General features: G+C 37.9%; 3 protein-coding genes and 1 long non-coding RNA gene across 5 annotated transcripts; all 4 read right to left on the bottom strand.

Moving 5' to 3' along the window:
- Positions 1-5715: 5715 nt before the first annotated feature.
- On the bottom strand, positions 5716-17915 carry LOC140150023 (3'-5' exoribonuclease HELZ2-like). Its single transcript, XM_072172027.1, has 11 exons — positions 14281-17915; positions 13817-13911; positions 13158-13322; positions 12565-12699; positions 11326-11627; positions 10290-10347; positions 9750-9928; positions 9395-9625; positions 8640-8796; positions 6155-6322; positions 5716-5960 (listed from the first exon to the last, which is right to left on the bottom strand). Exons 1-11 carry the CDS (start codon positions 17691-17693, stop codon positions 5833-5835), a joined length of 5031 nt encoding a protein of 1676 aa, XP_072028128.1. The 5' UTR covers positions 17694-17915; the 3' UTR covers positions 5716-5832.
- A 9940-nt stretch (positions 17916-27855) lies between these two features.
- Positions 27856-36387, bottom strand: LOC140150642 (uncharacterized). The gene is made up of 3 exons (XR_011858827.1): positions 36251-36387; positions 32253-32571; positions 27856-30629 (listed from the first exon to the last, which is right to left on the bottom strand). It is a non-coding gene; the product is annotated as an uncharacterized lncRNA (long non-coding RNA).
- Positions 36388-51772: 15385 nt separating this feature from the next.
- LOC140150641 (3'-5' exoribonuclease HELZ2-like) lies at positions 51773-93983 on the bottom strand. 2 transcript variants are annotated; one of them, XM_072172701.1, is made up of 12 exons: positions 93913-93983; positions 64712-68500; positions 64035-64129; positions 61786-61947; positions 60461-60595; positions 58083-58384; positions 57201-57397; positions 54654-54756; positions 53558-53788; positions 53244-53400; positions 52304-52471; positions 51773-52063 (listed from the first exon to the last, which is right to left on the bottom strand). In XM_072172701.1, exons 2-12 carry the CDS (start codon positions 68431-68433, stop codon positions 51912-51914), a joined length of 5424 nt encoding a protein of 1807 aa, XP_072028802.1. In that variant the 5' UTR covers positions 68434-68500; positions 93913-93983; the 3' UTR covers positions 51773-51911. The 2 variants fall into 2 exon arrangements, with proteins under 2 accessions (XP_072028802.1, XP_072028801.1); XM_072172700.1 differs by lacking the exon at positions 93913-93983 and having other exon boundaries at positions 64712-68689.
- An 8337-nt stretch (positions 93984-102320) lies between these two features.
- On the bottom strand, positions 102321-133329 carry LOC140150640 (uncharacterized). Its single transcript, XM_072172699.1, has 4 exons — positions 133268-133329; positions 114530-115002; positions 105384-105529; positions 102321-102631 (listed from the first exon to the last, which is right to left on the bottom strand). Exons 2-4 carry the CDS (start codon positions 114609-114611, stop codon positions 102356-102358), a joined length of 504 nt encoding a protein of 167 aa, XP_072028800.1. The 5' UTR covers positions 114612-115002; positions 133268-133329; the 3' UTR covers positions 102321-102355.
- Positions 133330-144179: the final 10850 nt, after the last annotated feature.

Genomic DNA, 144179 nt, shown 5'->3' with positions numbered 1-144179 from the left:
GGGGTCATTCAGTACACAACCTGAATAAAAATGGGGTCATTCGGTATGAAACTTTGAAAAAAGGATGGTCATTGGGGTAACAAAAAGTAAAATGGGAGTCATTGAGTACAGGATTGCCAAAAGAGTATCATTAAGTACACATAAATAAGTGAACTGCGTAAAAACAACTTGGCCACCTTGGAAATGTGAAAAATCTCATTATTTCTGGAGGAGAACACAAATACCACCTAAATTTGGGAATTAAAAGGGGGTCATTGGGTATAGCAGGAAATAGAAAAAGGGGGTCATTGAGTACATGGATTTTTTTAAAGGGGGTCATTGGGTAATAGGTAGGACCATAACACAAAAAAGGGGGGTCATTGGGTACAAGCCGGTTTGAAAAAGGGGTCATTCCCGAGGCACATGATGCGTATCCACTATGGAAGTGCCCCCCCCCCCGGGAGTCACCCGACTTTCCCGTAGTCATTTCGTGTATTTTTCATGCTTTACAGTGGCAGGGGAACGGGACAAGAGGGGATCCCTGTGTGCCATCAAGTGCTATATTTAATATGCATGCTTGTTCTAAATATATTACGAGGCATGAATGGCGGGTCGGAAAATGCCGGGAATAAACCAGGAATATCGTATTGATATAGGGCATACATGTAGGTCTATATGATTAAAACATCAACTAGTGGCAAATGGTGGTCATAGACCACAAACCTAGCTGGGCGTGTTGGTGTTGTGGAGGTGTCTGACCCCTGCAAAATGTTCCAAAAATGTTCCCCTGGTTATGAGGTTTGTTGTCACCGAGTTTGAGTCCCGTACTCCTTACAGATGTCCAGATAATGAAATTCTAAGATTTGGCCCCAGGTGACCTTTGACCTGACCCCTGCAAAGTGTTCCAAAATGTTCCCCTTGACATTAAGCCCTGTACCCCTTACAGATGTCCAGAAAATGCATTTCTAAAATTTGACCTCTGCATGACCTTTGACCTGACCCCTGCAAAATGTTCCCCTGGTCATGAGATTTGTTGTCACTGAGTTTGAGCCCCATACTTCTTACAGATGTCCAGAAAATAAAATTAAAAGGTTTGACCCCAGATAACCTATGACCTGACCCCGGCAAAATTTTCCAAAATGTTCCCTTGGTCATTAAGTTTGTTGTAAGCGAGTTTGAACCTCGTACCCCTTACAGATGTCCAGAAAATGCATTTCTAAAATTTGACCTCTGCATGACCTTTGACCTGATGCCTGCAAAATGTTCCCCTGGTCATGAGATTTGTTGTCACTGAGTTTAAGCCCATACCCCTTACAGATGTCCAGATAATGCAATTGCAAGATTTTACCCCCTTAATGACATTTGACCCCAATTCTGTGTGCAAGTGATGGGCGCTGGGTAAAGCCGATGCACATGTGTAAGTGACGTCATTGTGCTATGTAATATGTGGCAGAAGAAGCATTTTGAAGGTATTTGGTTATATACCAAAAATGCCCCTTTAATGACCTTTGATCCCAATTCTGTTTGCAACCTATGGGCACTGGATATAGCCGATACATATGTGCAAGTTACGTAATTGTAGGGTGTAACATGTAGGAGGAGAAGCATTTTGAAGTTATTGCCAGAAAGAAGAAGAAGCAGAAAGATCCGATAGCAAAACAGTACCTAGCTTGGGGGGTTGGAAACCCCCCAGCTAGGTAAAGATATGAAAGAAACAGTTCACTGCATTTACATCTGTCCACGATTATACGGGAGTGGCGAATGTTCGATCTTTGCATGAACATTTTAAGCACATAATATTATAGGCCTATATGTGATTTTTTTTATGTCAATCAAAAATGCAACTTCAATAATTATAATGAGGTTATTCTGTAAAGGCCCATACCCCATCCAAATAGGCCTACCTTGTATCTTGTTTAAAATCAAATGACCATCTATCAAATTTTTGGCGCACTAGTTATTAATATTTTGTTTGCTCACGAGGTTGTCATTTTGGGTAATATTGTAATATTTTATTATCACGGTCAGTTTTGTTTTTGAGTGTAGGCCTAATAATTTAAAACTTTACTCTCGGCGGGTGGTTAAAGTTTAAAAAAAATAAAAACCAATAATTTTGGCATAATTAAGCGTATGGCAGGCTCTCGTTTGAACGTGCATGTCAAGAAGCCAGTGTGGTCTGGTTAAACATGTTAACTTTAGAACCCCGCTAAATAGCAGATACATGATCTACTATGGCAAAATTTGGAAACAACAGCCAAGATTTTGTTTTTGGAATGGATTTATATGAACATTAACATTATTAATGTGGCGACTAAGTGGATTATTAATATTAGGACATCCACGGCTCAAGTACGGCCAAGTGATAGGATTCCCTGACCCATAAATGTGGACATCCTTACTAGCAAACCACGGCCCATTTTACTGGTTGGAAAACCCCGGATAAGTTACGACATAATCCCGGCCCGGCTCGGGTAAATTCCCGGCCCACTTTCCCGGGGTTTTGGCCGACGTCAAGTCTTATACCAGTCCCGGCCAACACCCGGCTCCCTCCGGGATACATTTTGAGTCAAAACCCGGGTCACATGATGTCAAGTCCCGGACCAACCCCGGGTCCCCAGGGGCCGGGGTTGCATTTGATATGTGCATAAATTCGCAAGCAAGTACCCAGCCAATGTTAAAGCAGTAAATTCGCAAGCAAGTACAAAAACGAAACATGATGCACTGCAAAACTAATGAGTGAACGTTTGACCTGTGATTTGGCAGAATAAGGTCTGTGAGGATCGCACTTTCAAACATCATATACGCGCGGCGTACAATACGCACCTTTCGGGTTTCTCTACGGTGTGTCGATTTTTACCTCAATTCATTCCCACAAGGTAATAGACATATCGCATATGAATAGATACAGTTCAGAGGTTAATCCATCACCTTTTTGTTATGCAATACGTGTATGATATTGTGGGAAGGAATTTCGGTACAATTCAACATCCGGTAGAGAAAGGTGCGTATTGATGAGCACATCGTTTCTAGAGTGTACCATGAAGTACATAATAAGTTACGAAAACAACAAAACCTTTGTTCACCTCAATTTCTGTATAAACGTTTTGCATATTTCGCTGTTGTATTATCGAATCGCGTGAGTATATCGCATACACGCAGACGTACAAAGGCGGTTTGTCACCACGTTTGCCCCGCAACTGCGAAAAGGTTGACGTCACAACCGAACTTGCGGTGAACCAAGTTACTGTCCTATTTAAATATTCATTAACCAGTGTAACTTAGCGTACCTACTGTTTATATTCAGCATTTTCAGTACAGTCCAAAAAAACTGTGCCCCAAATCATATTAAATAATAATGACAATAAAGCTGATTAGCAATTTAGGATTTGTGTATTGTTGTTTATGCCACCAAATTTTAGATCAAATCCAAACAGTTGTCAGGGGAGGATTTTGGAGGGGGCAAAATGCAGTCTAAATCCTCCTATTTCAGCCAACAGTACTACATCTCTGCCATCTGTAAATTAAAATTTCAACTAAATTTATTCTAATACTTCATCGAACCTTATATATTATGATCCTGAACTTTTCTATGTACCTAAAATGTCTCTTTTTTCATACCAACTATGTACAAATAATAAGAGCCAACCTACGTACTTTTAGTCATTTTAAAACTTCTTTTTCCCATAATTATTTACTTTCTGCAAATCTTAAAAATATGTAGTAAACAGCTGGTAACTCTTCATAAACCCCACCACCGTCATGACCGTGCCTAAAACATTTTACAGCCATCTAAAATGTGTACATTTTTACCAAATGTATAGCGATTGTATCATATTCAACATTACATTTAAGTACGGTATCTCAATATTTTACATTAATTCCCTAAATCTATTTCTTTAATATCAGCAATGTTAAGATAACAAGTGCCAACAAAATGTATGTACATGTACTTCAAACCAGTTGCAAGTTTAAAAAAATTACAATAGACCGTACCATATACTCTACCAGTCAGAATAACAATTGATAACCCTTATTGTTTCCAAGACATTGCGCTGTCAAAATTAAAACTACTAAGAAAAAACATTGACACCAAAATATGCAAGACCGCTTCTCAACCATGAGGACATCTTTCCTTTTTAAATGATTGTTTATATATATTTAGTGTCCTCCTAATTTTACACTAATTTAGAATTTATGAATATTTATACCTGTAAAACAAGATGCAAATATATATAATTATTTAAAGAAACAACTTAACACTCAAAATCAAATTAAAGAATAATGACAATAATTTACGATTTGTTTATTGTTGTTTTTGCCGCAAAATTGTAGATCAAATCCAAGTTGTCAGGGGAGGATTCTGGAGGAGGCAAAATTTAGTCTAAATCATCCTATTTCAGCCAACAGTACATCTCTGCCATCAGTTAATTAAAATTACAACTAAAAGTATATACAGTATTCTAATACCCCATCTAACCTTACATATTATGATCCTGAACTTTTCTATGTACTTAAAATGTATCTTTTTATACCAACTATGTACAAATAATAAAAGCCAACCGCATTACTCCAGTCATTTTCAAACTTATTTTTCTTATAATTATTTACTATGTACAAATCTTAAAAATATGTAGTCATGGTAGTAAACAGCTGGTAACTCTTCATAAAACACCACCACCGTGCCTACAATATTTTACAGCCATCTTAAATGTGTACGTTTTTACCAAATGTATAGCGATTGTATCATATTCAACATTACATTTAAGTACGGTATCTCAATGTTTTATATAAATTCCCTAAATCTGTTTTTTTTCTTTATTGTTAAAATAATAAGTGTCAACAAAATGTATGCACATGTACTTTAAACCAGTTACAAGTTTTTAAAAACTAAAAAAGACCATGCCATTTGCCTATACTCTACCAGTAAGAATAACAATTGGTAACTATTATTGTTTCCAACACATTGCACTGTCAAAATTAAAACTACTAAGAAAAAACATTGACACCAAAATATATGCCAGACCCCTTCTCAACCTTGAGTACTGCTTTCCTTTTTAAAGGATTTTTTATATAATTAGTTCCTACTAATTTTACACTAATTTAGAATGTATGATTACAAATACAAAAAACCGTACCATTTGCCTATACTCTACCAGTCAGAATAACACTTGATTATTGTTTCCAACACATTGCACTCTCATATTAAAACTACTAAGAAAAACATTGACACCAAAATATATGCCAGACCACTTCTCAAATTTGAGGACAGCTTTCCTTTTTAAAGGATTTTTTATATAATTAGTTCCTCCTAATTTTACACTAATTTAGAATGTATGATTATGGACTAGCCTTGAGTGAATGAATTATTTATAATAAAAAATACGTTTCAAACAAAATTAAAGTATCAAGAATAATAACTTTCTCCTGATATTTACTGAAACAAAGAAAATTATTGCCTTTCATTTGGCCGCGAAAATTAATTTTAAAGTGAAAAGGTGTAGCTGACAATTTTGCTAATTTCAACACCGAATTTTATCGGTTCCAGTGCTTAATTAAATGACTTACAGAGTGAGCCTTGTATGTAACAATAGTCCGCCAGTGACTAGCGTTCTGAGTGACAATTGATTGTAAGTTTTCAATAAGCCTTTTTTAAATATGGCGGGCACAAAAGGAGAGGGCGTACTTTGAAGTGAGTAATATTTTGTCAGCTGAGAAGCATACAAAAGATTACGCACTTCAAAGTACACCCTCTCCTTTTGTGCCCGCCATATTTCAAAAAGGCCTATATTTCACTTATAAATGAAGTGCAGCCGACGATCCTCTAGATATTATAGCTGCCGGACTCCCAAGGTTTCAGGACGGGTTTACACGGTCCTCTTCTTTGTCCCAGAAATGCTTGGCTTCTACCAGGCACTCCTTTTCTTCGTAGTAGTCTACAAGCTTTCTCCACAGTTTTTCAGTTCGTAGGAGATACTTGTTACCTGTAATAAGGAAACAATAAATTCATATCAAATGCAAGAAGAAAACGCATACATCATAATAATTATAAATATCTGCTAGAGGTTAACGGTCACGGGGTACTGAATGCTAATTAATATCACGGTTATGGTTATTGATTTATTGATTACTGACCCAGTTACAATGTTGGAATTCCCAAAGTTCAGTATATACATACCCACGATAATAAGTCCATGCTTTGCTCGAGTAAGAGCTACGTTCATCTGATTTTCATCAGTGATAAAGCCAAGATTCCTATTCCTCCAGTCAAAGTTAGGATATTCCTCAATCTCCACACGCGGTAAAGAACGCACGGTTGACATCAGTACGTAGTTCCATTCGCTTCCTGTAAGATTCAAAAGGATGTTGTTCATGATGCACTTATGGTCCATGGCAAGCCCGATTCGACCTTTGTGGCATTAAACCCAGTTAACAGGAAATTAATCCAGTAAATCGATTCAATAAAGCAAATAAGCTCATGCATTCGATCACTAACGGCAACCAGCTTCGGTCGATTACCCCAGCTGCAGCGTGTGTAAACTCTAATTTGCATAGAGGCTGTACGTGAAATTATTGATTGGCTCCAAACAAAGGATTTGAACCGGTGCTCGTAATCATGGCGCAGTGCAGTCCATTCAATCAAATGTTGTCATCAACCTATTTGATCGCAGTGCATTGTTATGTGTGTGAGACGAACTGTTGCGGTTGATTGCAATCAAACAAACGATGTCTTATGTATTACTTTGTTCCGTGATGAAAATCGTGATGTTTTATTTAATCACTCTCGAAAAATGTATTTCTTTTGTAGGCCTATTACTTTGTTTTGTGATGAAAATCGTGATGTTTTATTTCATCACGCTTTAAAACAAACGATTTCTTATGTATTACTTTGTTTCGTGATGAAAACCGTGATGTTTTATTTCATCATCACGCTCTAAAACAAACGATTTCTTATGCATTATATTTGTTTTGTGATGAAAATCGTGATGTTTTATTTCATCACGCTCTAAACAATAATTATAGTTACATGCATTTCAAGAAAAAATCTTATTAAAACGGTAGGCCCTATGTTGTTTAGAAAAATGTAGAAAGTGATGATGATGATGATGTCGATGATGATGATGATGATGATGATGATGATGATGATGATGTCTCCAAAAGTGTCCTGGTTTTTTTTTTTTTCTTGCCCTAAATCGTGCGTATCTATTAATAAGGCACTTCAATAATCAATAATCAGTCCCGTGACGGCCTCCACTAACTAGCTACTAACTTGGGTTATGGGCCCTGATTTTCATGTTCACTGTCACTTACTCATCAGCGAAGTACGACCCTTTGTCAATTACCTACAGTACCAAATTTCGGCATACTATTTAAAAACTCATCATGATGATCGAACAGAGAGTACTTTAAATGTAGCTTGTACCGTTTTCGTGTGGCATTCTTCAGAAGTGAGCGGTCCGTTTACCAAAATTTTCGGTCAAATCTCCATTCAATTAACACGGGATTTGGCTAGCTATGCCTTGCCCTCACTCACTGTTTTACCAAAGTACGAATATTTCTGAACATCTAACCTAGCTGTAATTTTAGGTCATGTTAGAGAAATATATTTGCTAGAAGTTTTTGAGAGTACATTTAACATTGGCCGGTTATTTTTCACACATTGACGTTAACTAGGCAAATGCCTATCCTTTTAACGTGGCACGATTGGTAGAGGTCACAGCTCAATGGTGAGAGCACTGTGTATTGTGTATAGGAAAAGCGGACAGTAACTGCAGTATGTACTTATTTGTCATACATTTATTTTGTCTTCTGTCCTGTATCGTATTATCTTATCCGTCTTGTCCATGTCTTTTCTTTTCATCATTATCTGAAATAATTAGTATTACTTTATTCCAGATGGGACCAACATTAAAGCTAAAGAGAGGTTATCTAGTGCCACCCCATTCCCATTTCACCCAAGAAAGGGTATACTTAAGGGTATACGAGAAAACACAATCTCCCAGTAGATGAAGAATCAACATTTGTTTCACACTATGAATTAATTTCTTGAAATAAACACATATTAACCTACTAGTGCAAGGAGTTAGTAAGACGAAAAATTGACATTAGTTTCAACCTGTGGATTAATTGAAGACCTGAGCGCAAGAAGACCGTAAGTCAATTTGGCCCCTCAACATATATACACTCAAGTTGAGTATAGTTTCGTATAGTTTGGTAATGTTTTATACATTTTCAGGGGCCAAAATAAATCTTTCACAACCTTTCATGATGTTTTCACCCTAGAACATGTATACACATTATAAAACTCTAGTTAAGATACTATACGTAACTTTAGTGTATACATGTTGAGGGGCCAAGTGGACTTACGGTCTTCTTGCACTCAGGTCTTCCATTGCTTGTTACAAACACATTTTAACCTCTAGTCAAAGGTGTTCTTGAAGATGGGAGAGGGTCGTTATTTTCTCTCGGTTCTTATTAGTAACAAACACATTTTTATAAAGGAGTTCCGGAAAGTGGTCAAACGTCACTGATTTTCCATTTTGAATTGTTTTCTTCTATCATTAATCGCAATCATCACCACCAACAACAACAAAATCAAATATCATCATCGTCGGCGTTATTTTATCATCATTACATCATCTGCATAAATACTTTTTTCTTACCTTGACTGTTGATCACAGTTCTAACATCAACATCAGATCTTCCACACTCTGCTAATTTGGAAGTTATTTTGTCACATTGCAGACGATATTGTGACAGCACCACGATCTCCTTCGGGTTCACTTTGTATGTATCGACAAGGACATTCGCCATTCGCACCTGAACAAGTAGAAATTGTCAACTTCGAATAACGTACATTGGACAAGAGTTTTGATGAATAACAAATAAATGTCGGTACACTATTATATTTCTATCACTTTGAACATCATCATGGCCAATAAACATAGACAATGTGTGCATATATAGTATTTACATAATATATACCATGGTTTGTTCCAGCCAAGAGTTTTTCTAGCCCAGAGTCTTGGCAACTACACTCTTTAAAAACAAGCGTGGTCAACTTGACACCTCAATTAGTCAATGGACCTTACACTTAAATTGGGGTTAAATTTTGACCTTTTTGTGGTTAAAACATGACCACAATTTAGGAATAAGGTGCATAGTTGACTACTTACCTGCTTACGGGGTCAATTTGACTGCAGTGAGAATACCCTGTCTATTTTGGGTTTATTGGATTTAGGCGAGAGATTTACATGTTTTCCACAGTGTTCCATGGTTTAATTCCTGAGTCATTTATAGACCATAGTGTAACTAAAGAGAGTGAGGTAAAAAAACTGATGCCTGAACCAAGGCTAGATTATTCTTATAATCCGTTCAAATGTCACGAGAAATCCCAAAAACGAAAGTTCAAACTCACCACTTGTTCTACTTCGTACGAGTTTGCTTTGGATATCTCATTGCCTTCTGCAGTCTTCACACTTAGTGTTTCCTCCACACCAATACAATGGCAGAATGCGATTGGTCGAGAGCCATCACCAGGCCACACCCCACCCAGCATGATTGGCGAAGCCCGCTCCTTGATTGATGGAGGAGTGATGAGGCTATTGTCATAAAATGTCATTGAAGGGAACTCGCAAATTGCTTCGTGCTGTAAAATTTTGGAAAGTGTCAGCGTCATTAAGTTTGATTGAAAACGCCTTACCTTTTTTATAAATACAAAAGTACTTAAAAATTTACATGTAATGTAACATGTTATTTAAGTGCACTTGTACTAAGCGAAAAAAAAGCTTTTGGTCCCCGATAAGTACAACTTGCAGAGGTTTTGTTGAGACCAGTGGAATAAGAGTCTCTGGTTCAGTGCACATTTCAGCCTCGTTCACGATACATTGGATGATATTAGTTCCCTCAATGATACGGTTACCTCCAGAAGCAATGCAGGTTGCAGAGGATGATTTAAGGAAGCCCCATCATGCACTGCAAACGTGTTATCACCAGCGTTTCAACTGCCACTTTACTTTTCAAATCCCATTGAATTCTGTGCAAAAGATGTTGTTTAAGAATTGTGCGTGTGTCATTATTACTTGGTCGATTTCAGATCTAAAGTGATGTATGCATGAAGGATAATTCACACCTTCTGTAGGTAACATAAAAAGTGAAATCGACCAGCATTGTGAATGCGTTTTTATTGTAAATATATCAGTCCAAATTCAAATTTAACCATGTCCGTCAGTGCAATGTGCGTGCATTGGTGTCATGTTCACTCACACAGCTGTGCTAACCGCAAGTCAACACAGTGGCGTGGTGGGAAGTGCTTAAATCATCCTCTGTGCAGGTTGTAAGGATGACTTGGTATTTCGCCAATTCTTCAATCTACATGGTGACAAAATAAATAACCAGCATTCTATTTAGTATAAACCATGATAAATCCCTCCCGATTCGCCGTTATTGATGATGTAACATGATTAATAACTACTATAGCGGTATGTTAAAACAAGTTTTGAATATATCGCACTTCCCTAGTACATTCATGCAGTACCTCTGCATTGAACCATAGATGTCACAGGGATCGCAATTCTATAGAATGTTCATATTATGTTGATCACTCGCACATGTAAGATTAGTATCTTGGAAAAGAGCGGTATTGTATTCAATCTATGATTGCAGACATACATAGGTGAATGGTGCAACATGCTTGTAGTGCAGGGCGATATATTGTTTTAACCTATTGCTATTGTAGATAATCCTGTTACATCATCACTTCTACGGCGAATTGGTCACCACTCCATTTGGGGTCGCGAGACTATAACGTGGGGTAGCGAGACTACCTAAGAATCAGATGGGATTGTGTGTTACATGTTTTTTGGGGTTGCAATAATATTGGTCAGACTATACAAAACAGGCTAGGAACCCACATGCCTTTTGGTATGAGGTGCTCATACTGATTCGGAGCTTTTTGTTTCTTAGATACATTTCTTGTTATTCAGAATGGCCTCTTTTGGCCAATACGGTTTTTACCAAGCATTTCAAAGTACACAATCTCGTGTAGCTACGAATTTATTAACAATGGAATATTGTCGCATGTAATATGTTTTCTTTTGATACTTTGATAATATCTGGTTAGCAACAACGAAATCATTTTCATTATACAATAAGAATATTTATATTATATTTGTAATAATGAACTTCGTTAAGAGTTTGAAAGTGTGAAGATAACCAATCAAAGGCACTCATTTACCAGTCCTGGGAATATCTGGCGAATGAATATAATTATGCGTGCGAGTGACTTTTCAGCAAAAGTGATTAACTGTAAATTCAGCTTAAGATTAATTCAATGCTGATCTTCCTTACCTCAGCATCGGCAATCAGTTTTGAATACGCTTTAACCTCGTGACGCTCTGGTTCACAGTCGCGGAACCGTCTGTCGTACTCAAGTATAGCATCAGCCTTTGAGTTTGCCTCTAAACCATCTGTCCTTGTACGCATACGAATGAGATGATGCAGCGAGATGTTCTCATGACCCGGATCCATTGCGACATCTTTTTGTCCCATTTTATCATTCGTCAGAGGTAAACCGGGTATCGGAAATTCACGATTCTGGATTTCGTTGTCGTAGACTCGCACAATTGAGATTGAAAAGTTTTTAAGGCATTCTGAAATAGCGAAATGAAAAATGAAATACCTTCTACAAATAATCTTTCACGACTTCATCATTAAATACTTACAAAAGCAACCACAATTTTTCCAAATTCACACTTTTTCAATTCAAATTTTCAAAAGTTGGTTACATACATCACATGCTGTAGCAAAAGTTCCCTTGCATTGATATAAGCACCTTCCACAAAGGAATTGTCCCTCCCTTTATGAATGACCATTATTCCAAAACGGTTGATCGTATGCCAAATTTGGGATATGCATTTGAAGCAATTCGTCGGTCGCAACGCATTGAAGGATATGCTACTAGCAACGGAGTCGATACTCCTCCACTGTTATTTCTCAAAGCCCAATTCCATTTGTAATTAAAGTTGAAGGTTCAAACTATTTTAATACTGTATCTTTAAAAGTTTTTTATTTATTTATTTATATTTATAACATTCGGCCGAAGCCAGGCTAAACCCAATAGTGCTCAGAGGCTACTAAATTCAAGGGATGCCTCCAGATATGACGGGACAGGGATATGGGAAGAGGTCCGATTTTAGAAGCAGGAGGAAAACCGGAGCACCCGGAGAAAAACCTGCGAGGACGAGCATGGATCGGCAACCAAACTCACATGTGGCACCGCGGGGAATTGAACCCGGGCCACAGTGGTGAGAAGCGAGTGAGAAGACCACTACACTAACCCGCCCTCAAAGTTAACAAGGAATAACTATTATAGGATAATAGCTAGCTCTAAACCTATACGCCACTATGTGAAACGGAACATTTTGAAAATCACTCTACGCCACTATGTGTTGCGACCGACGAATTTATTTGTTGTAATTTGATGTCGCAGCGTGCATTTAAATGAAAGTACCCAAGATTTGAAAGTTGCAGCTTTCTAGTATCTTATTATATATAATAATGACCATAATTATCTGATCTCATACTAACCCGCAAAAGCATCCACTGACTTGTTGGAAGGACCACAGTACAGTATCTGTGGTCGTTTGCCTCGGTTTGGAAGCTGCTTATTTTGCTCACTGAAGAAGTACACCAGACAGGCTCCAGTTATCATTGTACCAGTTCCTACACACACAAATGGTGGTTAATTGTAGAATATATCGATTTTTTACATTACTGATCTATTTCCTATTTACTAGTTTCTTACTTACTTATTGCAGTCTACGCTGGATAAAATCCATGATAACTTTTTGCAGTGTTGTGGTGAGGAAGTGTCGGGGTCTTCCGTCAGTGGTCAGGCTTCCAGCCTTGGAGAAGTGCAATAGATCTTGAATGACAGTCTTCTAGGACACAGTCCAGCTATCCTTTTGGTGTGTGGCCTCGTGGTCTCTCTCCTGCATTATGTCCTTCTACTGATGTTTTTGAATATCTGCTATTGTTCATTCGTTTTAAGTAGCCAAAGTATTTGAGCCTTAATTCGGGGGCTACTTTGTCAGCATGGTCAGTGACATTCTGTTTAAGAGTTTGATTAACTTTACTATCATGTTTTATCATATCATTTCATTATATTACTATGATCATACCTGGTGGACCCTGAATAACAGTAAATCTCTGTGTTAATGCTTTCTTCACTGCTTCACTTTGAGGTTGGTTTAAGCTATTCAACCCACAACCAGCTGGAACATCAAAGGATTCGCCGTATTCTGTCGCTGCATCTATCAAAATCTGCATGTCTTTGGCGTCGCTATCTGTGGTAGTAATATTATACCAATAATATATAAACGTGAAGAAATTAAGTTCGTAAATCGGATAAAAAGGGAAAAATCTTTCTAAATGCGAAATAAGTGTAGAAATAGATCACCGAGGCATTGCGGATATATTTCAAGGCGGAAGCTCGCTTAGTACATGTTTATTGCGTCATCGTCATTCACTAGACCCTTGACATCTTGCCCCTCTGCCCCCACCCCTTAGATTTGTTTGCAATTTTGTGCCCAATCGGACGAGCTCAATTGACCTTTTCGGTAACTCCCACAAGCCTTTGCGAGTACACCTGAGATTGGTCATTTGACGTCACACCAAAGGCTTATGGGATTTACCGAAAAGGTCAATCCCTCTTGAGAGCCACCTTTGCCCCTTTATTTAATCAAACAAATCAACAAATACATGAACCAAGCCCCCGTATTTTCTTTCAATGTGTGGCTTACAAGTTGACCAGTCAAAACATGAGCGATGCGAAGCTTACCTGAGTCATATTCTGCCTCGTCGGGTGTCAGAAGACAAATGTTTTGTACTAGCGATGAGCTGGAGTCTACGTCCCTCGTGGCTCTTTCAAGTCGGCTGAAAATAAATCATGATGATAATCTGATCATCATTTGATATAAAAGCGCGTATGTCGTCAGATGTCCTCAAAGAGAAATACTAATTATTTCTCTACTGATTATTGACGCGTCACTTGTACACAAATTACTGTTACTTTTAAACAGCTTTTAAGAGCCAGGTATTTAGTTGAAATGACACAGACGTCACTGATTTAAATTAGTTTGTTTCACTATTCTATTAGAAAAAATGCCACAAATAGGGGCTAAACAAAATTCTCATTTTGAAAGTAAATGAAGAAAATTGGGCCACTAAAATCAAAATGTCTTAACTTGAATCTGTAATGGGCTCTCGCTAATAAACAAAATACCGGTATTTGTTTAAACATACCTGTCTGAGTAGCATACTGGAATGATTTCCACAGTGTATTCCTCCTCAGGCTCTCCGCTGCTCTTCTGGAATCTGTTTGGTAATGGTGCGGATATCCGATTCACTTTAACCTTGAGACGTTGCTTCTCGGGGTCTTCCTCTTTCACATCTGATGTAAATGCACTGCCATGAGCAACAACGACTACGTCTTGGTTTTCGTCAGTTTCCATTTTTTCTGAATTCGCCTCTGCTTTGTCGTGGTCGTGGACTCTGATACACAAGAAGGCTGCTCTGCGTCCGGATGTCTTTTGACTTATATCGATATGTCTATCGTCACAGAATTTGTTAGTAAGAGTAAATGATCCAGTAGGAAGTTGATCACTTGAAGGGGGCTCCCATTCAATGTTCACACCGTGAATGATCACTGTCTCGTTCTTTTGGACTGCGTTGTAAGCTGTCATCATGTCAAGCACAGGGAGCCACGTATCCTGATACGCCTTGATGTTTTTCCTTTCCGGCATTTGATAGGCAACAATGGACAGACATTGTACAGGTTGACCTCTGTGTTCCATACAAAAGTCGAGTGTTGGTGTCATCTGGTAAAGCTGTAGCTTTGGTACCTGGAATCCACGGTTGAATGTTGAGTACATCTGGACTTGAGTGACGTTTCCTACTTTGAACGTGTGCTGGAAGTTTGCATAGTGCTTCTTCGTCTTGGATTCGTCGTTAGTTTCACAGGTAATGTCTTCTACCAAATTTAGACCACTTGGATCTTCCATTTCACCAAACTGAGTAGTATTTACAGTGGAGGCAATGGAGTCGAGTTCCCTTATTTGATTAATAGCCTCGTCCCAATTCTCCTTGGCAACTTCCTTACTGATGCATCTCCAGTTACGGGTTGGAAGCTCCAGGGTGTGCCTGTGATTGTCATCAACTTCTAGCTGGGCGTGTCTTTCTTGATTAGCGCAGACGTCTTGGGTTGTTAGAGTTGGTATGCCCCCGACATGGTACACGCGTTCTTTCCATTTCATCGTGACCATCTTATCACCTTCTTCCATCTCCTCTGGTTTTTCGACAGGTTTCAGAAGATTAAAAGCTACGGTAGATTTTTTTAATCCTTCGTTAACACGGTCGTCATGTGTAAATCCCAATTGTAGATTCTTATCTGTTACAGCTTCTATGACACCTTGGAGTTGCATCGGACGTTGCTTCAGCTGTAACGCTAGTTCCAGTGTGCGTGTTTTCGATTCAAACTTTCGAGCTGCAGATGATCGAATATTGCAATGATGACATATTTTTGTCACTTCTTGGGGATCGTGAGGAGGTGTTTTGTCTTCGTTGAGAACTCCTACCAGAAGGCGATGTACTAAGATGTCGAAATAACGGCGTATAGGAGAGGTGAAGTGTGTATAAGCGGATTTTGAAAGTCCACTGTGAATGCGTGCCGTATCTGAATCATGATCACCAGAGTTGATGTATTCCCCACTGGAGAGTATCCGATTGAGGGCGGATTGTACCGCTGCAAACTGAGGGTGGTACTGGTCGTTGCATACTAGTCCACCGAGAGGGGAGATATTTTCCTCAGACACGCACTGCTTAATCTGATGCCAGATTTTGTGCAATATATTCACTGTATCCATGCGATCTTCCCCGTCGTAGTTGGTGTCGTTCAGCACAGCTTGCAAAGTTTCTTTTGCATGCGTCAAATTCGAGCTTTCGTCTATAACTCCTTGATTACTCTCCATCCACGAGCGAAAGTGTTCCAGTCTTGGTGGTAGTTTCCGATGAAGTGGTGTGCATTGTGGCAACTCAGAGAGAAGACGTTGCGCTACGGCTTCGTTAGCTAGTATCATCATCTCCTCAACCAATATGTGGGCCTTTGGATATGACAAGGTATCACCTCTTAGTTGAGAAAAGGTGGCATTACCTAGACGTGCTTTGCGACAAGTACGGGAGATATTGCTTATATCGTGGAGAGGTTTCTTCAATTCCTTCATCCAAACTAAGTCACAATTGACCCCTTGTATTTGCTCTGCTTCATCGTAGGTGAGGCGATGTTTTGAATTGACTATCGAGCGCACAATCCTGGTCTCATTTGGAATGTGGTTGCCAGTTTCGTCAAACACAAGGAACACTGAAATCGTGAGCTTGTCTTGCCCTTGTTTCAAGCTACATAAATCAGTGCTTAGTCTCAACGGAAGCATGTGTATTGGCTTTTCAGACGCAGGATAGAATGATGTAGCCATTCGTCTAGCTTTGGAATCCAGTGATCGGCCCAATTGTGTCTCTCGATTGACAAAGTAGCTGACATCTGCGACGTGTACACCGACCTCGTGTCGTCCATTTTGAAGTTGCTGGACACTCAATGCGTCATCAAGATCATCCGATTCAGGTGAATCGATCGTGAAAACTAGTAGATTTGTAAGATCTTTTCGTCTTCCATATTCATCTGGTGGAATACACCAGTCCAGTGGATATTCCTCTACCAGCTCATTGGAATCTTCCTGATGTTGGACTTCATAGATCTGCTTCAGTATCATAACTCCGTCTTTTATATTGTCTCCTGGTGGAAGTTCGTCGGTTACAAAGCCTCTGGGGTTCTGATGTGGTTTGTCCCATGTCAGCCAGTTCACTTTAAAAAGCTTATGTGGGCGTTCCTTCTTGCTCACCTTAACATCTCTTTGTCGCTGAATTTGATTCATTCCATTTTTCTTAATCACGTGACATATTGGTATGATGATATGCTCCGAATGCTTCTTTCCACTTTCTTCCGATTTTTTACCAGGACGGATAATCGTAATCTTTGGAAGCAGTTGATTGACAGGAACCATGAGGTTTTCATCGTACGAGTCTGCTATACAAACAAGTAGCTTGTTGGTATAATCTACGGCCAGCTTATCCACACAGACGACTTTTCCATAAACCTTGTCCTGCTCTCCTGAAGTTTGTACATCATCGACAGCATCATCGTTGGTGAGAATCTCTATGGTGACCTCATCACCATCCATGGCAATTCCTCTTTGGGAATGGTTACTAATGGTAATCTCCTTTAGTTTATCGTTGGATGGATCTGTAGGTATAGCGTAGCAACGACCATCATAATGATGATCCAGGTGAAATATACAAGATATGACTTGTCCTGTAGTAGTTGGCGGATCATGAACTGCGCAGCGTTCAACGATTTCATCATGTGTCACACTGCCGAAATTCCAGACTTTCATTTCAATGGCGTTGTGTGCCCTATAACATCCCACTCCCTGTCGACATGAGTAAGGAAACCTACACATCTCGACAGGACTTATTGCGTTTGGGTCGTGTTCATAACGACACCCCCTTTTTCTACAATTGTAACCGAACCTACACATATTGACAGGCTTTTTCGGGCGGTATCGAATCATTTGAGGAGACGCTTTGTATGATGATTTGTGCACCATAACATGACCATCCCACGGATGCTTGTCAGCAGGTGAATCGCAAAAGTTCCCATTGAAGCTTTTCACTTTCACACGCCTAGGCCATCCGTTAAAACATTCTTCGCACACGAACAGGAAGGTTCCTCCAACATCCTTCAAAAACTCGTTGATCTTTTGCTCATGAGAAGAAAATTGGTGGCTTCTCTGTCGACGCTCTAAAATACAAACGTACCAGTTGAGATAAATAAGATCATATCAATGCGTCGATGTGTTAAAAATGACAAATTTTGTACAATGTTACTTCTAAGGATTTTAAGCTTGCACCACTTGTTATAGATTTATGTCATACAGTCGCGGGAACATCAATTGAATACGCGATTTTGCGCGACTCTTTTCAGAAGATAATTTAATTTCATGCTCTGGTGCTATATTAAATGTTTCTACATTTTACAACATTGCGGGATTTAGATATCTTATACAGGGTGAGTCAAAAAAAAGTTATGTAATAACCACGTTGAACTTTCCAATTATTGAAAGTTTCTATAAATGCCACACTCAATAGTCACCTGTTGTGAAAAAATTAAGTCAATCACATTTACCGTTTCATTTTTATGAGTCCTTTTGCTACGATACCCAATTTCATTATTTGTCCACGAGGTACCATGTATTTTGAATGAGAGCACACAATGTACGACAAAGGCACCAGCTCTGAAACTGACTTAAACTTAAATAAGGTTGATTTTTGCGTTATTTTAATTTCTTTTTTCTGTTCAAACAAACTTTCTAACTTTACATTAAGTCCTTCATACCTCATTCGACTCCAACTCCTGGTTTTTTTAATCCTAATATGTCCAACTTACTGGATATTTTATAATTCACTCCACTTCAATTTGCGCGCATTTCATGTCGACATTTGAAAAAATCCGCCTACAAATGTGTATGTTTTGATAGAGAATAAACATCTTTAAAGTAAAGGTAAAATGAAAATAACAACAAATAATGTTTCTTTTCCTTAAACAAGACCAAGGACAATAACAATTTGGGTGCTCCATTTTATTTCAATGCCAATGAGGTTAAGAAAATAGCAGTTGTTTCAAATCTACCTTACACAGAGTGGGCTGACATTCAAATTTTAGATGTTTCTTGGACAAACATTAAAATTGGGTATCGCTATAAAATGTGTCATAAAAACAAAACGGTAAATGCTAATTGCTTGGTTTTTTCACACAAGATCACTAATGGATATATCATTTATAAAATGTTTTAAAACCTAAAAGGTTCAAATCGGTTCTTAAATAAAATGGATTCTTTTCTCTATGCACTTTTTTTTTACTCACCCTGTATTATACAAATGAACATGGTGGACGTGAATTTACGTATGCTTTTGGAACAATCATGACTTATTCGGTCTTTCTTGTGTCATGTCTGGTAGTGTGGCCCCAGAGCCTTTCGCTCTATCGGTAGGACTTGCACTAGCCATTTCTGATGAAACCTCCCTCACAGTTATACCCAGCAAACACAAAACGTTTTCGACATCATTCGCAACAGGTTATAAAAGGTTGTCAGAAAACGTTTAAATGTCGAGTTATATAAAGGGTACATTAATGGTATAAAACGATTTCATAACATTAAATAATATTTGGTGGTAATTTACTGCACAGCAAACACAAATGTTTTACAGAAAACATTTAACTGTCGGGTTATATAAAGAGTATAAAAACGTTTTAATAACATTCCAAAAACATTTTTGAAAACTTGGTACAAATCATTCTAAACAGAATGTTATTTTGGGGTTGAAAAAATATTTACAATAACGTTTTTAAAATGTTTTCACGATCTTTATATAACCCGACATTTAAATGTTATTAAAACGTTTTGTAAAAAACATTTAAAGAACATTTCTGTGTTTGCTGGGTGCAAATATTTTAACATAATGTTATTTAAGTGTTGGCAAAATATTTGGCCAAAAATATTTGCAAAAATAGTTTACAATGCCATTTCAAAAACATTTTAAAAATATTGTTGTAGTGTGTTTTCATACAAAACGTTTTAAAACGATTTCATGACCTTTATATAACCCGACATTTTAATGTTATTAAAACGTTTTTACCTAAACCAAAACCCAAAATATAACTTATTTAAAACGTTTTAAAAACGTTTTTGTGTTTGCTAGGTAATACTACGATCAAGAAATTAACATCAGGACATTTCTGGTTATAAAGTCATGTTGTCAAATATATCACGTGATTATATAAAAATACGTGGTGCAAGCTTGGCCCCGGTTTCGTTTTTATTTTATGCTTTTATTTTACGTGATTATCGATAGCTGGCATCACATCGTGTAAAAAAATCCTTTAAAAAGGAAATTGGCGTACAAAGAAAAAGTACCCATGATGTAGGGTATTGTGAGTTATGAGTGGACGGTAATACAAATAAAATAATGAAGTACTTTTTAGTGTAGTACAGGGTGTCCCAAAAGTCTCGATACCATTTTAAACGTTCATAACTCTAATATAAAACAAGTAACAACAAAGATGAAGGTATCGTTGCACAGAGAAAACTCGTGCAATTATATTGACACCAAATTTGACATATAAACAAACTAACATAATAAATAATATACGGTGAAACAGTTGGGCACACTATACACAAAACCATACAATAAGTTTACATCGCATCCCCGGTCCCCAAGTATCCACTACCTCCTCTCAACTTCTAGACCAATATCTCCCATTCATCTCAATTGCAATATCAAAAAGTTCTCGTATTATAAAAAAAAAATACACTATTAACTTGATATACACCACCAAGAAATGTGTTCAGAAATCAAGTCGGTAAAAGCTATCTTCAATTCTCTGCTCTTTCACAAGACTCCTGCACCAGGACTGTAAGGACATAACTCTATAGTAATTCGCTATAGATTTGCTCTTAAATCCCACAATATAAATACCCCAGTACGTGATAAGTCGCTCTCCGAGCCCTTAAGGTTGGTCTGAACCCTGGAATTATGAAAACTTTCGGGCCTCATAACTGCTAAATTATTAGTCTAAAGAATATAAAAGTATACATTTTTAGAATGGAAATGACTTGATGAATTCATCTGTGAGGTCCAATTTGGGTCAAAATGCTCATTTTGCAGCAAGTCATTTCCAGTCTAAAAATGTATACTTTTATATTCTTTAGACTAATAATTTAGCAGTTATGAAGCCCGAAAGTTTCCATAATTCCAGGGTTAAGACCACCCTTAAGCAGCTTTGAAATGTACAGTAGGCCTATATATGGCAAAACAGTGTGTATTTGGCTCCTTTTGAAATGAAAAGTATTCGCTCTTACCTTCAATCATCACAGAACGATGTAACATGATGTACTGTTATCAATCAAAATTGTCAGACTGAATCAGAATTTTTCTATGGCTTTGACTTTGAGCCTGTGCGGAAGTTTGTTTCTTTATCAGTTTTTATCTATATTTTTCTTTTAAATTGCATGATTTTGTTTCCTTCATTGCATGAATCTTTCATTGCATGAAACTGAAACTATGTACAAACAGTACGCCTTTGCTAGGAAGTTTCGCAAGAGTAGGCACCTATGACAATTAGGCCTATTTATCAGTCGGGACCATTGCCAAATATATATATTGAGCAGTCACAGTTTTCAGCAATTAACTCTAAATTCGGAAAAATAATGCAGGAGTATGTATAGGGGTTTGATTATCCGAAACTTTATTTTATCAAAATGGAGATCAGAAGTTCCGAGTGTCATGGTGGAGGGGGAAAGGAATTTTAATGATGTCAAAGTCGTGATTTTTTTTTGTAATTGTAAATTTGTAGTGTTTTTTTTTATTGGGCGAACATATTATTTTAATATACATGATGCAATCATATAACACGTGACAAAGTCTATTAGAGATTGGAAATCATTGAAACATTATGATGTAAATATTAATCTGCTCAGCTATTCAAAAATGTGTACAAACTCTGATAATCACATATTCTGAGATAAAATGTAAGCAACGAGCTTCAACATTTTTATTTCGACTAGGCTTTAGGGTGGTACAATTATCACGTGTAGCCTACTCCGGGATGGTCAATTATAGGACGGGGCAAAGAGTTTTGGCAGACTAAAACGGGGGGGGGGCAAACATTTATGGCAGGTCGAAACAGGGGGGGGGGTTGGCAAGCAATTTTTGGCAAAGATGTTTTGGGCACCGTTTCTACGCCCTAAAGAGTTGTATGAAAACGCTCACAAACATGTTCAAATATGCGAAATTTCCTGCTCGCTACGCTCGCATTGTATGATAAGACAATTTAAGGTTTTAAATATTCCATGTGTCAAGGGGAGGTGGAGGGGGGAGGCGCAAAGATTTTTGGTACGTCAAGGGGGGCAAAGGTTTTTGGCAGACCATTTTGAGAATTTACCACCCAGAGGTGTACACATGATTATTGCACAGCCCCTTACCTACTAAGGTCGATTATGTATTTTAATCTGGTTGATTTTACAGATTTGTGATCATCATGGATGAAGAAGAGATTCCTCAAGCATATTGACATCTCTCCAACCCTCAAAACAAGAATGGCTTTAAAAGGGATTCTTCAATTTGACTTCCCTATATGTTTTTCCTTCATTGCATGAATCTTTATTTCCTTCATTGCATGAATCTTTATTTCATTCATTGCACGAATCTTTATTTCCATTATTGCATGATTCTTTATCAGTTGCTATAGGGTATTAAATAAAAGGCACTAAATTTAATGGCCACGTGACCATGGGCGCGGCCATACCAAGACCACCAAATGATCTGTAGACGTGCTGCAATGCTAAGAGATAGGAATTTTTCAGACAAATATCATCAAAATTGCTGAAAATTTAATAGGCAAAATAATTATACCATGAGGGATTCTGTTTTTTCTGCCTCCGCAGGAGGTAGATTTGCTTTGAAATTGACACCTAAAATGTCGCACATTGCGCGGCATGTAGGCCGATTGTACAAATTTATATTCTGACAAGTACTCTAATTTCCGCCCAATATCGAGAGCCCAATATATTTCCCCCACCTCTCTGCGCCATACATAAATTCGCCTATCGCCATTTCCGAATGTTCAAAAAGGTAATCACGCTTCCTCAGCATGTGCAATAAATTAGCATTAAAATTAATATTATTCTATAGGGATTCTAGAAACACCTAGCACGTGGCGACAATGGTGTGGGTCTATCAAGTTCATGAATTATGCATTAGAATTTTTTCAAGCTCACATGTTGTATAACTGAAGACCGAATTAAAAAGACTAGCTTGCGTATGCCGTCCTGCAGGACGGCAACCAATCACGGCGCGCCTTTGTCATGACGTCAAACGCAAACTAGTCTTTTTAATTCGGTCTTTAATATTAGGTTGTAGTGCTCAGCGCTCATCAGCAGCTTTATCGTTGAAGACAAGTCGGAAAACCGTTATGCTGTGACAATGGGAATACACATCAAACAAGGTTTAATTTCATGATTACATGAAATCTGATTATCAATGGAAAAACTTTGGCTGGAGAAGTTGAAGCTGACGTTCATGGCGACACTTTGGATGTGATAATTTGACATCATGGATTGTTTTGTGCAAAATTTGAGGTATTTTTGTGCCATTTAATACGCGGTGAGTCAGCAGGCCGACTGGCAGGCAGGATAGGCTCGACTAGGCCGCAATCATCGTGCATGCGTGTCTACATCATAATAATACTAATAGGTTGAAATGATGGGATTGAAAAGACCGGCTAGCTATTTGATTTCTCTGCATACGAGATGTATGTGCTGTGCCGTGTTCAACGTACACACGGCATGTCATCATGATGATGTTGCATTTGAACTGCAATGTATGGTATGATACTCCTAGCCGCGCCTATGGCCGGCTTCATTGCTGTTCAAATACATGTACTAAAGTATTGCAATTTTATTGCGTTGATATAATTCGGAATAATTCGTTTTAAAGTATTTGCTTCCCCAATTCCCATGCGTGGTTGGTCATGTTGGTGGTATGTATGTCAGTTTTTTACATTCTACTGAGTACTGTTGCAATATTTTTGCATGCATACCCATGACCGTTTCAAGACTATGACTGAGAAATTTGCTTTTTGTTTGTTAAGATAAAAATGAAAATAAAATGCAAGAATCATCTTTCCCCACACAATACTTCTTACAAACAAGGTGTTGATATTGGCCCTTTCGATGCAAAACAAAGCACAAATGAAGGAAAAAAAACAAAACAATAATGTTTTTGATTTTTTATTCAATTACACATACAAAAAAGTAATGGCCTATGAAAAGACCCCCCTAAATATAATAATATTAATATTATTTTAGTCCTGAATACAAAATATAATAAACAAGCATAAAATAATCTGATACGAAAATGTGTTACTCTGAAACGTTACAATCGTAATTTTCAGTCAAAAAATCCACAAGAAATGACTCTTGATACAACTTAGGCCTACATTTAAAAAACAGAAACGGCTGCCTGTATCTGGAACTCTTCATATCTGAAAGTTTGAAGGTCTTATTTCATACATCAGAATTATCTGCAAGATTGCAAGATGGCTTTAGGTGACCGTGGCCCTATTGGCTAATGCACAAATTTAGATTTTCTTTCTATTTAAATTATACTATAGTATGTTAAAGCTTATGCCCTGTAGATTACATTCGGTTCTTGAGATATGGCCTGTCAAAATGGCGCGAAACCAAAACAAAAAATTGGCAACAACTTTCTTTTTATTTTCTATATTTTGACAAGTCCAGTTGCCAGATGATTTTCTAATTACATGCATGAATTATGCAAAGTAAAGATTTCAGATAATCAGATACAATTAAAAGAGCTATGGCACTGAGGCATGGTACATGGGTAGAACACATACTATACTACAAAATTACGGTTGCGTTTTGGCAAATTTCAATTTGCATAATTAATTAGGGCCACTTATTAGAAAAGTTGATTAGGGCCCTAATTAATTATGCAAATGGAAATTTGCCAAAGGCATCCATGGGTTTTATATCTTATTTTGTAGCCGATCTGAACATTTTACTTTGTATAATTGTTGCATATATAATTAGAAAATAAGGCCTACCTGACAACATTCAAAAATAAAAGAAAGTTGTTGCCAACTTCTTGGTTACGTGCCATTTTGACACGGTTCTTACATTAAGCAGACTGGCCGACTGGCAGACTGTGGCAGACTGGCCGACTGGGGCAGACTGGGTTAGAATATAAGACTAGTATCAAAATATACCATTTGGTATACTAGTGCAGTAGTGGTAGTAATGTCAGGTTAGAACTACCCCTATAAATAGTGGACAAAAAATATCAAGGTCATGTCAGGGTCATACAGGCTCAAATTGCCACAGATTGTTGCAGGTTCATAAAAATTGGTGTGAAGGAAAGCGAGACAACAAGCCACAACAAATGTCTGACGTAAAATCGATTTACCCCCCCCCCCCCACACACACACACACACTGGGGGGCTCATAAATATTGCACAGCCCCTAAACATTTAAATACTGGAAATAGAATGGGAATAGATTTAAAAAATAGTACTGTAGATATGTTACATCAAATATTTTACATTGAATAAAAAGTCTGTAGGGTCACTAACACTATTAGGATTTGACAACCACTTTCCATCCTATTTATCATAAATCTAGGCCACCACACACTATGGACCACAAAGACCACATCCCAATGGCATAGCCCAATAACCTGAATTAAACAATCATAGTGCAAAATTTGACCTGAAGTTGCAGAGTATGAGTTTTTATCCCCATATTTTGAAAGGTCATTCAATGACTGTACAAATGTGTAACTGTGCCCCTAATAGATGAGCATGTTGTGGATCTAGTGACACTATTATCCATTATAATACTAGGAACACAAGAGGATGAATTCCTAGCATGAGGGTCAACCCAAATATATATTGCTCAATACAATAGGAACTATAATACACAGCAACTGTTGTAAAAAATAACAGTTTTATAATGATGGAAAGTATTTCATGAACATGCAACAATCCAGTCTGCCATCCAGTCTGCCAGTCTGCCACAGTCTGCCAGTCTGCCAGTCTGCATAATGTAAGAACCGATTTTGACAGGCCATATTTTGGTAACCGAATATCCGATTAAAATAAAAGTTTCAGTCTTGTAATCAGGAGAGAATGGGCTCACATATTTCAATCAGACAAAAATCTATATCCAATAGCGTTACCTTAAAGCTAGCATTATAAGTGTCTCCTTAACTAATAACAAAAGGTGCCCACTGGTATCTTGGAGGCATTGTCTTTTTTAAAGACATTGCTTGTTTAGTATGTTTTCAAGAACTAAATTTTGAAAGATTTGATCGACGGAAAAAAATTATCGACGGAAACTCTTACAATAATACTACAAAGTTGCAAAAAAATGACAAATTTGCTAGAAAATTTGGACATGCATCCGGCGTTTCCAATTGAAATACACAGGAAGACCACCTGCTGTGCAAAAGGTCACTTTTCCAGACTGTCTGGACGCTGTAATGTCAGCGCCCATCTGGTCACGTGGGTATTAAAGTAAGTGCCTGTATTTAAATGCCCTAAGACGACTGTTTATTTCATTCGTTGCATGAATCTTTATTTCCATTATTGCATGATTCTTTATTTCATTCATTGCATGAATCTTTATTTTCTTCATTGCATGAATCTTTATTTCCATTATTGCATGATTCTTTATTTCCATTATTGCATGATTCTTTATTTCATTCATTGCATGAATCTTTATTTTCTTCATTGTATGAATCTTTATTTCCATTATTGTATGAATCTTTATTTCCACTATTGCATGAATCTTTATTTCCATTATTGCATGATTCTTTATTTCATTCATTGCGAGAACTTTATTCCCTTCATTCAATGCAGGAAACTTCATATCCTTCATTGCATGAATCTTTATATCCTTCATTGCATTTCATTGGACAGCTAGCTTCGACTATATTCCATAGCTTTATTAGAGAATGAATTTGGAGAAAACCTTCTGATAATTACAAACACTCGCTGAGCAGCAAGACCTTCCCTCTAAGCTTTTAATCCGATAAGCTGATTATCTATTTGTTTTCATGAATTGGAAGACATTCTTTGATGTATTACTAAGCTCAATCATCTGACATTACTGGAGCGTGAGCCACCCAGGCTGGTGGCTCAGCATAGTATTTTATTAACAGAAGGTTTTCTCCAAATTCGTTTCCTAATGTCCTCATTTGTGAATAATATGTCTGCTTTTGCATATCAACCCTCGTTATTTTGGCCAATATTACATTGTTTGGATTTTCAACATAATGTTATGATTTCATATTGATGTCATATGGATAATGTTGGTACTTATTTCGGTATTACTAGACTAGAAATTTCGGAAGGGGCCATTCTTACTTGATTTCTAGGGGGGGTAATAAACCTTTAAAAAATTCGCCCACTAACGAGGCGTACAAAAAAGTTGCCTAACCATTGAATAAAACATTCACCCACCAAACTCTGCATAGAAGTACACATTAAAATTGAAAATAAAATAATTTCGGCGGCGAAAAAAATTTCGCCCGACCCAAACTCCCATGCCCTCCCCTAAAAATCAAATGGTACGTCCTTAGTAAAACGTGTAACCAAACATTACATTGGCAAGACAAAGAAAGACAAGAAAGCTGTATGTGCAACGGTTGGCTCATGTTAGATTTTAAATTGCATTAGCAGAGGAAGCCCAAAACTTATCTCACGAGGTATTGGGTTTTGAGATTGTTCATCGGGTGATTAAACTTGCTCATCGAAGGATCTCAAAACCAAATGCTCCTCAACACTTGACACCTTTAATATAGGTGCGACAAAGGGCAGCTATTGCATGAACGACTTTCTTGCATTCACAAGACAAAATAAACTCAACCCAGAAAGTATCGAAACGATTATAGATGGTCAGATATATCGGGAACTGAAATATATAGCAAAAACTTATTTAATGTATATAAAGCGCAGCTTTCTCCTGCGCATTTTGATACCTCTTCTGTTGTTCTACGATATCATTTGGTCGAGTTATGGGCGCTTGAGTGGCTTCAAGTCGGATTTTGAAAGTTGCACTTAGCTCCTATTCAAGCCAAATGCGTTCGTCGTGTACACACACACATAAAATGAAGACAAATGACACCGATGTGCTCTGTTTACTAACCATGAACTTTACTTTATTTTACTCCTTCGATTACCAACTTCAATACTTGCTACCCTTTACTTATCTCTGACTTATCTCATGAACTCTTCCTGCTGACATCTCAATACTTGGTGTGCCCACCATCACTGTCTATCACTGCCTGGATTCGTCGTCGCATGCTCTGAACAAGATGTCTTATCCATTTCCTGAGCAGGATGCGCCGACGGCCTTCTAAGGTGGTGTCAGGCTTGATTGCCTTGTTAGCTTTCGTCTTAAGAGTGTCCCACAGGTGTTCTAGTGGATTAAGGTCAGGGCTCTTTGCAGGCCAGTCGAGAGTATCCACCCCCTCTGTTTCCAAGAACTCTCTGGTTAGCTTGCATCGAAAAGCCTGCCTCTACCAAACCAACAAATCTCTCTCTCTGCATTTGACTCAATTCAGCCATCGCTGGTTACTCGGGACACCTTTCCCTGTCCTACCCTGTCAGGTAATCTGACTTCAACCTCACATTGATTTATGCCTACCATTGTTGACCATTGAGTACAATTGATGGTCATCGCAATCAACTTATTCAAACCCGCGACACACATACTCATTTGAATTCGAATTTGGCGGACAAAAGCAATGATCATTTATTGGTCACAGTACAACGCATTTGGCTTGAATAGGAGCTAAGTGCAAACAAATGTTAGGTCGATCTTGATTTCTTTTAACTCTTGACCAGACTTTTGTAGTGAGCCGTCAGAATTCTTCCTAGACATGGATACCACATAAGGTATAATGAAAGATAGAGATAAAAAGAATTTATCGCGTCTGACGTCATCTGTCAATCAAACTCGAGCACGGTTTGTTTACAAGTGTCGTGATGATGACTTGCTGAACGCGGTGGTATAACCGGGCGCCTTATTGTTAATTTTGCACCTTCAAACTTACAAACCATCCAAAAGTTAGGTCTTTATAGTAGGAAACTTTCTTTCACGAAGGCACCATGTCAACAATGCCTAGAAAAGTTGCTTTTTGCCTTGTAAAAGTACGTATTTTTTCACCATTTTATGCTATTCCTTTTCTCCGATCGGCACCAGATAAATCGGCCTTCCTTTTACGCGCTATTAACCTGTGTAAACCAATCAAGGATCGTAATTGACAGTGACATCAGACGCGATAAATTCTTTTTATCTCTGTTTTTCATTATACATAATGTACCCATCCAGCTTTTATATCAAGTCAAGAACTCCATGATTGCTTGCAATGTACCACATTTAAGTGTGCACGACTTACTCGGCTACATGGTGTTTGGCAACCTTCGAAAGTAATATATCATCATGATGCAGTCATGTCTACAGTAGAATTCACCTCGACCTTTGCAGGACTTAAACCCCATTAAAAGCTATTAAACCAAGATAACACTCATTGAAACAGCTCAACTGATTAAATCGGATCTTCTCTGGCTGTGCACATGTGTCTGTTTTATATGTGCGATATAGCAATGAGCTGCTATAATACAGCTTCAGTTGGGTAACCGATTATAAAGGAAACGCAAGGAAACAATGGTAGTGGACCTTTGTTCACGAAATGAGACAATGGCCTGCTTTTTGTTAACCAGCATTCTTGAAAATGAGCAACATAATGATTGTTGACTTGGAATTGTTGGAAATAATTTCTTCATATTTTTGGTGTTATCTGTCGTTTACATATCCTTCCTAAAACACAAAAGTGCGACCCTTTGTCAATCACCTACAGTACCCAATTTCGGCATACTATATAAAAACTCATCATGATGATTGCCAGAGAATAGTTGGAATGTAGCTTGTATCGTTTTTTTGTGGCATCCTTCAGAAGTGAGCGGTTCGATACCAATATTTTCGGTCAAATCTCCATTCAATTAACACGGGGAGTTGGCTAGCTATGCCTTGCCCTCACTCATATTTTACAAAAGTGCGACTATTTCTGAACATCTAACCTAGCTGTAATTTTAGGTCATGTTAGAGAAATATATTTGCTAGAAGTTTGGAGAATAAGTTAAATATTGGCTGGTTATTTTTCACACAGTGATGTTAACTAGGCAAGTGCCCATTCTTCCAACATACATCATTTGTAGAGGTCACGCGTCAATGGTGAGAGCACTGTGTATTGTGTATAGGAAAACGGACAGTAACTGCAGTATGTTCAATATAGCCTTCAATTATACCATTCGGAATAGTCTTCAATTACATGCACGAAGAGTATAATGCCATTCGAAGGCTATCCCGAATGGTATATACCATTCGATGGCTATATGTGCAGCAATCATTTCTATTATCACTGATTATAAATAATCTGACGGCTATCGTGTACAGTATTCAAATAGCATTCGAATAATATTCAAATGCCATGTTTCGAAGGGTGTTTGAATGCTATTTTTTTAGATAAGGTAAATATAATTAGTTTGTAATATATGCTGTATTTTTCTGGAATCGGGAGTAGCATTGCTAAAATATCAAGCAGTGTGTATTTGTTTTGTCATCCCATCAACGAATTACGTTTGTCCAATTATGTCAAGGAATGTTCTTGTTGACAGATAGTATAGACTATAATTGACAGTTAATGTAGGGTTGAAACATTACTCCAGTGAAAGTCAAGTAGTTTATGTTTATCTCAGGTGAAAAAACTAAAAAAGACCGATTTGAAATTAAAGTAATCATAATTATTCTCTTGTCAATCAAAATGATGGATTCCAGTGGCATAGCAGCAACAAAGCAAACAAAATAGTAGGTTCAGCTGTCCAAAAAGTTACATTCTGAAATCTGGAATTAACAAAAGAAGAAACAACCACGCAGGGTTAAATAATAGTTTTACGTTGCAAAAACTATTCATAAAGAATTGACTAGTGGCGTAGCGTGGGTCATCATATGGGAGCGGGGGCACCGGGTCTGATGGGTGGCACGGCACAAACCGTTTTTCGGCAATTCACCACAAAATTATTTGAAAGATCATTTTAAGACCGATATTCGAATTCATTACAACCAAAATTAATTATTGGTATAGGCCATATTTGTCCAAATTTTCGCTTGCTCCTCCGCACAATTGTTTCACTAATTGGGGGCTGGGGCATTATGTATCCTTAGCCCTGGGCTCCACAGCCCCTAGCTACGCCACTGCTGACATAAAATTAGTGTGCACATACAGACATAGTGATTTCATATAGAGTATCTTTCTGAAAAAGATCAGACGAGACAAAAAAGAGTCACCAAACCTTTTACATTAGCAGATAATAATAATAATAATAATAATAATAATAATAAAACAGCATTTATATAGCGCATTGTGAATCTCAGATTCCTCAATGCGCTTTACAGATTTAAAAACTACCAAACTTAATTTACAATAAATGATTTTAACTTAAGAATTATACAAACAATAATATGCATAAAACAGCAGACCAGCTGCAAGCAAACAACATTAGAATGGCAAGAGTAACACCAGTGAGAGGCCCACCGACAAAATCCCCAGGGGGACTGTCGGTGCACCTCACACCGGCATCATCAATATACATCAATATACAAGATAAAATACAGTTTAATATAATAAAAATGACACTAATAATATCAAAATATTTCAAGGTACACAACCATCTCCATCCAAAGATGGAGATGCCAGTGTAGAGTGTGTGAGAGACTCATCGATGTAAACACATCCATGAGCCTCCCACACACACACAAAAAAAATATATACTCAGCAGCAGAAATACATGGCATAACCAATCTAAACTCAAACAAAAACAAAACCTACTCCATCCAAAGGATGGGCGGGGATGTCTATGCAAGAAGCATGAGAGACCCACCGATGTAGCATAAGAGCCAATCCGTGGGCCTCCCATGCCCCTTGAACATAATCAATGCAAAAGACAAATAACCAATGTAATATTATGACCACACTAAATACATTATTCTCATCAAATAAAATACCACACATTTTGAAACTACAATTTTACATGACAAATAAATGACACTATTATTATCATATAGCAAAAAATACACTGAAACCAAAATAAACTATACACAACCATCTCCATCCAAAGATGGAGATGCCTGTGAAGAGCCTGGTGTGTAAGAGACTCATCGATGTAAACATCCATGAGCCTCCCACACACTAACAAAAAATATACACAGCAGCAAATAATACATGGCAAAACAAGGCTATCTGTGTAAGAAGCATGAGAGACCCACCGATGGCGAAGCCTGCCTGTTCACTGTTGACAAGGGGCAGTCTTCAGTGAACGGCTCTTTTCAGAGCCACCAGTAGGCAAGGGGTGGCATACATAGGTACTTTGCCTGAAGGAAGTCCGAGCTACTCTTAACGAAAGCTTGACAATTCTAAACTTGTCCGACAGCTAAAAACCCGCTAAAAACTTGACAATTGCAACTTACCTCCCTGCAACAAAGAAAGAGTCTACTTCTTGTCTTGGTAAGTTCTCTCACCAGACTGGTTCTGATAGAACGATTCTCCCTTGCTGCCTGAGCTCTTATAAAATGCTGCACCATCGCCCTTTGGGGAGTAATAGTTACTGCTCCATGTCTCACCAGCTGAAGTTTTATTCGTGTTGTGGTATGCGTAGCCACCATCATCATAAGAAGTGTACGTGTTGCCTTGGCTGTTGGTTCCTTTGCTAGCGACTTGTTTTGGCGGCATCTTGAAGTCTCCCGTGCAAGCAAAGCTAATACAAGTGAATCAAATTCAGCTTACTTTCTAAGGAAAAGAAATAAGAAAATTACTACAATCAAAGAAGCCACCCATATAACAATAAAGCAAGGAAACAAGAATTGTCTAAACACTAATATGTTATAGTTTTTAGACAGATTCCTACACCGGACTACTAACCGTTATCCTATGGTGCACCATTAGCCTTTTCGAAGTATGCCGTACACAATACGAGGGCAGTCTTCAATCTGGGTAAAACCCAGCAAAAGACTTGACGCACTTCGTGCAGCGCCATCCTATTGTGTCCATCATATCTCGAAAAGGCTAATGGTCATACACTAAAAATCACCCTCAGTATAGAGACCAGCCTCGTGAAATTTTCACGTCGTTGAACAGATGTTGAAGACAAATCATATACAGTGTCAAAATGTTCAAAAGAATCTTTTCTGCTATGTTGTCAAATGTGTAACATGTCAATTCCGTTTCCAAGGCAACAGTCACCCTATTGAAGGAATCTTCTAATTTTTTACCTAAAATGTCACAGTTTAACTGCGGCTATTTCTTTAAAACTAAATGGAGTACAAACTTCATTGGTGTGCAGAATACATAACACACGAATATTTAGTATCTATAAACAAAATCATCACTCAATTTCAGACATTTAAATGTCATATTTTGACCATGGGCGCTGACTCTTTTGTGGTTAATAAGATAATAGGCTATTAGTAGAGACACTTCATAAAGGAATAATTATATTAAATCTATACCCCTGTACCTTCAACAGGTAAATCCACCTTAGGATCTGGTAGTTGCTGAGTCATAAAATAAACGCAAGAACTCATTATGAAAAAGTTATAGTTAAGTTAATTTCTCCATGTATGACTGCTACTGAGTGACCTGGGACCTGTTTTACGCTTTTTCAAAATTCCTCCACACTCAGTACTATAATGAAATCCATTCAATTTACAACTGTGCTTGAAGCTAGACACACTGGCATTACTGGTCGTCCTCGATAGAATTTCGGTTCTAAATACTTTTCTGATGACCATTTGTTTCTTGTTTCAGCCCTCTAGCTCTGATTCATCAAGTGCATTTTCTGTCCCAACCTCATAACATGTTGATATCAATATGATTTCAGCTCATGTGGTACTCACTAAAAATGGGTGACGGGGATGTGCGGCCACATTGACCCCCGTTTTTCAACTCCCTCTCATCCAATGACCCCCTTTCTTGTTTTACTGAACACATGTCACCAAATTAAAAAAAAAACACCACCTTTATCAATAATTTTGAGAAAATTTCTGATAACCTCTCACTGAATGACCCAATTTTGTCATTATTTTTCTTCAAATTTTTCAAAAATTTTCAATTTTTTTAAAAATTTTCATGAGTTTTCTATTCGAATTATGCAAATTGTTTTATAAAAAAAATAGATTTCTAAAATCTATTAACCTTGTTTCGTTCGTTTTATATGTTTTACGTCCGGACCAGGGTTGGGCACTTACACTATGCAGGTGACGGATGTGTCTAGATCACCTTTTTATAGACAAGTTCTGCCCAATAACCCATTTTCTTCGTCCCCTATTACCCAAATGACCCACTATTTGGTACAACACTAGCTGAATAAATGGGGACCACGAGGATGATTGGGTAGATGCCTAGGTAAAATAATAGGAAGGGGCCAATGGGTAAAGATTGCAAAAAAGGAAGTCATAAATTGGATCATTTGCAGAAAAACATGAAATAAAACTTTGGAGTCATTGGATAGCAGACTGCAATAATTAAGGTCACTGAGGGTCATTGCCCTTTTTTCGAAAATTATATTTTAATCGAAAGGCTCCTCATTTTTCCCGAGACCATTTTGAACCAACTACGTCTGTGGTTATTTTTGACCACAGTAAGGGCGAAAGAGTTACAGGCCCCACCGACCCTTTCTGGAAGCACCAATGAATAAACTGAATAGGCTATATATTATGTTACGAGTCGTACTTGACTCAAGGCCAAAATCACCTTTTACCCGAACTCACACAAATGCACAACACAAATACACTGTTTGATTATAAAGCTAACAAAACCTAAGTCTTTAATTGAAAGCACGTTATGATTGGTACAATATATGACAACAAATGCACATACACAATAATCAAATATAATCACTCTTTAACTATTTAGTACTTAGCCAGCATTCTTCTTCTTGGTGATCATAAAGTTCTTGCAATGTTCTGGACGACTGACGTAATATATCCTTATTCACTTGTCCTGCGAAAATCAGCGAACTCCTTTGTACACTTGCATTGATAAAATCCTTGCAAATGAAATCCTCACACAAAACTCTTATCTCCTTGCGCCGTTCTCCAAACGCCTAAATCCTTGCGCTGCTTTCTTCAAACTTGGTGCTATTTCCACCTTTCACACAATATCTTCAGGAAGCAGGACTGCGATGCAGTTGTCCCCACTTATATTGACAGTTGCGTTGAATTAAAACACCAGACTTCAGCAATAAATATATATTCCTTTCTTGGAAGAAGTACGTTCTTTGACGTATTCTAGATCTTCTCCGACAACACTGGTAAATAGTAGTACTTTGACTACATAAAATATTTCTGGTTTGCAATTTCCTTTCTTTGAAGGAATTGGACTGTCAGCATATTAGCTAGCTAGCCCAGATCAACACTATAAACTGTGACAATAATTGTGTTTACATTTTCTTATATATCAAGCAGGGGAAATCCCAAATATTAATAGCCAAATGTGATCTTGGAAATTCCCAAGCCTTAATTATAGCATTAACCTTTCTCATTACATCACTTCCTGAGGGGAATCCCCTGACATCACTTCCTGAGGGGAATCCCGTGACATCATCTTCACTTTACATCCTCAGGGGGGTTTCCAAATATTCCAAATTGAATATGATTCAACTTGTTTTGCTCAATTTGAGAGGGGAATTCCCCCATGTCATCACTCATGTAATTTTGTAAACAAAGATAAATCATCAAATTAAATTATTCAGGGCACATCACAATTATAACTTTATTTATTTATTTATTTATATTTATTTATAACAATAGGCTAGAAAGCCTGGACAAACCCAATAGTGAAATCACTAAATTAAAGGGATGCCCGTTACATCAAAAACAAAAACAAAATAAAAAAACATAATTACGACAAGGACAGGTGGAATGGAGAAATAAAAGGAGACCAAACGAAATGGCTACCAAGGTCAATATTGGAAAATCAAAACCACAAAAAGCTATGAAACTAGTTAAAATAACACTAAAGGCACAATGATATCCCAGACGAATATCATATGCCTGCGCAACGGTTCCCAGATAATCAATTGAAAAAGGAAAGTTAATCAAGTTAAAAAAAAACACCACAACGACGCCCATGAAGCATTTTAGGCCAGGGGTTCTCAATAGGCGGCCCTCGGTCCAAATCAACCCCACGGATCAATGGTAGTTGTACCTTTAGCAGCTCTGAAATGTACAGTTACAATTCAGTGGCATAGCTTCATATGGGCACGGAGGGCACGTTGATCTAAAATTTTAGAAAAAAACATAGGAAAATTGCCAAAAAACGGCCTGTGCCGCCCCCCCTCCCCAATCAGACCCGGTGCCCCTAATCATGGTCGGTGCCCCTACCCCCCTGCCCAATAATTATGATGATCCACGCTACGCCATTGGTATACATGGTAAAACAGCGTGTATTTGGCTCCTTTGAATCTTACCTTAAATTATTCAAGAACAGTGTATTAAAGATGATGTACAGTCACCACTCCAAATTGTCCGATTAAATCGGGATATGAATTTTTATATGGCTTTGAGCCTGTGCGGAAGTTTGTTTCCTTCATTGCATGAATGTTTCATTGCAGGGTCACTCCATATGAAATCAAGGAGGCTCCCCACCTGACCCCCTCAGATTTGCTTTATATTTTAGTCATATGTTGTACCTGCAAATTTGAGGTCTGTAGCTCTTACGGATTTTCTGTGGCAGCCATTTAAAGTTGGAGTAGGGGGGTCTAAATTTGGACTAAAAAGTTGCCCTTTAAATAAATTTCATCTTTGAGAGTCTGTGCCTTCTTTATAAAAAGAGAGAGAGGTCTGAAACCTTGTATACACACTAACTGCATGCCCAATTTATCAAAAAGTAAAAAAAAAAAAATTCTGTAATTGCGTGTTGTGTCACGGGGTCATTAAATATGCAAGAAAAAATGTAATGTTTTGTAAACTGGCAAGTTTAGCCCCCCCTAAATTCACATTTTTTGTTAAATTAATTATTGTTTGTTGTCACTGATGCTATATATAGGATAACTACAATGCATATCCAAAACATTGAGGTCACAACTCATTTGCATTTCGAACAGCGCCCTCACGAAGATGAAATTTATTGCAAATTCAACATTTTCGGGGGCCCAAAGTCGATGTGGTCCACCTTCAAAATTTATAAAACATCACTTTTATATGACTACTAGTCTTAAATTACAACTTTGCTAAGTCCCAGTAATTGTCTAGGTTGACTTCATATAAAACGACAAGCCCAAAGTTGACCATTTTCTTATGATTGCATGTACTGCAAATGTGCCGAATTTGGAAGGCTTAAAAGTCGAATTGGCCACAATCTAACTTACCACAGTACGCCTTTACCAGGAAGTTTCGCAAGAGTATGACAATTTATTAATCAGTCGGGACCATTGCCATATTTATTGAGCAGTCGCAGCTTTTAGCAATTAACCAACGCTAAATTCAAAGCCATAATAAGTGACTTGCTCAACATCGACGCCCTTAACTTTTCTTGAATTTCTAGTTTTTGCATGATTATATTAAATGCCTGTACTAAATGGTGTACTAAAAATACCACAAGAACGACTAAGCCTGAAGTGCTTTCTTATTAAGTTAGGCGGGCAGCCTAACTTATTTCCTTCTTGCCATTTCTTCTTTCTTCTTTCTCACAATTTGCTACTACTTTCACATCCTTGATCGGATTTCGACCAAACTCAGTCACACGCAGTATTGGGTAGCTGGCTACAAAAGTTATGGATTTGTTTAACGTCAGAGGTCATCCAGGGGTCATAGGGGTCAAAAAAGGTCATTTTAACCGAAAATGCTCAAATTGAGCTGAAATTTAAATGATCCTTATGACATTTTAAACATGTTTGAAACGTTTAAACATTTATTTAAGGTCATTAAGGGGTCATAAAGGGGTCAAAGGTCAAGATTTTCAAAATGCTCCAATTGAGCTGAAATTTAAATGCAATGATCCCTATGACATTCTAAATATTTTAAAAATATTTTAAAATTCATTTAAGGTCATTAGGGGTCATAAAGGGGTCAAAGGTCAAGTTTTTCAAAATGCTCCAATTGAGCTGAAATTTATATGCAATGATCTTTATGACATTCTAAACATTTGAAAAACATTTTAAGATTCATTTAAGGTCATTAAGGGGTCATAAAGGGGTCAAAGGTCAAGTTTTCCAAAATGCTCTGATTGAGCTGAACTTTAAATGCAATGATCCTTATGACATTCTAAACATGTTGAAAATATTTTTTAATTCATTTAAGGTCATTAAGGGGCAATAAAGGGGTCAAAGGTCAAGTTTCCAAAATGCTTAAATTGAGCTGAAATTTAAATGCAATGATCCTTATGACATTCTTAACATGTTTTAAATATTTTAAAATTCATTTAAGGTCATTAAGGGGGTCATACGGAACAGCTTTCCACGATCAAGGTATATTAAAACGGCAATTAAGAAAACAGTCTTATTAAAATTAATACTATCCAGCATAGTATTGCTGCTTGATCAGATCGTCACAGTCATCCGCCTAACTTACCTCGTGCCCTTGCAAAGGGCACAGTTGCTCTAGTTCTTTCTTCTTTCTCACAATTTGCTACTACTTTCACATCCTTGATCGGATTTCGACCAAACTCAGTCACAAGCAGTATAGGGTAGCTGGCTACAAAAGTCATGGGCTGTTTAACGTCAGAGGTCATCCAAGGGGTCATAGGGGTCAAAGAAGGTCATTTTAACCGAAAATGCTCCGATTGAGCTGAAATTTAAACGCGATGATCCTTATGACATTCTAAACATGTTTAAAATATTTTAAAATTTATTTAAGGTCATTAAGGGGTCATAAAGGGGTCAAAGGTCAAGTTTTTCAAAATGCTCCAATTGAGCTGAAATTTAAATGCAATGATCCTTATGACATTCTAAACATTTTGAAAACATTTTAAAATTCATTTAAGTTAAATTCATTCAAGGTCATTAAGGGTTCAAAGGTCAAGTGTCCCAAAATACTCCAATTGAGCTGAAATTTAAATGCAATGATCCTTATGACATTCTAAACATGTTAAAAATATTTTTAAATTCATTTAAGGTCATTAAGGGGCAATAAAGGAGTCAAAGGTCAAATTTTCAAAATGCTTCAATTGAGCTGAAATTTAAATGCAATGATCCTTATGACATTCTTATCATGTTTTGAATATTTTAAAATTCATTTAAGGGGGTCATACAGAGGTGAAAGGTAAAGTTTTCAAAATGCCAGCTTTCCACGATCAAGGTATATTAAAACGGCAATTAATGAAACAGTCTTATTAAAATTAATACTATCCAACACAGTGTTGCTGCTTGATCAGATCGTCACAATCATCCGCCTAACTTACCTCGTGCCCTTACAAAGGGCACAGTTGCTCTAGTTCTTTTTGTCTTCCTCCTCTCAATCTCGATCGCCCATCCGCTTTTCTATCCTCCTTTCACCCCTCGACCCCTCCTTCACTCCTTCACTTGCCTCTGGCTTTTAAAATGGATATTCGTGATATTAAGAAACCAGTTTGACTTTATTGAATGAGCCTATAACCGTGATAACAATTAACAACATAATACTGCGAAATAGTTAACTGATAGAATGTGACACAGATAGACATGTGCCAAAAATTGCCCCCCCCCCCACCTTCACATACCACATTTTTGGGTTCCCAATTGGCAAACTTAAAATGGTCTAGATATATGATGCGAACGTAGCAAGGATCAAAATTAATCTATCGGGTTTTAATTTTCAATATTTCACACTCACGTTAGAGGGAGGGACGGGGAGGGAAGGGCGGGCCTCCTAACGAAATTACCTTTGTTTATAGGACGTCATCGAACTTTTGGTGTGTTCCCTTATAACTAAATGAAATTGAAGGCAATCTTGGACACATGCTAGTGAGCTATTGTCAATTCCAGATTTAATATTCCTTGGTATCAACGCATGCAGTGATCCGTAACAGCATTGAATTAATCGTATGGTCAGCGGATATACGCCATTAAACCTGAACTGAACTGACCGCAACCTGTGATAATTTATCCAGCTAAGTAAGTATTATACTGTAATATTTAAGCATTATAATCGACATTTCAGCGCCTGATACTGTGGTCAGCTCAAAACAGTAAGTTCAGATAAACGGTTTAATATTTATTTTACTTCATATATTCGCAGGTCAACCATATCTCAAAAAGGTGCTTCGTTTTTGAGTCCCAGCATGCGTATTAATAAAGTATACCTCATTATTTTATTCTCTTGTTTATTGCATTATGACACAATATTTGCTTGGTGTATAGCGTCATCATACCTATCTATAGAAATCGCCTAACTAGTAGGGCGAATCTACAAGTTCCTCAACAGCCACGCATGGCGATTTTCTTCCGCCGTGTTTAATAGTTTCGAGATATGGACCGAGCGACTCAGGCTAAGCACCTGTACGATATACATTTCTGTCCCAATGCGCTGCTGCAATTCATCAGCTGAAATGACTCATTTTTACGATCTGCGCAGATTTACGATCTGCACAGGTTCAGTTGGGTTTTGTGCCGGTCGGGATTTGTGTTTATTTGTTGTCTTGTTTAATGTAACACTTTGGGTTGGTAAACTGTTCTTTCTTTCTTATCAATAATTTGCTTGTAATGCTCATTATATAATCAATTTATAAAGTAACTTTACCCTTTTTGGTTTTATTGTAAGTTCGTTTTCTTACTTTAATCTATAGAACCCATTGTTGAGGTAAAGAACGACAAACATTATAGCAAACATGGCTTCTTGTCAATTTCGCCGCTGTTTGTTTCGAAGTCATGGAAGCAGTAACATAACCATGATCTTAGCGCACCGTAAACACTCAAGTATTGCCGATCAGCATTCGTACATCAACGCCATTTTGTTAAAGCAAAATATTTGTCAGCCATCAATATATTCTGCAGGAAATCATGGCCGGAATCAAACACATTCAGTGAAGATACTCAATGTCAACTGGTCAAACCAAGCACAGAGATCGTTTCCTTTGCAAACACGCTTCTGCAGTCAACAGACAGAGGATGAAAAGGCAACTACTGTCTGTTCAATTAGCTTAGATTCTTGAATTTTTAAGATATTTGAAAAATTAAAAAATTGTGGCCAAAGTCATCAAAGAAAAGTGTTAGCACAGCCTTAGACCTAACGTGATTAATACTGTTCAAATTCCAAAGTTCAATTTAAAACCCCATTTCTTTTCAATTTTGCCTCATTTTAGGCAGTTACTTGGGTCCACCAAAAGGGTTCGCGACCTTTTTACAAATCAAGTGGGACGGTCCATTCTCAACTTAGGGCATAGACCCTATGCAATTTAGCAAAACAACCTGTCCACCAATCTATCCTGCCATTTCAATTGTTATACCGTTCCGCTAATTGGATAGGTTCTATAGGTGATGATGGTCCATCGGTTTTTGTTGTAAACACGAAATTATATGGCGCGATTACGTTTTATGCATAACATTATTCTGAGCATTATTTTTTCATAAACAATGACATTAAAATTATGGATTTCGTCCTTATTTCAAATGATTTACAATGTAAATTGAGTTTTGTTTAATACCACCATTCCTTCCCAAGAATATCAGCATTCGCTTGACATTTTCAGATAGGCCTACAGTGACTTTACTGTAACCTGATTGTTTTAAATATTATTTTCTTGTACAAAAGTTCTTTTGTTTCACAGTTTTTTCAGTTTGTATTCTACAAACAAAACGAAATAACAAATTGAAAATAAATGTGTAGTTTTATAATAGGCCTATTAACACCTTCTCAGACTCGTTCGATAAATAAATAAATAAATAAATAAATAAATAAATAAATAAATAAATAAATAAATAAATAAATAAATAAATAAATAAATAAATAAATACGCAAGGAGTATATTTATATAAGCTGGGTCTATTTTAGAAAACCTTAGTTCATAAATAATTTCGTAATGTTTCAACAGGAGGGTTTCAACACAAATTAGGCATGCTGGCAAATATTTTGCTGGACAATACCTGATGCGGATGGTCGGATAAATACTATCTCTGCGCATTGTGACATTCGTCCCCATTGCTCTAAATGGATTGATTCAAAAAAGTTTATGGTACCCGACGTTCTACGGCTTTTTATAAAAATGTCGCGGGAAAAGACCAAAATTGAAAAGAAATGGGGTTTTAAATTGAACTTTAGAATTCGAAAAGTATAAATCACGTTAGGTCTAAGGCTGTGCTAACACTTTTCTTTGATGACTTTGGCCACAATTTTTTGTTTTTTCAAATATCTTAAAAATTCAAGAATCTAAGCTAATTGAACAGACAGTAGTGTAAAATCAAACAAAGCAAAATCAGATTATATCTTGCAGGAGACTGTTCTTGATGTAATGGGTGCTAAGTATCGCATAAGTTACGTGGATGAAGGTGATAGGAATAATCCAGTGGTATTATGTCTTCATGGTTTGCCAGCGTGTCATAAATACTTCCTTTGTATACTACCAGCCCTTGTCACCGCTGGAGCCAGGGTGATACTTTTCAACTTCCCAGGTAAAAGTAGAACATATAGCTGCATATCACTATATGCATAATTTAGAGGTTTTTTAAACAAATACAAAGTGAGGGTCGAAACAAACTGAAGAATATTTTTTTTTTTAGAATGCTTAAAACTACTGTTAGTACTTTGAACGCGCAAATATGAAAATATTAATTTTATGTTGGGTCATAAAATCAACATGTAAGTTGTCCTTTTAAACATTCAAGCAAAAAGCATACAATAATCCTGGTTGAAGAATTTGTTGGTCGGTTCCCACCTTATAATCCATCTACAGGGTGTTACAATAAAATGTGTACAATTTAGAAAATTATAGAATGACACGTAAAGTATGCCGCTTATTTTTTTGGTTTGATATTTATAAGTCTATCAAGATAATTTCTTTAACCACCAGATAAGCTTTGTTCCAATAAAATCGATGTTATACAAGTGAAGATATGGCCAATTATGTAACCTGGTCATACCGCTTGGGCCACTTTTGTCTGAGTATGACAAGTGACTGAATAGAGTTGAACCATGGACCAAATGGTCGGTGCTCTACTAGGGTCTGTGTTTAAACAATTGGGTATTCGAAGCGGTAGAAATTATTACATTATAGAATATCTACTTGAGGTTTTGAAAATCACAACTAAGCACTGAACTCTTTAGTTTTTTCCTGCAAAGTCAAAATGCAATTGTATTCTGTCGGTCCGTGTCACGTCACTTCCGGTTGATGATGTTCGAGTGAAAACAAGTCCCTGATTCGATTTTTGTTGATGATTTCTGTCATTGGTGTTATGTAAATTTCGATCGCAAATAGTCAGTGGAATCAAACAACCGTTTCTAAGTCTTAAGAGTGAAAGAAACTTACTTGATTTACCGTTTTTATACTGACAAACTTAAAATTCAATTCCATGGTCGAGTGTCGTCTTTTCCGAAATTGAATGCCACTCCAGCAACAGCGCTAGGTAGCCTCCTTCACAGCCGGTTTCTGTTGTACACAACAAACCGTGCGCCACATGCAGTTTGGGCCTGAGACTAGAGATAGCCCGGATGTTCGACCGACAGAATAAATTTTATTGTTACACCCTGTAGAAATATTGAAAGGCGCGGGACTATAGGCGCATAGCCTACTCAGCCTAGAGTACATCAAGAATATCAATCGCAGCCAGCATAACCTCCCAGAGTTTCCGTATGTGGGTAATTGAGTTCACACGCATCCAAATGACATCGCCACACGAAGCACCGGAGGCCGCCTGGGCTAACTTGACTGAGAAATCTTAAGGCTAAAAAAATAATGCCATGTCTCAAAGCCCATGGCAGTTTCAAAAAACGAATGCGGAATTTTTTAAGGTTTTTTTTAGATTTTTTAAAACAAAATTTTGAATCAAGATTTTCGAATGTTCAAAAGTACATAAAATGCTTGATTTACACAATTGAAGTACAAATAACAAGTGTTTTATACCTAAACAGTGCGAGTATCGAATCAAGTAACTTTTCTTCCAGAATTCCATGATTTAACGGTAAAAAAAACTGTAAATAAATAGGTAAAAAAAATTTAAAAAAATGAATTTGCCGTTTCAGTTGACATGGACGCGCTAAGAAAAACGAACGCGCGCGTGGGCTTTGAGACATAACAATTTGTTTAGCCTAATGATGGTGACTTTAAGATATCTGCGTAAACCGTCAAACTTCTTCCTGTTTTAGCTATAGGGTGGGAGTTTAAAGTGCATGGTCAAAGGTGGTCTTGGACTAGCCACGGACTATCCGATAGAAACGTTAATAAACAAAACACATACCATGCGTTACAATCGCTATTCGGCATTCTACTAAATTCACAACATTCTGTAATGAATAACAAGCTTCCACAAAGCCATTTTATTAGCAACAAGAAATATCTTGTTGAATTCTCGTATACTCCTCATTCCCTCTATCTTGTCGATCCAACAACATACGGTTAATTTACAAATATCATACCACAATACTAACATGTACCATGTCATGTGGCTTATTCCTATTCAGTTATTCTGACAGTGACAAATATTGAAAATTTGTCATTCTGTATAGGCTGTAGCTGATATGAAGACCATCAATGCCAAATTGATGCCCGTTATGGTGCTTGCTACCCGTAGAGATACCTTTGTACATGTGAACATTTTAAAGGAGGTAATGGACCTCCTTGGAATATCTCAGGAAAACAGGCTGATATATTCTAAAGATCAAACATGGCAGCCAGTTGAAAGAGGTACAGTAATTATTTATATCGTTTTTGTATGTTCAAAATAATTAATTAAATAATACGAAAATACATTTTAAATTGGAAATGCGACAAGTAGCGTAGAGTTGCGGCAAAAAGTAATCGATATATCGGGAACGCAACGCACCGCAACCCAAGTACAGCGTAGTATAAACGGACTTAATACACAAGTGAAAGATTTGATTTTACATTTCAGGAAAGATCAACCCATTGAGGCATGGAGTTATATTTGAGAAGAGCAGCCACTGGATTCAGCAGTCTCATCCGGATGTTGTTGCTGATTTAATACTGAACTTTCTCGAGGCAATTAAAGATCACAAAAAGAAGCACCAGTGAACACAGGTATTCAGTGCAGTGCATTGTAATCTAGATGTACATGAATAATAGCCTACCTTCAGACAATTACTTATGTTACTCAGGACTATTTACCCAGCAAACACAAAACGTTTTCGATATCATTCGCAAAAGGTTTTAAAAGGTTGTCAGAAAACGTTAAATGTCGGGATATACATAAGGGTATATTAAGAGTATATATAAAACGTTTTCATAACCTTAAAAAACATTTTTTGATAATCTACTGCTCTGCAAACAAAAATGTTTTACAGAAAACGTTTAAATGTCGGGTTATAAAAAGGGTATGAAAACGTTAAAACATTCTTGAAAACTTGATACAAAACATTCTAAACAGAATGTTATTTTGGGGTTGAAAAAATATTTTGCTAAAAATGTTTGCCCAAAATATTTTCAATAACCTTTTAAAAACATTTCTGTGTTTGCTGGGTTCAAATATTTTAACATAATGTTATTTAAGTATTGACACAATATTTGGCAAAAATGTTTGCAAAAATAGTTTACAATAACATTTTTGAAAACATTTAAAAATATTGTTGTAGTGTGTTTTCATACAAAACGTTTTAAAACGTTATCATGACCTTTATATAACCCGACATTTTAATGTTATTAAAACGTTTTTACCTAAACCAAAAGACAAAATATAACTTATTTAAAATGTTTTTAAAACGTTTTTGTGTTTGCTGGGTATGTTGTAACCATGCAGGTACTATAAGCCCAAGGCCTGAGATGAGAAGCTTAAACCCAAGGATGGGTCAGTATACACATTTTCAATAAGCTGGGTAACTTCCCAGCAAACACAAAAATGTTTTCAAAACGTTTTAAACATGTTATATTTTTGGTTTTGGTTTAGATAAAATCGTTTTAATAACATTGAATGTTGGGTTATAAGGTAGACTTCTCAATAGTCCACTAGCCCAGTGAGCAACTCTGATTTAATTAATTTGTGCACAATTGATAGATTTTCACATCTGATCTTTTTAGTCACCGTACTCCCTCTGCCTGTTGGCTTCCCAAGTGGACTACTTTATACTTTGGGTTGCGGTTAAGATTCTTAACACGGGACTCTATGGAGAATTAGGCCAATTTCTGGCCTAACTAAAATTGGCCATGATGTAAAGCATCTTTAAATGGATCTGGCTTGTGATAGGTCGCCCAGATCTCGCTATGGTTTAAATCCTATGTGCACGTGCTATTACCAACTACATTGTACACAACTATGCGGCGCTTTGTGTACTAGGTGCATGAGCGCGTCTTGTACGTGCAGGCTTTGTTCTTGCGGTTACGTTGGATTGATAAACAGGTATGATTGGCAGTGTGTGTTAGGGACTAAGTCCCCGGTCAAAAACATGTTAAAAACGCAATATACATAGTCGATTTTTAACTCGGGCTTTCGCGATTATTAAACTGGTACATTCTAAAATCAGAACTGTTCAGTATTGAAGTGCCATTATCATATGTTGCATTTGATAAGCCTACGTATATTTTACTGTTACTGTCACTAATATAATTATAAAACTTTTTCATAACCAGTATTTACTAGTATCTTGATGTAATAAAATATAATATCAGTATAATTTCGAATTCAACTGAATGCGTTCATAATGATCAAATAACATATTTTTATTTATCAAAAATCGACTATGGCATAGTCTAGTTATAAGGTCATGGAAACGTTATAAAACGTTTTTTATGAAAACACACTACAGCAATATTTTTAAAGTGTTTTCAAAATGTTATTGTAAAATAATTTTTGCAAACCTTTTTTGCCAAATATTTTGCAAACACTTGAAAAACATTATGTTAGAATATTTGCAATAAGTTATCAACAAATCGTCGGCTGTATCACATACCGACGTATTCGACATTTTAACATTTTTGAGAAAATTGGCATGTTAATTTGTTATGTTCTGCTCTATCTATTCACCAAAAATCATACCTCAAAGTGGCTTAATTAGTAAAATATTAATTAATTTAATTATGTCGTATTTACAAAACATTGAAATGTCTGCATCACATAACGAAGTATTTGCCGATCACTAATACTGCGCAAGCCCAGTATATCGTATCTGCAATTTGAAGAATTTGCCGTTTCACATACTGACGTATTTGCGCGACGTATTCGCGCGACTCTGTCAATGCACGGCAAAATTGCAACTTTGTCCTTTTCACATACTGACGTATTTGCGAAACGTATTTGTCATTTGAATGGCGAAATTGACATTAGTCCTTTTCACATAGTGACGTATTTTATTTGATATTGATTTTTTGCAGAATAAGTTATGCTCTGATAGTGATAAGTGAATTATATTGAAAATATGGTATATTTACATTACTGTTAAACTGGTTTTTATCGACAATATTTTAATCAAGATTATGCAGCAAATGAAAATCTCTAGATTTTCAAGTTCGATTTTCTCGAAATGCGTATTTTGCAAATACGTCCGATATGTGATACGGCCGACGAAATGTTGTGGCATGTTATGAAAACGTTTTATACCCTTTATGTTCTTTATATAACCCGACATTTAACCGTCTTCTATGAAAATTTTCTAACCTTTTGCGAATGATGTCGAAAACGTTTTGTGCTTGCTGGGATGATTTAAATAATGTGCGATTTGCATTAAAAATTGATTTTCCCCCATAAATATTGTTAGTTTCCACTATCAGATATATCCTATTTTAATTTCGGGCCGAAGAAACGAGGTCAAACAGAGAATATCGCTAATTCCAGTGTCTATGCGTCTATATACAACCCTGGACCAAAGGGTTGGAATGAAATTAGTACGGTATTGCAAATGAGCCCCCGTTCCCCCCGATCAATGTTGAATCCTGACATTTCGTCCATGTGCGCTTCTCATATCCCTGGTAGTACCCAACATTGATTGGTGGGGCAGGGGGAGGTATTGGGGGTGAGGGTAATATTTAGGCTTGACACTAAAGAAAGCGCCATTTCATCACTCTAGAAATAACGAAAATATAGCCATTACAAGGTGCACATTCTATTTTTCATTCCAACCTATTTTGTCTAGCATTGTAGGTCGATTTGCTGAACATCCCGTAGCTTCACACATGACTCGCATGGACGTATAAATAAGACATAATAGTTAAAGCCGCATAGCAATGCATGCATAGTTTATACGTTTATTAATAAAAACTGTTATAATTTACTGTATATATAATTAAAGCATTTCAGGCTTAGTCATTCACATTATATTTCAATATATCATTGTATATTACCAGACTGGTGTATTACAGTACATCGTATTTTTGTAACCATTGGTAACACCTTCATTATTCTGCATCACGATTTAAATTATAGAAATGTTTAAACAAAATATCTACTATACTAAAATAATAAGCGGTCTCTGTCGGTCCGGCTATAAGTTTCGCCGCGCTTCGACGCATCGAGGCGAAATTTCGGATATGGATAGGTGACGGGAAAAGCATATTGACCGTGTGGTTTTCGAAGGGCCCCCTCGAGGTCAAAGGTCATCTAGGGGGAAATACCTTAAGTTGATAGCAAGCAAGTGGACAAAAAGAATCCAATATAGACGATTCCCAACATGTCTCAAGTTGCCCAAGCAGCATGGTGCTTTTAATATGGTGCTTTTATGGTGCTTTTATGGTCATTCATTCATTTATTCCAGGAGTATTTCCAAGAACCACAAAGGACAAGAGTTATTTTGCTTTCAAAGAAATAATGTATCTGTAGTAGCTGCAGGTATCACACAAGGCTCCCTATTGGATGCAACGGAGTAGGAATATGGGGGATTCCCCAATATGTTTGAAATTGCTGATATAAGCCTTCAACCAGTATGCTGTGTGCTCCCACAGCAATAGGTGCACTAGTATTTTATATTTTAAAACTACTTTCTCCCATAATTTAGTTTCAGTACGTCTTAACAATATGTAGTAAACATTTAAAATCCTAACTCTTCCTAAAACTCCACCACCGTGTCTAAACCATTTCAGGGCCATCTAAAATCTGCACTTTTTACTAATGTATAGAAGTGGTGTCATTTTGAACGTTATATTTATAAATCTCAACATTTTACTAAATATATTTATACCAGGAATGTACAAATGTATTTCCAACTAGTACAAATTAAAGAATAAGAAAAAAAAACCTCTGTCATAATTTGACTATATCCCTCCAGAATAACACACTATTAAGGTAAAAAAATATATAATAAACACCAAATCAAGACCCTTTCTCAACTTGTGGCCGGCTTTCCCTTTTAAAGGGAATATTTATCGAATTAGTTTCGAACTTTCTCCCTTTTTGACTTTTTGACCGTGCGTAGATGTTGAGCAGCGGATGAATTATGTTTATTACCATGCACTCGCTATGTACCTTTACTTAAGCAGCCTTGAACATAGGCTGCGGAAGCGAGGGGGTCTTAATATGAGCAATGGGGGACGCCCTCCCCCCTAAAAATCATAATAGAATAAACAATTTAGCAGTAACTATTGCCCTGTGCATCTTACCATATTTAGCACGAAAAACACTATGTTTTGGGGCCCCAAAACGGTGCAATAGCATAATTTTGTGCACACTGGCCCATCGAATAGTGCAACCGCAACATACTTTCATATATGGGACCAAAATAGTCTGAAATTGAAAGGACATATTTAAATACTATAATTAAATAATACGACATACATATCACTGCACGACATACACATAGTAGAATATTCATTAACAATTTTGATTTTACATTTCAGATAAGAGTTTAGTATAAAAACGGTTACTCTCATTAAGGCATTTCAGGGCTTCGTCATTCACATTATATTTCAGTATATCATTGTGCATTACAGTACATGCATGTTTCTGTGACACCTTCATTATTCTGCATCACGATTATTATATATAGAAATGTTTAAACAAAATATATTTTATATTTTAAAACTTCTTTCTCCCATAATTTAGTTTCAGTACATCTTAACAATATGTAGTAAACATTTAAAATCCTAACTCTTCCTAAAACTCCACCACCGTGTCTAAACCATTTCAGGGCCTTCTAAAATGTTTACTTTTTACCAAAGTATAGAATGGTTTAATTTTGAACGATGTATATATAAATCTCAACATTTTACAAAATATATTTTACCAGGAATGTACAAATTACAAGTGTATTTCAAACTAGTTGCAAATAAAAAAATAAGAAACAAAAAACCTCTGTCATAACTCCATCCTACCAGAATAACACAATATTAAGGTAAAAAAAAATATACTTAACAAATCAAGACCCTTTCTCAACTTTTGGCCGGCTTTCCCTTTTAAAGGGACTATTTCCGTGCGTGGATGTTGAGCAGCGGATGAATACCTTTACCTGTAGCTGTGTACCTTTACTTAAGCAGCCTTGAACATAGGTTGCGGAAGCGAGGGGGTCTTAATATGAGCAATGGCGCCCCCCCCCCTAAAAAATCATAATAGAAGAAAAATTTAGTAATAACTATTGCCCTGTGCATCTTACAATATTTAGCACGAAAAACACTATGTTTTTGGGCCCAAAAACGGTGCAATAGCATAATTATGCGCGCACTGGCCCATCGAATAGTGCAACCACAACACACTTTCATATGTGACCGTACAGCACGAATGAGCCGTAAATTCCCTAAATTGTATTCTGAGTTACAGCGTAAAATGTGTACGAATGTCGTATACAATGTCGTTGAAGGAGCAAAGTTTAACAAACTATAACCCCGCTTCTGGGTATCGTTTGAAGTCAAATGATATACCATTTTAAAGCTTATGATGTATATTTGTTAAACATGAAATAAAACAAAATTGACCGGGGGAGGAATTTACGGCTCATTCGCCGTGAACGGTCACATATGGGACCAAAATAGTCTGAAATTGAAAGGACATATTTAAATGCTATAATTAAATAATACGACATACATATCACTGCACGACATACACATAGTAGAATATTCATTAACAGTTTTGATTTTACATTTCAGATAAGAGTTTAGTACAAAAACGGTTACAATTTACTGCCATTAAGCCATTTCAGGGCTTCGTCATTCACATTATATTTCAGTATATCATTGTGTATTACAGTACATGCATGTTTCTGTGACACCTTCATTATTCTGCATCACGATTATTATATATAGAAATGTTTAAACAAAATATATTTTATATTTTAAAACTTCTTTCTCCCATAATTTAGTTTCAGTACATCTTAACAATATGTAGTAAACATTTAAAATCCTAACTCTTCCTAAAACTCCACCACCGTGTCTAAACCATTTCAGGACCATCTAAAATCTGTACTTTTTACCAATGTATAGAAGTGGTGTCATTTTGAACGTTGTATTTATAAATCTCAACATTTTGCTAAATATATTTATACCAGGAATGTACAAATTACAAGTGTACTTCAAACCAGTTGCAAATATAAAAAAATAAGAAAAAAACCTCTGTCATATATAATTTAAAAATTATCCTACCAGAATAACACACTATTCAGGTAAAATCGAATTAGTTTTGAACTTTCTCCCTTTTTGACTTTTTGACCGTGCGTAAATGCTGAGCACCGGATGAATTATGTTTATTAAAATGCACGCGCTGTGTACCTTTACTTAAGCAGCCTTAAACATATGCTGCGGAAGCGGGGGTCCTAATATGAGCAATGGGGACGCCCCCCCGCCCCCTAAAAATCATAATAGAAGAAAAAAATAGCAATAACTATTGCCCTGTGCATCTTACTACTACGAAAAACACTATGCTTTTGGGCCCGAAAACGGTACAATAGCATAATTTTGCGCACACTGGCCCATCGAATAGCACAAAACACCTTCAAAGTCTGAAATGTAAGCCGCAGCTTTGGCCCCGGTATGTCGACGACGCGACGTTCTTGAAATAAATTAACAGTGGTCAATAATGAACATGGCATATATTAACCTCCTTTAAATAATATTACGTTAATATTTCAATCAACTTCTCAGAGTCTTAACTGTTTTAGGACGTTTGTACAAGTATTCATGTCCTCTTGTTTGTCCCAGAATTGTTTGGCTTCTACAAGGCATTCTATTTCTTCGTAGTAGTCGAGAAGTTCTTTCCACTTGTTGTGAGTTCGTAGGAGATACTTGTTACCTGTGATGGGGAAAAATGTAATGTCAACCAAATGTAAGAGGAAATTGCATAAATCACAATATGATTAATGCTATCGGCAACAGATTGCCGGTCACGGGATGCAATATGCTAGTACATGCTGTCAATGTGTTGATTACTGATGCCGTGACAAGGTGGAATTCCATAAACGATCCCAAACAAATCGCAACCACCGCATCATTATCAACATTGTCATCACCATCCAATTATATATATACATACCTACAATAATGAGGCCATGCTTTGCCCGAGTAAGAGCTACGTTCATCTGGTTTTCATCAGTGATAAACCCAAGGTACCTCTTCTTCCACTCGTAGTTGGGATATTCCTCAATCTCCACACGCGGTAAAGAACGCACGGTTGACATGAGTACGTAGTTCCAGTCGCTTCCTTAAAAATTCAAAAGGATTTTGTTATGCTTTTATTTTTGTTGTCATACATTCTTATAGTGCGTTACGCACAAGCACAACGCCTAGTCGTCGATTTATTATAAGCCCTGGCACACTTTACAGGTTGTAGCTGACCACTATGAGCCTACTACGGCCATATCATTCCATAAACCATTTAAGAACATAATTATGTCCTGTCTTGTATAATCTTGTTTGCAATGTCCCTGTCTTGTTGCACCTTTAAAGTCATAATGTACGATCTTATAATATGAATTTGGTTAAACCTGATTTTTTGGCATATTTGTAATGTTTACACATGTCACAACTTGCACCTAAATGGAATCAGCCAAATTTGTTGTGTTTGTAGGTAAACAGAGCAAAGTTCGACATAAAGTCATAATTCAAGAAATTATGACTTAATGTCCGCCCATAGAACTGCGTGTTAAACGGCCAAAATAACAAGCAGTGTTTCTTTCACGTTACCTCGTTATTTCAGCTCAAAATGGACAGAAACCATTCCCGATCATTATTACTAGTATTATTTCAGCATTTTGAGTATATAATGACAAATTTAAAATTTGAAGGAAATCGTACATTAAGCCTTTAAGTTTTATTATATTAATTTATTATTACTTAACTACAGCGACAACAACATAGTTATGGAATCGGCAAATATCATCTTCATTATCATCATTATCATCATCATCATCATCCTCATCATCCTCATCATCATCATCATCATTACATCATCTGCACAAATACCTTCTCCTTACCTTGACTGTTGATCACAGTTCTAACATCGACATCAGATCGTCCACACTCTGCTAATTTGGTAGTTATTTTGTCACATTGAAGACGATACTGTGACAGCACCGCGATCTCCTTCGGATTCACTTTGTATGTATCTACAAGGACGTTCACCATTCGCACCTGAGCAAGTAGAAATCATAAATTTCGTGTAACGATGATTGGACAAGAGTTTCGATGAATAAAAATAATTACCGGAATACTATTTATTCTGACAGTAAGTCCGTTCAAATACCAAGAGAAATTCCCGAAACTTCAAACAACGAAAGTTCAAACTCACCACTTGTTCTACTTCGTACGAGTTTGCTTTGGATATCTCATTGCCTTCGGCAGTCTTCACACTTAGTGTTTCCTCCACACCAGTACAATGGCAGAACGCGATTGGTCGAGAGCCATCACCAGGCCACACCTCACTCATCATGTTTGGTGAAGGCCGCTCTTTGATTGACGGAGGAGTGATGAGGCTATTGTCATAAAATGTCATTGAAGGGAACTCGCAAATTGCTTCGTGCTGCAAAATTGTGGAAAATGTCGGTGTCGTTAATTTTGACTGAAAACGGCCTTCAATTGGGCTATTGCCCACTACCCCTGTGGAAGATTTAGCTAAAGTCTTCCACAAAGGGAGTACGAGTTTCAAATTAAATGTACAATTATTGGGTAACTTCCATTTGAAATACTCGCTCCAGTTGTGGAAGATAAAGCCATAATACAGAGGGAGTATGGGTTTCAAAATTATTAACCCTGACCAATTACTTAAAAACATACTCCATCTTTGGAAGATATTTCCAAAATCTTCCACAGGGTAGTGTGGGTTTTAAATGGAATAGCCCGTTGAATTGGGTCGGGATGGAATACGCAGATATTCTCATGCAAATATTTATTGCCGTTGCGGGTGTATCGAATCTTATTTTGGTTCTGAAGTCACCTACAAAAATATGGAAAAGATATCAATATACATTGCGCTCATAGGTAGGTGATATTCCAATGTATAATTATGCTCATTTTGAAGAAGATATCCTTAATTTATGGAACTAAAGTTATCAGAGCGAAGGTTGAACTTATTGAATGACCCTCGTATATCAAAATCTCACAAATTGTCCTTTTCGGTAAATCACAAAAACCTTTGCGAGTACACCTTATATATCGTCATTTGAAGGCTCATTGACGTCACCCCGACTTGCAATGTGCAGTAACGATGTTCGCTAAACGATGTGTGCATCGGAGCAGATCGGCGTGACGTCAAATGACGACATCTCAGGTGTACTGGCAAAGGCTTATGGGATTTACCGAAAAGGTCAATTCCTGGTTTTGTAGGAACAGGTCACATAATGATTTTAGAAAGAAAATTGAATTGTAAAAAACAGGTTGTAGCTTACCATACGGTATTGAAATGTTAGCATTGTCATCTCTTTTTCATAACGCTGAAATAGGGATACCGCCATCCCCAGTGATCTTGCTGTATTCTCTGGAATGATGGGCCTTCATATGAAAAAAAAAAGGAACAAAAAAAGATATATAAGTATTACCAAAAATGTCTCACTTTAAGTATATGGTGTTGTGTAGTGCTATTTGAATTGGTAACATTGAAATGACCTTTGACATTTGAGCATAATGAACAAATAAACATAAACATATTTTCTCATGTCGAATGTAAAGTACTTCGAAGCTTGTGCCAAAGTTTAGTCATAATCGGTCAAATAATGTAGGATTTAAAGCAAATTACATGTTGTCAAAAACAAAAAGAAGCAGAAACAGTCTACGGTAGAGAATTACGGCACTTGTTGACATTTAGAGAGAGGGTACAGCGTAAAAACGGAAGTGTGGTTCGTATAGACGAATCCAATTTCACGCATTCCTACACCTCAATGGCAGCTATAGCTGGGTCCGCGTCGGCTCCATCTCACCTAAAATGTGAAATGATGCGGCCTTGGAGGGTATTTTAAACTATCACCCGTGTTACACGTAGACAAAAGAATGATGACCGTTTACAACACAAAAGAATCTAACATCGAATTTTAAGCGGCTTTAATCCACCCAATTGGGCAGTCACAACACCAGTTTGGTGCTGCGGGGACCCGTAATGGCCGACCAAATCATGACTCGACCATGACTTGGCTCGTTGGGTTCATCTATTGGCAATCATTACAACAAACCGATATCTGATTGCCCGATTACGCTCTTAACTTGAAGGGAACACAAAGCTCCGCGTACAGGCTGAGTAAAAAAGAACTCATGTTTGAGGGGCTGTAACTCGAGATCTGTAAAGAATCTGCTAAAAATGAAAATACCTCTGGAAAGAGCAACTTCTACACGTTTAAATAAAAAACAAATTGTTGCAATTGCTCACAGCAAACTCAAGTTATACTCATTTGAATACAACCACCCATTTTTGTAGCTGTACACGGTTTCACTTCCCAAGTAGGGGCCTACCTATTATATTGATTGGTAAGGCGCGATATTCAAATGCAAAGTAAGTTCTGTGGCAGATGTGGTTTCGATCAATAATTCCTACATGTTAAAGGGCTCTTTTCAATATGAATTTTACCTTATTGCACTACATTATAATAAAACGGGCCAAATGACAACATGGCACCACAATTTACCGCACGGGAGTGCATGTTTCTGTCGACGAAGTATCATGAAACCCGGGCATGAAACTAAGAGTCCCACTGAAGTTCAGCGTCTTTTTCGTCTCGAATTTCATACAGCTAACCGGGTTTCATGTAAGGGAGCAGTATACTCGTATAAGAATGTGAACAAGCTCAATGTGCATGGGACACTAAGGAACAGACAGCCGGAAGCTTCAGGCAGATCACAAACTGCTAGAACTGCTAGAGCTAGACATGCGTTACAGCAAGACCAAAGATCAGTTCAATCCTTCACCCAACATTCCCCAATCAAGCTTCTGCCGGATTGTTCGTAAAGACTTGCATTGGTATCCCTACAAACTATAGTACCGTCATGGACTTTTATTGGATATCAATTAAAAGCAAAAGTTGTCTTTTCAACAATAAATCCTGTTAGCACTTTGCTGATTCGTCGAAATTGAAATGGATAAAAATCAATCAGCCGTGTGCAGCTACAAAAATGGGTGGTTGTATTCAAATGAGTATAACTTTAGTTTGCTTTGAGCAATTGCAACAATTGTTTTATTTAGACGTGTAGAATTTGCTCTTTCCAGTGGTATTTTTATTTTTAGCAGATTCCTTGCAGATCTCGAGTTACAGCCCCTCAAACATGAGTTTACTTGAAAGACGCCGACAAGATTGCTACAAGACGCCGACAAGATTGCTACTAAAAACTTTACTAGATCCTGCAGAAAGCTTTCCGCCACAGAGCAGCACAAATCAGCAATAATAGACCACATAGCGTAAGACAATCACGTCATCGATTGGGAGGGGGCCAAATTACTCGACAGAGACTCTAATGCTTTCACAAGGAGAGTCAGGGAGGCCATCCAAATCAGGAGGGGCAAGAACTCGCTCAACCGTGACGAAGGTGCACACTTTCTACTTTTCTAGATCATGTATATGACCCACTGCTAAAATCAACATCACTTCCGGGTAACGAGGATGCGTCGTTAGCAACCAAGTCTCGCGGGAAAAGCAGTGGACCAGTTCATCTGTGATCAAGCCATCAGCCAAGATGGCGAAAGCTCAGATTCGTGAGTAGTATTTACTTGGATTTGGCTAACAAAAATATCAGTTTATGATCTCAATAATCCTACCAAATGAATCTCTTTACTGATGAGTTTACTTTTTTTTGACTCAGCCTGTATGTCGTTCATTAACAGGGCGCTCGCGTCAATCACAGCATAAGACTGCCGTACTTCTCTGGACGCTAGTGTAAATCAGAAACCGCTGAAAAACAAAAGTGCAGACGAACTCGGTTTTACTTCTAATCAAATCAGGTAATTTATTTACCGTAGTTGTTTGTGGTCTCCGATTAGCACAATTTGCAGAGGGTTGGTTGAAACCATTGGAATAAGAGTCTCTGGTTCATTGCACATTCCAGCCTCGTCCACGATACATTGGATGATATTAGTTCCCTCAATGATACGGTTACTTCCCGAAGCAATACAAGTTGTGAGGATGACTTGATATTTCGCCAATTCTTCAATCTAAATGGTGACGAAATAAATAAGCAACATATTTTTATTAGTAAAAACTATGATAAGGGATGGGTATGTAGGGTGTGAATGTGCTAAGTGGGTTAAAGTTTCGTAAAAGTCATTCCAGAATAAAAACGACTAGTGTACTATATTTATAGGGTGAGGAATGGACGGTGACCTGTATGATGTCATTGGGTCAATATGCACAAATTCTAAATATATTTTAAAGTAACAGATCTTTACCAAGGTTGGTCAAAATACTTCTTGTAGGGACTGGGAGTAGGTCAAAGGTCACACAGGGATCATGTACACAATTTCTATGAATTTTTCCAGAGTTTTAGGAAATGACTCCCATTAGGCTAAAAGGTCAAACGTGATCTTGTTTCGTAAATTGCTCCGATTTGACTGCAACATAGTGGTAGATGAGAAGTGACTAAAATCAAATAGAGGCCCTGCATGCTTTTATCCATTGGCTCCATACAAGGATTTGAACCGGTGAAGGACACCGTAATCTTGGCGCAGTGCAGTCCATTCAATCAAAATGTTGTCATCAACCCATTTGATCGTAGTGCATTTGTTATGTGTGTGAGACGAACTGTCGCAGTTGTTGAATGCATTTGAGTAATCAGCCATATTTACGGGATGATACGTCATTTGCACACGTTAATGCAGCGTGTTTGCTAGTCTACCTTACCTCAGCATCAAATATCAGTTCTAAATACGCTTTGACCTCGGGACGCTCTGGTTCACAGTCGCGGAACCGTCTGTCGTACTCAAGTATAGCCTCAGCCTTTGAATTTGCTTCTAAACCATCTGTCCGTGTACTCATACGAATAAGATGATGCAGCGAAATATTTTCATGGCCAGGTTCCATTACGACATCTTTTTGTCCCATTTTGTTACTCGTAAGAGTTGAACCCGGTATCGGAAACGCACGATTCTCGATGTCGTTGTCGTAGACTCGCACAATTGAGATTGGAAAGTTCTTCAGGCATTCTGCAATAGCAAGAGAAAGCAATTTGAGAAGTTCGCCAGCGAAGGGTTACGTGTAATCCAATTATCACTATGTCATCAGATGATCAAGCTTTTGAGTTCTGAACCACGATCGAAATGATCGCCACACAAAGTCTATCAACTCTAGGGGAGAGCGGGGAGTGTTCGCCCTAGGGGCAGGTTCACCCACCCCTTGTTTCTCAGCACTACGGCTATCGGGGAATTTGGTGATGGCAAAATTAGGTGACATCCCAGCAAACACAAAAACGTTTTAAAAACGTTTTAAATAAGTTATATTTTGGCTTTTGGTTTAGGTAAAACGTTTTAATAACATTAAAATGTCGGGTTATATAAAGGTCATGATAACGTTTTAAAACGTTTTGTATGAAAACACACTACAACAATATTTTTAAATGTTTTCAAAAAATGTTATTGTAAACTATTTTTTGCAAACATTTTTGCCAAATATTTTGTCAACACTTAAATAACATTATGTTAAAATATTTGAACCCAGCAAACACAGAAATGTTTTTAAAATGCTTTTTCAAAACATTTTAATAACATTTAAATGTCGGGTTATATAAAGGTCATGAAAACGTTTTTAAAACGTTATTGCAAATATTTTGGGCAAACATTTTTCGCAAAATATTTTAGTAACCCCAAAATAACATTCTGTTTAGAATGTTTTGTATCAAGTTTTCAAGAATGTTTTTGGAATGTTATCAAAACGTTTTTATACCCTTTATATAACCCGACGTTTTCTGCAAAACATTTGTGTTTGCTGAGCAGTAGATTATCAAAAAATGTTTTATAAGGTTATGAAACCGTTTTATACTCTTAATATACCCTTTATATAACCCGACATTTAAACGTTTTCTGACAACCTTTTATAACCTTTTGCGAATCATGTCGAAAACGTTTTGTGTTTGCTGGGATAGGTCATTATAAACTTCTCATATTAGCTACGCGACATATAGGGACGTGTTCATCGAACTGCAGCCAAAACAAAAACATTACACCAAAACGTAATTTTTTCTTGCATTCATAATGTTGTATTATCATTGATACATAAATACAGATGGTTTTAATGGAAATCTGTATTGGGAACATATGGGATTTGTCAAAGATTTAATGCAGTTATAATCTCCTTATTCGATTTGTATTTTGCATACCCTGAAGAAAATACAAAAATGTGCACAAGGGGCACGTTCGCCCTTTTGAGGATGGGGCATGTTCGCCCTATATCTTCCCCGGGCGGACTTACCCCAAACTGGAGGGCGAACCTGCCCCATCAGCGTATTATGCAAAATATTGATAATTAAACCATTAAACAAGGTAAAACTACTGAAAAACATGTTTTTTAAAGTTATGTGATATCGGTATTACTCATACCACAGTTTATGTCCTAATCCATTTCTCCCCGAAGTTGTAAACATGATACGTTTAAGCTCACTTTGGACCCCCTACATTTTAGCCTGACCCGACCCCTGCAACAAATTTAGTGACTTCCCAGAAGAGAATGAATGCCCTGTATACTCTTGCTAAATGTTTGCATTGAATATGTTATTGTTATGCAATGTTTTTAACCTTTTTTGTGATTAGGGTGAACTTGCCCCTCCTGATTTGGATGGCCTCCCTGACCAATATGGGGCAAGTTCGCCACTTTGCAAAACTTTTTTGTTTGCTCTATCCTGTTGCTATTGTAAGGCCTATAGGTCTGGGATTGTGGCCGTATATAGCTAAGACATAGGGCTTTCACATGGGCTAATCAGGTCATCCCTAACCTTAAAATTGACATCGCTAGGCTGGTCAGAAAAAAATAGGGCGAACACTCCCCGCTCTCCCCTACACTACTGATATATGTGTGTGCTTTAAAATTTTAAAAAATAAATGCTATCAATTCCAAAATATGGGTGATCCTTTACCAAAAAGTTATGTAACCAATTCGATAGCGAATTGACACGCCCGTTTTACAATAACCTTCCACGACCTGCATCATCAAAGAATTACGCAAGCAAGGAATCTGTTTTATATCATATTAGCTATTATAATGACCATATTTTCTGATCTCATACTAACCTGCAAACGCATCCACTGACTTGTAGGAAGGACCACAGTATAGTATCTGTGGTCGTTTGCCTCGGTTTGGTAGCTGCTTGTTTTGCTCACTGAAGAAGTACGTCAGATAGGCTCCAGTTGTCATTGATCCAGTTCCTGAACACAAAACAACAACATATAACAGAGGTTGTAGTTAATTGTAGAATATCTCTGGTAAATTGCTGATAGGTATTTCCTATTTCCTATTCACTATACTTCATACTTATCTATTGCCGTCCACTCTGGATGAATCTCGTGATGACTTCTCGCGATGAAGTGCGAGGTCTTCCTGTGGTCAGCCTTAGCTTCCATCTTGGAATAGATCGAGTAGCGACATATCCTGAGTTACAATCTTCAACTGTTCAAGGACACCGTCCAATCATCTTTTGGGTGGGCGACCTCGTGCACATACCTTCTGTGTTTGGTGCTCATTTGTTCCGATTAACCAAAGTATTTGCGCCTTTTCGAGGCTACTCTCTATGTGACATTCTCCTTATGGTAAGGTTTGGTTTTATCTTACTACTATTATGACTTTTAAATTGGGGAATTAGTCATGGGAAGGAAGAGCGAGGTACCAGATTTGGAGTCCCAAGGGATGAGGGAATGAACGGAAACGGGAATGACAATCTCTAAATGAACAAGATGAAACATAAATTACGTATCATAGAATTTATTAGGAAATTACATTAAACTGATCAAAATACAAGGTGTATGAATTAATATGAAATCTTACCAGAGTTACATCACATAAGTAGTATAATTTAATATGAATCACGTGCAAGACATGATGACATTAGAATCGTCATCATGTTACCAGTCTAACTATCCATCGTGAAGCAAAGTTGAGTAGACCTGCATCAGTCGCAAGGCTAGCAAGGAGTGACGAATTTATTAACGGAGAAACAAATCCTTGGTTCACTCAGTGCATTTGATGCACAGAATTGGATATCAAAACGTTCACTTGATGAATGGTTATTCATGGCTTTCTGCCCTATGATCAATAATCAATTATTGACTGAATTATCGTCACAACACTACCGTAAAACTCGATAGTTAGTATATGTGCTTACCATCGAGCGCTTTTGAAACATGCAAACATGAAGAGCCCCATCCACAAAAGTGTTAAGAGTTTTGAGCAAATCATCGATACACATAGTTATGTACGAACAAGTAAACCTGCAAATTTGTGTCTCAATCCCATTAGCTCAGTTGGTAAATGGCCGGACTTTGGTACAATTTCATGATTTAAAAAGCGCTCGATATCATTTTTTATCATAATTATCATTTAATCGCCATTATGATCATACCTGGTGGTCCCTGAATAACAGTAAATCTCTCTGTTAACGCTGTTTCCACTGCTTCACTTTGAGGTTGATTTAAGCGGTTCAACCGACAACCAGAAACATCAAAGAATCCGCCGTATTGATTCGCTGCATCTATTAAAATGCTCATGTCATTAGCGTCTCTATCTGTAAACGTGAAGAAATTAACTTTGAATACTAGATTAAAAAACATTTTTTCTAAATGCGACGTAAGAGTAGAACAAAATTACTATGGCCGTATGAGGCATAAGGCACCACACCTTATTTGGTCCTATAGCACGATCGGTGTCCGGTTAGGTACCGATGACTCTCTTTTTTTCATACCCTGGTATATAATCAATTGTACCATGCATAATAATGAACATTTGCATAGTGTTATTGTTTTTCATTTAAATAAAAAACGAAAGCACTATGCAAATGTTAAAGGTCTAACATCGTTGGCCTGGACAACTGGCAATTACTAACTTTGTCCTTACATATCACAATGCGCTTTTAGAAGACCTTGGCGAGTTGGACACTTAACTTTTATTATCATGGATTATGTTATACCATAACATGCCGAGCTTGTGTTATACTCTATGAATACATCCAGATGTGCTGTTAATTCTTTAAGGTACGATAGAAAGAGCCATATGTACCTATCGGGCACCGATAGTGCTATGGGACTAAATTATATGTTGTGCCTAATGCACTGTATGCGGTTAAATCATTTTAGGTATAACATGTCTGCAAACGTTTTTGCATACAGCAGTCCACAACCGAATTGTGTATACTCCCAGCAAACACAAAAACGTTTTAAAAACGTTTTAAATAAGTTATATTTTGGCTTTTGGTTTAGGTAAAAACGTTTTAATAACATTAAAATGTCGGGTTATATAAAGGTCATGATAACGTTTTAAAACGTTTTGTATGAAAACACACTTCAACAATATTTTGAAATGTTTTCAAAAAATGTTATTGTAAACTATTTTTGCAAACATTTTTGCCAAATATATGTTGAAATATTTGAACCCAGCAAACACAGAAATGTTCTTAAAATGTTTTTTCAAACCTTTTAATAACCTTTAAATGTCGGGTTATATAAAGGTCATGAAAACGTTTTTAAAACGTTATTGAAAATATTTTGAGCAAACATTTTTCGCAAAATATTTTTTCAACCCCAAAATAACATTCTATTTAGAAAGTTTTGTATCAAGTTTTCAAGAATGTTTTTGGAATGTTATTAAAACGTTTTTATACCATTTATATAACCCGACATTTAAACGTTTTCTGTAAAACATTTTTGTTTGCTGAGCAGTAGATTATCAAAAATGTTTTTAAGGTTATGAAAACGTTTTATACTCTTAATATACCCTTTATATAACCCGACATTTAAACGTTTTCTGACAACCTTTTATAACCTTTTGCGAATGATGTCGAAAACGTTTTGTGTTTGCTGGGCTGATGCAATTCTTTTTCATAGAATTTTACAAAAGTATGGTGTTTGCTATACATGTATTCAGTTTTTACTGTCATGCTGTTTTTGTTTCAACAATTCAGTTAAGGTCAATTAATTAAACATTAAAAAGACAGATATATCATCTATTGGACATTTCGCATTTTGAATGTTTTCTTAAACCCCTGATGTTGCTGAATTTATGGTCGGTCAGTGGACATGGTGGAGGGCAAGTCTACTAAACTGAGCTCAAAAAGAAACTTAAAATTTTTCACAAGGTCATATCTTGAAATCCTGTCCATCAAATTGAACCAAACTTACACACAGGTTTACTTCAATACTATACTCTTAACACATGTCAGTAACCAAGCAGTTATCCAACTGACACAACAGCAAAATGCACTGACATGGAACAGCTTCCTGGACCACATTCACAGCCCAGCCCTGTTTCATGAAAAAAGTGTATGAAAAGCTGAAAGCAGCACCGTTTTATCATCTGTGCAAGGATCTTGTGTGCATTCTCACAGATTTTTTGTACTGGGTGCCAAATGTTGGGCTGTGAAAGTGGAGGAAGTCCAGGAAGCTGTCCCATGACAGTGCATTTTGCTGTTGTGTCCGTTGGACAACTGCTTGGTTACTGACATGTGTTTTGAGTAGAGTATTAAAGTAATCCTGTGTGTAATTTGGTTCATTTTGATTGACACTATTTTAAGATATGACCTTGTGATTCACAAGTTGTAAAAAAATATAAGTTTCTTTTTGAGCTCAGTTTATTTTTAACCTAATGCAATACGCGTACCTGAATCATACTCTGCTTTGTCTGGTGTCAGAAGACAGATGTTTTGTACTAGAGATGAGCTGGAGTCTACGTCTTTGATGGCTCCTTCCAGTCGACTGAAAACAAAGATGATGGTGATAATCTGTTCATTGTTTGATATAAAAGGGCGTACATAGTCATATTACTCACAGAGAAACGCTAAGGGATCAAATCAAAACTCGACCGCCGGTTCCGGGCGGTACCGTCCGGTTGGAGCCGGTTGTTAATGTTCTAAACAATTAAACGCGGTTCAACCACCGGTCAACCGGCGGTCGAGTTTTAATTTGATCCCTAATTTGCTTACAGCTGAATCTTAACGTGTCACATGCAGCAAATTACTGTTTACAGTGTGGACAACGAAAGAATGACTGTTTACTGTGGACAACGTACGAACCAGGTAAGCTGTCAGTTGAAATTAGACAGACGCCACTGATTTAATTTTGTTTGCTTCAATTAATTTTGTTAAAACAACACATTATCACAAACATGCCACGGTTGTTTGATGTGATAATTTATTAATTTTGGGTGCTTGAGAAAAAATCTCATTCAAAAACCGAAAATTGTTGCATGGGAGAAAATTAAGCCACTAAATATGCATGGCATAAATTTGTAAAGATAATCGTTTTCACTAACAAACATAACAATTTGTTTAAACATACCTATCTGTCTGGCATACTGGAATGATTTCAACAGTGTATTCCTCAGGTTCACCACTCCTCTCCCGCAATCTGTTTGGGAATGGTGCGGACATCTGGTTCACGTTAAAGAACACCTTTAGCCGTTGATGTTCTCGGTCTCCATCCTTTACATCCGATATAAATGCACTGCCATGCGCAACAACGATCACATCTTGGTTTCCGTCAGTTTTCTTCTTAGCTGAAGTCACCTCTGTCGTGTCTTGTTCGTGGAATCTAATACACAAGAAAGCTGCTCTGCGTCCAGATGTATTTCCTTGACGTATGTCGATATGTCTATCGTCGCAGAATTTGTTGGTAAGTGTGAATGACCCGTAAGGAAGTTGATCACCTGAATGATGTTGCCATTCAATGTTCACACCGTGAATGATCAACGTCTCATTCTGCTGGACTGCGTTGTAAGCTGCCATCATGTCAAGCACAGGGAGCCACGTATCCTGATACGTCTTGATGTTTTTCCTTTTCGGAACCTGATTGGCAACAATGGACAAACATTGTAGGGGTTGACTTCTGTGTTCCATACAAAAGTCGAGTGTTGGTGTCATCTGGTAAAGTTGGACGTTTGGTGCCAGGATTCCACAGTTGAATGTTGGATACAACTGGACTTGAGTGACGTCCCCTATTTTAAACGTGTGCTGGAAGCTTGCATAGTGCTTCTTCTTCTTGGACTCTTCGTCTGTTTCACAGGTGATGTCTTCTACGAAAGTTAGACAACTTGGATCGTCCATTTGAGTAGTACGTACCGTAGATGCGATGGTATCGAGAGCCTCTATTTGTCCTTTAACCATATCCCAATTCTCCGCAGAATTATCAAAATTCTCCGCAGCAACTTCCTCATTGATACATCTCCAGTTGCGAGTTGGCAGCGCAAGTGTGTGCCTGTCATTGTCATCAACTGCCAGCTGGGAGTGTCGTGCTTGATTCGCGCTAACGTCGTTGGTCGTTAGAGGCGGCATGCCTCCGACATTGTATACGCGTTCATTCCATGTCATCGTGACCATCTTATCACCTTCATCCTTATCTGGTTTTTCGACAGGTTTCAGAAGACTGAAAGACACTTTTTGAAAGAATTTTGTCAATGTCTTGATAACACGGTCGTCATGGTTGAAACCCAATTGCAAATTCTTATCCGTTATGTCTTCTATGACACCTTGGAGTTGCATTGGACGCTGCTTCAGCTGTAACGCTAGTTCCAATTCTTGTGATTTCAACTCAAACTCTCCAGCTACAGACGATCGAATGTTGCAGTTTTCACATATTTTTGTAACATCTTGAGCATCGTGAGGAAGCGTTTTGTCTTCATTGAGAACTGCTATCAGAAGGCGATGTACTACGATGTCGATGTAACGGCGTATTGGGGAGGTAAAGTGCGTGTAGGCGGATTTTGAGAGTCTAGTGTGAATGCGTGCCGTATCTGCAGCATGATCACCAGAGTTGATGTATTCCCCATTGGAGAGTATCCAGTGAAGGGCAGATTGTGCTGCTGCAAACTGAGGGTGATACTGGTCGTTACATACTAGCCCACTGAGACGAAAGATGTTTTCCTCAGCTACGCACTGTTTGATCTGATACCAGATGTTGCGTAATATATTAACCGTATCCATGCTGTCTTCCCCATCGAAGTTGGTATCCTTCAACACAGATTGCAAAGTTTCTTTTGCATGCGTCATATACACGCTTTCGTCTATAATCCCCTGGTTATTCTCCTTCCACAAGCGAAAGTGTTCCAGTCTTGGTGGTAGTTGTCGGCGAAGTGGGGTGCATTGGGGGAACTCAGAGAGAAGACGTTGCGCTACGGCTTCGTTAGCTAGTATCATCATCTCCTCAACCAATATGTGGGCCATTGAATATGACAAGGTATCACCTCTTAATTGAGAAAAGGCGGCATTGCCTAGACGTACCTTGCGACAAGTACGGGAGATAAAACTTATGTCATGCAGAGATTTCTTCAAATCCTCCATCCCAACTAGCTCGTGGGTTTCACCAAGCATTTGCTGTACATAATCGTAGGTAAGGCGATGTTGTGATTGGACTATCGAGCGCACAATCCTGGTCTCATCAGGAATATGATTACCAGTCTCATCAAACACAAGGAACACTGAAATTGTGAGCTTGTCTTGCCCCGGTTTCAAACTACATAAATTAGTGCCTAATCTTACCGGAAGCATGTGTATGGGCTTTTCAGACGCAGGATAGAATGATGTAGCCATACGTCTAGCTTTGGAATCCAGTGATCGGCCCAATTTTGTCTCACGATTGACAAAGTAGCTGACATCTGCGATGTGTACACCGACCTCGTATCTTCCATGTTGACGTTGCTGAACACTCAATGCGTCATCAAGATCTTCCGAGTCAGGTGAATCGATCGTGAAAACCAGTAGGTTTCTTAGATCCGTTCGTCTTCCATACTCATCCGGTGGAATGCACCAGTCCAATGGGTATTCCTTTAGCAGGCCAGGTGGCTCTTTCTGATGTTGGACTCCATAGATTTGTTTCAGGATCCTAACTCCATCGGCTTTGTTGTCACCTAGAGGAAAATCTTCGACTACAAAGCCTACGGGGTATGTCTGTGGTTTGTCCCATCTGAGCCACTTCACTTTAAAAAGCTTATGTGGGCGATCCTTCTTGCTGACCTCAACATCTCCTTGTCGCTGTGTTTCATTACGGCAGATTGGTACGATCAACTGGCCCGAAGATGTCTTTCCACCTCCTTTTGACTTCTTTGTATCATACTCAGGACGAAAGATCATAATCTTTGGAAGCCGTGGATTAACAGGAACCATGAGGTTGTCATCGTAAGGGTCCATTAGACATACAAGTTCCTTGTTGGTATAATCTACTGCCCGTTTATCCACACTTATTACCTTCCCATAAACCTTATTTTGCTCCTCTGAAGTTTGTGCATCAGTGGCATCATCATTGACGAGAATTGCTACGGTAACCTCATCACCATCCATAGCAGTTCCTCTTTGGGAATGGCTACCAATTGTAATCTCCTTTATGTCATTGGATGTGTCTATAGGAGTTGCGTAGCGGCGACTTTCAACATGATCGCGATTCATATGAAATATACAAGATAGTGTTTGTCCCGTAACAGTCGGCTGATCAACTGCACAGTGTTTGACGATAACATCATGTGACACACTGTCCAATTTCCAGACTTTCAATTCCATTGGGTTGTGAGCATAATGACATTCCACTCCATATTCACACGAGGAAGGAGACTTGCACATCTTGACTGATTTGTTTGCCTGGAGCATGTCCTTCTGGTTGTGAGCGAAAGGACATCTGTCGTTCGTACAAGAGGACCGGAACCTACACATCTTCACAGGACTGTTTGCCTGAAGTACTTCTGTCTTGTTGTGTGCGTACCGACATCCCTTTCCGGCGTATCTACATTTGGAACGGAACGTACACATCTCCACAGGATTCTTTGCCTGACGTTCGTTAGGTCGCTGTCGAATCATTGAAGGATACGGTTTGGTGGCTGATCTATACACCATGACTTTGTTGACATCCCACGGATGCCTGTCAGGTGAATCGCAAAAGTTACCCATGAAGCTCTTTATTCTCAAACGAGAAGGACTTTCAGTAAAACATTTTTCACACAGAAACAGGAAGGCTCCAACATTCGACGTCAACTGTTTGATCTCCTGCTCCCGGTTTAGATGCTCCTGAAGTGACATTTCTACCTTCTTAGCTTAGACTTTCGTACTGAATTAAACCGAGATTGCGTTTGCATTCGTATTGAAGCTTGAAGAAATAGATAAGAAATTAAGAAATATTGAGAACGAATAGAGTCTTTAAAAATGCAACAAATGTCGCTCAAAAGGCTATTTGATATGGTTAAATTTTTCTTGTTTAATAAAAGTTTGGCTTTAGTAATGTCTTCAAAAAGTAAGTAAATTGCATTGAGAAAATTCCTCAGATTATGTACACACAATGCCGGGGAATTTGAGGCCAAACACCGCCCCAAAAAAGAAGTGAGGTACATACAATTTGACAAATTTATGTAAATAAGTAGTCTTTGTTTTGGTCATTGATAATATCCGACACTGATTTCACATAATAGAACACCAAAGACGAAACGTGTTTTTGCGGCCGCGGCGTCCGCAGAACCTCAGATTTTGGAGTTTTTGTGTAAGTCCGCAAAACCTCCGAAATCGGAGTAGTAAAAATTACTCACAATAATTATTTAAAACAGACATAAACCTCTGATTTTGGAGTTTTCTCAATATTGTTGATTGCATATTTAGGGGCCATAGCCAGGGGGAACTACTCCCGCAAGAATATTTCAGGGATAAAATGGGGACGACAAAGAGTTATGTAAAATGATTAAAAATTAGACAACAAATTGACAAGTGGGGACAAAAATGTGGCTTTGCCCCTCACACTTAAATCCTGGCTAAGCAACAGTTACTGTCCAGGCTTCACGGATAACATAATTTTATCAAAATGACGATGGGTCTGTCATGAGTGACGTCGTATTGCATAACCTCTATATACGAGGCATATTCCTGTCGTGTTGATACAGGAAGTGTCACATAAAATTTGCGATTGTTCATCAATTGGGCTATTCCAGATGTATTCCGCACCCCCCCTATGGAAGACACTTCCGGAATTCGGGGCTAAATTGACAGCCGGAATTCACATGTCAGGAAAACCCCATGGAAGACCCTGCCGGAATTGTGGTAATATGGCCAGCCGGAATTCAAGTAAATGTAAATGTCTTCCATAGGGTTCCAGCTCCTGCCGGAATATTCCAGATGAATTCCGCACCCCCATGGAAGACACTTCTGGAATTGGGGGTCAAATTGACAACCGGAATTCAACCCTCAGCAAAACCCCATGGAAGACACAACCGGAATTTGTGCAATTTACAAATTTACCTGCTGGAATTTTGATATTTCAATTTAGACACATCCAAAATGGACAGCCGGAATTCAACCCTAGCAAAACCCCTAAAACTGGAATGTGTACAATTTATTGATTTACCTGCTGGAATTTTGATGTTTGAATTTGGATATCAAAAATTAGGGCTGAAATTTACAGTCGGAATTGATACTATTTACCTGCTGGAATTACTATAGTTTGATTTAGACTCATCTGAATGGACCCTCATTATGATTTTGACCAGTATTTCATTTCATTTCATTTCATTTTATTAGAAAAAGCATCGTGGCCCTAAGGCCAAATTGAGCAATTTTTACAAAATTCAAAGACATCAAAATATGACTAAATTACAAATACAAAATATATATAAACAACAAATTTAAATTCAAATAATGCAAGATAAAAGATGAAAAATATTGCACATGTAAAGCAAAAATGGATATTGCCACATATTAAAACATCAGCATGCAGGTGTGAGTTGGCTCCGGGAGGCGGGGTGTGTGTACAAGTGGTACACAGGTGAAGGGTGCATGAGCGCACTCACCCCGATGCACACACAACGGCATGCCAGCACACATGGTCCCTTCATCTCTGAACCCATACAACACCCAACCACCACAGAAAACAGCCACTCACACCTGCACAATATTATACTCACACACACCCTCACATACCTAATTCACACCACACATATCACTGGGCTCAAACAAACTCCAAAAACACCTGGTACTCCCTCGTGCTCCCACTCACACATACAAATAAAGAGATCATAATAAATTATATAAATAATGACACCTGCATACATGTAATACATCAAAACTGTTTAAAAGCACTAAAAATGGCAAATGCAAAAGGATAACTACTGATTCAATAAATTAATAAAATATGGTACTGGACTATTAGCAAACCTGGATGTTCTGACAGGAATTTTTGATATTGCACTTGAATTGCGGAGATTTCTACCATGGGCACAGTATTAAGGGGCTGTGCAATAAATGCTTGCCGGCCTGCCAAAAATTGAGCAAAATCGAGCCTGAGATTTGGGTGAGAACATGAGAACATATAGACTGTAGAGGGTAATGCATAAGAATGTCTTGAACATGATGGCTTTTTTATTTCAAAATAAGTAACAAAATCAGTGATTAATGAAAGTTGCTAAACAAATTGAAAAAGAGGTCTTTGGGTGTGAACCGGGGGTGTGAGAGTTGTGCTTAAATGCAGAGTTTTAGGTGACACCCTATACGGTGTCACCTCCAAAGTGGGAGTGCCCCCCTTTTGCTCCCATTCAGATCATAGAATGTCTGTCTTTTGCTCCAATTCAGATCATAGACCGTATAGAAATAGAGTCTATGTTCAGATTTATTGGATTTAGCAGGGGATTTTGATAGTTATTTAATATTCACTTAGTTTTTTTTCTTTGTGATTTAGCTAGCTTCTTGGGATTTTTATACTAAAATTTCACTGGCATGGTAACACATAATAACAAAAACACATCCTGTTGCAGACCATTGATCAGCGCGCAGTATGTGGTGCATGTTTTAAAAATAAAAATACATATAGGCCTATGAAATTAAATCATAAAATATAAATGAATGCATAATAAGTTAATTGATTAACTTTATTATTTAACGAAATTAACTAGTAAAAACAAAACAAACCCCCAAAACATGTTTTTGTTCCTTTTGTTCAGTGTAATTTTCAACAAGTTTTGTGCTTGCACTCTGAAGCATAGACTGTATTTCTACAGTCTATATGTAATGATTGAAGAAGCCTTTTGGTTTCAAGAAAAGAAATTTGCAAAAATATATTATGCCACATAAATTTACACTTCATAATTTATAAATAGAAAAGACCAGTGAACAAGGTGAGGTGTAAACCGAGATACACTATTACATAACCCCATAGACCATGTCTGATATAGTCTATAACCTTGACCAGTCGGTCCTCTATTGCAAGTATTGGAGTTTTGTGTCTTCTACAGAATCTGCTTTATTTATCCTACAGCACATATAAATTCTCATTCACTCTAGGATTTTCAACTGGCTATCATTTCAGCCTTGTGTCTCATAGTCATAAGCTTGCAACATGTTTTTTACTGGTTTTAAACCAGTACAAAAATGATATTAAATACTGATACTGATTTCACTGATTTTAGACCTTTTATTCTTAATATAAATATAAAAATAGTCAGTTTTATATTAACATGTGAATTTCAAACTTAACAAATATGCCCATTTCTTCTGAATTGATTTCTACTGATTTCTATATTCATTGTTGCTATTAGATTTAATTAAATGTAAAAAAACGGGCAAAAAACAAAAAGCATGGAACTTGCTGAAATATGAAAATCAAAAAATTCAACACTACATGATCAAATATTTTTATATCAAAAGTTGAGAACAAAATCCACCATTCATCATTTATTTCAAGAAATTGGAGATATAGGTCAATTTGAAACCAGTTTTTAGCTATATATAAAGTTTTATGGTAGTGAACTTGCCTTTTCATTGAAGTTTTTGTTTTTTTTTGCTCTGAGGTGAGATGAATATACCTCTCTAGCTTCCAACTGAGTTCATCAATTTAGATTTGCCACTAGTTTTTTATACTTAAGTTTTCAGTGCTGTTTAATTTAATATTTTGCTATGTGTAACTAAGAGCAGTTTATCTGACATTCAATTGAAATGGATATACATGTAGTTGTAGGCACTTTCACAGTAAGGGGCATTCAATGAGAGAAAAAATATGGGGTCAATTGGTGAGAGCTTGATTTTGGGCATTCGGTGAGAGCAAAATGTAAAAAATATGGGGTCGTTGGGTGAGAACATGACCTTTAAAAATGGAGTCTTTGGGTGAAAGCTGAAACAGTATGTCACACAGAAACCTTGCACATTGAATTTCTAGCTCAAAATGGCTTCATGTAGCCCAGGCATGTAGCTTTGTTTTTTTTCAAAATAAGTAAAAAATATCAGTGATAAATGAAAGTTGCTGTTCAAATTGAAAAATAAGAGGTCTTTGGGTGACAGAGCATGTGTTCAAAAAACAATATGGGGTCTTTGGGTGACAGCGACGTTGAAAAGTGGGGTCTTAACAGCCCTACATACGCGTCACCTCCGAAGTGGGAGTGACTCCCCCTTTGAAGTTCATCGGCCTTTGCAATTAAACTGCAGAGTGGATTAATGAAAATGTACGCAAAATATGCAAATCAGATCATTAATATTCATGCATAAAAGCTGCAGAGTGGATTAATGGAAAATGCAGGCACATGTTGATGTTATGTGGAATCAATGTACGTTGTTTCAACTTTCAAATTGAATTTCAATGTTGTTTTAACATTGATGCACCATTGAAATCTCCGATCGCGCATATGTGTATATATGTACACTATGAAACTTGTGCCCCCCCCCGACCTATGCAAGAGCTATGGTTGTGAAGTAAATGAAGCCATGTGTTTTACCAAATTATTTATCACAGAAAACCCTAATTTCATTTCTGGCTTTATATTGTAATAGGGCCTACCAGTAATAAGTTTTCAATTCCTGTTGTTTACTAAATTAAATAAAGTTACTTGTCTTCTGCAGTCTGTGTTCAAATCCTGGGGTTCAAATGGACAAGTTAATAATATATAGGCTTAAAAAGTTCATGCATGCCAATATTTTTTACTTTAGTAGATTTGACATTATTTGTGTGCTTACATTTTAATTATTCTGAACTTTTAGGCTATTCTGCTTTATTGAAATAGTTTAAAACCGTACATAAAAGTATCAGATGAAATTTTTAAACCAAATCTAAAATATCCATGAAAGTTCATTCTTCCTTGGTTTAAAATAAATGTTTTTACTTCCAAATTCTGTCTGCCCAGTAGCCTATACCAGTACATGGTATATACAGTTTAAAATATGCAAGGACATATGAATGTCTTGGCACCAAGGTCTTTCCTGGCAAATGTTGTTCCATGCATGTTCCATGTTTATTTTAATGATCACAATGACCCAACCCTGGGGACCCAACACTCTCAATGCCAAATGTAACCAATTGGAGCTCAAATTTGACCCCAAATTGCAGAGTATGAGTTTTTGTGCTCAATACATTCAAAGGTCATTTTATGAATGTTCAAACATTCTGTGGTCAAAGAACTGTGTCCTGATCTGTGAGAAAGTTGAGATTTAAGTTTGAGATTCTGTTTATATGAACATGTACAAGCAAAATATTCATGTACCAAGTATGTACCAGACATACTCAGATACAGGTCTATGGACACACATACTAGTACATGATAGTAATCAAATAATTTTATTATAATTTGTAACATGCTTGAATACTGAATTTGAAAAAAAAAATTGTTGTAACTTTATAGTTTTTAATATTACAAATTGACAAAACCGTTTGTTGTTTTTCTTGCGGGATTTAAAAAAAATTGCCAATGTTGTATTAAATTGTAGTTATCTACCAATTATTTGATAATGATATCAGATTGAACTAAATGTGATATTACAATTATTGAAATATGCTTGACAAGAATATCCCTTTCTCAAACATATTTTAAGTTATATTCCTCTTATTGTTTTATGCCTTGCAGCACAATTTTGGTGTAGCAATGAAATGATAAAGGCCTTCAACAATTGATTTTGAGTGTACTGTTTCCCACTTGCATCCAAAATTGAGAATTGCTACATGTAGGCCTAAATGTTTAATTATTTTATTTTTATTTGACATTTTCTCTGTTAGATGACATTTTAATTACATTCATTTGCTACTTTCTTACCGGGCTTAGAACACCCCTGCATTATTATCAATGTATAAAATCAACCATAATTGCAATAAAATTAAATCCGCAGTTCCAAAATGTACTGTTGATATTGGGCTGTGACCACTTGTTTCAAAATAAAGAAAATAATACTTAATTAGCCCTAATAATAAGTTACCTCGTGCCTTTTTAAAATGTTAAACAGTAGGCCTAACCCCTATGCCAGTACTTGTAGTGTCAATGTCCATTTCCACAACAAAAACCTTAAGGGATGGGGTATGAATGTTTGGATAGTATTTATTTTGGGACATTAGAGCACATCAGACATAACGAAAATTTGCATTCTGAATACAAAGAATGTCCTTCTGATATCAAATAATTTTGATTTTTTGAAATTATCACTGTAATACACATTTTATGGCAAATGATTAAAAATTGATATTTTTGATATTTAACAGTACTCGAAGTAAACTTTATAAAGCTGATGATTTATACTTAAAGTGTTACAAGTGGGATGAAAAGCTGACGATCAATTGAAAATTTTGACCTTTCGTATTGAAGATATGAATTTTTCCCCAAACACCAAAAAGAATTAAGTCTTTTGGGAAAAAATCCGTATCTTCAATATGAAAGGTCAAAATTTTCAATTGATCGTCTGCTTTTCCTCCCAGCTACATACACTTTAAGAATATATCATTAGAATTATAAAATTTACTTTGAGGACTGTTATCAAAAATGTGAAAAATATCAAATGTTAATATAAATTTGTCATCAAATTTGTATTATATCGTGAATTTCAAAAAATGAAAATTATTTGATATCAGAAAGACATTCTTCGTATTCAGAATGCAATTCGATATGTCTGATGTGCTCTCATGTCCCACAAAAATACTCTCGAAACGCTCAAAACGCTCATTCCAGATCCCTAAACTGGCTAAATATTAAAATTTGACTTTAATCGCTACTTAGGATAAGGATTTAGCTATGTTTCATGTGGCATAACAGGATAATATTTCTTTTATTTAAAAAAAATAGTTCTGTATTTTTCTGGAGTAGGGAGTAGAGGAAGAATACATCATATGTTACAATCAAATCACACACCTTGCATGAGCACAGATTGTAGAAGCAAAGTACCAGTCTTGAGTCATGGATTCAGGAAGAAAGGAAGGCTTTAGGGAATGGGATGGAGGCCATTGGATCAAAATATGTTTTTAAGCTGAAAAACAAAAAATTTAGATTTTGAAGAGGATTTTGTATATTTATGGACTTCAAACTTAACAGGATATTAAATATAATGAAAAAATGTGTTAAATTAACTAAGAAATTCTATATTAAAAATGAAAAAAAAAGACAACTTCGCCACTTCGGCGGCCAAAAAAAACAATCTGCCTGATCATAACTCCCAAGCCCCCCTCTCCTATAATATGGTAACACCCATGAAGACACTAGACACATGCTAAAATAGCCTAAAGCATGTAGAAGTAGGCCTACATATTTTTTTTTCTTTCTGTCTTTCTTTCTTTCATTCTTTCTTCTTTCCTTTCTATATATTTCATATTTCTTTATTTCTTTTATTTTGTTTTCTTTTTTTCATTATTATTATTTTTTTCCCTTTATTTGTTTTTCTTTCTCGTTTTTATATCATTATATATTTCAAACGTGCTTGTATGGCTTTGTCTCGCTGCCATATTATTGTGATAACTGCTTTTTGGTCAGATGAGTTTAATAGACAAGTCTGTTCAGATCTATATCAGTAAAGCCAAGAAATCTTATTATAATGAACAACTAGCAGCCGCTGACAACAAACAGGTTTTTCAAATTATAAATAAACTTCTCAATAAGGGTGCCAAAGTTCTACCATCATGTGACTCATACAAAGAACTTAGCGATTCGTTTGCCGACTTCTTCAAAAACAAGATTGTCAAAATCCGAAATAATCTGGACAAAAATGGTAATAACATCCAAATACATACCGAAAAAACACAACTTTGCGGATACCTATCCGCTACTCACCGGGTAAGCACCGGCTAAAATGACATGCAAATTAGGTAGATACCGGGTAAGCACCCGATACCTTTTAGTGGATGCCTCCATGGTATCTGGTCACTTGTGAATAGCCATCGGGTAAGTACCAGATAAGTATCGGGTGCCTATCGGGTGCCTACATGGTATTGTGAATAGCCATCGGGTAAGTACCGGATAAGTATCGGGTGCCTATCGGATGCCTCCATGGCATTGTGAATAGCAATGGGATAAGTACCGGGTGCCTTTCGGGTTCCTTTTGTGGAAAACTTTTGAGAACCTTTAGTGGACGCTTACCGGATAACTATCCGATGGCTTTTTTTGGAACCACCGGATAAGTACCCGATGTCATTTGGCACATTACAATTGGCATCAATGGTTTTCAACAAACCGCACTCGCGGTCGGCATATATTTAGGGGCTGTGCAATAATTATGAGCCCCCCGGGGTGTAAAATTTCCGAACGGCTCGCCAAAATCGCGTTCCCCCCGCTCGGCCTGCCAAAAATCGCTTGCCCCTCCTCTCGGTCCGCCAAAAATTCTTTGACCCCCCCTCTTGTGCATGCCAAGTTTTGGGATCCCAATTTACAAACCTTAAATGGTCTAGATACATGTTGTGAGCACAGCGAGCAGGAAAATTTGCATATTTAAGCGTTTCTGTACTGTTTTCCTAAACCTTTTTAGAGCGTTTTCTTTTAAAGGTGCCCCATGTGAATGTGTGCCAAAAATCGTTTGTCCCCCCCCTCTCGGATGGCCAAAATTGCTTACCACCCCCCCTTTCGGCTCTCCAAAATGTCTTGCCCCCCCCAATTTTTCCCTCCCCCCAGGGCTCATAATTATTGCACAGTCCCTTGACAACATTCTTGTGGAAGTTCATTCATGTAAATGAGGCAATACATTGATTGTGCACTAATTATGAGCCCCCCGGGGGGTAAAATTTCTGATCGGCTCACCAAAATTGCTTGCCCCCCCCTCTCGGCCCGCTAAAAATGTTTGCTCCCCTCTCGGCTATCCAAAAATCTTTGCCCCCTTTACACATGCCAAATTTTTAGGATCCCAGTTTGCAAACTTTAAATGGTCTAGATATATGTTGCGAGCGCAGCGAGCAAGAAAATGTGCATATTAAAGCGTTTCCGTACGGTATTCCTAAGCCTTTTTAGAGTGTTTTATTTAAAAGGCACGCCCCATGAATGTGTAGCAAAATTGCTTGCCCCCCCCCCCTCGGATGGCCAAAAATTGCTTCCCCCCCCCGCCCCTTTCGACTCGCCAAAAATCTCATAATTATTGCACAGCCCCTAACGTGGATTCAACAAACTGACGAACATGTGAGCTTTATTATCGCGGTGCAGTTTTTACTGTAATACAGTACATTGGAATTTACTTTAACACAAAATCTGTAAAACACAATGAATTCCTGAACAGTTACACTAAATGATTTTGAGTCCCAAGCATAAATTGTACATAATGACATGCATGATAACACAAAGTAAAATGCAAAACTAAAATCCAATTAGGCCTGTACAATTTAGTTTAACAATGTTTCAGATTCCTATAAGTGCCAACCTAGCTGGGCCCAGAGGTACGCCACATGCTATATTATACTTGTATTGTACCATTATACCTCCGATCCCCAACCTTTTAGACATGTATAAGTAATTGCCAATGATATGAATCCAATTTGCAGTGGCTAGAAGCAAGGTTATCACAGAAAACTAATTTTGGATACTTGCAAGTGCATACCGCAAAATTCAGCAGCCTGTGCACATGTACATGCAGTTGATAAGCTTATAACATTTACTGCTTGAAATGCAACTACGCTGCAAATCTTTAATTTACCTGTGCATCTACATGTGTATATATATATATAGTCATTGTAGTCATCTGTAGTATAAAATTCTCCATAAAGAATGAATGATTTGTGTGAAGAGACCAAAACACCACCATCAAGAGAACAGCTTGTTGCATGAATCCAACAGCAAATTTGAAATGGCAGTTGGTGATCATGTGACCTTAGCGGATACCTTTTGGATGCCTCCTTTTATTGACTAAGTTAGTGGATACCTTTCGGATGCCTCCCTTTATTGACTAAGTTAGCGGGTGCCTTTTTGGATAACTTGTTAAGGTACCGGATACCTACCCGGTAGCTCCCACCTCTGACTTTGAGGCATCCGAAAACTAATCTGCTAGCGGGTGCCATCGGATGTCTTTAAAAATGACATCCACAAGGTATCGGATACCTTGCGGATCAGCACCGGGTAGGCATCCGCTACCTTATTTTTTTATATGGGCGAAGTTCAAGAACTCAATCAAATACAGTCAATGCAAGAATTTAATTTGGTAGAGAAAGAAATTGTCAGAAAAATTATATGCAAGTTACCAAATAAGAATTGTTCTCTTGACGTTATTCCAACCTGGCTACTCAAGCAATGCATGTCATCAATCATTCCCACCTTAACTACAGTTATTAACATATCACTAAAGTCTGGCACTTTTCCCAACTCCTTGAAACAAGCTATTGTCACCCCTATCATAAACAGGTGCGGATCCAGAGGGGGCCGAGGGGGCGCGCGCCCCCGTAAAAATAGCAAAAGTAGGAAAGACGGGCGCGCGCCCCGTAAAAATGAGAAAAGGGAAAGGAGAGAAAGAGAAAAGGAGAAAAAGAGGAAAGAAAAGTGAGAAAAAGAGAAGAGAAAGGTTAAATTGCGCGTAATTGAGTAGGCCCGTGCCTAAAAACTGCACAGTCGGGTCGATCGAAGGCTAATAGGCGTAGGTTTATAGGCATTGCTTGAAGGTAGGTCCTCGGCCCAAAAGTATATGTGAAAATCATAATACTGCGACTGCGAGCCAGCTGATTTAAAGCTCTGGTAGGCCTATGCAGGGCCCGTCACATGTAACCAAAGTCAGTATTTTAAACATGATTAAGACGAAGTCAATGTCAATGCTGACATCAATCCATGCATGCTTTAGTAGGCCTAATTATGTGTCTCATGTCTTACAAAGTGTCAGCATGGTCAGCGGACTAGTGGAACATCCAAAATTTTGCAAATTGAGTTCGGGCCTTTTTGGTTTAAAGCAATGATATAAATGGTGTAAAAATGATGCACCAAATGGCTTCTAAGTGGACCTTCATTTTGCAAAATTTCCTCCTCTGACACACCTACGTATGCGTAAAAAACTCACCGTTTTGGACACCCGTACACTTTAGGCCTATATTGTTTTAAGTAATAACTTAATGATTAGGCCTACAGTAATAGTGAATAATGGTCCACAAATGGCTTTGATTGTGCCTTCATTTTCACACATTTCGGAACTTTATCTTATTAAAATTTTACACAATAATAATGTCAAAATCGTCCACCAAATGGAGCTAAATGGCTTCAATTGGACCTTCATTTTCAACTTCTGAGGGGAAAATCCCCTTCAGAGACACCCCCTGCGTATGTATAAAGAAGTTGCCCTTTTCTTTATGCTTTCGATACCCGGAACTTTATGTTTAAAGCAATTGAATGTATACAATAATATTGAAAACATCTCCATGAATGTGAAATGAGCCCCGTCATGGTAATTTCACAAATTTTCCGCTATTTTAACCTCAAATTTTACATTAATAATAGTGTCAAAATGGTCCACCAAATGGCTTCAATTAGGTCTTCATTTTGCAAAAGTTTCTCACTTCTGAGGGGGGCACATCCCCCCTCAGACACCCCCCCCCTGCGTTGCACAAGCAATTGAATTTATATAATAATATTGAAAACTTGTCCACAAATGGAAAATGAGCTGATCGTCATTTCACAAATTTTCCGCTCTTTCAAGCTCAAATTTTACACAATAATAGTGTCAAAATGGTCCACCAAATGGCTTCAATTAGGTCTTCATTTTGCAAAAGTTTCTCACTCCTGAGGGGGGCACATCCCCTCAGACACCCCCTGCATCGCACAAGCAATTGAATTTATATAATAGACCTAATATTGCAAACTTGTCCACAAATGGAAAATGAGCTGATGGTCATTTCACAAATTTTCCACTCTTTCAAGCTCAAATTTTACACAATAATAGTGTCAAAATGGTCCACCAAATGGCTTCAATTAGGTCTTCATTTTGCAAAAGTTTCTCACTCCTGACACCCCCCTGCGTCGCGCAAGCGCGACGCGATGACCGCTTCACGGCCATATGGTTCGTCGCCCTCTAGAAATCTCATGTATTTTGCGCCCCCCGTATTTTTTACTCTCTGGATCCGCGGCTGATAAAGAAAGCACCCTGGATCCTAATGAACTTAAAAATTATAGGCCTGTCTCCAATATTAAATGTTTTTCAAAATTATGGAAAAATGTGTTATGTCACAGATGTTTTCCCATATGTCTACGAATTGTTTGCTGGAGCCTTACCAATCTGCTTACAAGCCTAATCATGGAACAGAAACTGCTCTTCTGAAAGTGAAAAATGATATTTTATGTGCACTGGACAACAAAAAAGCTGTTTATCTTGTATTATTAGATCTAAGTGCAGCTTTGGACACTATTGATTTTGATATTTTGAATGATAGACTTGAAAAATCTCTTGGCATTAATGGAGCCGTGCGATCCTGGATACTCTCTCCTACCTCAAAGGACGCAATAGCCAAGTTGGTATAGGTGGTGATTTTTCTAAAACTCAAACAATGGAATTTGGCCTACCCCAGGGATCAGTGGTAGGTCCTGGGATGTTTAGCTACTACACATACCCACTTGGAAAAATTATCCAGAAACACAGATTGAACTATCACATATATGCAAATGATACACAAATATATACAGAATTTAATCCCCGCATACCTGGAGATAGTGTAACTGCACTTTTCAAATTGGAATCATGTATGCTGAAATCAAGAATTGGATGAATGTAAATAAGCTTAAACTGAATGAAGATAAAACCGAATTCTTTGTTGCTAGCTCCTGCATATAATTTGAAATATATATATATGAACCAACTCTTAACGTATGTGGAACAATTATCAAACCATCTGATTCTGTGCGCAACCTTGGAGTTCTTTTTGATTCAACCATGTCTATGTCATCTCAAATATCTGCTGTCTCTCGCTCTTTAAATTATCATCTTCGTAATATAGGACGCATTCGCTGTTATATTGATAAAGATACTTGCAACCATGCTGTCCGCTCACTTGTTATTTCTCGAATTGATTATTGTAACTCTTTATTATATGGAACAACTGTAAAAAACACACAAAAAATACAAAAAATACAAAACAGAGCTGCCAGACTTGTTTTCAAGGCAAACCGTATGGAACACACCACTCCTCTTTTGAAAGAGCTTCACTGGCTTCCAGTAAATGAGCGTATTACCTACAAACTACTCACATTCGCTTATAAAAGTAGACATGAAACAACACCACTGTACATACAAAATCTCCTAAAATCTCACACTTATTCTGGTGGTATGTTCCTACGATCACATGCTGATGGCAGTCTGCTTGAATGTAAAAGAACTCACACATCATATGGGAATAATGCCTTCTGCAATTCTGTGCCAGCTCTCTGGAACAAATTACCTGTAAAACTTCATACTTCACATAGTCTGGCCACTTTTAAATCTAATCTGAAAACCTATTTGTTTCCAAACTAAGTTTTTTATTTTTAATTAAGTTGTACATTTTACTGTAGCCTAAGATGTAGTGTAAGTTGTACTTTTAAGATCATTGTAAAGCGCTTTGTTCATACTTATGCTAAGGCGCTATATAAATTCCGTTTATTGTATATTGTAAGGTGAGAACTCAAGACCAGTGGTTCAAATCTAAGCTGCAATCCAAAAATTGAAGGCCCACAATGCATTATTATAACATATATGGAGGACAAATTTGTTTTGATCAAAGCATGTAAATTAATGAACAAAGACTAATTATATTTGTGCAAGTACTGTCCGTGCAACAGGTGAGACAAATTCAATGGGATTTAAAAATGAACATTGTATGAATCTTTTTGATCAAAATATGAATTCATTTGACCAAAGACGAAATTTAAGTTTACAAATAGACACTTCCAAATTTTATGGACGAATTCAAACTTAACAGGATATTAAATATAACGAAAAATGTGTTAAATTAACTGAGCAAACCTATATAGGCCTATACCTATACAGAGTTGGGTAGAGATTTTTTTTTATGCATCGGTGTAAAACAAAACAACAAATTCTGTAAAATTAATTGCATGAAACAAACAAGACTAAGAGCAGAAAATTTCTCACAGCAAATTTCAAAATAGAGCAGACATATTCCATACAGAGAAATTTACTTGTTACCAAATATGGGCTGTCATTTAACATGTTTAAGTTTAGTTTTGTTCAAGGAAAAAATATAGAAAAGTGAAAAAGTGAAATAATGGTGGTAAACTTGTTGTTTAATTGGCATAGAAAATGTTAATACTGTACTGTACTGTATTAAATACTGTATTGCCTGGAAGCGGCCTCAATGAAAATATCATCTGTGATATTATTAAGCCAGTTTCAATCTAAAATAATATCATTTTGCTCAATTTCCCAGGCTCAATTTTGCACATTTTTTGATTTCATTTCCAGGATCTGTGATTTCATGAACATTCAAAACACAATATTTATACTGAATATCATTCAGCACATTTGACCATGAACAGGGATTTACTTTTACTGTGTGGAATGTGTGTGTAAACCACTAAGAATAAACTTGTTACCTGTCAGATTTAATTATGATCTGCCCTTGCCTGTATCTCATTCTCAGTAATTTGGGGTTTAATATTGTATTAGATTTCAGTTGAAAAATTTTGAACTATGTCATGAGAAATGAGGCTGTGTCTCAGGTTCTAGATGTCAATCAGATCTGGGTGGGGAACATTTTGTCCTGAGATGACCTATGTATAGCTTGTTGCAAAAATTCTATAATTAAATGCTGTCAATCACAGACCTAGAGGTAGTGCAATAATTATGGTCATGGGGAGGGAAAATTGGGTGGACAAGAATTTTTGGCTAGTTGAAAGGGGAAGCACTTTTTGGCAGGGGGGGGTAAAGCAATTTTGGGCACACATTCATAGAGCATTTAATGTTTGCAAATTGAGATATATATATCTCCTCTCATACCATTAATCACATTAAATAAAACATTTACATGTTCACAAAATATAAAAATTTACAAACCGCGAAAGACTCTGACCGTGCAAGACGGGTGATCGCTAGTTATAATAATTGATGAATGATGGTAAAAGTCATAATAATTGCACAACCCCTAAGGTAACTGTGTATGATGTACAATATACTTTCCCAGTTGGGCTATGTTTGGCCATAGTCAAATTTGAATCTTTCACACCTTTTGATGTACATTGGGAAAATGGTTGGATTTGGAATGGCTCGACTGTGTTAAATTCCAAAATCTTCCACACCTCTCAGGTACATTTTGAAAAAATTACTGGATTTGGAATGGCTCGACTGTTAAATGTGCTTGGAATTATGAATTTTCCTCCACCTTTTCCACAAATTCTGGTTGGATTTGGAATTGCCTAAACCGTTTAATTTGGTTGGAATTCCAAAATCTTCCACACCTTTTCTACAATTTTAGATAAAAACGGTTGGATCTGGAATAGTTCAAATGGATGAATTTTGGTTGGAATTCCAAAATCTTCCACAGGGGGTGTGTTGAATTCAAATGGAATAGCCCAATATCTCTGTACACCCCCTGAGAAAATAGTCTAGCGATGGTAGTCCAACTGACATCGAGGACAGAGCCCGAGCTTGATTTTTACTGTGCTCAGTTTTTACCATAAATGCTATGCTCCTGCAACTGTTGGTGGTTCATGAGTAGAAGGCCTACAAGTTATTTTTCCAGGCTGAGACAGAGCTAGAGGTATAGTACTTGAGTTACAGAAGATATAAAATTCTGATACCTAATTTTCTGTCAGTTTCTTGCTTAAATATGTACTTATGATAAAACCCAAAATAAATGAATTACTCAAGCAAAATATGACCTAATTGTTAGAACAAATAAAACAAGAAAGGTGTTTTGCCTTCCATTGTGTTGATGTCGTAACTGCACTATTACAATTCCCAAAAGTGCTGTTATGACACACTCCTTTAAGCCTTACATAGGTTTGATCATGCTGGTGTTCTAAATATAAACAATTTTAAACAAATCAGCTGGAATTTGAGCATTTTCCCAATTTTCCAGCCGGATTTGAATGGAAGGCGAATGTCTTCCATAGGGTCCAGCTGGAATTTGAGCATTTTTCCCATTTTCCAGCTGGATTTGAAGGGAAGTCGAATGTCTTCCATAGGGTCCAACTGGAATTCGAGAATTTTTCCCATTTTCCAGCCGGATTTGAAAGTAAGGCAAATGTCTTCCATAGGGTCCATCTGGAATGGGAGCATTTTTTCCCATTCCTGCCGGAAATCACATAAATGCCAATGTCTTCCATAGGGTCTTTATAGACTTCTCATATATTTATTGATTTGTTATCTGCTTTATGCGTAATAGCCCAATTTGAGCATTTTTACCATTTTCCAGCCGGAATATTAAGAAATATGAATGTCTTCCATAGGCACATCATGGCCTTTCACAATCCCCACTCTTGTTTTTTTGTTAATTTTAGCAGCCGGAATTTCACCTAATCTCAATGTCTTCCATACCCTCCAGCCGGAATCTGTGTTAAAAATGACTGCTGGAATTCTGGACACATCTCAATTCCAGCTGGAATTGTATTTTTTTAAATGTCTTCCATAGGGGGGGTGCGGAATACATTTGGAATAGCCCATTAAGGGAAGTGGTATGAACGTTTGGACAGTATTTATTGTGGGACATTAGAGCACATCAGACATATCGAATTGCATTGAATACGAAGAATGGCCTTCTGATATCAAATAATTTTGATTTTTTGAAATTCGCAATGTAATACACATTTTATGGCAAATCATTATTGATTGATATTTTTGATATTTAACAGTACTCGAAGTAAACTTTATAAATCTGATGATTTCTACCTAAAGTGTATGTAGGTGGGATGAAAAGCCGACGATCAATTGAAAATTTTGATCTTTCGTATTGAAGATATGGATTTTTTCCCAAAACACCAACAAAAAAAAAATTAGGTCTTTTGGGGATAAAAATCCATATCTTCAATATGAAAGGTCAAAATTTTTATTTGATCGTCGGCTTTTCCGCCCAGCTACATACACGTTAAGACTATATCATTAAATTTATAAAATTTACTTCGAGGACTGTTATATCTCTAAAATGTGAAAAATATCAAATTTTAATGATTTGTCATAAAATTTGTATTATATCGTGAATTTCATAAAATGAAAATTATTTGATATCAGAAAGACATTCTTCGTATTCAGAATGCAATTCGATATGTCTGATGTGCTCTCATGTCCCACAAAAAAATACTGTCGAAACACTCAAAACGCTCATTCCAGTTCCCTTTTAAGGAAACTTAAACTTAAACTTAAAAGTTTCTCCTGAAAGCATCTCAATTCCCAGTACCCTCAAACTTGACTCCATAACATTGCCACGAGCAATGGCACAAGGTAGATATAATAATCTGCCCCACCACGACAAACATGACAAAAGGAATGGACACATTTCCCTCAAAATGATTTTTTTTTGTGGATTAAATTTACTGTTTATACACCTGTCTTCTTGTGTAATAAAAGTTTGGCTTAGTTATGTCATCAAAAAGTAAGTAAATCACATGAAGAAAATTCCTCAGATTGTGTACACACAATGTATAGGGAATTTGAGGCCAAACACCGCCCCAAAAAAGAAGTGAGGTACATACAATTTGACAAATTAATGTAAATAAGTAGTCTTTGTTTTGGTCATTGATAATATCCGATAAAGTACACTGATTTCACATAATAGAACACCAAAGACGAAACGTGTTTTCGCGGCCGCGGCGTCCGCAGAACCTCAGATTTTGGAGTTTTTGCGTAAGTCAGCAAAACCTCCGAAATAGGAGTAGTAAAAATTACTGACAATTATTTTTAAATAACAGACGCTAAACCTCTGATTTTGGAATTTTTGCGGCGTCCGCAGAACGAACCTCCGATTTTAGCGTTTTTGCGTATAGCATCCGCAAAACCTTCGGAATCGGAGTAGTGAACATTATGAACAATATTTAAAATAGACGATTTAAAAACCTCCGATTTTAGCGTTTTTGCGGCATCCATAGAACCTCCGATTTTGAAGATTTTGCGTATCATCCGCAGAACCTCCGAAATAGGTGGTTTTGCGGCTGGCGCAGACCTATCGAAATCGGAGTAACTTCATCAGTACATGCCGTTTTCCATCAAAATTCACCCCGATAGAAAGATTAGTCACTTAGTATAAGTAACATACACTAATATCGGCTAATACCATTTCATGGTTCAGCAAATACAAACATTTTGGGCGCTACGCGCGCACATTGTCCCAAATAAATGAGCTTAAATGTTTGGGGGGGGGGCTGGATTTCCGGCGCGTGGCGTGCTGGAACCCTGTTGGATCATTTGTTATATTATTATAGCGCCTTCATATTTTTTGTAAAAGTAGAACATGCAAAAGTGATGGCGTTTTTTCAGGCGCTGCTTGTCTTGTCCATAATAGACAAGGTCACAGTGACAAAGCCATTCAGTATGAAATTGATAACCCACGCAGATCAAATTTTGTTATAATTTTCAAATTCATCCTCAATTCCAATTATGAGCCATACACGCGAGAACACCAATTAAATACATAATTAAGGCTATACATAAGTTGTTGGGTGGTTTTTTTTTCATTTGATGCTCAACAGGTTTCGGGGGGCACTCAACTTTTGAAGTGACGTGTATGTGCCTGAGCATTATGGAAACTTTCGGGCCCCATAACGGCTAAAATGTTGGTCTAAAGTATATGAAAATATACATAGGCCTATTTAGAATTCTTGATAACTTGCTGCAAATTATTCTAACATAATGTTATTTAAGTATTGACAAGATATTTGGCAAAAATGTTTGCAAAAAATATTTTACAATAACATTTTGAAAATAATTTTGTAGTGTGTTTTCATACAAAACGTTTAAAACGTTTTCATGACCTTTATATAACCCGACATTTAATGTTCTTAAAACGTTTAACCAAATGCAGATGTGGCACTGAGGTACGTATAAAATGTTTTACAAAAAATAGTTTTAAATGTTGATGCACTGGTTGTTTTATTATATACGTTTTAAATGTTATTAAAACAAGTTGACCAAAATCACTGAACACATTTATAACATTTATAATGTTGCAAAAACATTTTTGTGTTTCCTGGGTAATGATACTAATTATAAATCTATAACTGCAAATAGCAAAAATGTTAGAGCTATACTTATTAAGTGCATATCCTGGTGTATATCATTTATAAATTAATCATTAACACACGTGATAACAACGAATAGGCCTACTCCCTTTGATCAAATTTAGCTATATGGGTATTATTCAAAATATTCACAAAGAAAAATTGTATGTAGGCCTAACTCTTACCATTGCTGAACGAAGTGACATTATTATCATGTACTGTTACCAAGGATTGTTAGGCCTATGTCCAACTAAAATTTTCATGAAAATATGACTATGAGCTTGTTCGGAAGTTTGTTTTCTTTATCAGTTTTTATCTCTATTTCTTTCACATTGCATGAATTTTACAGTATTTCCTTGATTGCATGAATCTTTCATTGCAATAACCAGTAGTCTCGGGCCCAGACTGCCGGAATTGCATGAACCAGTAGCCACGGTCCCAAACTGCCGGAAACCGACCGTGAAGGAGACTAATTAATCAGGCGCATTCAACTATAAATTATGTACAAACAAATTATGCCTTTTACTAGGAAGTTTCGCAAGAGTATGACAATTTATTTATTAATTTGGGCCCATTGCGCAATTTATTGAGCAGTCAAGGCCTTCAGCAATTAACTATTGCTAATTTAGAATACAAATTAAATTAAAACTGAACTATTAAAGGAGGATTTCGTGATCCTAGCATGATATAGCATCCTCTTTATAAGACATTTTTCAATAGATATCCACGAAAAAAGCTTATTCCCAAAATTTCAGTTGATTGCGATTTTGCGTTTGCGAGTTATGCATGATTATGTATTTTACACTGCACCATATAGGCCCGGCATATACATGATATAGGCCACTGTTGTAATTTAGTTCTGGAATACCAGAACGAAATTCAAATTTGGCGATATTTTTGCTAAACGAATTAATATGCAAGAAATATTTGGTACATAAACATTATGTAGCCAGAGGTATAAAAATCTCAACTTTTTTTTGAGAAAAGTGGGGGGATGAGGCTGTGGATCACGAAATGTCCTTTTAATTGGGATTAATAAAAATTTGTTGAAAGTTCATGATCTGATCACTCTGATGGTTGTCATTACGGTGGGGTGGAGGGGGGACTGGGATGTATAAACGACAGATTCGTGCAGTATTAATGGTCTTAGATTCGCTACTTGCACGGTTCCGCCATTATGCACTATGTGCGGGGAGAGCCTCGAACTGGCAGCATACATGAATTCGCCACTTGCACGGTTCCGCCATTATGCACTATGTGCGGGGAGAGCCTCGAACTGGCAGCATACATGAATGGGAATTGAACCAGTCATATAACATTCTGTGTAAGGTTACGTAATTCTTCCTTTCATGTATGCTGCCAGTTCGAGGCTCTCCCGCATATAGTGCATAATGGCGGAACCGTGCAAGTGGCGAATGGGAATTGAACTAGTCATAACGTTCTGTGTAAGGTTACATAATTCTTCCTTTCATGTATGCTGCCAGTTCGAGGCTCTCCCCGCACATAGTGCATAATGGCGGAACCGTGCAAGTAGCGAATAGGCCTAGATACATGGGTGACAAATTTCATCCCAAATCTCAAAATGACATTGCATGAACTGAAAAAAACCCTGAACATTTTACTATTACCATAAAGCAGTATACAGACTTTTTATTGTACGTACAATATTGTATGTACAATATGTACGTTATTTAATCTATTGCCATTCTATTTCCAGTAATGTTTAAGTTCTAACGAATGTTTGATGACGTAAAATCGATAATATATTTCTGCTAGATATTGTATATGTAACATATTATCGATTTTTCGTCATCAAACATTCGTTAGAACTTAAACATTACTGGAAATAGAATGGCAAATGATTAAATAACGTACATATTGTACATACAATATTGTACGTACAATACTCGGAGTCTGAAGCCCGCTTAATATGATGCAATATACCATACGTGCCAAAGTCTAGAGCTTGCATGGATATCAATGGAAATAACATCATGCGTATGTAATTATTGATCTGGTCTTTTATAAAATTGTTACATGTATTGCGTTTTAGTATAAACAATCTTTATAATTAAAGTAAATCAATTATATAGCCTAGATATCGTATTCGCCACTTGCACGGTTCCGCCATTATGCACTATATGCGGGGAGAGCCTCGAACTGGCAGCATACATGAAAGGAAGAATTACGTAACCTTACACAGAATGTTATATGACTGGTTCAATGCCCATTCATGTATGCTGCCAGTTCGAGGCTCTCCCCGCACATAGTGCATAATGGCGGAACCGTGCAAGTGGCGAATAGGCCTAAATACCAAATAATTTTGAATTTGGTGATTGTTTAATGGGAAAAATATGGGTTATTAAACGACCCCCCCAAAAAAAAAAAAACACCATAATTTTAACTCAACATATTCAATGTGTAGAAGCAGGTGATTTCTTCAAAAATACGTTGTTATTTTTTTGTGCCAAAAAAGTGCAAACTATTCAGTGTTTAAAAATAATTTATTTATTTATTTATTATTATTTTTTTTATATATTTATTTACAACAATATATTCGTATGCACTACTTTATCAACACACAGATCTACAGTAGATGTGACCAATGCACTACTTCATCAACACACAGATCTACAGTAGATGTGGGCAATGCACTACTTCATCAACACACAGATCTACAGTAGATGTGGGCAATGCACTACTTCATCAACACACAGATCTACAGTAGATGTAAGCAATGCACTACTTCATCAACACACAGATCTACAGTAGATGTGGGCAATGCACTACTTCATCAACACACAGATCTACAGTAGATGTAAGCAATGCATTACTTCATCAACACACAGATCTACAGTAGATGTAAGCAATGCACTACTTCATCAACACACAGATCTACAGTAGATGTAAGCAATGCACTACTTCATCAACACACAGATCTACAGTAGATGTGGGCAATGCACTACTTCATCAACACACAGATCTACATTAGATGTAACATATCAATAATTTGTAAGCGCTCTTTTAGCAAAGTCATAGTTCATTGAATTTACAACCGTATGACAAATTTTAAAACAGGTGAAAATAGTAACTTTTTGCACAAGATTTGCAAATTAAAGAGAATTGGCCTTTGCCCATTCTAGTGACTCTAGTGTATGAGCAATATAAGTGTGCAAACAAGGGAAGAGGCTTACGCATCATACACTGGAACATGGAAACATTTAAACATTACAAACTAGTGCACGAGATCAAATTAATCATACTGCAGCTGTCCGTTTTCTATACACAATACACAGTGCTCTTTCCCATTGACGCGTGACCTCTACAAATAGCCCTACGTTAAAAGTATGGGGATATGACTAGTTAACGTCGCTGTGTGAAAAATAACCGGCCAATATTAAAAGTACTCTTCTAAAGTTCTAGAAAATATAGTTTTTAACATGTCCTAAATTTTTAGCTAATTTAGATGTTTGGAAATATTCGTACTTTTGATGTTTTAGTTAATGTTATAGGTAATAGTACATTGCCTAGTTAACGTCGCTGTGTGAAAAATAACCGGCCAATATTAAAAGTACTCTTCTAAAATTCTAGACAATATAGTTTTGTAACATGTCCTAAATTTTTAGCTAATTTAGGTGTTTGGAGAGGGTCGCACTTTTGTGTTTTAGGAAGGATATGTAAACGACAGATAACACCAAAAATATGAAGAAATTATTTCCAAACCGTGTTAAGTCAACAATCATTATGTTGCTCATTTTCAAGAATGCTGGTTTACAAAAAGCACGCCATTGTCTCATTTCGTGAACAAAGGTACACATAGCATTGTTTCCTTTCGTTTCCTTTACAATCGGTTACCCAACTGAAGCTATAATACCAGCTTTATTGCGATATCGCACATGAAAACAGACACTTGTGCACAACCAGAGAAGATCCGATTTAATCAGTTGAGTTGTTTCAATGAGTGTTATCTTGGTTTAATAGCTTTTAATGGGGTTTAAGTCCTGCAAAGGTCGAGATGAATTCTACTGTAGACATGACTACATCATGTGATGCTTTTTCATTTAATTTTTCATTAAATGACATAAAATTTGACAAATATTGTAATGAGCATTTGAGGTTTTGACTTTTAAAACCTACATTTTGGTTAAAAATGTGCTTGGATAGGTAGTTTTCAACAGATTTACCACATTCGCCTTGCTATAACATTGAATTGCGTTATCTGTTGACCTAGTGACTAAAAGTGTTTTTAGGGGGAAGTGTTTGCTTTCATTTAATTTTAAAAAATCTGATTGGATGAAGGGGACACTTGAGGTTTTGACAAAAACCAATCAAAGAGGCCCATTTTTCAGTTAGAAGCTCCACAGCTCTCACATTGCTATGCGCTCAACCGTGTAGTGTAAGACTATGCTGATTGTTGTTCTCTGCTTGGAAGCTCTTGGAGGAAAATGTGTACTCAGGTGTATCGAGGTGGAAACTGTGCGCATGATGGTTTATAAGAGAATCGTTTTTGTATAGAAACCTTTCACTTTGCACTACTTCATCAATACACAGATCTACAGTAGATGTGGGCAATGCACTACTTCATCAACACACAGATCTAACAGTAGATGTAAGAAATGCACTACTTCATCAATACACAGATCTACAGTAGATGTGGGCAATTCACTACTTCATCAATGCACAGGTCCACGGTAGATGTGAGCAATGTACTATTTCATCAACACACATATCTACAGTAAATGTAAGAAATGCATTACTTCATCAATACACATATCTACAGTATATGGGCAATGCACTACTTCATCAACACACAGATCTACAGTAGATGTATAAGAAATGCACTACTTCATCAATACACATATCTATATACAGTAGATGTGGGCAATGCACTATACTCCATCAATGCACAGGTCCACGGTAGACGTGAGTAACGTACTATTTCATCAACACAGATCTACAGTAGATGTGAGTAGCCCCCCCCCCTAATGATGCTACTTCATCAATACACAGATCTAAATATAGTAGGCCTCTCATAATGAGCTTTACCTGTAAAATCGGTTAAAATGATGAGGCATTATTTATATATGAAAAAGTGGCGTAGCCAGCACTTTTTCAGAGGGTGTGCAAAGGGGGCGAGACAACTTTTAAGGGGGGGGGGGAACTTTGACGAAAATGGTCAAAAATTTGCTAAAAATACACACAAAAATTAAATATCATTGCGGCCAGCATCCCAGGGGGACAGCTTTGCCCCCTGGCTACGCCACTGAACGAATATAATATAGGCTTTCGCAACATTTCCAAGATAAGCAGTTGAAGAAAAAAAGTTAAATCGACTTAAAGCCATAATGTACGATTTCGTCAAATTTTAATTTTCTTATTCTTTACCTAAAATACTTAAATAATATTAGTAACAAATGCCGCCAACGCTTTATATCCATTTTAAGTTGAAATAACGAGGTAAAGTGATTTCATTCAGGTGAAAGTTGGGACATGTGTATATACATTACAAATATGCCAGGTTTTTTTTTTTCAACCAGGTTTGAAAAAAAATAACAAATTTCATATACAAGATCGTACATGATGGCTTTAAACACAAACACTAAAAAGGCAACACAATAAGATATTGTCAGCTACAAAATCACATTCATGAATTAGAATTAACTTGCAGTATACTGCAAACTTACCTTAAACCTGGAACGATGAAACGTGAATCGTGATGTATTGTTAACACTAACCAAGTTTTCCAAATAATGTCAGGATATGTAGCCCAGGATATGTAGGCCTATTTCCGGCTTTGAACTTTGTTCACCTTTTTGGAAAATCCCGAAAACCATTCCCATTTATACTGCACATCGCTGCTGGCGACCATCGTCTACCAACGGTAAATTACGTAGCAAAGATGTGCGCATCGGAGTGACGTATGCAGAGTTTTAAATCATATTAAGGCTTTCGTGATTTTTCGAAAAGCTGAACCGTTGAATGTTTATTTCCTTCATTACATGAACAAATCCAGGAAAAATGTGCCTGCATCAATATGCAGCGACGGCGCCAGATGGACTGGGGGTCAAATACCCAGTCGGAACTCTCCACCATGTCCCCCAGTAAAAATCCAGAATTCCGAAAATTTCACTCCCATACCCCCCCTGAAAAAAATGTTGCCGCCACAGCAAATATGCCTTTATACTAGTAGCCTTACCTTAAATCGTCCTACAAGGTATGATAATGTGAACGTAACGATGTGACATGTTGAACTGATACCACTAAAAGTATTTTCTGTAAATATGACTGTGAGCCTGTATGTTTGTTTTGCAATCTTTTTTAATTTCCTTCATTGCATGAATTAAAGAGTTGACAGGAGATTAGGAGTTAATGTTTTCTGCAGTTTCAGTGTACATCTTCTCACCGTTGATGGTTTGGTGGACTGTCATGTAACATGGATGTAGTAAGCCGTGATCCTAAAAATGCTTTTCACATTGACCAAAACTAATTACAAGACCTCTTCTACATTGAGGCTGGCTTTCCCTTTTAAAGGGAATTTTTATTTAATTTCCTTCATTGCATGAATTATGATTGCGTGACCAAAATGATCTGTCGTATGTTGCGCAAGAATGTACTATTACAGTGCATGTATGCTGGACTCTTACGAAATTTGAGCAGTCGTCAACGTAATACGACTAGGCTAGGCTTCATGGCTTGTATTTAAATAGTCATCTATTAACTTTTGTTTAATTGTTTTGTTTTTTTTTTATTTATTTCATCTTTTTTTCGTTATATTTTATATTCTATTTTGATTTGTATTCTGTTTTTACTTACGTGTTTGTGTTAATCTTTTTCATGTTTTTGTTCTCTTACATTTTGTTTTGATGTTTCATTTTATCTTTATTATACTTTTCATTTAATCAATAATATTTTATTAACATTCACCAAAATATATAACAGTTAAAGGAGGATTTCGTGATCCTAGCATCCTCTTTTTATGACATGTTTCAGTACATATCCACGAAAAAAGCCTATTCCCAAAATTTCAGTTGATTCCGATTTTGCGTTTGCGAGTTATGCATGATTATGTGTATACACTGCTCCATAGACAATGCGTTGTTATTTCGTTCTGGTGCACCAGAACGAAATTCAAATTTCACGATATCTTTGCTAAACGAATTAATCTGCAAGAGATATTTTGTACATAAACATTATGTAGCCAGAGGTTTCCAGCGATATAAAAATCTCAACTTTTTTTGAGAAAAGTGGGGGGATGAGGTTGTGGATCACGAAATGCCCCTTTAAAGATAATCAAATCCAGTAAAACATGATTACATCTGTATCACTTAGGGGAAAGTGGGGTAATGCCGGACTGTGGGGAATCCCGGACACATCGATTGCAGCTAAACGGAGAAGGGTGGCACTATTATACTACCTTAGGGTATTAGCTACCTCAAGGTGTACCTCACGTGTACTACTACCAGCGCTTTGGGTCTCGTCTTTTGTGAAAATTACGAAAAAACAAAAATTGTCATTTTTTACTTTTTATCTGAAAGTGATTTATTAGCTGGGTGACAGTTAATGCGACAAGGGACACAGATGAAGTATGGATGAAAATTATGTTTGATACTTGATTGTTAGCTGGATGTATGAATTTTGGTATCTTAAAAATGGATCAGTAGAACAAGCACTGACAAATTAAATCGGGACCGTGAGGGGTAATCCCGGACACACATGTGCCTCTATACAGATGGGGTAATGCCGGACACTTGTTATTTCGAAAATATAGACAACAACAACAGCCCCCATAGTTGTATGCTTGAGGTAACAGAAGTACCTAATACATTCTAGGGGATTATCATCCTACTCCACTTTCCTCTTAGCAGCAATCATGTGTCCGGGATTACCCCGTGTCCGGCATTACCCCATCATTTTTTACCATTTTGTTTTTTAATTATAACTTATTAACTATAGATGTTGAGTTATTAAAAACTGGTTACTAGTTAGAACATTACGCCTACTTTGCATTGATATGATTTTCACTGATGAACTTTATTTAATCTTGTACCTGTGTAGTCTTAACGAAAGGTGCCCGGGGTTACCCCACTTTCCCCTACGCCATCTTTGTAATAGCACAGTGTAAACGCATTACATTGTACTAGTCTCGACTGTGACTAAAAGGTTTCGCAAGGGAACGTGTATAGGCCTATTATTTCAGAACCGTTGCGCCCAGAGCACCTGTGTTGCGCCTGCCGTTGCGCAATTTAATTAGCACCGTCTTCTAAATATCCAACCATAAACTAGAATTATACAGCAAACACAAAACGTTTTAAAGAAAACGTTCAAATATCGGGTTATATAAAGGGTATAAATAACATTAAAAGACATTTCTGAAAACTTGATTCTATATAGGTGTTAGGCCTACTGGTTGCAACCCACACCAGTGCCCCAGGGGGTCACTCCCATTGTGGCATGTACACCATCCGCGATAATAAAAACGCGTAAAAAGGGTCGTTTTTCGTGGATTTATAGGTACGATACGCGCGTATCGTGTTTAGGGTGTTTAAAACAAGAAAAATGGGGAAAAAGAATAGCAAAATTGCAATTGCTAAATACGCGGAAATGAAATTTAGGGTATGAAATTTAATGTAAGGAATAAAATCCCTGTTTAGGGTATCGTTTTAACCAAGGGTTAAATCCTTGTTTAGGGTGCTTTTCAAAAGTTGATTATCGCGGATGGTGTACAGGCCACAATGGGAGTGACCCCCCCCGGGACCAGTGCCTAAATGTTTGCCCAAATATAGGCCTATTTTTCAATAACATTTTGACAAAATGTTTTAAAATGTTGTTCTAGTAGGGCCTACTTTTTCATATAAAACGTTTTAAAAACGTTTTGATGACCTTTAGGCCGAGTAAAAAGTAAAACATGTTTCTCGTACCCTCCCACTTCCTTTTTTGAGGCCGCTTCAAATTTATTTTTATTTTTTTAAATTCAGTTATAACTTTTGAAAAAAATATGTCTATGAAGTCGATGTGCTTTCTGCATGTATAGCCTTGCAAATATACAAGAAACACTTCTGGGAGGTTTTGTGATCATTCGAGGGGGCATCCCTACCAGAATTAACAATCAAATACCGGTAAAAATGGTCTCCTCTTTTTTTCAGGCATTAATTTATACGCTAAAAACAGGGCCTAATATGGGTATTTACACCAATTTTTCGATAAAAAAAAAGCCCGGACGAGAAATATCATGTGTTTATGTTTACTTGGCCATTATATAAAACAAGCAAAGAAGGTGACTCAGGTAAATGTCATCCACTCATTCAGTGATTTTGATATGCAATAGACGGGGAGGGGATTTCCCTTTGGCAACACGTCACAGGTTGAGTAAACAAGATGATGCGAAAACAAGAACTGTTTTCAAAAAAGACAGTACCACGGATAAAGATCGTGTTTCTATTTTGCATTGATAGGTGCCTGGAATGCTGGTTAATTGGTTTCGTGTGTAAAATAATGGAAAATACCGAATTTGTTTCCTGTATTAGGTCGTGCGCGCGCGAATTTATAGGACAATTTTTGCCACATTTCTTTATTTTTTAATTTGAGAAATCCAAAAAATGAGAATTTCAACCAAGAAATAATGACGATTTTTTAAAAGATTATTTTATCATTCATTTTGTTTACAAGCAATATAAAATCACTTAATATCCTATGTTACCATACATCCTAGCTCTAAAAATAAAGATATATAAAACGCATATTTCAGACCAACTACAAGAAACAAATAGAAATATTATCAGAGCTAGGCCTATTACATATTTGTCATTTGATTGAAAAATATATGACCAATATCTTAATTCCATTGTTTTGATAATGTAGCTCTGTCGTACTTTGTCCGATTTTAACTGAATCTTGCCACAATAATCACCAATCGAGACCAACACATGCCACGTAATAATGATCGGGTCAAAGTTCATTTGGGGTCACAAGGGTAAATGAATGCATGAGTGAGTAAAAATGTGAATTTTAACATATCCGTATAAACGCGTTTAAGTGTTTTAAAAGTGTTATTGTTTGTTTGGCTATTTTACAGTTTTGGCCCAATAGACTGGTTCGTATTTTGTTAAAATCGCGTTCCTTGCGGCAAGTTTGCGTAAAAGATGGCAACCAACTTATTTTTGTTAATTTGGGTAGCCTATGCTGAACTCGAATCTGTTGTCTGCCAAGCAATATTTTGAGACCGTGATCCTCAAAAAGACCCCCCAAATTACCTCATAGGATCGTATAGGGGGCAACAATTAATTTGATTAAAATTGCACTTTCAAACATGTCAAATTATGCCTCTGGGTCCCACGTATCCCAGAAATGTAACGTTTGTGCGTGTACAACATATCGTTTCGGAGTTATGGCGCGCAAAAGGTCACAGGTCGATTAGCTTGTGTGTGGGTAAAAAGTAAAAGTTGCTCCAATTTTCGTAAAAGTTGACGCAAATTGTTCGCCCAGCTTAGAGGTTTCAGAAAAAGAATAGTTCGCACTATCTGCGATGTCTAGTTAGCATATTACACAGCAAAGAGTCAAAAGATATAGGATTCCATAGGATTCAATAGAATTTGTATTTATTTTTTTCATATAGCTTCTGAACTTGACATCGCAGATAGTAAAAACTATTCTTTTCCTGAATCCCTTGAAGTTGAGGAACAGTTTGCATCCATTTTTACGAAAATCAGAGCAACTTTAATTTTTCATCCCCGTATAGTATGAAAATTGACCTTGGACCTGTTGAGCCTCATAATTTGGTAACTATGTGTCCTATGCAAATATGTGATATTTTTGTGATCCTTAGACGAGCAATGTTTTTAGTGAATTTGGAGCATGTTTAAGTTTTCCCCCTGTTTGAGCATGTAGAGGGCGAATTAACCAAAATAATTTGGTTGCCAGCTTATTACGCGAACTTGCCGCTAAATAGAACCAACAATCAAAGTAAGAGTGGCGAGAGTCGGTTAGAAAAGTCCTCTCCACTAATACGACACAATAATGAAGATCACAAGAGAAAACGACAATGGCAAAGTTCAAGTTTAATGAAGTTAGAGATTTTTATTCAATGCATGTTTCATACAAAAATCTATGTCACCCATGATACCCACCACCTGCGTCAAATTGATCAAACTAACAAGCGTTGTGATTGGTCCATATGCGCGTAGTCAATAAAGACGGCCCGCCTACTCGCACATATTAACACAACACAATGATCATCGACTTGATGCGTTCAACAAATTAATATTACCATTTCCCACCCTACTGTGGCAGTGACGTCAGTGCGCATTCCCCCCGGCATTTCCTTGGGCACAGCTTTAAATTGCTAGCATTTACCCAACAGATGTACACACGCACACGCTTAAAAACGCCGCATATATGCCCGCGAGAAACAGCTGCCTTAACGCGCTGACGTCACTGCCAAGTCAAATAATATTGAATATTATTAGTACAAAATATCAACCCAAATTTATTATTGCTACAAAAAAAGGGGGGTTATTCCTATTAAATTGTAATTACAAGATTTTTAACGATAGAAATATTTGCTGACAAATTGTTATCAGGAATGGTATATATGCAAGCTTGAAAAGGGAATGCCGAGAAAACGTGATTAAATCCAGTTGCTTTGAAGTGGTATAGTTCAAAATCTGAATTCCCGCAAGATTGTCTTAAGGGGTACTACACCCCTGTGGTAAATTTGTGACTATTTTTGCATTTTTCTCAAAAACTAATAACACACTGGTAACAAAGGTTATGTATATTATTGGGGCAAGGAATCCAATTACTACACTGACATTTCAGTGACTCAAGACAAGCGGTTCAGTATATATGATAGAAAATGAGGTACATCCTTGCGGTACCTTATTTCTTATCATAAAAACGAACCGCTTGTCTTAGGTCACTGAAATTCCAGTGTAGTAATTGATTCCTTGCCCCAATAATATACATAACTTTTTTACCAGTGTGTTTATTAATTTTGAGAAAATGCAAAATAGTCTAAATTTATCGAGGGGTGTAGTACCCCTTAATTTAACAGTTTGTCTCAAAGCACAAGCGCACAGTATATAATCGCCCGCTGTTTGAGCGTTATTCCCGCTGCATTGTTTTAATTTCATTTTCCCCTCTGTTTTATACCAAATCCACCACACAAAAAGCTCATGTCTGACATCGTCAAATGTGAATATAACCCAAGTCGTAATCTCAATAAAATTCTTCATCTTGACCACAGTGAAACCTCTGAGAGATGAAAGGTGGTCTATTCTTGTCAAAACCTCGTCCCACAGTTTGATAAAAATCAAAGCAAAAAACAAAACAAAAACCACCGCATTTCGCATTAGGTTTTCTAGTAGGGCAGGGCTTTGAGATAAACTATTATATATATTAAATATATAATATATAATTAATATGATAGAAACACTATACCGCGTCGATCTAGCGGTGTATAATTATGCAATATTATCACTACGCTATCACTACGCTATACGCTATATTATACGCTATATAAAAAATGTATTAGGTATAGGGCCTACAATGGACATTCTTAGGCATCAATTACGATCATGAGATGACTGCGGTACGCAGTGACTACACTGTTAAACTAATAATTAGTCAAAACAATTAGTCATGCAAAATATAAGTTTGTTATTCAAGAAATATAATGCTGAAATGATGTATTTGTAATGCTATAAGAAAAGTAATAGTATTTCACATTAATTTGCGCATCATATTTTCATGACTTATAAAATATTCAATTTGTAAAGAATAAGAACTTACATGACTAAGGGTGAATTTATGACTTCGTGATGTTATCACAAAGAAAAGGTAATGATCGGGGAAAATCAAGCTGAATTTATAGTTCAGACGTAACGACCAGCGATTTATCATTCTTCGTTCACCTATATTTAGTCAGGTATCATAAAGCAGTATGCAGACTCCGAGTATTAGACGTACAATATTGTATGTAACATATCTACGTTATTTAATATATTGCCATTCTATTTCCAGTAATGTTTAAGTTCTAACGAATATTTGATGACGTAAAATCGATAATATCTATAGAATGGCAATAGATTAAATAACGTAGATATGTTACATACAGTATTGTACGTCTAATAAAAAGTCTGCATACTGCTTTAGGAACCGATTTACGCTGGGGGAGGGGGTTTCTGGAAGAAATTACAACAACTTTTGCGTTCCCCCTCTCAAATTTCTGATTAGTTTTCCCATTTTTTTTTCATTTCAAACATAACATTCATGGTTCAAATAAAAAATTCAAGTTCCCCCCACAAGACCCCCAAAAGTTAACGGATCGCCCCCTTAAAATCTCCCATTCCCCTTGCGTAAATATTGAACGATTCCTAATCACTTCATGGGTTTGCACCAGAACCCATCAAGTGATATTTTCTTCAAATATAAATTCATATTATTTCCCATCAATGAAATCACATTCACAAGCAAGTAATATTGAAAATGTCCAAGACATGGGCAGTTTAATCATTATGAAGTTCCAGCGGAAAAATCTCATGAACCTTGGTATAATTAAAGACCGAGATAAAAAGATTTTATCGCGTCTGACGTCATCTGTCAATCAAACTCGAACACGGTTTGTTTACAAGTGTCGTGATGATGACTTGCTGAACGCGGCGGTATAACCGGGCGCCTTATGAGGCCGGTCGACTGCCAATCCGTCAGTACACGCTTTTCAATACGGAATAAATGCTAATCTCTCGTGACATCATCCAAGCTGCAAAGTTCATTTCCCATTGAAAAAGCGTGTAAGACGGATATACAGTTTACCGTTCTGTTATTGTTAATTTTGCACTTTCAAGCCATCTCATAAGTTAGGTCTTTATAGTAGGAAACTTTCTTTCGTGAAGGCACCATGTCAACAATGCCTAGAAAAGCTGCTTTTTGCCTTGTAAAAGTACGTAATTTTTCGCCATTTGCTGCTATTCCTTTTCTCCGATCAGCACCAGATATCGGTCTTCCTTTTACGCGCTATTAACCTGTGTTAACCAATCAGGGATCGTAATTGACAGTGACATCAGACGCCATAAATTCTTTTTATCTCTGCCTTTAATTATAAATGTCTCATTTACGACAAACGACGCCTAAACCTAACCTCTAACCCTTATTAGCATATGGTGATGTTTCGTGGGACGTTCATCTACCCATATTTATGTCCTTAGTTTCTTCAAAGATTTAATTTTAATCTGTCATAAACTGAAAGTGAAGACCTGAGCGCAAGAAGACCGTAAGTCCACTTGGCCCCTCAACATGTATATACTAAAGTTGCGTATAGTTTCGTATAGTTTGGTAATGTTTTATACATGTTCAGGGGCCAAAAGAAATCTGACCACCTTTCATGATGTTTTCACCCTGGAACATTATAAAACCCTAAGAAACTATACGTTACTGTAGTGTATACATGTTGAGGGGCCAAGTGGACCGTCGGTCTTCTTGCGCTCAGGTCTTCAAGTGTAAAACCAAGGTAACTATAGACGGGTAGATTGGATAATATTTAAGTTGTGGGGGGGGGGAGGAGGAGCACATCCCCGTCACTTCCAAGTCTAGTGTCCCCCCCCCCCCCCCCCCCACCCCCCCAAATAGTGAGGGATGTGATGGTTTTACTCCACATGAATATCTGAAGAAGATCTATAAGATTTAGAAGAGCCAGAACGTTGAGTAAGGAAAACCTGATTATATCCATAGAAATCCACATTGGCCACAAGTCCTTGGTCTATCTTCTTCCAGACGCTAGCAACGAAGGTGAGTTTGAGATGGTCTCCTGGATTCTGCACACGGTTGGCGAAAGTCTGATAAATGACCCACGTCTTCTGGTTATCGTCACCGCAATTGCGTACATGCAGGCAAGGTTCGTTAGCCACTTGAAAGGCGCCACCCTATGATGAATAGCATAAATCAAACGTTACCTCCATGGTCCCATAGGATCATATAGGGGAGGGGGAGAATTTTATTCCAGGAACACTTTCAAACATGTCAACTTATTCGCCTGGCCCTACGGATCCCAGAAATGATTTTTTTTTACTCGCACGACCTACGGGTTAGTAAATTACGAGGCTTAAAAGGTCTAAGGTCAATTTGCTTGTTATACATGGGTCAAAGGTCAAAATTGCTCCAATTGTCGTAAAAATTGTTGCAAATTGTTCGTCTAGCTTAGATGTTTCAGAAAAAGAATAGTTTGCACTATCTGCGATGTCTGGTTAGTATGAACAGCAAATAGAAGATCTGTAGGATTCAATAGCCTTTGTATTTATTTTTCATCATTCTTCTGAATTTCAAATTGCAGATAGTGGAAACTATTCTTTTCCTGAATCCCATGAACTTGAGGAATAGTTTGCCTCCATTTTTGCTAAAATCTGAACAACTTACACCCCCTGTACAACATGCAAATTGACCTTGGACCTGTTGAGCCTCATAGCTTAGTATATATCTTACGCGCATAATTTATATCTTAAATTTTAGTGTTCTGTCGGGCCAGACGAATTATTTGATTTTTAAAGTGAATTTGGAACATGTTTAATTTTTGCCCCGGGGCAAAGGGCCCTTTATTATGATCCTATAGGGGTTTGGGGAGTCCCTTTTTTTTAAGTCATGGGTTCAAATACAGCTTGGCAGACAAAATATTTGAATTCAGCATCGGGTATCTACAGGTTTTAATGTGCATACCCCCCCAGGACTCTACCAAACCAACTTTTTTAGCTTCCTTTTATGGCCCTATAACACATTCAAGATGTTAACAAAAAATATTTCCCGGCACTCCGGCCATATTCAAGGTTAAAGGTCAACACAGTGGTCAAATTTCAAAGTTGCTCAAATCTGGTTAACAAGCACACCAAATTATTGCTCTCATTGCAAGGATTCAGAAAAAGTATAGTTTGACCTACCTGCGACATACTGTTCTTAAGTTATAAGCAAAAAGGTCAAATTTTGGGCGGTGGTCCGGTTTTTTTGGCCACACAGGGGCCAAAAATTAAAAATGCTCCGATTTCAACGCAAATGGTCTCAAATTGCTCGTCATGCAAAAGCAAGTCAAAAAAGGAATCGTTTGCACTGTCTCAAATGCTTCGTTATTGACAAAATTGGCCAAGAAAGGTCAATCCCCATTACAGCCTATTGACCGCAACCTATGTTGTGATGTTTCCTGTGTAACGAAACATCCTACACGGTTACAACTATTCCTTATTTGACTTATTTTTACATAACAATCAATTTGAGACCAATTTTTGAATTTTGAATATGGCCGGAGTGCCGGGAAATATTTTTGTTAACATCTTGAATGTGTTATAGGGCCATAAAAGGAAGTTGGTTTGGTAGAGTCCTGGGGGGATGCACATTAAAACCTGGTAGATACCCGACTTAGCGATTGACGCTAACATAGGCACATTATTTCCAAATAGAACTAGTCTAAATCGAATGTTGCGTAATCCAGTCTTTCCTAACTTTGTCTGGGCAAAAAAAACCACCTTTTTTGGCCTTAGCCCTTTTCGAGATATGGCGGACACAATAGGATGGCGCTGCACGATATGCGTAGTCTTGAATTTGCCGGGTTTTACCCATATTGAAGACTGCCCTCCTATTGTGTACGCCATATCTTGAAACGAATGGTTCCTGTTCTAAGTGCCGGACGGTCTGTGGCTAGTAATGCAAAAATGCAGAATAATGTTATGTTTGTCATGTTATGCAGCGATTCAAAGTATCCAACATGTCCAATTTGAACAAGTAGAGTCCGAGATGTAATAAAATCCATTTTGGGAGGTTACAATTTGACCATGTATAGATGAGAAAAAGTGAAAATATTATGAAAGTTTTCAACGCGAATCAGAACGGGCAGATTTCCTATTCATTTGTGTGTGGAGAATGCCGTCATAAAAAATATGGGGTCATTGGGTGAGAACATGACCTCCATTTTTTAAATAGAGCCTTTGGGTGAGAGCCGAAACAGTGCCACAGAAACCTCAAACATTGAATTTCTAGTTCTAAATATGGCTTCAAATTTCTTCTTTTTTTTTTTTAAATAAGTAACAAAATCAGTGATAAATGAAAGTTGTTGTTCAAATTGAAAAATAAGGATCTTTGGGTGACAGAGCATGTGTTCGTAAACAAATATGGGGTCTTTGGGTGACAGCGAAGCTGAAAAGGGGGTCTTAACAGCCATACATACGCGTCGCCTCCAACGTGAGAGTGCCCTCGGGGGGCTAAGTCTTACGGACTCCAAGAATGGCTCTCCATACACAAATGAACGAACACAAAGGAGGGTAGTCTCCTCCGTGGCAAGATTGATTCTGAGGGAGCGGAACCAAATTGGTTGCGGAGGAGAATAAATCGGCGGGTCATTTTGCCATGCAAATGATAGTATCAGGCATTTATAAATATTAAGTGGCAAATCCACTATGCATCAGTGACGCGGCGTGCGCACTTTTGTCAAAAATGTGTGTGTTAAGTGAAGGTCGATTCGCTCGGCGTAATAATAGTAGTCACATTATCCCCTACCCCCGATTGGATGATTTCCCTCGACTGTACTGACTGATTAGAGTATGGGGGACCGTGTCCCACCCCACCCCCACCCCCTCTGCCTTTGCCTGGGTTTTGTACCAGTCCTCAGATATTGAAAGGTAGATGAAAGGAACTTACAGTGAGTTTAAACACATTTCTAGGGAATGTGAGAATAATCTTCCAAGAAGTGTAATAGTCAGAGATTGGTATATCGATCCTGCCAACGAATCCGCCGCGGAATTTGTGTAGGATTGTGCTTTCAAACGTCAGAGGAGGTGGTGCGGCTGCAATGATACAATCATGATGCATTGTGCTGATAAACTCACATGGGTATCCCCGTAGGAGTGACGTAATGGGTACCGTATTCCAGAAAATAGATGCACACCCCTATAGAGGAGTTCGGATTTCCGGTCTTTTTGTCCAGTGGTGACTGTTGGAAATCCAGACTTTCAAAGTGTCTAAAGGCAAAAGAATCCGGCAGAAAAGTAGCTAAAAATCAGAAATCCTCATTTTGAGAACTCATTTTGGTTATTTCCATGATTTTTCCTTCATTTAATTGGCTTTTCAAGCTTTTTCAAGTGAAATTGGCAACTGGAATTCCAGTCGTTTTCTGAAAGCAAACTTTGAAATCCGGACATTTCTTTGAATGGAAAGTTACTCCTCTATAATAGGGTTGTGCGCTTATTTTCTGGAATAGCCCAATAATCGGATTAACTACCATAGCAATAGATGAGTACAAGTTTTGAATCTATCGCCCTGCACTACAACGTTCACACGGTATGACCTATGCATTGAACCTTATATGCATAAAGACCTGGATCGTATATAGAACGCTGGATCGTAATTATATAGAATATTCATATCATGCTGCAGACATACACAAGTGATGAGTCCAACCGGCTTGTAGTGCAGGGCGATATAGTCAAATATGCTATGCTGTGCTAGTCAAATGCTGTTATAGTTAGTCCGGTTAGGCGACGAAAAAAAGACAACCTGTTCTACGGGCGGACGGACCTTTCAAGTAGGGTCGGTCGGTCGGGTTTTTTTTTTTTTTTTTTTTTTGTTTTTGTTTTAAATGACCCAAAAAAATCACCAAAAGCTGTAAATATTTGCAATTTGGTCAAATACAAAAAAAAAATGTTCCTGAAATTGTAGAAATTTGGGTCGGTATGGCACATATTCATGGGGCGCCTGTTAAATAAAACGCTCTAATAAGGCCTAGGAACAGTACGGAAAGTCGGAATCGCTTATACATGAACATTTTCCTGCTCGCTATGCTCGCGATATAAGACCATTTTACAGTTTGCAAATTGGGATCATAAATATATCATAACCGATTTTTGGCAGGCCGAGAGGGACAGGGCAAGCATTTCTTGGTACACCGTTTGGAAATTTCCCCCGGCTCATTATTATTGCACAGCCCCTAAAGTCTTCACAAAAGTTAACGTAGCCGTTATAAATACGCATATAGCTTCAGAACTATATTAATCGTACAAAATTTTAACATAGAAAGAAAGAGGAAGGTGTATTTACACGCATTTTTGATACCCCATTCGTCCAATGTCGTTCAGAAGTAACAACACAGCAGTCTTTTTAAATGAAAATAACCGAATTTAAAAGTTGCAGTTTGCAGCGATCAGTGGTAGGCCTACGGTATATTACGGAAGCATTGTAGCATGTATACACCCGCCATATCTTCGCGCTGAATTCAAATTAATGCAAATAACTGCAACTTTTCAATTCGCTTTTTTTTTCAAAATGCGCGTAAATTTCAATAAACCACCTTCTTTCAATGTTAAAGCTCTGCGTGCTAGTCCTTCGCTTCAACGGAAAAAGTTCAAAGTTTTGAAATATTTTCTCAAATCGGCAAGAGCTATCTTAAGAACTACTGAACCAATACTAGGCTTGTTTGTACTCATTTTAATGCATTTTTAATGCTGAATCCAAATATGGTCATGAAAATTTACATAATTTCTAAAATTTGTTTGAAACATGTCGTCTGCAGTCGACACCCGCGTGAAGAGAGTTAAAGTTATACCTGGAAATATTATGAATACGATTAATAATTCTGAAGCTGTGGGCGTATTTATACGGGTCAGTTACTTTTTGTGAAGTCTTCATTATGTAAACACAGCCCAAATTAAATAGTCGCCTCTAGTTTCATCCCCATTAAAATTGCACAAATTTCAAAACAACGGTTCCTGTGCTCACGATGATTAAACTTTTGATATCAAATTTATTAAAGTTATTTTGCCATGATCTCATCAGACTCTGATTAAATGGGGAGGGAACTAGTGGCGACTTTTTACTTTTGGCTGTGTTTATAAATAAATCAAGTGCTGGTTATAGAGGAATCCAAATTCACGCATTCCTACACCTGACTAGCAGCCTTTAGTTGGGTAGCCGTTGGCTACAATGCACTCAAAATGCCCAGGGGGGTCACTCCCATTGTGGCCTGTACACCATCCGCGATAATAAAAACGCGTAAAAAGGGTCGTTTTTCGTGGGTAGGCACGATACGCGCGTATCGTGTTTAGGGTGTCAAAAACACGAAATATTGGAAAAAAGGGTAGCAAAATTGCAATTGCTAATACGCGGAAATGACATTTAGGGTATGAAATTTGATGCAAGGAATAAAATCCCTGTTTAGGGTGTGAAAACTTATAGGGTATCGTTTTAGCCAAGGGTTAAATCCTTGTTTAGGGTGCTTTTCAAAAGTTGATTATCGCGGTTGGTGTACAGGCCACAATGGGAGTGACCTCCTCCCCCCCCCCCACGGGTCAAAATATGAAATGATTCGGCCTTGGCAGAAATTTTAAACTGCATTCCATCACCCGTTTTACACCTTCCGCGAAAACACAGGTAGACAAAAGAAAGATTAAATTTTTGTGCTAGCGGCTACCCAAAGATGTCCGACCAAATCCTGACCATGACTTGGCTCGTTGGATTCGTCTATAGGGTGTATAATAATTGGGTGGGGTTGTACGCCCGGTGTTCTTCCTGATTGAAGGTGTAGGGGATATGCCCTGGTTTTGGGGTACCTTTTCAGCGATTTTGGTATATCGATGGGTGTCTTTTCGGTGGATACCCCTTTTTGTGAAAAATTGGTACACTCTCAGAACATTGGTTAAAAATTTTAACCAACTTTATTTACAGGTGAACAGCCCAACAGTTGGTAATATTGTTAACCAACCTGGGTTGGTTAACAATATAACCACAGGTTGGTTAAAAATATTAACCAATTACTGGTTAACATTGCGGTAACCAACCAGTTGGGCAAAACATGTTGGGCAAAATACAACCAATAGTTGGTTAAACACTATGAATGGGAAGTTCATTTCATTGTTCATAATTATTTTAACCAATATGTTGGTTAGTTCAGACTCCGGTTAAATGAGTACACAATGAACTACAATTGAAGACGTTTGAAGGTAGGACATTTTATTATAAAGTATATCATTTTGTCGGGTATAACACTTAGTTTAAGTGTGTGCGAGGCCGAGACAGCTCTACCACCATAACCATGATAACCGGCAAGCTTAACAGTTGGTTAAGCTTACCGGTTGTGGTGGTAGCTGTCGCCGATAAATCATCGTAAGTCTTGCTCACAGTCTCTGCCTCGCACATACTTAAACTAAGTGTTATACCAGATAAAATGATATACTTTATAATAAAATTTCTAACCTTCAAATGTCTCCAATAGATCTTGAAGACCCCAATCCACAGCTTTGCAGCAAGCCACTCATATCGGCCATCTTGTTTTCTGCAATGAATTTTGCCCAACACATTGACCCATCACAGTTCGCAAAGGCGCACCATGTGACCATGGTTGGGCAAAACCATACTTTGCCCAACTTTATTGGCGGGAAAAGGATGTTCTTTACAAAGGTAATTTGGTAATTTTGAACTCTGAATTCACCCAACCTGTGAAATACCATATTTAGAGGTTTGACCAACCATGTATTAAACTGTATTTTGCCCAACTTCAAGAATCTTAACCATTGTTGGGCATTTTTTAACCAACTATTTTCTGCCCATTCATTTTTTATCCAATGTTCTGAGATTTTTTTATATCAGATTTGGAGTATCTATGGACCTAGCCACTTGGCCATGTATCCTAGGGAATCATGGGAGAGGTGCTTGTAACTCCAACGGGGAACTACTGCTCTCATTCAGTGCCGAGAATCAGATGGCTGTATCCAATACCTACTTTCAGATGCCTGACAAATGGTACTACTCATGGCAACATCCTCGCTCAAAGCGCTTCCATCTGCTGGACTATGTTCTCACAAGACAGAGGGATATCTGTGATATCACTTCCATCAGAGTTATGAGAGGTGCAGATTGCTCTACAGATCACTTTCTTGTACGGACAATATGTAAGCTGCATATCAAGCCTATGAGGAGGAAGACAAGAACTCCCCAAGAAGGCAAATGTTAGAAGTCTCATTGATAACCTGGAAACAAGAACTAAATTCCAGGAAGCGCTATCTGCAAAACTGGATGCTCTGAGACTGCCAAATGAAGCGACAATCAATGAACAATGGCAGTCTCTTAGGAAGGCAACCCACGAGGTTATGGGAGAACAGCTAAACCCACCACTCCGTCGCAATGCAGATTGGTTTGATGAGAACAATGAACCAATCCAGGCTCTCCTTCATGAAAGGACAGTTGCCAGGAATGAGATGCTCAGGACAGGGCTCCGCTCTAAAAGCAGAAAGTTTAAGGAGTGCAAAAGTAATGTTCAAAGATCTTTACGTCAGATGAGGGATGAATGGTGGAATAAGAAAGCAGAAGCCGTGCAAGAGCTGGCAGAGAGTGGTAACTCTCAAGCTTTCTTCACAGCCCTGAAGGAAGTCTACGGACCTAGGCATTCAATTGCCTCTCCTCTTCTCAATAGCTCAGGTACAACTCTTGTAACTGACAAAGGTGACATCAAGATCAGATGGCAGGAACATTTTCAGGATCTCCTTAACCGACCCTCTAGCACTGCAGTGACTGCACCAAATGTCTTGGATAACCTTGTAAAATCATCAAGCACAACTGGAATGGAAAAGCCGCCAACCATGCAAGGAATTGAAGATGCTGTCAAGTCTATGAAGAATGGTAAAGCCCATGGAATGGACGGAATTCCCTCTGAGGTGTACAGGTTCGGCGGGCCTTGCATCATCCAAGCTCTGTGCAGTTTTTTTTCCAAAACTGCTGGGGTACAGCTGAACTGCCCCAAGAATTCAAGGATGCAATGATTGTCACCATTTTTAAGAAGGGTGACCGCACTCAGTGTGGTAACTATCGAGGGATATCCCTACTCTCAACTGCTGGTAAAGTTCTTGCAAAGATTCTCCTAGCCAGATTACAACAAGTTGCGAGTAAAATACTACTTGAAAGCCAATGTGGGTTCAGAGCCAGTCGATCCACAACTGATCCAATCTTCACCCTGCGCCAGACCCAGGAGAAATCAATAGAACAGCAAAGACCACTTTACATGGTCTTCATCGACTTCACCAAAGCATTCGACACCATCGATAGAGAATCACTTTGGAAACTACTGGAGCACTACACACAGAAAAATCGGACCTTCATTATGTAAAAAAATACCAAGTATAATGATGTTGTGTATAATTTCGACAATTTTTTTACACAGGTTATGTAAAATTTCATCAAAATGTTTTACCAGTTGTTATGTAATTTTAAAATGCACCTATTCGAAAGGCAAAACATACATTGGCCAGATATTTTGCCGAGTTTATGTAGTTTTGACCTATTTCAAGTAAGACTATAGCGCCGACCGAAAGCAATCATGGCGGACACAACGTGTATGTGATCGTGTAGCGCATGCCTCCTGAAACATCATTCAAATAGGTAGGTTTCGAAGTCATAAGTTGGAACCAAACTGGAGATTCGTTCGATAAGCTCATGTATGGATATCTTTGAGACATTAAAAATGGCTATTTATGGGTTCATTTACTAGATTTATCAACATTGGAATTGACATTGCAGCGTACCTATTGCCGCGATCATGATAACGTGCTACGACATTCTATACAGTACGATACTGTACGTACTGTATACTGCGCCCGGACACTGCGTGTATACATGGTATAGCAATGTGTGTGTTGAGATAGATAGCGATGTAATACGGTGTAGACGTGATAATGCATTGAAATTACTTTGGTAGGTAGTCCTACAGTACCAAATATGGGAATTAGGCTTGAAGCATTTCAGTGGCTTAGTGTATTATTATAGCATTGTAGGCCTATCGTACATCAAAAATTTACAAATTACATTGAACATTCACTAGATGAACTGATAAAAAGGAAAAAACAAAATAAAATATTTCATGCATGAAATTGTATTGTTGAACGAATCTGACAGTTGACCAAGATCTGTGACTTCAAATCTATCATGAATTATGTTTCAGCATAAAATAAAACAGAAAGAAAGAAAGAAAGAAAGCCCCAATTCTACCTAATAATGAAGTATTTTTTTGCTTAACTGGTATGTTGTTTTTTACAAATTCAAGGCTGTGTGAAAAATACCTATTTGTTATGGGGTTCATATGCTACATAAAATGTTATGTATGTTTTACATAAGTTGTGTAAAAAATACATAACAATTATGTAGTAAAATACCTAATAGCCGAGGTAAAAAATTCTACATAAAAGTTATGTAAATATTTTACTTAATAGCCATAGTATTTTTTTACTTATCTGCTATGTTATTTTTACATAATTCATGGTTATGTAAAAAATACCTATTTGTTTGGGAGTTCATATGCTACCTAATGTTATGTATATTTTTTACATAACCTGTGTAAAAAAATTTATGTGTGTATGGTTGTCCAGACATCTTTGTCAACATCATTCGTGAATTTCATGATGGAATGCAGGCAACTGTTCTAGTTGATGGTGATACAACCGAGTCCTTCCCAGTTTGTCATGGTGTTAAGCAGGGATGTGTGTTGGCACAAACCTTGTTTGGTCTCTACTTGGCAGCTGTTTTGGAAATGTCATCTGACAACCTATCAGATGGTCAGCATGGAGTTTTCCTCCGTTCAAGGACAGATGGCAAACTCTTCAACCTAGCCCGTCTACGTGCCAAGACTCGATGTCAAGAAGTCTGTGTACAAGAGCTTCTATATGCTGATGATACCGCCCTGGTGGCTCAATCCATTGAAGACCTGCAGAACATGTAGGACTGTTTTGTGACTGCATCAGTTGCATTTGGCCTTACAATCAACATCAGTAAAACTGAGGTAATTTACCAACCAGGTCCTGGAACTCAACACCGAGATTCTGATCTCTACATACATGGAGAGCTACATGGCGAACCTGTCAAATCCGTCACCAATTTCACCTACCTGGGGAGTGTGATTTCCATGGACAATTCCGTCGATCTGGAGATCACAAGATGAATTCAGGGTGCCACCAGTGCTTTTGGATCTCTGAAAAAAAGAGTTTGGTCCCAGCGTGGTATAAGACTTGAATGTAAACTGTATCGCGTGTTTGTCATACCTTGTCTCCTGTATTCTACTGAGACTTACACACTCTACCGGAGACATATCAAGAAGTTAACTTCCATTCAACTTCGCCACCTTAGATGTATCATGGGAATAACATGGCAGGACCAAGTCCCTATTGGAGAGGTGCTTCAGAGAGCCAAAATGGAGAGCGTACTAGAAGCCATCCTAGTGAAAAGCCAGCTGCGCTGGGTCGGCCATGTTGTGAGGATGCCTGATGAAAGACTACCAAAAGCTGTGATGTATGCTGAACTCACAGAAGGAAAGCGAAAACGTGGTGGGCAGAAACTTCGGTATAGAGATGTTGTGAAGGGTCATCTGAAGACAGCTGACATGGATGTTGATACATGGGAGACGAAAGCTAGTGACCGGGTCAGTTGAGGAAGAAGATCCACGATGCTGGGAAAACCGTGGAGCGAAAGGAGAAGTACCTTGAAGGATGGAGAAAGAGACACCCATCAACTTCGACAACTATGCCTTCATCGAACTCGATGGGCAGCCGATGATGATGATGATGATGGACCTAGCTAGAGCTAAATGCTAGGATCCCCCCCTTTGTGTCTTCAATATGCAAAGTTATAATTTGTGTTCATGTCATAGTCTATTATTATTAATGACTTCAAAATACATTGGATTTATATCCATTTTGAAATCATTAAAAGACAATGACATGAACACAAACTATAACTTTGCATATTAAAGAAACAAAATGTTGTTGTTTTTTAAGTCACCATGAATGATTGTAGCTTTTAGCTCTAGCTAGGTCCAGGAATACGCCAAATTCGAAAAAAAAAATTTAAAAAAATAAAAAATTCCGCCCACCCGCACCTCCTCTTTCAAAGCTGTGGAGGACAAACAAACAATCATTTTTTTGGCCTAATCATTGTCATCATGTAAATGTTTACATAACTGATTGGGTTTGGTGACTCTTTAAGATGTGTGATAATAGGTGTAAATGAGATGTTTGTTCATAGTCAGGGTTGCCAACCAACAATTTGGTAGCCCAATTAGTTCTGAATATGCACTAATTGGGAGAATTTGAGACACTGCTTGCTCATGGCTCGTGCAGAGAAGTAAGGGCCTATAGACAGCACGAGCCCAATTGGTGCTTTATCTATTGACTTGCCGAATGTACTGAAAAGCAAACATTGAAGCAACAAAATTCAACATCTCTTTTACAAAATGCAACAGCATCGCCAGATCAAGGAGTTTGTACAGGGTTTGTAATATGATCAGCACGACAAACAGTCTGCAAATTCTCTGAAATTTTCATAAGGGGCGGTGCAATAATTATGAGCCCTGGGGGAGGGTAAAATTGTGGGTGGGCAAGAAATTTTTGGCGAGTCAAAAGGGGGGCAAGCAATTTTGGCCATCCGAGAGGGGGAAAAGCGATTTTGGCGAGCCGTTCGGAAATTTTACGGGGGGTGGCACAGCCCCTAACAAAATGCTCCAAAAATCACACTTCCGGTCCGAATTTTTCTAGCTGAACAATCATGAACGATCATGCAAAGATCGCCCCCTCAAAGTACCAGCTCCATTACTCAAACGATGTAGCAAGAGAAAGTAAAAAACATAGCAAATCTAGACCATGACAATAGTCTCATTTGCGTTGCAAATGAGCTAAAAATAGGGGTTTTATACCTTTTTGATCGCCCACAAATCAGCCCCTCCCCCACCCCAAAATAAATCCTGGTTACGGACCTGGAGAAGATATATGTATTACATGTACTATCAGGAATAGTTAATAGTCATAATCATCACTTACGTCTGATAATCAAATAAAGATTTGCGTTGATAGACGAGGAGACGTCCGGAGAACTATCAGAATTGAGATCTTCCCTTGGCATGCTAGTCGTTTTTGATGGTCTTCATTACGAGCTGTGTAACGAATCTTTGACGTCACCTTGGCTGCGTAAGAGTTATCGAAGGAAGGACCATTCACATATTCAGAGCGATACTTCTCGAAATTTTGTTCGACTGGAAAGATTTCATGATCAACCGCGTAAAGCGGATGCTTCCCAAGATCGCTACGTTCCCTTGCCAGAGTCCACTCCACTCCGACGGCGTTTAAAGGCCCATATCTTACTGGCCTATAGGACTGGCAAATGATGTCTACTATAGCACCTTCTTGTAGTATCAGTCGCTGATGAATATAGCCACCGTCACTGTAACTCTTTGTTTGACCGTCGTTAAGAAAGAATTCACGGAAAGTAGCCGCATGACTGGCACACGCACTTCCTGCAATGATATAAACAATTGTAGCATATTATTATAGGACTAGGTTACCCGCCCGGTTACCCGTATTTGGCGGTTCTCGGCTGGGAGGGATTACATGGCTGATGGTGACTGTACCCACCAACTTTAATACCCATCTGACAATTTTTACTCATTTGACCTCATAGGCCTATGACCCCTGGTGACCCCTTAATGACCTTCCGAAAATTTGGCTCGAAATATGGTGACCGTACTCACCAAGATTCATGCCCATCCGACAGTTTTTACTAAATTGACCTCAGATGACCCTGGTGGCCCCAAAATGACCTTCCAAAAATTTAATTTGGCTCTAAATGTTGACTGTACCCACCAAGTTTACTGCCCATACGACAGTATTTACTAATTTGACCTCAGCTGACCCTTGGATGACCCCGAAATGACCTTCCAAAAATTTGGCTCTAAATGTTGACTGTACCCACCAAGTTTCATGCCCATATACGGCAGCTTTTAGTAATTTTACCTCAGATGACCCCTGGGTGCACCGGATGACCCCAAAATGACCTTCCAAAAATTTGACACCAAATGTTGACTGTACCCACCAAGTTTCATGCCCATACGACAGTTTTAAGTTATTTGACCTCAGATGACCCCTGGATGACCCCAAAATGACCTTCAAAAATGTGGCTCTAAATGTTTACTGTACCCACCAAGTTTCATGCCCATATGACAGTTTTAAGCTATTTGACCTCAAATGACCTCTGTGTGACCCCGGGTGACCCCAAAATAACCTTCAAAAATTTGGCTCTAAATGCTGACTCCACCTACCAAGTTTCATACCAATACGACAGTTTTTGCTAATTTGACCTCAGATGACCCCTAGATGACCTCGGGTGACCTTGACACAGTAACCAATACAAGCTTGTTCTGTATGGGGTCAAGATGCACCCACCCACCAAGTTTGAGGAACGTGCGACCGCCAGTCTCCGAGAAAATAGGCGGACAGACACGAGTCACAGACAGACAGACACCCCGACAGACAGACACAAAGACACACAGACGATGCGTATTATTATCATGATGCACTTATGGTCCATGGCAAGCCTGATTCGACCTTTGTGGCATTAAACCCAGTTAACAGGAAATTAATCCAGTAAATCGATTCAATAAAGCAAATAAGCTCATGCATTCGATCACTAACGGCAACCAGCTTCGGTCAATTACCCCAGCTGCAGCGTGTGTAAACTCTAATTTGCATAGAGGCTGTACGTGAAATTATTGATTGGCTCCAAACAAAGGATTTGAACCGGTGCACGTAATCATGGCGCAGTGCAGTCCATTCAATCAAATGTTGTCATCAACCTATTTGATCGCAGTGCATGTGTGTGAGACGAACTGTCGCGGTTGATTGCAATCAAACAAACGATGTCTTATGTATTACTTTGTTCCGTGATGAAAATCGTGATGTTTTATTTAATCACTCTCGAAAAATGTATTTCTTTTGTAGGCCTATTACTTTGTTTTGTGATGAAAATCGTGATGTTTTATTTCATCACGCACGCTCTAAACAATAATTATAGTTACATGCATTTCAAGAAAAAAATCTTATTAAAACGGTAGGCCTATGTTGTTTAGAAAAAATGTAGAAAGTGATGATGATGATGATGTCGATGATGATGATGATGATGATGATGATGATGATGATGATGATGATGATGATGATGATGTCTCCAAAAGTATCCCTGGTTTTTTTTCTTGCCCTAAATCGTGCGTATCTATTAATAAGGCACTTCAATAATCAGTCCCGTGACGGCCTCCACTAACTAGCTACTAACTTGGGTTATGGGCCCTGATTTTCATGTTCACTGTCACTTACTCATCAGCGAAGTACGACCCTTTGTCAATTACCTACAGTACCAAATTTCGGCATACGGTACTATTTAAAAAACTCATCATGATGATCGAACAGAGAGTACTTTAAATGTAGCTTGTACCGTTTTCGTGTGGCATTCTTCAGAAGTGAGCGGTCCGTTAACCAAAATTTTCGGTCAAATCTCCATTCAATTAACACGGGATTTGGCTAGCTATACCTTGCCCTCACTCACTGTTTTACCAAAGTACGAATATTTCTGAACATCTAACCTAGCTGTAATTTTAGGTCATGTTAGAGAAATATATTTGCTAGAAGTTTTGAGAGTACTTTTAATATTGGCCGGTTATTTTTCACACATTGACGTTAACTAGGCAAATGCCTATCCTTTTAACGTGGCACGATTTGTAGAGGTCACAGCTCAATGGTGAGAGCACTGTGTATTGTGTATAGGAAAACGGACAGTAACTGCAGTATGTATAGATGAATGGATCGAATGGATTTGTGTAGGGCCTGACAAGAAAAATGTGAGAAAAATGACATGGGGAGGTTCGGATATAGGCCTACAAATAGTGTTATTGGAACGATGTGAGCGCGTAGCGCGCAAAAATATGGCATTTTACACTATTTCCGTCCATTATCAGGATGGAAAGGGCTTTATTGGCACAATGTGCGCGAAAATTGTGTATTTTACACTATTTTGGCAGGCTGAATTATTGGTGGATAAGGGGCTCCTTGCCCCTTAAAAAAGACTCCTTATTACTTTTCTTTTCCTTTGCCCTCCTGATTTTCTTTTTCATTTTTTGTCGAAGGGGCACTTTTTTCTTTCATTTTTTGTCAGGCTGGCTACGCTACTGAACTGTTAACATTTCCTGAGATACCCTACATACAAATTGTGAACCCCATTCGGCAATTCTGTTATTCTTTCCGGACCACAGCATACATTCATATTAGTAAAGCCTAAAAATTCTTTGATTGGTGTAACCCGACCGACCCTAAAAATAGGCCCGATCGTAGACTTTTTCTGCCGAAAGCAGTATGTATTGGAATTGGAACCTAAAACACGACTATTGGGCGGAATAATAGCCGGATTGCCATGACAAATCATTCTGTCAAGTACTCTAATATTAATAGCGCTCAGGTTTGGGCTACGTTTTCCATGTTGCCACGAAGTTCTTACGGTACAAAATGCTGAATGTGTCTGCATGTCGGGCTAATGAATTATGCATTAGAAAAGAAAATGGCAGGGACGGTCATAAATTCTTTATACGGTGTTGTTGTAAAATGTTTGCCTTGAAGAGTGATTATAAAAACTGTTTGACTTGATTCTGGACTTTGAAAAGAATATAAAGCTTTGAATGTGTAAAGTTTTTATTGTTTCAAAGAAGTTAATCTGAAATAAGGTATCTGTTAAGGATTTTAGGGATATTTAGAGGGCCTGCACCCCCCGTCTTACAAAAATGTCGAATTTTTTTGTGAACGGCACCTAAATAGTTCAGCCTGAGACGAATATTTAGGGGAGACCGGGGCAAAGTGGAACACGGGGCAAAGCGGAATACCCCCATTAACTTTTGTATATGCGGCCCTCAATCGCCAAGCTCATGTAATAAGAACATCACACTCATGCAGTTAACCCTCTATCTTTTTAGCCAAATATACCACAGAGTCGTGCGATATGTCAAACTTTGCCTCTGGTCATAAGGAACAAAAAAGTCAGTGGTCGCATATCTGTAGGATCATTGGTTGATGAGATATAGTCACTTTTTTCTACTTTGTGCATTTAACCCTCTATCTTGTTAACCAAATAAACCACAGAGTTGTGCGATATGTCAAACTTTTCCTCTGGTCATAAGGAACAAAAAAGTCAGTGGTCGCATATCTGTAGGATCATTGGTTGATGAGATATAGTCACTTTTTTGTACTTTGTGCATTTAACCCTCTTTCTTGTTAGCCAAATAAACCACAGAGTCGTGCGATATGTCAAACTTTACCTCTGGTACGTGAAGACGGCCCGATTGGCGCGAGGTTCATATTGGTGCGTATGCACCAAATATGTATCTTGTAAACCTTAAGTTTTGCCTTGCCTTCCTTCGTAATCCTGATTGGGCTGGATAAAAAAAATGTGTTCCACTTTGCCCCGGTCTCCCCTAGGTATATTCGTCTCAGGTATTAATAGAGCTCGATGGGTTAAGCTTACTGATTTTCTTTATTTTATTATCTAGACGTATAGTCCAAGTGATTATACTTTTATCATTTGGTTTTAGACTTAAATATGTGCCAATTACTAGCTACACGTAATTATTTGACTAAAATACCTTAAAACGCTGTTTTTGAAGACTGGCAACACTTTAAATATCAAAATAGAAATTGAATTCATTTAATATTTAATACCTTGATCAAAAACATTCAATTGTGAGATAACATGATGCACAAACATAACAAATATGTTTAGTATTACCTAAATACAGGGGAAAAAACACTATGTCAAATTTAGCCTTTTTCAATAAATGTGTTATTTTCTGGCAACACTCCGCTTTACTAATATAATCCCCAAGCCATTTATATCAATTTTGAATGGGGCATGGTCTGCTTTGTTCACAACCACAATTACAATATTCTCGGAGTCACGGCCAATAGTGTTTAGCACCTCAAAAATAGGTCAAAATTGCCACTTTTTCAAAATGGCAAAACTATAAGTGTTGCTAGGTCAAAAAAGATACAAACGAACACCTCATGAATAATTTTATTTTTTTGTTGGAAAGTAGAAAGATGGTCCATTGTCAGGATATAATCAAATTTCTTCTATCTTCTCGAATATTAGAGCTATGGCCCATTCTTTATTAGGCAAATTTCAGCATTTTCAGCTTGAAATGAGCTAAATCGCCTAAAATACATTCCGGGTCGTTACCATGGCAACGGGTAGCATATGAGCGAGCAAAGTGGATTTTTACAATCTACACACAAAGCCCTTTCGACCAACACGATAAAAATTGTTTGACCTTTGCCAACTATGTATGTCAATTAGGTGGGGTGACACTTAAAAAGTTAAGACGTAGCTTGCGTTACGGCAAGTTAGGGGTTTACACCCATGGTTAATTATGTGCCTATTTTTGCATTTTTCTCAAAATTATAGCACATTGGTGACAAGTAAGATATGTATATTATAGGGCAAGGACTACAACTACTGTACTGAAAATTCAGCAACTCAAAGCAAGTAGTTATTGATTTATTGATCAAATATTGGTTTTCCTCATTTTTGATTATAACTCCACAACTGTTGTCTGTGCTGAAATAAAATTTCCAGTGCAGTAATTGTAGTCCTTGCCCCTATAATATACATATCCTACTTGTCCCCAATACGCTATAATTTTTGAGAAAAATGCAAAAACATGCACAAAATTGAGCAGGGGTGTAGTACCCCCTTAATGAAGACTCAACTCAGACTCTGATAAGGTAACTTTTTTAGCTTACTCTAAATTTGTTCCCCATATAGCCAAATGATGAACTTTGTCGCTGCTCATCCCTTTTTAAGGGATTTTTTTATTCCTATATGCTCAGCTTTATCACTGGGTAAACAATTGTATTGACCTTGCTCACCAATCAGTAAGGGGTGGTGCAATAATTATGTGTACCCCCGGGGTGGTGAATTATAGGGGGGGCAAAGGTTTTTGGTATGCCAAAAGGGGGGCAAGCATTTTTGGCAGGTCAAAAGGGGGGTCAAGCGATTTTGGCAGGTCGAAAGGGGGGCCAAGCAATTTTGGCACAGATATTTTGGGCATTGTTTCTATAATACGCCCTAAAAGGCGTAGGAAAACGTTAGGAACACGTTCAAATATGCAAAATTTCCTGTTCGCTGCGCTCGCATTATATGATAAGACAATTTAAGGTTTTAAATTCGGGTTCTCCAAAATCTTGCATGTGTAAGGGGGGGGGGCAAAGGTCTTTTGGCACGTCGAAAGGGGGGGCAAAGATTTTTTGGCACGGCCAAACGGGGGGGCAAGCGATTTTTGGCAGACCATTTTGAGAATTCACCACCCGGGGGTACACATAATTATTGCACCACCCCTAAAGCCTATTATAATTATGTGATGGCTGGAGCCAATTGTAAACATGTTTAGAAAAAAGGCTAAATATTTCATACACTGTACATTCTCATTGCAAGATTAAAGGGGCTAAATAGTCCTTGTGATGTGGGCCGGATTATATAAAAAGGCATGCAAACGAGGGTATTCGGGATATTAGGAATCATTAACCACAGGGTTGTGGGCTACAATAGCTATTCAATACAAATGGTATGTAAGGGATAAACTGTCCATATGAGATATGGGTTCGAGTGGAATTAGATTTCACTGCGTGAATGTGACACAAAGAGGCCCAATATATTCTCATAAAATAGCCTATTATAGAAAGTAACTAAGGGACCGTTCACACCACTTGTTAGGGTTGGCCTGATGCAAAAAAGGGGGGCTGAAAATATTTGACCCTCCTAAGGGGGTAGGCCGGGTGGGGCCTGAAAAAATGAACACAAATTTTCCTGTGAAAATTGAGTTTATATGCTTTTCTATGGGGTTGACCCATAATTTTCATGTCAAAAAGGGGGGAGAGACCTGAAATTTTTGAGATCTCAAAAAGGTGGGCCGAAAAATTTTGTATCAGCCCCCCCCCCCTCCCCCAACAAGTGTTTGTGAACGGTCCCTAATAAACAAATATATTGTCATATTGGACGAGATCCAGAAGTTCTTTCAAAACGTAAGAGCTGGTCATCACTTACACAGACGCGGATTTTTTTGCAGAGCGGCGCCGACTATTGAAAATTCCCAGGTCCGACCCTGCTTACAGGATGTAAGATCTTATGGGTGGATCGCGATATGTCACAATGAATAGTAACAATAGCTATTCACTAGTAAAAGATGTCCATCTAAAGTCTGCACAAAAAGTAACGCAGCTGTTAGACTTCTCCGTAGTCCACTAGCCCATTTTGCATACTTCGGCTAAATTTAAGCATAAAACGCCGATTTGTATTAATTTGTGTGCAATTGTTAGATTTTCACATCTGATATTTTCAGTCACCGTATACTCCCTCTGTTTGTTAGCTTCCCAAGTGTTACCGGTACTCGGGCTTTCGCAATCAATAAACTGCATGGTATATTCCAAAATCAGAACTGTTCGGTATTGAAGTGAGCCATTATAATTATGCAAGATATGTTGCATTCAATAACTTTTATTGTCACTAAATCATCTAATTATATCAGTTCGGGGGCACTGCTAATTCAAAGACGTCTCTGATATCAAAGACGGGTCAGTGATTTCACATACGGGGTCTGTGATATCACATACGTCGTGCTTTTTTACAGTTTGGGGCTAGATGCAGCATATCGGAAAGAAGGTGACTGTATCGGAATATGCTTTCCTATGTTTAGCAAATATCTGCCTGTGCAAACATCATATCTATCTGTGCAAATTCTGACAAATGGTCCCAGAAAACACTTAGATTGGCAAAATCGAGCCATATCCAACGTTTTGAAGTAACAAAAAATCCCAAGTCATGGGGAGTGAATATTTTGGCAAGGCAAAAAAAGGAGGGAACAATGAATTTTTGGCCAGTCAACGAGGGGGGAGGGGAGAGATTTTTGGCACGCATTGTGGCGGCAACTTTTCAAAAATATATTCAAAAATGACTTGAAAATGGTAGGCCCCTACGGAAACGTTCAGGCCTAACCTCGTGGCCTGACTCTTGCACACGTGCATGGGATGAATTCGGAGAAATATGGACACTTGTATTTTATTGATAGGGGTAGGGTTATGTTATGATTAGGTGGCTCAAAATAGATCAACAAATTACGGTAAACCAGACGCGTGCCCACTGCCCAGGGAGTGGGGCTTTGGGGCCTGCAGCCCCGGGTCTTAAAAAAAATGAGGGAGACAGAGAGAGAAAGAGAGAAGGGAGAGGAAGGGAGAGGGAGGGAGAGGAAGGGGAGTGATAGAGCAGTGGCATAGCCAGTCCCGTTTTTTTGCGGGGTGCTGATTTTGTAAAAAGTGGACCTTCTTCACAAACTTTGGACCTTTTTTTGACTAAAAAAGCATAAAAAACATATTTTTTTGCTCGCTTCTGTCGCATATTCGGATTTTTTTGTTGTCTTTTGCCCCACCGCACGGCCCTACTCTGCGTACGGGCCTGGGCATAGCCAGTGGGCCAGTATAGTGCCCCTACAAAAATTGAAGGGCGGAAAAGGAGGAAAAGAAAAGGTCTACTTTTTCGGTCTGATTTCCCAAAAATTGAAAGAAATAACCCGACAACTGAAAACATATATAAAATAACTGCCAATAATACCGGAACGAAAATGTTACAAAAATCAGGACAAAATATTAGCAAAAACTGGGTTGAAAATTTTGTTTTGCCACAGCCACCCAGGCTCATTTCAATATCCGGGGATTTTTAGGCAAACGAAAGGGGGAAAAGTGGAAAGAAAACAAGGAAGAAAACAAGAAGAAACGAGGAAGAGGCCTACGTTCTGAGTCATTGCGCATCATAATTATGTTCATGCTTGAAATTTGTGACGGGAAGTCGCATCCACTGGAAATCCATTCTAAAATACATATATATCATGACATAAGTTAATAATAGGGGCCTAATGCAAAATGATGCACCAAGTGGCTTTTAGTTTGAGGATAATATTCCCCTCACAAGTCGGGTCCGTTGAAATCTGTTATGCCCAAAATAATACGAATAATTAGTGTAAACTTTTACACCAAATGACTTTATTGTGCCTTCTGAGGGAGCACATCCCCCTCAGGCACCCTTCTCCGTCAAAAAAGAAAAGGCTAACTTGCATTTATCCATATAGGCCTAATTGAGCAGGTTCATACCCATGCAGAAGTCAGGTCCGCAGGAAATTTGTTAGGAATTATAGGCCTATCTTTCATAGATATAATGACTATAGGCCTATTATAGCACATCCCCCTCAAGCAAAACAGAAAAGCCTAAACTTAGGCTGAATTGAAGGAATTATTGAGCACGAGTGTTAAATATAGGCGGAGACTGGGGTAATTGTCGCCCCGGGGTAATTGTGGCCCCTTTGTCTTTATCAGGGTGTCTTTATACTAAGCATTGGTCTAGGTGACTTAACTTTGTATTGTATGAAAGAGTGGTCTTTATGTTACTGTTTGGTGAAAAAATATTCAAATAGCATTAACATTTTTATGAGGGGGGTCTAATTAGCGGAGCGACATCGCAATGGCTCTAAAAAAGTGGCAAGTCCACTTTTTATTCATAGGGTGGTACTTATTGGTTGTATCACTGACTATTTTGTATGTGTTTGACATGAAAGGTAATCATAACAGTTCCCATTGATATAACAATTTTATGTAATACCCGGCTTGGGATAAATGTGGCCCCTGTTCATGTCTTAAGCAAATTACTTGCATCTGATCCCCTAAAAAGCTATTTTGGTCATTAAGGTTATACATGATTTTGAACTCTTGTGTAGGCAAATTGGCTGCACGTAGCCACCTAAAATATTTTGTTTTTCAAAAAATAAACATGGCAGGCCTAAAAATCATACTTCATCTTAAAGTTGACACTCTAATGATTATTATTGTAATACTTTTAACGTCATAGCTCATACACAAATGTACTTTGTAAGTGTTTCAATTTGTGTTCAATTTCATGAGCATGAGGTTTTTTGGGAAAGAGGCCAGGAAAATATGGGGAGAGGGTCCGATTTCATTGCGATTTCGCATATGTGTTACAAACAAACCAATGAAATAATGTACCTATTTATTCTTTCGATAGGTCCTCCTGATTTAAAACAGTAAGCTTACATGTTCACAGAATGTCAATGAAAATGATGGGGTAAATGTCGTCTTTTTTGCAACAACAATATTAATTTAGTGTGCCAATATATTGACACAATTATTCCCTACATTATTTCTTTGAAGTATCAGCTAACACATGCATATCAAAATTTTATGAATCAGCTACGGGAAACATTAAAATAATTTATTTCATCTCAGCATATCAGGCCAAATGGTCCAAAATGGAGTTCTGAGATATCCACACATTTAGTTTCAAGTACTCACATTTTCTGCTATTTCACAGTATCAATTCACAATCCCATAATATTCCAGGTGCAGTGCTCCTGTATTACTACTGATAATCCTTACTGCATGGGAAGTATCAATTGATTTTCACAAAACTTGCAGAAATTGACAAATTTCTGCCAAAACTTCCACACTATCTATTATCATGTTCAAACCATGTGCTAACTTGTTTACAATGCTAGTTAGTGTTGCCAGGGCCAAGGTGATAGTACTTATTTTATTGATTTTGTCTAGTATAGTGCTGGTTGAATACTCATGCTCCACTGTGCATATGCTTCAGTGATTTTAGCAATCAAATGAAAATGATAGGGTTGCCAGTTCATGCACTGGAATAATAATCACTATAAGGGGCACATCACTAAATAAATGTCCCATTGAAATACATGTGAAAATACAATAAAGTAACTAGGTGCATAATAATTATGAGTCCTGGGGGAGGGGGGAGCAGTTTTTGGCAAACATTTACAGTGCATCTTTATAAGGCTTAGGAAACACTACAGAAACATTCAAATCTGCATCATAATATCTAGGCCATTTAAAGTTTCCACATTGGCAAAGTTAGGCTGGCTGAGAGCAGGGCCAGGGGAGGATGACAGGAAATGTTGGCATACCTTTTAAAATCTAACCCACGGGCCCCCAGGTATATTTGGGATGCCCCCTTCCAAAGAAAATGATAGCCCCTCACACCTTCTCTTTCTTCCATGAGTTACACCAAATGCGGAAGGATTTAGTGTAGTGTCCCCTTAAAACAAGAACTGTCTTTAAAAAAGAATTAGTGCTGTGGGATATCTAGAGCAAATATTGATACACAAAAATAATTTAAAAAATACTTTGTTGATACAATTTTTTCAATCTACATCTCTGAGATGTTTAATATATACATATACTTCATAAATAAAAATTAAAAAACAAAAGACAAGTTGAGTGGAATTTTCACCCTCCGTAACCTTAATCTGTTATATGTTAATCAAATTAGCCATTTGGGGTCATTATTGAAACAAAAAGACATATTTGTGACACGATCAAGGGGAATGAGTCGGATGTCGCTAATATTGATTTTGAGATAATGGCAAAGAAAGTGTTAAAATTCTTTTGTTTTATATTGTTTTAAGCGATTGATAAATTGATGTTCTTCACAAAGAAAAGTCGTATCAACATGGGGTTTTCAGTTTCTGAAAGCTCTAAATGTCATCTTTAAAAACATGTATAAAACTCATTTATGACCAGGGCCGACATGTGACTCATTCCACTTGATCATGTCACATTTAGTTTGTTTTCAAGTCAAAACAAGGAAGTATAATGAACAGTCAGATCCGGCCGCAGTTTCGGCATGCAAAAATTAGCATAATAACAAGTATTTTACAAAATGCCTTAAAATGCCTTTTTCTGGTAAATAACCAGTCCAAATGGCCTAGAATTATCGCAATGACTGTAAAACATGTTATTAATAGTTATCAGGAAGAACTGGATTCACAATACTCTTTAAATTCTTTATTTTGTTCAGGGGCCACAATTACCGCGCTTGGAGTAATTGTGGCCCCTAAAACATGTTAATTATTATGCTAATTGCAATATATTTTCCAATTATATTTATCACATCTTATAGGTACCCATTGCCTCTATCCACTCATGCAGAAATTTTACTTCTCCAGTTCATACTTAAAGAATTACATGGTAAAAATGCAAAAGGGGGCCACAATTACCCCAGTTTCCCCTAAGCCTGAAACTAAAATTCGCGGCTCAGTTGGAAATCTGTAAAAAAATATATATGCTCCGAAAATAACCAATAAACAGTTTTGATGTGTCCGGAGAATTGAAAGTCTGCAAAATGTCGTCGAGGGAGCAAAGTTATTCTGCAGCATTTAAGCTCAATTATGAAAAAGAGCAACATTTTGTTAGCATTCTCCGATTTCTCACGTTCACTAGAAAGAGTGTATCCCGAGCCCGCGATTTAATTCATAAATTGGATAGTAAAATTAGCAGGAGCTAGCAGGCACTTGGGCTTGCTACAACCCTGTGATCATGCTGATTAGGCCTACTCGCAAAATTATTCCCGTTGCGCCAGTTCACGTTCACAATATCGTTTGCGGCTGGGTTTTGAGACTAGGGAGTATGTGATTTATGAGACGTCTTTGAATTATGATACTGTCAGGTGACTCGGCACTGAAGAGTCTTTGATATCAGAGACGTCTTTGAATTAGCAGTGCCCCCGAACTGATATAAACTCTTTCTGACCATTTTACTATTGAACACTTTAATGAACATCAGCATGATCAGTACAATTTTGAGTTAACGGAATCCGCGGAATGCGTTCATCATGATTAATAATAACATATTTTTATCAAAATTCGACTATGGCATAGTCTACGCACCAGTCGCACCTGTTAATACGTCTATAGCTTAAGAACTAATGTTTTCACGATATTTCAACATAGAGATACGCACATTTTGATACTTGGCGATATTATTTAACAATCCGCGATGCATGGGTGAAAATTTGCGAACATGGCAAAAATGCAAATTAATAGCCGTTATAAATATTTTGAGCATAGGACTTACTTATATACTGACTTAAAAATTGTACATTTTATGTTTCACATTCACACATTTTTTAGCAGTTGACTAGGAAGAAGTACTAAGAGCGGATAAGAGGGAGAAGAGGGATGTGAGCCAAAGGGACCAGCGGAAAGAACGGGAGGATAGGAGACAACACGGGGGGGGGGGGGTCAACAAAGAAGAAGTTAATTAAAAGGAATTAAATGAAACGACTGATGAATCGGTAATAAATTAGGGAGTTGGAACATTTGTTCGCAATAAAAACTCGGAGGTGGTGATACATTTGTAATATTGAATTTATTTACGAACCGCGAAAGCCGGGTGACTGCCCGGGGTGACTGCTACAGTCAATACAAATACATGTAGCTGCAACTTTTAAATTCGGGTATTTTTCTTTCAAAACACTGCTGTAAATTGGATGGATTGAGCAAAATACACAAAGATATTGGTCAAAGCTGTGAGTTTTAAAAGATATCGTGCGAGGCGATAGCCGAGCACGATATCTTTTAAACTCACAGCGAGACCAATATCTATGTGTATCGTGCGAAAGGATCCATTCGATTTTTTAACATTAGGGCCCCCCCCCCTATTATGCTTTGAGAATCTGATTTTTGGTCGAAAATGTGATTTTTGATCAACATGTGATTTTTGGTCAAAATGTGATTTTTGGTCAAAAATGTGATTTTTGGTCCAAAATGTGATTTTTGGTCAAAAATGTGATTTTTGTGTTCAAAAAATGTGATTTTTGGTCACAAATAGGGCCTATGAATTTTGTCAAAAATTTTGTAACCGTTTAAAGTGGGTCGCTAAACTGTGTTATGATATCTACACGCTACGTGTACGGTGATCGTGGACTGTAAGCTGATGCAGAGATCTCCGGTATCGGGTGAAATTGGTCGCCACTTTCAGCGGGTGCCAGATATCCAGAATAATTGTTTTTTAAAAATGTGTATAAAGTATAGGATGGACGATTCTCAAAGCATGATAATGAACATTATTATGTTTTGATGGATCCAAGTGTGTAAAAATATTGGTTTACGCCCAAATTTATTGGTCTCGCTATGAGTTTTATAATATTTTTAAAACTCATAGCTCGACCAATAAATATGGGCTCAATCGATCCAATTTTATATCAAAATTTGACAAATTGGGTATAAAACTGCGAGTAAATAAATCGTCCTTTTTATTTTGAAATATTGTGAAAACAATTATTAGTTCTGAAGCTATAGGCGTATTTATAACAGCTGCATTACTTTTTGTGCAGACTTTATTGTGTTAAAAAGGTTACAAAATTTTAGCACACATTCCTGAATACAGCCACAGAACAGAGTAGTAAACCATAACATGACAAAAGACCTATCAAAACTCGAAGTATCAGAAGGATGGTCCACAATAGAGTGAATAGGGGATTAGAAAGCTGTGCTTCTATTGTCCACTTTGCCAACAGAAGCTGTGTTCACACATGCACTTATTACCGGTAATATTTATCTAGGCTTATGTCCGATCGAATTAAATATTTCCCCTAATCCCTTAGTGCGTCCACATTTGTCGGCAATAGCGCTATACGCTGGCGAAGTTACGTAATAATCGGATTAACTACCATAGCATTAGGTGAATCATGCTGATTAGTTGCACCTGTAAGATTAGTATCTTTGAAAAGACCGGTATTGTATTCAATATATGATTGCAGACATACAGGTGATGAGTGCAACCTGCTTGTAGTACAGCGCGAAATGTTCAAAATTGTTTTCACCTATTGCTATGGTAATTAATCCGATAAATGACGTAACTTCGCAAGCGTATGCCCGACGTATTATGTCCGTTAAAGCCTATTACCGGTCATAAATCCCTTCTTTCTACATGAGCATCATCAGAAAATTTAACCCGATTTTAAATGTTTTCACTGAAAATTCACTTTCAATAAACGCCCTCTTTAGAACAAATTACAGACAATGCGGTAGGTATGTCATGTAAGAAAAATGCAAATTCAAAAGTTCCAAAATTAAGACCAATTTTGTATTTATGTAGGTTCTATTATTATTATTATTATTATTATTATTATTATTGTTATTATTATTATTATTATTATTATTATTATTATTATTATTATTATTATTATTATTTTAGTTTGACAAAGTAGTCCCATTTTACAGTAGACTTAGCTCTATATCGCATTTTATACATGTAGGCCCTACTATGGTGGACATCTTTGAAAAAATGAAAAAATAAAAAAAATTACACTGACTCTCATCATCATGCTATTTTTTTCTTGGGGGGTCCCAAATTTACAAAAAGTCGGCTTCAATAAAATTGCGACCTCCCCTATTTCGGCAGCAAATATTTTATGACCCCCCCACCGTTTACACCCCCCAAACAAAAACAACAAGCATCAGTCTTTTTGAATAAAATAAACACACTATCTGTAGTCATGCTGTGTTGTGACTCCCTACATTTTGGTCATCAAAAATATTTTATGACACCCCCTATTTTTCTTTCCGTATATATTTGGGACCCCCTAATCATCTTATAAAATGCAATTGCATGCCTTTCTGTTATCATGCTTATGGCTTAATAAATTTCATCTCAATCTACATCCAGGGCCATACTGCCCCCCCCACCGAACCCTCTGGGGGTTAACTTTGGCTACCCCCCCCCCCCGAAACTCGTGTAGGTTATCCCAATAAGGATGGTCAATTGCTCCTGCGCCTGAATTTTTCACCCGATCATGGAGGGTGCGATGGAGAGTTTTCAGTGCCTTTATCACTACAGGTATCTGCTCCCCGACCGTATCGGGAGCCCCCGCCCTTGTCATGTAATAGCGTGGCTATCTCCTCCCCAAGCTTTTTTATCCCAGAACTACTTTCCGTGTCTCTCCAAATTTTGAGTATAGCCAATGTTTCCTTGTCATTCCAATTGACCCCTCTATGGAAACGGGAAATCACAAGCAGCAAAAAAAAAAAAAAAAGAAGCTAAAAGGGAAATGTAAGAAAGAACAGATTTTAATGTTCATTTTCAATGATTCTACCTGTATAGTAATTCTTCCTGTTATAGTGAACGCTCCCATTTACTCATCTAACGGTGATGTCCGAAAAAAATAATCGCATCCCCAGGCCTTGCCGTTTGAGGCGAGCGATCGCTCTCGCTCGCCGCCGCTCGCCCAAACTCGATTTTTAGTGAGCGATTTTCCACTCGCCATAGACACTAAATATCACTCGCTGCGAATCTCCCAAAATCAGCCACTGAATCAGCCATTTCAGTATTTAATCGATGCTGTACTCCTCCAAGCGTAGAAAGTGAAAAATGTTAGCGCGCTTCGCGCGCATTTCAACATAAATGTACATAAATACCGTGTCAAGACAGAAACTCTACTTGATTATTTCCTAAATAAGTGATATTTGTGAAAATTCGACCACTCGCCTACAATCATGCTAGCGAGTGATTAACCACTCGCCTTTAAAATCTAAACGGCAAGGCCTGCATCCCGCTAGTTTATATTAATATTTGCAGCTGCAGCCATAAATTACTCTGCTTAAAATTTTCCGCGAGTGATATAGGCCTACTCACAATTATATCCGACAGCCCAATAGTGCTGCGTGTCCACACGTAAGTACTATTACCGGACGTAACGTTTCGATCGGTCTTAACAGCTCTTAACTCTGGTCATCTTCAGCCTTAAATTGTCGGATTTAAAGCACATTACGTCGGATATAGCAATTTTTTATATATCCGACGCTCATTCACACTGCCACTTATATCCGATACTATTACCGACGTAATTTAAGTCCGGTAATAGTCCGACTGTGTGAACACGACGAGTCGGCAATAGCTCTATGTCCGACGTGTTTATATCCGAGCTATTACCGGTCATAACTAACCGGAAATGGTCAGCAGAGCTAATGTCTCCTTCTCTTGCCAGTTCATTCCTCTATTGCCTTTGATATTCGCACCTGCATCCATGATGATTTTGTTTTATCTCTCACTGGTCACACTATTTATAATCTGCTTCAAATCAGTTGCGCGAGTGATTTAATTTAACCCGGAAGTGTTCTTCACGCTGAATCACGCAGAAAGGTGAAACCGAAAAGCGCTGTTCAGTGTTCACACGTAATTACTATTACCGATCGTAACGTTTCGATCGGTCTTAACAGCTCTTAACCCTGGTCATCTTCGGATTTAAATTGTCGGATTTAAACCACATTACGTCGGATATAGTTATATCCGACGCTCATTCACACTGCCACTTATACCCGATACTATTACCGACGTAATTTAAGTCCGGTATTAAGTGGTTTAAGTCCGACTGTGTGAACAAGGCTAGAATTTTGAATAGTTCAGACCCACGATAATGTCAGTAAATGAGTTATTGTTCTGGGACTGAAATGACTTGCCACGCCCCTGGGATTTAGCAATTTAACTTTGATGATGCTTTTAAATAGGTAAATGTACTAAACATAACCAGAGGACTGATTCTTACAGAATAGAACTTCACTCAGAACTTTAGTCACCACCTCCTATTGTTATGCATAGTCGCACTAAAAGTCGATCGATACATTTTGAAATCAGCACAAGTCAGAGATACACCTTTTTGCTATGAAATTTTTTTTTTCGGTCAAATATATATAAAGCAATATTTTTTTCCTTCAGAAATGTCAGTTAAAAACATCGTGCTTGGATATACATTTTTTAAAAATTCCTGGTGTTAAATTTAGGCATGAATTGTCTCTTCTGGTTTTTATAGGCCTTAGCTTCGCCCGTGAGCTTTTTTCGTAATTCATTTTTTAGCGTTTCAAACTAATATAGTTTGCTAAAGAAAGACATATTTCCCACCTCTGTATGTAAGGCACATCGTGTGGGTCTATATAATTATTATAGTTTGGTCAGAATTTCCGTTTTGATTTCACCTTTTTCACTTGTGACTGCCAAAATGTCCAACCTGTACTTCATTTCTAATAACAGAAATAATCGATATTTCTATTGTGGCTTGATTTTAACAAAATTGGTATAGTCGGAATTGAAAAATGGTGCAATCAAAACCGAAATTTTGACAAAACTATTATGTCCTATACTTTTACCGTGTAAATAAAAAATTAAACACCTTGCAGTGTTTAAAAAGTGTTACAGAAACCCTAAACACTTTGGTTTGCAGTGTACGCCCCTCGGGATATTCCTGGGTTCAAAAGGCAAAATGTTTAGATTTTTTACAATACCCCTCCAAACAAACTCAGTTATTATATTAACCAAGACTACGGAATAAAGCACAGGGGCGTAGCAAGAGCATCAGGGGCCCGTGGACAAGGAGCAGTGCGGGCCCTTTTAACCAGGGCGGGATTTACCTTATGGGGACCTGGGCCAGGCCAAAATTGAGAGGCTCCGAACTCACGTGCCGAGGAAGGCATGTGCACTCAAGTCAGTGGCCAAGTTTTGGTTTACGTATAATATAGAGGGAGACTAGTACATATTTTGTTCCGTTGTTACTATGAAATTTACGCGCGCCCCAGCTCAACATGAATTTTACTATATGAATGCGAGAGAAGCGCGGAAAATTTTAAAATTTTGCCCTATTTTGGCCAAAAAAATGCTGTTATTGGGGTTAAAAGAAAGATGCATAGGGCAATTTTGGGTCCCTGGACCAATGGCAAATCCGGTCCTCCATTATCAGCCCTTATTTAATGTTCGCGTTTGTGCTCGGGGCCCCTGAACCCTCGGGGCCCATGGACTTCGTCCACCCTGTCTCCCCGCTTGCTACGCCCCTGATAAAGCACTTACCTATGAGTAACGTGAAAGCTAGAGTCGCTAGGGGGTACGTAAGATAACCCCGTGGAATCAACTAGACTCGCTGAGTCTCATGGATGAGTAAAATGATGATTGTAATATAGGCCGGTGAGTTTTGAGCTGGAGTGCATTGTACCATGATTGTACACTCTTGTAATATAAAAGGCCGGGAGTGCACTCATTAAAAATGGGTAACGGGGATGTGCGGCCACATTGACCTCCTTTTTTCAACTCACTCTCACTCAATGACCCCCTTTTTTGTTTTACTGAACTCCCTCTCACCCAATGACCGCCTTGTTTTTCTGTCACCAATAGACCCCATTTTTTCAAATATTTTGGGGAAATTTCTGATAATCTCTTGCTGACCCTGTTTTCAATTATTTTTCTTCAAAATTGTCAAAATATTTCACTGAATGACCCCTTTTTTTGGTAAGATTTTCCCCAGTCTCACGGAAAGGCCATTTGGGCCTCCTCACTGAAAGTGAAAGACCCCCTTTTTCGGTGTCTACGCTCTCTCCAAAAGACCCCTAGTTTCGACTGAACTACTGTCCCCGCTCCGTGGCACTTCCAAAGACGAGTCCCCACCGGATAAAAGGATAAAAGTTCCAAGGGAGCTTTCAGTAAATAACAAAGCACCGATGTTTGCGATTGGCATTTTTTGTGGCTTTTTGTGGATTTCATTTCCCAGGGCTCAATGGTATTTACACTGATATCCTCGCAAAATTACCATCACAATATCAACTAGACATTGTGCTCACAGAGCACGGCCCTTAGCCAGTGATGTTGATCTTTTTATGACCTTTGACCTAGAGTTGTTCATGCGACATTTGTACCACCAGCCTATAGTTCATGGTGGTGACGACATTGTAGGGCTACTATGTAATTTACGGGAGCAGCAGCATTTTGAAAGTATTTGGGAAAAGAAAGAAGAAGAATCAGACAGAAAGACAAGACCTAGCTTAGCTAGGTAAATACACAGATATATCCTTGGAAGGCTCTGTAAAGATTGTTTACCTATCTTTACAAAACCTGGCAAGGACATACCTATTCTTACTATAATGTATACTTTAAAGTACACATAATGAGGAATGATCAGCCCAATTATTATTTTACATGGCTCATTGAACCACAATGGGCTTGTAAGGACTATATATCTTTGCTGTATGGATGATATATTTGTGTGCAAATCTATCATGGGGTAGACTGCTTTGCATTCCTTTTTTAAACAATTCATACCATTCCATGCATTAAAACACAACATATCCACATCCCTAGTGACTGCCCTGACCAGAGAAAAAAGGATAGATAGCTGTTGGATCAGAACAGGATTGGTGTATTTTCCATGGTGGGATAGAGGGGATAATAAATTTAAATGGTCTACTACAGTTTTTGGTCATTGTCCGTAAGTGGACGAACTTTGACCGCAAATGATCACATGACATTTGTGGCACCACCCAATGGTCCTAGTGCTCAACTATGGTCAACATGGCAATATGGCATATGGCTACGATTTCCGATTTAAGGTATTTGGTTACATGCCGGAAATGACCCCTAAATGACCTTTGACCCCAATTCTGTGTACAACTTTTAGACACTGGCTATAGACGATGCATGTGTGCCAGTGACGTCACGGTGCTATATAATATGGGGAAGGGGTAGCATTTTAAGTGAAAAACACGTTTTGGGCTATAATGACCTTGACATAACATTTGCGCCAGACATTTTCACGTGACATTTGTGGCACCCCCCCAATAGTCATAATAACCAAATTTCGTCAAAATTGACAAATACATATGGCTACGATGGCTCATTATATGATTGGTAGAAGAAAGAAAGAAAGAACTAGAGCAACTAGGCCCTTTGCAAGGGCACGAGGTAAGTTAGGCGGATGATTGTGACGATGTGATCAAGCATCAATACTGTGCTGGATAGTATTAATTTTAATAAGACTGTTTCATTAATTGCCGTTTTAACTTTCATCGTGGAAAGCTGGCATTTTGAAAACTTGACCTTTGATCCCCTTAATGACCTTAAATGAATTTCAAAATATTTAAAACATGTTAAAAATGTCATAAGGATCATTGCATTTAAATTTCAGCTCAATTGAAGCATTTTAAAAACTTGACCTTTGACCCCTTTATTGCCCCTTAATGACCTGAAATGAATTTAAAAATATTTTGAAAATGTCATAAGGATCATTGCATATAAATTTCAGCTCAATTTGAGCATTTTGAAAAACTTGACCTTTGACCCCTTTATGACCCCTTAATGACCTTAAATAATTTTAAAATATTTTATAAATATTGAGAATGTCATAAGGATCATTGCATTTAAATTTCAGCTCAATTGGCGCATTTTGAAAAACTTGACCTTTGACCCCTTTATGGCCCCTTAATGACCTTAAATAAATTTTAAAATGTTTTAAACATAGTTAGAATGTCATAAGGATCATTGCATTTAAATTTCAGCTCAATCGGAGCATTTTCGGTTAAAATGAACTTTTTTGACCCCTGTGACCCCTGGATGACCTCGGACGTTAAACAAATCCATAACTTTTGTAGCCAGCTAACCAATGCTGCTTGTGACTGAGTTTGGTCGAAATCCGATCAAGGATGTGGAAGTAGTAGCAAATTGTGAGAAAGAAAGAAGAAAGAAAAATAGAAAGGAAGAACTAGAGCAACTGTGCCCTTTGCAAGGGCACGAGGTAAGTTAGGCGGATGATTGTGACGATCTGATGAAGCAGCAATACTGTGCTGGATAAGATTAATTTTAATAAGACTGTTTCATTAATTTCCGTTTTCATATACATTGATCGTGGAAAGCTGATTTTTGGAAACTTGACCTTTGACCTCTGTATGGCCATGGCCCCTTAATTACCTTAAATACATTTAAAAATGTTTTTAAAATGTTTAGAGTGTCATAAAGATCATTGCATTTAAATTTCAGCATAATTGGAGCATTTTGAAAAACTTGACATTTGTCCCCTTTATGACCCCTTAATGCCCTTAAATGAATTTTAAAATGTTTTTCAAATGCTTAGAATGTCATAAGGATCATTCCATTTAAATTTCGGCATAATTAAAGCATTTTGAAAAACTTGACATTTGACCCCTTTATGACCCCTTAATGACCTTGAATGCATTTTAAAATATTTTGAAAATGTCATAAGGATCATTGCATTTAAATTTAAGCTCAATTGGAGCATTTTCAAAAACTTTACCTTTGACCCCTTTATGACCCCTTAATGACCTTAAATAAATTTAATAATATTTTAAACATGTTTAGAATGTCATAAGGATCATTGCAATTAAATTTCAGCTCAATCGGAGCATTTTCAAATAATATCACCTTTTTTGACCCCTGTGACCCCTTGGATGACCCCTGACGTTAAACAACCCATAACTTTTGTAGCCAGCTACCCAATACTGCTTGTGACTGAGTTTGGTCGAAATCCGATCAAGGATGTGGAAGTAGTAGCAAATTGTGAGAAGAAGAAAGAAAGAAATAAAGAAAGAAAGAAAGAAAGAACTAGAGCAACTGTGCCCTTTGCAAGGGCACGAGGTAAGTTAGGCGTATGACTGTGATGACATCATCACGCAGAAATACTGTGCAACGTTAAATTTGACCCGACCTTTGTCTTCGGTTGACCTTTTCGGTTTCATATTCTGAGCAACGTTAAATTTGACCTCGGATGACCTTTTCGGTTTTACACTCCCCAAGTGTTAGGGATCATTTGCCGCAAGTTGCAGCCTGATCGGAGCAACTTTAAATTTGACCTGACCTTTGAACTTGGATGACCTTTCCAGTTTCATACTTCTCAAGTGTCAGGATTATTTTCCCGAATTGCAGCCCAATCAGAGCAACTTTAAATTTGACCTGACCTTTGACCTCGGATGACCTTTGCGGTTTAATACTTCCCAAGTGTCAGGGATTAGTTTCCCCGACTTACAGCCCAATTGGACCAACTTCAAATTTGACCTGACCTTTGACCTCACATGACCTTTGCGGTTTCATACTCCCCAAGTGTCAGGGATCATTTTCCCGAATTGCAGCCCAATCAGAGCAACTTTAAATTTGACCTGACCTTTGACCTCGAATGACCTTTGCGGTTTAATACTTCCAAGGGATCATTTCCCCCGACTTACAGCCCAATTGGAGTAACTTCAAATTTGCCCTGACCTTTGACCTCACATGACCGTTGTGGTTTTATACTCCCCAAGTGTCAGGGATCATTTTCCCCGACTTACAGCCCAATTGGAGCAACTTTAAATTTGACCTGACCTTTGACCTCACATGACCTTTGTGGTTTTATACTCCCCAAGGGTCAGGGATCATTTTCCCCGACTTACAGCCTAATTGGAGCAACTTCAAAATTGACCTGACCTTTGACCTCACTTGACCTTTGTGGTTTTATACTCCCAAAGTGTCAGGGATCATTTTCCCCGACTTACAGCCCAATTGGAGCAACTTTAAATTTGACCTGACCTTTGACCTCACATGACCTTTGTGGTTTTATACTCCCCAAGGGTCAGGGATCATTTTTCCCGACTTACAGCCTAATTGGAGCAACTTCAAAATTGACCTGACCTTTGACCTCACTTGACCTTTGTGGTTTTATACTCCCAAAGTGTCAGGGATCATTTTCCCCAACTTACAGCCTCATTGGAGCAACTTCAAATTTGACCTGACCTTTGACCTCACATGACCTTTGTGGTTTTATACTCCCAAAGTGTCAGGGATCATTTCCCCCGACTTACAGCCCAATTGGACCAACTTCAAATTTGACCTGACCTTTGACCTCACTTGACCTTTGCGGTTTTATACTCCCTAAGTGTCAGGGATCATTTTCCCTGAGTTACAGCCCAATCGGAGCAACTTGTAATTTGACCTGACCTTTGACCTCACATGACCTTTGCGGTTTCATACTCCCCAAGTGTCAGGGATCATTTTCCCGAGTTACAGCCCAATCGGAGCAACTTTAAATTTGACCTGACCTTTGACCTCACATGACCTTTGTGGTTTAATGCGGTCATATTTCAACATTTTACTTACCCCACCCCCTTATTCACCATTATTGCGTCATCTGTAGAAACTATATAGTGGGATTATTGATTTTCATAAATGCATCATGGGAAGGCGTGATGCAGTTTTAGCCAAGATATCACCCCCCCCCACACACACACACACCCCCACACACCCCCACCCACACACCCTATAGCCATCAGTGGAAATGGTGTAGCTGTTTATATCTAGCATACAGGCATCATCACAAGTTACACTGAAGATATGTAACAAAATTGGCATCTGAACATACCTCAGTTTAATTCGTGTGAATCGCCCACTTGCGGTTTCATACACCCCAACTGGGCTGTTCCAGTTGAAATTCATACAACCTCTCCGGAAGACATTATCTTAATCTCCCACACAGGGCGTGTGAATTTCGAATGGACCTACCTCAATGGGTGACTCCGTTTGTAATATTCACTCCCTGTGTGGACGATTCCAGTCATGTCTTGCATGAAGGGTGTATGGATTGCAGTTGGAATAGCCAAAATTTACACGTTTTGATGTATGGATTGCAGCTGCAATAGCCAGGCGGCGACTGGTATGATAGAGCCGGCAACTTGTGAAACCGCCCGGCCGTATGACATTTTCCACACGGTTGACGATGGAAATTTACTGAATTTAGAGAATGCACGGCACTCACCACCTGGCAATAGACCAATCCTGACGAACATTTACACGTTTTGAAGCACAGACAGCAGAACCATTGCCTGTGGTTATCTCTTGTTTATCAAAACACTAGACTAGATGTCTCCATGTTTTGCCCCTAATTATAATGGGGGTGCGGCACATATGAGGCAAAAATGACCATTTTTGACCCCTGTGACCCCTGCATGACCTCCGATATTAAAACATTTTAAGACTTTTGTAGCCACTTACCCAATACAGCTTGGCTATGCGTTTGGTCCACATCCGATCACGGATGTAGCACTAGTAGTCAATTGTGCATTACTCGTTGACTGCCGATAAACGTCCCAATAAATCGGACTTAGTCACCGGTCAGTTCTCATGATAGATATCCATGGCTAACGATGGTTAACTATGAAAACATGTTAAAGGACATCAAGAAAATTTTCTAAGTTATTTATTTTGAGCGCTTTCGAGTATCGACGAGTAATGGATATATTCTGTAGATTTAGGTTTTGTCTGTGACTGCTAATGTGAGGCCGTCGTAGGTCGTACGGGGCTCAAACTCGGTGGGTGGGTGTAGTTCTGTCCTGGCAAGAAGAAGTTTATGTTCGTAAAGTCATCCGACCCAGGGGCCCCCTCCAGGGGTCATTTGAGGTCAAATGACTAAAAACTGTCATATGGGCATGAAACTAGGTCGTACGGGACTCAAACTCGGTGGGTGGGTGACGTTCTGTCCTGGCAAGAAGATTTTTATGTTCGTTAAGTCATCCGACCCCGGGGCCCCCTCCCAGGGGTCATTTGAGGTCAAATGACTACAAACTGTCATATGGGCATGAAACTAGGTCGTACGGGACTCAAACTCGGTGGGTGGGTGTAGTTCTGTCCTGGCAAGAAGATGTTTATGTTCGTTAAGTCGTCCGACCCCGGGGCTCCCTCCCAGGGGTCATTTGAGGTCAAATGACTAAAAACTGTCATATGGGCATGAAACTAGGTCCTACGGGGCTCAAACTCGGTGGGTGGGTGTAGTTCTGTCCTGGCAAGAAGATGTCTATGTTCGTTAAGTCATCCGACCACGGGGTCCCCTCCCAGGGGTCATCTAAGGTCAAATTACTAAAAAGTGTCGTATGGGCATGAAACTTGGTAGGTACAGTCAACATTTAAAGCAGCATTTTTTGAAGGTCATTTTGGGGTCATCCAAGGTCACCACGGGTCATCTGAGGTCAAATTAGTAAAAGCTCATATATGGGCATGAAACTTGGTAGGTACAGTCAACATTTAGAGTTATAAGTTTAGGTCATTTTGGGGTCATCCAATGTCACCCTGGGGTCATCTGAGGTCAAATTAGTAAAAATTGTCATATGGGCATGTCACCATCAGCCTGGTAATCGCGCCCAGCCGAGAACCGCCAAATATGGGTAACCGCCTAGTCTATTTTAAAACTGATGCATCAATGACTATGTTCATCATGTCATATAGAGGCCTTGCATGCGACGTATCATCCCGTAAATATGGCGGACTACTCAAATGCATTCAACAAAAGCATGATTGCAATCTACCGTGACAGTTCGTCTCACACATAATCCTGCACTACGATCAAATAGGTTGATGACAACATTTGATTGAATGGACTGCACTCCGCCATAACTACGGTGAAGGACACCGGTTGAAAACCTTTGTTTGGAGCCAATCAATAATTTCATGCAGGGCCTCTATTGTATCATTCTCACATAGATATAGAAATACTAAATTCGTTCACTATCTATATTTTTACTTCTAGTAGAGCTCCAATCTAAGGGTTAAAGTTATGTTTTAGGTTAGGTTAGGATGTTTTAAAAGTACCCAGTACAGTGAACCTTATGGTACAAATGCGCGCGAAAATTTTAGCATAGGCCTATTGAAACTAAACTGGTGAAATATGGGACAAAAGTGGAATAAATTCGCGCAAAGCGCTAAAATGGCATTCTGTGGCTATAAAATGGCCAAATATGAGGTTAATTTCGACACAAACCAATACACAGGCGTCAATATTGGGGGTGATTATATTGACCATCCCCTGGCAAAATATTGTGGCATTTATCCCCCGATCTACGCCTATGTAATTTAGAGCCCTGTGACTCCATCGGTCTCCCTCTCCCTCTCTCTCCTCCCCCCCTCCTTCCTTTTTTTCTTCCTCCCCTTGGTGGAAACTCTAATAGGCACAAAGGACCAATATGCTATACGTAATCTATTTCCTCTTCTTTCTATATCTAACCTCCTTGGGCCTACATATTAGTACTGATATATCATACGCTGGCGAAATTACGTAATTAATCGGATTAATTAACATACTGAGCAATAGGTGAAAACAATTTTGACAAAAGGAGTTGTCCTTGTCAATTTGTAGACATGTACTTTTGATTATTTACATAGCTTCTTCTCCAATCACTGTGTAAAACATCCATCCAAAAATCTGATTGCTATTATTATATGGATGAATGGACATATCACAAAAGGATTGCTTATCTCAATAGGGCATGTACTTAAGCATTTTTTTAACTGACCGGCGTTATTGGGCGTTTTATCGGAGGTCACCGAGTAATGCCGAAGATCAAAATCGATTTTATGTATTGTGTATGTATCATAGGACGCTCGTATTAATTGTCTCTATGCGCTTGAGAATTCAACAATATAAATAATGGTAGCTCTATTATAATACACATTAATGTTTTAAGCAGATAAAATTCCAAAATATAATACGTTTTCTGCCTTTGCTTGTCACGTGGTAGGCCTATGTTGAAGTTGCGATTATATTTTTAAATAAGTTTCAACTGAATAACAAGAAGACAAGTGGCCTAGTGGTCTAAGGCGCTAGGCTCATAGAGTACTAAGCGTTGCGCCGTGAGTTCGAACCCCGCCTCTGCCAAACTTTAAAAGAAGTAAATTAAAATTTGACTTTTTAAATTTCATATTTGGGAAATGTGACTGGGAGAATTTATGTATGGTGTGGAGTGGTGTGATAGGGCATGCACTTTAACTGGCCGGCGCGGTCCGGTGACTAAGTCTTTATTGGGCGTTTTATCGGCAGTCAACGAGTAATGAGAAAGAAAGAAAGAAACAAACTAGAGCAACTGTGCCCTTTGCAAGGGCACGAGGTAAGTTAGGCGTATGACTGTGATGACATCATCACGCAGCAATACTGTGCAACGTTAAATTTGACCCGACCTTTTTCTTCGGTTGACCTTTTCGGTTTCATATTCGGAGCAACGTTAAATTTAACCTCGGATGACCTTTTCGGTTTTACACTCCCCAAGTGTTAGGGATCATTTGCCGCAAGTTGCAGCCTGATCGGAGCAACTTAAAATTTGACCTGACCTTTGAACTTGGATGACCTTTCCAGTTTCATACTTCTCAAGTGTCAGGGATTATTTTCCCCGAATTGCAGCCCAATCAGAGCAACTTTAAATTTGACCTGACCTTTGACCTCGGATGACCTTTGCGGTTTAATACTTCCCAAGTGTCAGGGATCATTTCCCCCGACTTACAGCCCAATTGGACCAACTTCAAATTTGACCTGACCTTTGACCTCACATGACCTTTGCGGTTTCATACTCCCCAAGTGTCAGGGATCATTTTCCCCGAATTGCAGCCCAATCAGAGCAACTTTAAATTTGACCTGACCTTTGACCTCGAATGACCTTTGCGGTTTAATACTTCCCAGGGATCATTTCCCCGTCTTCCTGCCCAATTGGAGCAACTTCAAATTTGCCCTGACCTTTGACCTCACATGACCGTTGTGGTTTTATACTCCCCAAGTGTCAGGGATCATTTCCCCCGACTTACAGCCCAATTGGAGCAACTTTAAATTTTACATGACCTTTGACCTCACATGACCTTTGTGGTTTTATACTCCCCAAGTGTCAGGGATCATTTTCCCCGACTTACAGCCTAATTGGAGCAACTTCAAATTTGACCTGACCTTTGACCTCACTTGACCTTTGTGGTTTTATACTCCCCAAGTGTCAGGGATCATTTTCTCCGAGTTACAGCCCAATCGGAGCAACTTGTAATTTGACCTGACCTTTGACCTCACATGACCTTTGTGGTTTTATACTCCCAAAGTGTCAGGGATCATTTTCCCCGACTTACAGCCTAATTGGAGCAACTTCAAAGTTGACCTGACCTTTGACCTCACTTGACCTTTGTGGTTTTATACTCCCAAAGTGTCAGGGATCATTTTCCCCGACTTACAGCCTAATTGGAGCAACTTCAAATTTGACCTGACCTTTGACCTCACATGACCTTTGTGGTTTTATACTCCCCAAGTGTCAGGGATCATTTTCCCCAAGTTACAGCCTGATCAGAGCAACTTCAAATTTGACCTGACCTTTGACCTCACATGACCTTTGCGGTTTCATACTCCTCAAGTGTCAGGGATCATTTCCCCCGACTTACAGCCTAATTGGAGCAACTTCAAATTTGACCTGACCTTTGACCTCACATGACCTTTGTGGTTTTATACTCCCAAAGTGTCAGGGATCATTTTCCCCAAGTTACAGCCTGATCAGAGCAACTTCAAATTTGACCTAACCTTTGACCTCACATGACCTTTGTGGTTTTATACTCCCCAAGTGTCAGGGATCATTTTCCCCAAGTTACAGCCTGATCAGAGCAACTTCAAATTTGACCTGACCTTTGACCTCACATGACCTCTGCGGTTTCATACTCCCCAAGTGTCAGGGATCATTTTCCCCGACTTACAGCCTAATTGGAGCAACTTCACATTTGACCTGACCTTTGACCTCACATGCCCTTTGTGGTTTTATACTCCCAAGTGTCAGGGATCATTTTCCCTGACTTACAGCCTAATTGGAGCAACTTCAAATTTGACCTGACCTTTGACCTCACTTGACCTTTGTGGTTTTATACTCCCTAAGTGTCAGGGATCATTTTCCCCGAGTTACAGCCCAATCGGAGCAACTTGTAATTTGACCTGACCTTTGACCTCACATGACCTTTGCGGTTTCATACTCCCCAAGTGTCAGGGATCATTTTCCCCGAGTTACAGCCCAATCGGAGCAACTTTACATTTGACCTGACCTTTGACCTCACATGACCTTTGTGGTTTAATGCGGTCATATTTCAACATTTTACTTACCCCTCACCCCCTTATTCACCATTATTGCGTCATCTGTAGAAACTATATAGTGGGATTATTGATTTTCATAAATGCATC

The sequence above is a fragment of the Amphiura filiformis genome, chromosome 4 (genome assembly GCF_039555335.1).
Source record: "Amphiura filiformis chromosome 4, Afil_fr2py, whole genome shotgun sequence".
Lineage (NCBI taxonomy): Eukaryota > Metazoa > Echinodermata > Ophiuroidea > Amphilepidida > Amphiuridae > Amphiura > Amphiura filiformis.
Note: the sequence above shows the minus strand (reverse complement) of the source record. Positions and strands in the feature narration are given on the sequence as shown.

What these genes read in the sequence shown, in the direction of transcription:
- LOC140150641 (XM_072172701.1), bottom strand. Translation starts at nt 68,433, where the DNA reads ATGTCACTTCAGGAGCATCTAAACCGGGAGCAGGAGATCAAACAGTTG. An exon ending in AACTGATATTTGATGCTGAG is followed by an intron (nt 57,398 to 58,082) that starts GTAAGGTAGACT and finishes GTCACCATTTAG; the next exon opens with ATTGAAGAATTGGCGAAATA. An exon ending in TAACATTTCAATACCGTATG is followed by an intron (nt 53,789 to 54,653) that starts GTAAGCTACAAC and finishes ACAATTTTGCAG; the next exon opens with CACGAAGCAATTTGCGAGTT.
- LOC140150640 (XM_072172699.1), bottom strand. Translation starts at nt 114,611, where the DNA reads ATGCCAAGGGAAGATCTCAATTCTGATAGTTCTCCGGACGTCTCCTCG. An exon ending in TCTTTATTTGATTATCAGAC is followed by an intron (nt 105,530 to 114,529) that starts GTAAGTGATGAT and finishes GTATCATTGCAG; the next exon opens with CCGCACCACCTCCTCTGACG. An exon ending in GAAATGTGTTTAAACTCACT is followed by an intron (nt 102,632 to 105,383) that starts GTAAGTTCCTTT and finishes TATTCATCATAG; the next exon opens with GGTGGCGCCTTTCAAGTGGC.
- LOC140150023 (XM_072172027.1), bottom strand. Translation starts at nt 17,693, where the DNA reads ATGGTGCACAAATCATCATACAAAGCGTCTCCTCAAATGATTCGATAC. An exon ending in AAAAGCTTTTTTTTCGCTTA is followed by an intron (nt 9,626 to 9,749) that starts GTACAAGTGCAC and finishes AAAATTTTACAG; the next exon opens with CACGAAGCAATTTGCGAGTT. An exon ending in GCATGGACTTATTATCGTGG is followed by an intron (nt 5,961 to 6,154) that starts GTATGTATATAC and finishes TCCTTATTACAG; the next exon opens with GTAACAAGTATCTCCTACGA.